The sequence below is a fragment of the Mya arenaria genome, chromosome 16, assembly GCF_026914265.1.
Source record: "Mya arenaria isolate MELC-2E11 chromosome 16, ASM2691426v1".
Classification (NCBI taxonomy): domain Eukaryota; kingdom Metazoa; phylum Mollusca; class Bivalvia; order Myida; family Myidae; genus Mya; species Mya arenaria.
In genome coordinates this window covers 47937193-48080931 of record NC_069137.1, presented here as the reverse complement: position 1 = coordinate 48080931, position 143739 = coordinate 47937193, and the positions used below count along the sequence as shown (strand labels likewise).

The following is a 143739-nucleotide window of genomic DNA, read 5'->3' as shown; positions in this document are numbered from 1 at the left end:
CTTTCTACGAAAGCGAAACAGAAAGTGACAACTGCGGATAATGAAGGCTTAACAAAATAATAGCCTTTGATTCAAGTGTTGAAAATGCATTGATTCAGTATCGAATTTTCATAACCCCTAATCGTAAATAAAAATTACTTAAAATGACTGATTTATAATTCCGCGAAACATTTATGTCAATAAGGACGTTTTCACACTATACACTCTATTGTTACCGGTAAAAAAACCTGACTGTCTGTCATTCAAATAAATTTCATCTGGAGAAAGACTGCCGAATCGAATACATGATCATCAGGAAAATGGGAAATCCTGGGAATGTTGCTCTCTTTTTGAATATAGAGCACTTCCTGGTATAATTGTTCCACAAAGTTCGAAATTAGTTTTTTTTATTTTGAGCTTCCAATTATACTTGTTTGAAAACAAAGCCGACGTCATCAATAAAATATTTACAGTTTATTATGTGTAGCAATTAAATGTACACTATCCGAAAAAAACACAACAACTTTTGATATGCTCATTTGTTATCAGATTTTGATTCAGTCTGTATTAGAATTTAAAAGGCACAACTAGCCGAAAAATAGGACCTTTTGTATTTTGTAAATTTACAATAAGAACAATAGTATCGTACAATACATTGATATCGATATGTAAAACAAAGCAGTTACAAATATTGTGTAGCATCCTAGCTATGTGAAAGAAGCTAAACATTCATTATTAAACTTTAGACACCTTTCCATTCTTTTCGCGCTTTTCCGTGCTTTCCCGTTCTTTTCGAGTTTGTACGTGCCTGCTCGTGCTTGCTGCGCTTTTCCGTGCCTTCCCGTTCTGTTCGCGTTTGTACGTGCGTTCTCGTGCTTTTTGTCCTTTACCGTGCCATCCCTTGCTTTTCATCCTTTACCGTGTCATCCCCTGCTTTTCGCCCTTTACAGTGCCTTCCCCTGCTTTTCGCACTTTACCGTGCTTTCCCGTTCTTTTCGCGCTTTTCCGTGACTTCCTGTGCTTTTCGAGCCATAATGTGAACGTTTCATTTAATAACATCAACTACGGGCCGCGATAAATACATTCGTCATTTAAATTGTGTTGGTTTAAATGACACAATTTTATTTATCGTGGCCCTTATTTGATGTTATGCAATGAAACATTTTAAAGGTAGTGTTAGTAGAATAACTAAACACTGAAAAGCACGAACAGGCTGGTTTAAATAATAAGAGGTTTAATTTGATTGCATGTTACCAATTTATGTGTATATGTGTGGCATATTACTTTTACATAATTGGTATAAGCTCTTTAACATTAATCGAAGGCGTATATTTGACATCTGCCAACCGGATCTCCTCGGCCATATTTCGTCGAAAACAAGCTCGGTTGCATAAACAACATACAAAGCTCTTTATTTAAAGTCGGGTTTACGCTAACAGGTTACATTAGGTCAACGAACTATATTTCGACATGAAACAAAAATATACATAACATATCAAAACCTAACAAAGAGCTGGTGAGCTGGAAATTAAAGCATTTTGTATATCGTTTGTGTTCCATCCTTCTAGTAGTTTGTCAATTACTCGAAACAAATTAACTCAACTCATACTTTTTAGAAAGTACTCATAAAAGCATTTAGTTTAAAATAGGTACAATATTTGAACAAGTATTAAAACAGCTATTTCGTTATGTATTTATGTATAAAAATACGAAAAGTAAGATGGATTAGAACACAGTATACAGTGACAACATCAAATAGCTTTCCGGCCAGTCCACGCAGGCACGAATAATCTAGTTGACATATTACTGTAAAATTAATAGTGCTTTTATGAGTATATAATAAGGATGCTCGTATACATTTAAAACAGCAAAATTCTAAGTAACATAAATTGATTAGGAAATTGAAGTTGGATCTGCCCAAAGATTTTAAGATAATAAGTTTTGTATTGATGGTCAAAACTTTGCTTAGTCGTTAAAGTATTTTCAGTTGCCCATCTGCTAGTTTGCTCATTTAAGAAACCTGGGCGTCATTTTATTTTATAAACTATCTACCTTAACGCCTTAAAGTTTAACTTGCTCTTCACAACAATAGTGTGATAAAATATATTGAATTGATTTGTTTCAGTCAACTAAAATTGCTTGAAATTTGTCAGGGATAGCCTGCATTTGATTGGAACCAGTTATAAAAAACGTAACCTTTTTCTTCAAGAGTGGCCTCATCAGAAGATGTCATTGAGAAAGATGTTGAAAACTAGAGGCCCTAAAATTGATCCTTGTGACACGCCTGTCATGATGGAGTCCCAATCAGTGGTAAGATGACCAAGTTTTACCAGTTGTTATTCTGTTTGTTAGATAGCTGTAGATTAGTTTATATGTTGGAGCTGAGACACCATATGCATTAAGCTTGTAAAAGATGAGAAAATGGGGCAACCAATCAAATGCTTTTGAGAGCTCCATTAGAACTGCCCTTACATATTTGTTCTCATCAAGGGCTTTTTTCCAGTCTTCCATCAGCCTTAACATGGTTGTTTGACATCCATATGTTGTTATGAAAGCTGCCCGGAAAGGATATAAAATGTTATCAAAATGACGTATCAGTTGCTGACGTATGACCCGTTCATTTTATTTTGATTTTGATGGTAAAATGTTCATTGGTGTATAGTTTTTTTTCTATAAATTGGTCATCTTTCCTGAAAATAGTGGCAGCTTGTGCTACCTTAAGGTTATTTGGAAATTATTCTTGGCTTATGATCCCATTGGCCATGTTTTTAAGTATCTTTTCCAGCAATGATTACTTTTAGAGAAATCATATCTATTCCAGTTGCTTTATTTTAGATTTAACCTGCTTTATATCAAATATTGAAGATCAATACACTTTCATATATCTTTATCGGTGACCGTGTTGAAATGAAAATCAGGTGACATTTGTCAGTTTTCTTGTATTTTGTCAATACTGGGGTGTTAATCTTTATCCTGAATTCCAGATACTCCAATAGGTTCGGCTATAACGATATAAAATATGTTCGTTTAATTCGCCACCAGCTTTGCAAAGCTGGAAAGCATATGGACGATCTATAATGTACACGTAGATCGAGAAGTGTTTTGAACTATTGAACTCATTAAACTTATTTAAAATTTTAAATACATGTATAAGTTTATTGTAACGTTTCAACGACTTCTCCGATCCGTATGGCGGTGCTCGTGCAGTCGTATATTATTAGTGAGTCATTTTTATACATATTATTTAGTAGGAAAACTGGGCCTATTCTTACAACATATATACATGTACTAGAATTCGTTATTCCCATAACTTAATGATTAAAAGTGTCTGTCCTTATTATCTAAAGCGCGACACAGTTTCTTATCAAAGTCTCCTGTTGAAAATAAATTAAAGCAAAAGTGTATTTAATTCATTCAGAATACAAATAATTTAAATGTTTTAATTCCACATATCATGCCAGGATGTCATATCAAGGTAGTAATTTTCATTTTGATTATTATAAGGTTAACTATAAACAAATTAGCAAATTATTCTCAATATATATATTTGTTGATTTGACATGTGTTCATTATAAACATAAAAAAATCAGCCATAACATGCATATTACTTTAAACGAACTCGTAGATCGTTCTTTCAAAATAAATGTGCTTTACGAAAGATATGTTCAGAATTGAGAATATTAAATGCCGTAGAGAAAATGATGAATGTTAGCCACGCTCATTTCTCATTAAAATATTATATTAAAAAAGGGATTTAAGTTTAAGACTTCCATTATACTTTCAGACTTATTAACGATACTAGTGGTGTTGATGGGGCAAGCAGGCCTACTTGGTAAGACGTTATTTATATCATATCATGGTCACATCCACGCTACAAGCTCCATACGAGTAGGTTTTAGTCAGTTTATCGCAAATTCGCACGCAGACCGGACGGAAATCGTTGATACTAGCGAGAGTAAGGGCTAACACTGAAGCTTTATAAACCATACAGTAAGAATTGTATTTGTTTTGTTTTGTTTTATTAGGGGGTGGAGGGGGTGGGGGGTCTCAAACCCACGTCACTTGGGAGAGGTTAGACTCCGTTTTACAGCCTTTTGTGACCATGTCTGTTATTCAGATTCCTTGCGTTGTTATACGTGTACTGGAGCCACACGTCTACAGGCCTGTAACCAGACAGTTAGCTGCGGGCCTCATCAGGTTTGAGTAGTGTGCAGTTTCACTTTTATTTCGATTATTCATATCATTATATTTACTTATTGTTTTAATACTTCTCTTTTAGTTTCAAGGGTTCGTTTAATAAGGATTCACAATGTAAATTGATTGCTTTTATGCCGTATATGCAGCGAAACATTAGCTGGCGACTCCATGCAGCACGCTAGAAACATCGAATTGAACCTAGTATAGGTCTCTTTTTACGATTGTTAGAATAAATAATACTTATATGTGTTAAATGTGCTTATAAATATATATGAATCGCAAATTTCAGTCATGTTCAATGACTAAATCTCGAGGTCTACCAACTACATTTTCACTAACCTGCATGGATAACCAGGTAAAGAATGCAGTAGCCAATTGTATGAAACTGGTTAATTTCAATGCTGGTTCAAAGGTAGCCCAAAGTAGTTACTGATTGGTCAATATTGATCCAAGAGTTACTATAACCTAATTAAATCACATATGTGTGTGCAAACTGTGTACATGTTGTCATGCTTAATAGCTGGCCTTGTAACCACATGTAACAAATAAGGTATTTCACGCCCATAATCAATTGTTTGTATTGTTAAATGTTTGGACAAGTTAAGTTTCTCCTGTAAATCTTATATTTCGGTATCGAACTACGCAGAATACGGTTCTATATAAAAAAAAGGGACTCTACTGTAGCTTATATACTTTGTGTAAGTCTAACGAACGATAAATGATATCATCCATGTGAATAAAAGTACTCCTGTCAAAAGCGTTAGTGCCGAAAGAGATTTGTTCATGTAAATTAAAGTTTTAAATCGCTGATTTTGCATGGTAGACTCATATTTAGTGTTAAATGTACAAAAGTAGTAGCAGTTTGTAGTAATTTGATTAAAAGGCGTTCTAGTGAATTGTGTTTTGGTACGAAATTCTAATTTACGTCGTCACGCTGTTTACAAACAAAGAACTAAACACAAAAATTGGCTTCATCGTAAAGAACTTTATCTTGCGGGATCAAATATGGGCGTTTTTGTTGGTAATAAAGTAGTATAGGTTTTATTTTGGTTCCACGAACTGTGTACAGTTTCAAATAAAATGAAAACTAGTTTTATCGTTTACGAAAACCGAAACTATTTTTGAAACTATTGAATCACACTGTTCTATTTGAAGCAATGCTTGGGTGACCCAGGACTAATTGGGAAAAGACAAAACACAGAATGCCATGAATGTTGTACGAGAGACCTCTGCAATAAAAATCTGTGTTCCTACCTTCTTCGTAAGTAATTTTGTAATATACGTAAAATTGTGGTGTTTTTTTTTAATAAAACGGCAAACCCATAACTTCAATATTTGAAATAAAGCATTTAATAGACTATAAATTAATGTCTCCTTTCACCTAGGTAATTTAAGAATAATACACAAGAAAATCAAATTATTACTAGAGATGGTAGCATAAGGGAATCAAACTTTAAAATTCGGTGTCGTTGAACGCGATGTTCTTATCAGTGCTACTAATGAGCAGTTTCAATCAAGAGTCAATCCTAGCAGTCAAAACTTCCAAAATAAACCCTGTTAAGCGTAAAAAGGCAGGGGCTTAAACGACAATAGACTTGAAACACAGACAAAATTTACACCTCATCTTCCATTCCTTAAATGAACTGCCTTCCGGCAATTACGGTTATCATATGATGAACGCAACATCTTCGGATATGTTCGGATCGTGAATCATCAACATACATTCATTTTTTTATCTTGTTATTGTTTGTATTGTGTCAAAAGATCCCGAAACAAATAAATTAACATTTTAGAAAGTATTAATTTATGGTATGTTAAATGTATTGTTGCCATTAGTATTTCAATTTTACGTTTAAAAGTGATTTCAAGTAATTGATCATTTGCCGCGTTATTGTGACGACGTTTGATAAACTGATTCCGGTCACGTTCGGGTCTATTTACAGAAAGTGTGAGAAAGGATTACTGTAAGGTTTTCTTAAGTGAAATAAATTGTTTATCAATTCTTTAATGAAATAATGAACTTTTGGTGTTAATGTAAGTAATGAATTGCGGGATTGATGTCATCATCGGGGATATGAACGCAATTGGGCTGGTCAAAGTACGAATCCACACACCCCGATAGTACCGCAATTCATTCGTTAAATAAACACGTTATACACAAATACACAATGTGGAAATCAAATCTAGACTACAGATACCATACGCAATATAAGAAAGTCAAAGGTTAAACCTGCGTCTAGTTGAACACATTGTTCCTATCAGTAATGCCACACAGTTTCAATCAGAACGAGACAACTGTTTGCATACTTTGGATGCAATTTGTGCTGCGGAAGACTATCTCTATTTGAATGTATTTTCACAGCGTCTGTATGCCACGATGATGAATCGTTTGACTGTGCTAGAGCGAACACGCTATTTGGTATTTGCAATGATATCGATCATGCTAAAAAGATATGTCCAAACTTCTGTGGGCTGTGTAATGTAGGTAAGTGAAACACACTACCAAAACATTCTTTCTTATTGTCATAATGTAATGTTCGTCGGTTTTCTAAGGACTCACTTGAGATATTCGTTCGTTATTGCAGTCTCGTGAAATATACCTGGTGTTGATCATTTGTTGAAAGGTGTACATTTCCTTCGATTTTACACTGTAGAAAGTTATACACATATACGTCTTAATTATATAAATCTTCCTTTTCTTATTGTTTTGTTCCATGTTATAACTGACATCATTAAAATTTTATGATAATGAATAATGCATCATTTTGTTAATATGTTAACAATTACACAGGCAGACAGTTTACATATATAAGCTTACTTTGATCCTGTAGATAGGAAAGTTCTAAAATTTACTGGCAGCTTTGAATAGGCCGCAATATGATATAACATAAGAAATAAAAGAAATATGTCAACATATACTTAAGTTGACGGAATGTGGTCGAGTTGGGCCGCTTGGAGTTCTTGTGACGTCACTTGTGAGCATGGCAACATCACACGCTTTAGAACCTGTACCAATCCGGCACCCCAAAACAATGGCAGTGACTGTGTTGGCAATTCAAACGAGCTTAAGGGCTGCAACCTGGAGCCTTGTCCGGGTAAGTGGTCTGCAATGTAAGCTGGTAGAATTCATGAATATAATTATCCGTCGCAATAATATGTATGATGAAAATGTCAATAAAACAATACCAAACATCTATGTGCTATGCTTTTAAAGTTTGTGTTCGCAACATCTCCTTTAGACATGTTCCAATGTTACAGGAAACGATGGATGTCTTTTAGTTGTTTACTGATCTGCAGAGGTGTTCGATACACCTCCTTTAGGCATGTTCAAATGTGTCGAAAAACGAGGAATGTTATTCTGCTCCTAATATCAACTTTTACAAAGTTTTTTCTGCCCAAACACACTGATCAATTGTATTTTTGTTTCTAGTCCATGGGGGCTGGAGCGAATGGTTGTCATGGGGAACGTGTTCTGTATCATGTGACGTTGGTATTGAAAGTCGAGATCGGACGTGTACTAATCCAAAACCGGATAGGTTTGGGGATCATTGTTTTGGAACTCCACGGGATAGCAGAATATGTTCATCTTTGCCATGTGAAAGTAAGTTTTACAATGCATGTTTCCAATGAATCAATCATAAAATACATTGACTTGTTTAAACATGAACGCATTATACATAAAAACATCATCTATGAATTTATTTTAGATGGAATTTGGTCGTCATGGCAACAGTGGGCTCCTTGTCCTGTAACATGCGGATTTGGAATAACATCACGTGATCGCCAGTGCAACAATCCCATTCCGTCGTTATTTGGCCACCAGTGCGAAGGACATGACGCTGATTGGCAAGTCTGCTATGGACTAAATTGCCCAAGTGAGAGACGCTGACAGGAGCGTTGTTCATGAAACTACACGCATATTATCAGAAACAAAGAAACCAAAACCGTATTAAATAATTTATTACCTAGATTGCTTGTTTTCTGGCAGGTTGAATTAGTACACAGTATTAAGTTTGCAAACTCCAGCACTTTTCCGACGGATGTTGCTTCAATTTAACGTTATATCTTTGAGAACTAAGTCGCAATACACAATAATGGTCCCGATTTCTCTTTCAAACGATTTGGCTACGAGGAGATTACAACACGTAATTTAACAACAAAGCGATACTGCAAATATCCCTGACTCGTTATTCCAAATCTGTCGTAGAATAATCGTTTGCATTTGAAAATGGGAACATTGCCTCACGATTGAACAAAGAACAACAACAACTACACTTCAACAAATTTACGTCAACTATTGATGCAAGTATCGTAAAAGTAGTAGTTTCTGGTTCAAGTACTTAGCAGGAACTTATGATTCCGTAACTCATTTACGCGATGTTTTACAGGGAGAAAACAAAATCCAACGACATGATTACTGACAAAATGACGATAATCAAGATATGATCCATATCGTTTTTGATTTGAACCATTATGTTGAAGTACACTGGTTTTCATTGTAGCAAACAAAACTGATAATTACAGTCTTTATGAACAATGAATTGAAATAGTGAAAAGGGCTTCAGGTAAACTGTTTACGGGCTTGCACCGATTGCAAAACCAAATTGCCGGTTAACCTTTGCATTTTGCATTTATATTGTCAAAACAAGTGTATACTGTTTACATTTCCTGCACAATGGTTAGGTCCAGTCGATGGAGAATGGACCTTATGGACGACATGGCATCCCATTTACCCACCTTCAAATATAAGCAATCGGACAAGGACTTGTACCTCCCCGCCTCCTCAGAATGGGGGAAGGGATTGCAATGGTTCTTCGTTCGAAATACGTTCACCACGTGCGTTTATTTGTTTTGCTTTTACCTTCAAGTTATACTGCAGTTAGGAGTCATGAATAATGCTTAAAATCGAAGATTATCTTGATAAAGTGAGGTGAATTATCGGTTACCGTTCGAAGGAGGCGCTAGCTTAAAACCACACGTTTATGTATTTAGACTCTTGTTTGATTTACGTGTACTTTTGATCGTTCTACTTTAGATGACTGTTTTGATATACAAGAGCTGGCGTTAGGGAACACTTCCGGCGTGTACACAATTATAACCGCTGAAACTAAACAGTCACTTCAGGTTTTCTGTGAGAATGAAGCAGATGGCGGTAGATGGACTGTAAGTTTAATTATTTTGATAATTTATCTTATGACCAATATCTCCGACAGGTCTCTAGAATGAGACCCAATCATTAGGCTCAGTTTTCATTTGATTATTTAACTTAAACAGTAAGATAATGTGAGCCTTAAATTTTGAAACTAATATGCTATTATATGCTTACTAGAAGGGCACTAACAGTTTAAGAAGCACTATAAACTAATGGTTTCATTAAATTTTATTATTTTTTTTCGCTAAAAGTCTGCAATATTTAAAGTGACACTCTTATTCAAAATCAATACATACACATGTATAACAATCATTTATGTTGATTGATAAACCTTTAATTACTTACTAAATAATGCATTTATGGAAAGTATTAATTACTGTGGTCTACTATACTCTCATAAGGTATAAATACCGTGTGTTTGCTCATTTCTTTCGAATTAAACTCGGTATCCTTCATAAGAACCATCGTTTTCGACATTTATTCATCCTTTTTGGAATATTAAAAAATATTATTAAATGTGGTAAATCTTATCTGGGAGTAAGAGTGAATCTTTAATTAGTCATTATTCCTTGCCAAAATACCATTCATTAGTGTAAAGAGTTCCGTGTAGATTACTTGAAACGTATTTTTGTCAACTGACATTTAAGCTGCACTCTCACAGATTGAACGTTTTGACAACTTTTTTTATTTTTTTTTTGTCTTGGAATTAGCATTTTTTTGCGTAAATATCTGCAAACCAGTGATTAAAGACTGCTGACAAAAGACCAGATCGCAGCTTTTCATATTTCCGTCCCAAAATTGATTTTTTATGCATTTTTCTTACTAACGGTTTAAGCCATAAAACATGAAATTTGGAACGGAAATATGAAAATCTGCGATCTGATCATTTGTCAGCAGTCGTTTATCACTGGTTTGCAGATATTTACGCAAACAATTGCTAATTCCAAGACAAAAAAGTTGGGAAAACGGTAAATCTGTGAGAGTGCATCTTTAAAATTAAAGAATAACATTTTACATTAATTTTATGTATTGAATTAATATATGCATGTTACAACTAATACAATATTATTTAGGTTTTTCAACGAAGATTTAATGGGTCCGTTGACTTCTATAGAAGGTTTTCTGAATATGAAAATGGATTTGGACATATAAATGGGGAGTTTTGGCTAGGTATGACACTTTTGAATTTACAATATTCAATTCTATCGAGAAATGGTAACGTTTAAATATTAAAGGTTAATAATTCAAATATGCATTGCAAACTGACTGTCTGTTAAATTTGCGATGTATGTTATGTTAAACATTAAACTTGGGAGACATAACAATATTCAAAGACAAGATAGAAAATGTACACTGTGTAATTAAAACGATATTGAAGATAAATTTCATTTTGTATTAGTTTGTCCAATGTATAATGATATAAGGCAGAATTATATTCCTAGATATTATGCCAGACATCCTAGTATGGTAAAATTTATATCATAACTCAATTCTGACAATAAATCTCTGTTAGTAAGATTAGCTATTTTTTGTACCAAAGCTTTTAAAATAAGAGACTTGAATGTATAAATCACCCCTAAAGACCTCCTCACATTCACTGCTGCTAAATTAGTATTCTAAAGTTTGCTTTTTCTCTCTCGTGGTATTGTGTAACTCAATTGTAAATAATAGAATGCAAATTATTCTTTTTTGTTCTTTCATGCATGCAATATTGATTTGATTATGAATACTGAATTGATTAGGTGTATTTATTTTTGTGTTTATAACGATGAGTTGTATATGCTTAAGTTAAATAAACATTCTGTTCTGTTATGCCTCTAAACATTGCTATCAAGTTTTGTAAGTTTGTATAGCATTCAAGGTGAAAATGGTCAACAGTCAACAGTTAAAAGCCTGTTACACCTAAATGAGAGGTGTGATAAGGTTGTTTATTGAATACAGGCAATAAATCGATATGGAATTAAGTTTAATCTAATGTCAGAATGTTGGTCAGAATTGAATCAGAAGTGTTCCTATAAGATAGAGAGAAAACAACGTTAATCTGGTCATAATTTCTGAATAATTCATGTAATCTGATTTGATTGAAAGTGTGTCAGATGTCATAGTGAGCACTTGAGCATTTTAAATATATGTCGTACGCTATGGATAATAAATGTGAAGGTTATCTGAGATAATTAAAGAGCCACAACTCCTGAATGTACATTTCAATCTGGCTATTGATCAGAGTTGGTCGATATAATATGCCAAAACAAATACACACATTTGATAAACAACTGCGAAAATGACAGAACAGACAAAATATTTTGTAAGTAAATATTGCTAAACCTTTACAATCATGGTGTAATTAGTTTATCTTATGACATACGAATGCATATAAAAAAATCTTAAGTTGGATTTATAAGAATTTAAATGGTCCAAATTTAATAAATCATCGGGCGAACTCCAGAATATATGGTGCTTATCTGGTTGATGTTCCAGAAAATTATTCAGTGCTTATTGTGGCGATGTTCGATAAGATTGGATTACAAGTGGTTGATTTTAAAAAGCTAGCATCTCACAGCGGCGACGACGCAACACAAAAGTATCCATTTTACGAACGCGACACAAAATATTAAACAACGTTACAATAATATATAAGAAAATGGGTTTGTTTGGTGCAAATCGATAATGCCGTTACAGTAAATGAATTTTCACAATATAGTTTGTGTTCCATTTCTAAGTTTTGTTATTGTTATTATTGGACAATATATTAACAACGTTTAGAAACGGGCTATTATCGTTTATTAAGGAGTCTTTTGCCCAAAGAATACATTTTACAAAGGTGTACATTGCTGACATTTATTTATTATATTTAGGACTAAAATATATAAGTGAAATGACAGCTGTTGGCCCAAACGAGCTGCGCATTGACATTATGGATTTCAATGGCACGAAGGCTTATGAAGTATATTCTGCATTTCGGGTTGGGCTCGGAACAAAATATACTCTTCACATCGGCAAAAGGACACGATTTGATTCCAGTTAGTATTTAAAGATAGCATATTTTCATTGTTCATATCAAAGTATTCAATTCAAATAAAGCCGGTATTAATAAATGATATTACATTCAAAACACTTATTAAGCGGTCATATATCTATACTAACAATAGTACACATTGGACATTGTTTAGTTCTTTACATAAACATGAATAACAGGTAACAGATAGATATAGCAAATACGAGTAGTGCATGGATTCTGTCTGGTATACAATGATTGCAGAGTAAACATTTGATTCATATTTATTAAATACATTGTCATTTTTCATATTGATTTGTCTAAAATGTCGGAAATGTGCTCCATGGATTGTAATATATACATTTACCAATGAGTGTTACGAAGCAACTCAAAAAAGTATCCTATAACTTATTTTGTTTTCAGCAGCGATGTTATGTATTTTCAAACATTTTGCAGTGCATGGAAACTATACAATGATGGATACTATGTACGGTGAAAATGGTATGCAATTCAGTACGTGGGACAAAGATGTTGATAATTCTACTTCGATGTGTTCACATTATAATCATGGAGGATGGTGGTATAATGACTGTTCAACCAAGAACTTAAACGGACAATACAACGCCAGTTCCGATTCAGGAATGGCGGTAGTCGATTATAGTTATATGTTTCCAGGGCGCCCACATCTTCGAGAGACAAAGATGATGTTTCGTCGAGTGGAAAGTGGTTAAAACAATATTATATGCATTCACTGTTCCATTAGGTAATTCTGTAGGTTATGGCACACATTCTTGGCAATATATTATTTGATAATATTAAAGACATATTATTTAAATCAGACATGTTTTGAAATAGTGGATTGATGATTTTCGCCTTTTATAACAACAGCATTCTTCTTTTATCGTATAATTTAAAATAAGTTACAAACAAGAACTACATGGAATCAATATTTACAGGAGATCATCTTGGGCATATCCCTTTTCACCTCGTTACGATTGGTCGCGGTGGTTATATTTTTCATTGTATGTTTGTGAATTGAAACATCATTAAAAATTATACCCATTTTTAAAAATGCATATTAAAGTGATATATAATTATACAAATTATTCATAATTTATTTTTGTCATTTGCATTTCGTGTCAATTCACAGAAACATACAAAATAAACATAAACGAACCACTTAAATGTGTTTTTTTTTAATTTGCACTTGCAAAATGTATAGCTTTAACACTAGACCAATTAAACTAACAAGAGACATGCTACAAGCATCTTTATTTAAAGTTGGGTACGTACTAACAAGAAACATTAGCTCAATTAGCCATTTTTCGACAAACCAGGTACAATAGGAAATAAGTCGTACAATATGCATATAAACGAGCGATTGTTATCTGATAACCAAAACCTCAATGGGCAATAAATACCGGACCATATTATAGGGGAATTACAATCAGATAATAACCCGGCAACATCAAGCCCGTTTCAACGTAGTCCGGTATCGGAACGTAATACCGGCTACCTGTTACCGGGTTTTAATACCACCTTGTTTAATTGTTGTTTGTGACGAACACCTAAGAATGGTGGACTGCGCCCTTGACATTATTCCTCTCAATTTGAAACCTTTTTTACTAATGTATTGGATCCGTTTTATATAAGTAAACAGTCATTGTCTTGACAAGTCGGCCATTCATAGCAAATGTGTCCAGCAATAAAAATACGCAATGAATTGCGGGTCTAGTCTGTTTTATTTGAAATAATGCCATTATTAATTTATTTATGATATTTCATGAAATTCTCTAAACTTAACTTACACATCAGAAAAAGTCATTAAATTGCCAAAGCACTGTTATTCAAAGGAGACGGTCTTCCCTAAATGATTTAAATTGAAAACGGCCTGCAGAGAATACGGTCCAGGAGACTTGGTGATTCAACAGAACCTAAATACACGCCGGATAATCATTGGAGCCATAACATTTTGTTATGTGTTGAAAATGCTCCAACGCGTCTTCCGTTATAGTGCCAATGAGTGGAATATGGATGTAAACAGTGAATATGGTTTCTTATTTTTCATTTTTAGAGGTTTATACGAGTGAATTTAAAAAATTGGAGAATGTAGCTCCACATAGGAATGGCCATGAGTTGTTCTAAATGTAAAAGTTCTGAATAAAATTTAATATCTGATCGTTTAGAACTTGCATAACTTGCTAGACGTTAGTGTTGACAACGTAAAAATCTGGATTTTTGTGAGAATTTTTCTCGTACATTAGGTTTAAGCATTTTCTTTTGTGAAGAGCTTAGGGCAAATTTAACAATATCCTGCCAAAAACGAGTTGTAAGCCGTGTTCTCATTGGATTATTTCGAACCAAGATTACATCGGTAACTTTTCGGCCAGCAGATCGCAGGTATTCGTATTTCTTCTCCAAAATGGATGTTTTATGCATTTTTCTTGAACCGTTAGTAACGGTTTAAGCCACAAAACATTACATTTGGAATGAAAATATGAAAATCTGCGATCTGATCTTTTGTCAACAGTCTTTCATCACTAGTTTGTAGATAATTATGTAAAATTTTGCTAATTCCAAGACAAAAAATTAAAAAGTTGGAAAAACGGTCAATCTGTGAGAGTGCAGCTGTAAGGTTTTTAAACCTCATTACTTTGAATCGTGATTAATTGTACACATGTAACTATCAGTCTTGCTGAATTTAACAATATCAATTTACCATTACATTTGTTTATTTAATGCAATGACAGTGTGTGTATACCACGTGATACAATGTGTTATAAATGCTACGTCGAAAGGCAATATTTTGCTTTGAATGATAACTTTAAACAAAGATAACTTTCTTATTTCTTCACCATTTGAAATGAAGCATAGCGCAGTCTACGCCGCTTAAGGAGCCCCGCCTTCGGTCTTTTACCAGAGTTTTATTGAAAGTGTAGTTTCTTAAGACACTTCGACAAACCTTTTCACAATACGGTCGTCTGACGGAGCACTGTCAAAACATTATTTTGGAAACAGGTTTGTCGAAGTGTTTGATGAAACTAATCACCTTATCAAACTCCAGTAATGAATCGAAGGCGGGACTCTTTCAGCGGCATAGACTGACCTTAGGCCACACCAAATTAATGTTTAGTTCCTTGGATTTTTGCCAAAAAAAAATGGAGCGAGCGAGCGAAAAAAATATTATTTTTTTTGTCAGTTTTCATAAAAACCGAAGCGAGCGAAGAGCGAAAAATATATTTTTACTCATATTCAATATAAATGAGAAAGATTGTTCAAAATAATTGCCCTTAAACCAATTTTAATGCCATCTTGAACTGAACCTCTAATGGACATTGGGAAAATGTCGGAATACATACATTATATGGATAAATCTAATGTCTTATATAATTAAAACGTACTTAAATATGACGATCATTCATAATAATAAATAACCCTGCTTTTAGTAAAAAGTTTGAAACGACTTATATAAATCTACCTGAATCAGTTTAACATTATATGCAACTGTATTTAGACATAACTTAGGATTGATTTTGGATTTGTAAAAATAAGATCACTTACACAGGCATCATGAAACATCAGACTCCATATAACATAGACTAAATTTTGTTTTTATTATCACAGGAAATGACATGTGCTTATTAAAACAAAAAGAACAAGGGTATTTTTCAGAATACTTTTTTTGGCTATGTAGAAGTTTTTATGCACAAGCCAATTGTAAATGCCCCCCCCTAAGTCTGGAATAGCGGGGACTTTGATATCAGGTATCTCAAAACTGGGGAAAATACCCGACCTGCAGGGACACACTGCTGGTAAAATCTCTGCCAAATGGCCCCGCAACCCCGAATACCTATGTGAGGCCCATTCCCGACTATTTTCATTATGAAAACAAAACCACATTCACTAGGCACTGCGGGGCCACCTGAAAGGTAAAAACACAGCCCATTGCCTCTGCTGTCCCCGGTTTACCCCTGGAACAAGGGCTAGGGTAGGGCGGGGCAGTGGTTACAATTGACAAGTGCATTACAATCCCGGATTATGCTGCAAAATAAAAACAAAATATAAGGTGATAAACTTAGGCTTACTTATGTTGAGGTATATCCAGATCAGTGTTTATATCAAAACTGTTGTTTTGTCAGAATTTGATCAAAAAAGAGCTTGATACATCAATTTGGACCAAACAATGATTCATGTTCCAGTTAAGTTGACCTGTCCGATTTCCATTCAAAACGAGTCACTAATTACGCATAAAATCGCAACCAGTCTCAGATACACATGCTTTATTGCATAATGATTGCTTTAAATAATGATCCTTTAGTGCATGAGACGATCAACAATGACTTCAAGCATGCTTAAAACATATTTATTGTCAAAAATAAGATTTAATTTCCAAACTTCGAGCCACATTGTTTATACCGGAAGCCGCCATTTTGATTGAATTTATTGAAACCGTGGCTAAACCGATCAATATACAGTATAAAAACACCAAGCATCGGTAACTTCCCTTTACAAAAACACGAAAACTAGCGTAGAAAAATTATACTTGATTATTTTTAGCCTTTTCATAAATTATTACCTGAAAAAAATCTGCTTGGCGATCAAAATGGAGGTGCGGGCGCATAAAAATTTTTTTTTTTTTTTTTACATTTTCAAAAAAATAGGAGCGGTAAATCCGCGGAACGAAATATCAATTTGGTGTGGCCTTAGTTTCATTTAAAATAGTGTAGTAAACGAAAAGTTATCTTTGATTTAAGTCTTTATTTAAAGCAAAATATTGCTTTCTGACATAGCATATATGGCGTAATTTATCACGTTGTATACACACAGTGAATGATGTCTTACAAAAAAACGTTTGGTTATGTAAACTTATTTGTTTATCAAACATCAAGCTATATATACAAAACACTGTTTGAATTCGAATTCGGTGCCTTTTTAATAAATGTCTCTTGAATTTCTACTTATACCAGCTAATAAACGTGTGAGAATGTTATCGTTCAAGCCGTACATACTGGCATCCATTACATTCGACGCCATATCGGATATATGTGAATTGTGCATCAATTATGTTCTTAATCAGGAATTAATTTTCTTATTCATTGATCCTATATCATAAGTTATTACTTTGCTTTAAGTTATATATGTGTTTCATAAAAATGTCACATCTAGCTTCTATTACAAAACAAATGAAAAAAGTCGACTGCATTTATCTAATATAAGGAAATGTTTTCGTCTAAAACCATAACGACCCTCTCAAATATGAAGGATGTTTTAAGATTTATATAATGTTTCTGTTCTATTGTGGCGTTTTGTGTGTCTCGTTTACTGTCTGTTAGGCTTGGACCCTTGCCCCGTGGGCTCATAGATAAATATTCGCCTGCTGGACTTGTCTGTATAGATTACAACATCTTTCTTTTTGGAACCAGTTCCGATGGCCCGTTTATTGATTAAGATAATAATATATATATATATATATACATTGCAACACAAAGGTTATGGATATCAAATCGGAGTACATTTAAGACAATTAACGATTGAACATTCAGTAAGTATCAAAACTTTTTGTGTTTGTGTCTTGAAATAAAACATACTGTCGTTTATATTATTTAACAATATATTGCTATTTAAATCGATTGATTAAGGAAATATTAAAGGTATCAAAATAAGGCAAAACCAAACAAACAAAAAAACAAAACAAAAACAATAAAAAGAAAGAAAAAAAGAAACCAATACCAACAAAACAAATACTCATTTTAGAAGGAAATCTATATCAACATAGAAGTCCTTAATGAGTATGATATCTACTGGAATTATAGGAGTTCTCACGATGTCTACTTACAAAAGCGAAAGAGTAGAAACAATCGAAAAGAAAAAAACAAAAACAACAGAAGATAATTAAGAAAAAACAAACACAATAAAAACAACAACACTGTTTTACTACAAACGTTTAAGCTTTTCTAAAAAAAATAATATCATATTATGATTTTCATTATTTTTGTGCAAGTATAAAACAAGCGTCTCTTAACTCGCCTTAAGAATGTTAATTATGCTTATATTTGTACTGCGTCTATTACTCATCATATATGATTTATATATTGCAAATCCAATGTAGGCTAGCAGTATATTGATATCATTATATTCTTTACTGTATACTTTGTATCCTATAACAATATATTTAAATGATTTAAATAAATGTTCAAAATTACAACTCTTGAATATATCAGTTATAACATTCCAGAAATGTTCTACATATCTACATTGAATAAAAAAGTGGTCGAAATCTTCCTTTTCATTACACACGGAACACATTGGATTATATCTTATTTTCCAGGTGTATAGGTTTTTAGAAGTAGCTGTTATTCTATGAATCAATTTGAAATTGTTTGATTCGATTATCAAATATTTTTTTTATTCAACACAAAATTAACCGAATTCCATTCAATATGAGTATCGTCAAATTCTGTTTCCCATGACCTGTGTGTATGGTTTTGTGAATTTCTTGCCAATTAAAAGTTGTTTTATGCATTTGTTAGTGCTATTCATGAACCTAATTTTGTTCGGTAATACTAAAGTACAGTCTGTTCTAACGTTTGCTCTTATTGAATGATGCGTGTTTAATGTTTGTTTCCAAATTGTTGGAATAGCTTTTTTTAAGCGGTGTATTTTAGATATCCAATTAGATTTTGATTTTAGTCTATTTAATATAAATGCTTCATTGATCTTTCCATCTTTGAATATATCGTCAACATATAAAAAATTAGAATCGATCCAGTTATTAAATACAAAGGATTTCCCCTTCTCTTTAATAAAGCGATAACCCATACTATTTGCTTTCTTATTTCTGTAAAGGATGTTGGAAGATTAACAAGAGCAGGATTTTTTAGTTCAATAAAAGCGTCCAAAACACGTTTATAAAAAAGGGGTAGTTCTAATTTTACTTTTGGCAGAGATTTTAGGCTGTCTATATTCATATTAAATATGATTAAGTTCTTGCCGTATTGATTTAGATATACTTGCGGTATTATTTTCCAGTTTGCTATTTCTGGATTCTTAAGTGTTTTAACCCATTTAATTTGAAGAGTTTTGTAGAATGTAAAAATATCAACCATTTCTAGTCCCCCATCTAATTTAATACCGATTAGTGTTGTTCTTTTGATTTTCTCACTTTTATTGAACCAGAAAAATTAAAAAAAATAATGTGTTTAATTCTTCAAGTACCTTCTTTGGTGTGAAAAGGGATTGCATTATATATGATATTTTAGATATAAGAATTGATTTTATTACCGTTAATTTACCATAAAATGTCAGTGTTCTTTAACTCCATTGATTAATTTTTACTTTAATTTTTTCTATCTTGTCATTCCAATTCAGTTCTTGCATCTGGCTTAGATTCGTACCGAAGTAAACACCTAGTGCTTTGATATATGTTTTAAATTGGATACCAGAAACGTTTTCAGTTTTACATCCTCTAAGTTTACCTATCCATATTGCCTCGGTTTGGGATTTTTTCAAATACAAACCGGAAACGCGACTAAAATCATTAATTATGTTTAAAATAACAGAGATTTCATTTTCCTTTTTTGCAAATATTGTAGTGTCATCTGCAAGTTGTGTTACCTTAATGTATGCATTCTTTGACACTTTAATGCCTTTGTATAGATTACAACATAATTCGTATTATAAAGCATTAAACATGGACATTGGTAGATTCCAGTTCACAATATCCACCGTTATATGGTTACACGATTATTCCTTGTATACAGCTTGAAACATTTCACACCGTGTTGTACAATTTCCAAAACCCGATTATTTATTTACCTACAAATTCAATTTGTGCAGTATTATACTTCTGTCACACTGTCACGACATTTCGCCAGACTCGCGATAAACAGTGGTATAGTACTCATTATTATCTCGGAAAGCCACGAGATATCTGCTTAAACATTGGCAAAAATGAGGGTACAGATAAATTGTTTTAAGGTTTTGGTGACATCTCGGCCCGGTTGTTCAAAACACTTGTTAAATTACTAACGCTTACGCTAACGTGTTAGCGTTATATTATCAATATCAACGTTAACTAACGACATTAGCGTTATCCTGTTGTTCAAATCCCTCTTGATGTAAGCGTTAGCTAACGTTGATGTTACGCTTACGTGTTAGCGTTTACATCAGCGTTAAGCTCACTTCCTGTTTGTTTTCCCATAATCCTTAACAATTTCCTGTCGTCTGCTTAAATCCAAGATGGAGGCTGTACAATCTGTCAATTCAGTTCCTGAAGTAAACAAAAGAAAAAGGAATGAACTTCAGTCTTGGAGAGTTAGAAATGCTGACGCAAAGCTACAGAAAAAGAGAACTTTAGTATTTGAAAAGTAGCAATGTTGATAAGAAAAACATTTGGGAGATGATATTTCAAGTGTTGGGATTTCATTAAGAACTGGAAAAGAGTGTAAAAACAAATGGGCAAATGTCCACAGAATAGCAAAGCAAGAGCATGTTAGCTACAAAAAAACATCAGAAGTGCACAGGAGGTGGCTCTCCATCAAGGAGCCCATCCGTTATTTCCAAGATGGTTGTGGAGAGTGCAACCGTAAACCATGAACACATTGTCTGTTGATTTAACACCAGAAACCCATATCAAGACAATTTTGTTTTTTAGCTATCATGATTTGTTTACAGTCACTACCTAGAGCGTCCATGTGACACAGTTTGGGCCGCATCTCTTGTGTCATCTCTGAATCCATCCACCCAAGGATAGGTTCTGCAAAATATATTTCAAAACCACATTAATATCTTCAATTATGAATAAAACCACATACAATAATGCAATGCACACACCATTTAATGCGATTTAAATGTGGAGAAACATTTTTTAAGAACTACTTCAACGGATACAGCCTCCCGAAAGCATTTCGTTGTCGGCCGATACTTTTTAAGCGTCAGAAACGAATGACCTTTGTTCATTTAAAATATAATTCAAAGTTCCAGATTTCGCAAGATGTTAGATACATTGTGTGTGTTTAATTCAATATGTAATATTTTGTAATTTTTTTTTTTTTAAAAACGTTCTAGTAAATTGTGTTCTTTGATACGAATTTTTTATTAACATGGTAACGCTGTTTGCAAACAAACAAATGAACAAAAATAAATGGCTTCAATACGAAGACTTTTACCTTATGAGATCTAGAAAACAGATACGATAAGGTTATTACTCTTTAAACATTGTATAAAGGGAAAATATCATTATAAAAAACTGGTACAAAAAAGTTTATATACCGACTTGTGTTCCATTTACATTTGCACATTATCCATGTGTATGTGCTGATAATGTATAACAGATGAATCCCATTTGTATTCAATGTTTTAATTTGTTAGTGCTTCCTTGTGTTTTATTGTCTATGTTTTAATTTGTTTACGTTGTTCTACTAACATATATACGTGTGAACTAGTTAGTTTTCTATGGGTCAATTTTCTCTCGAATCATGCTTGGATTTACCAGTTTTGATATATTTTCTTATTATTTTAAAACTGACAATTCCACTGCTCCATTTGAAACAATGACTGAGTGACCCAGGACCTATTGGGGGGGGGGGGGGTGAACAAAACACGGAATGTCGAAAATGTTGTACTAAAGACCTTTGAAATACAAGCCCGGGCTCATAGGAGCTTCGTAAATATTTTTATATTTGATGTAATTTGTTTCCTTTTCAATAAAAAAGTCAAAATCATAAATAGCTATTCACCTATTCATTTTATGTCCACGTGAATGTAACTGTATATAATATTTCATACTTATTTTGTTTAATGTGCACTCTCTGTGATGTTTGCGTCAGAATATTTCATTTGAAAGCCGCTGCTAAGTGTATTTAACGATACTTGAAACCAATCTTTTCATATACTATATCATGTATTTTCGCATCTTAATTTTTAAAGAATATACCACAAGTAAATCAAATTTATATCTAGAGATGGTATTAAAAACATCAAATATATAGAGGATATTTGTTTATTTCAGTGTAAGATCGTATTTTATTTCACGAGTGTCATAGAAAAGCATATTTTCACGAGTGGCGATTTTTTTAAACATTTTTTGACATAATTTACTGAAGTTTAGTGTTCTGTTTTGATCAAGGCAAGTACATGTAACAACATAGGAATTTAAAGGTAGTTCTGAAAGTTGATATTTTCACTCCTTATTTTGCAGTGAAAATATCAATTTGATATTTTCACTGTTGTTATTTCACTGTTAAAACCCCATATTTCATCGTAAAGCATGAAAGAAAACCCCTGATTAGGAGGAAGAGATAAAGGCACACAAACGTACAAACACAAGATACCCAACTACAATCACCACACACAGACAACACACTCGTTCAAATACCTTTACCAATATATAATGGGACTACCGCCTTGGAACGGTCAGTGAAAAACGAGTTCAATGAAACACGAGCCTACTGGGGTCTTAAACAAGTTTGTATGGCCATAAACTCACAATTGTCCAAACATTTATCAATAATTACAAAATTAAAAATATAACCCCTCATAAAATGAGACCCTTGATTGAAGAATTTATTTTTACAGCGTCTGTTTGCCACGATGAATGATCGTTCGACTGTACTAGAGCGAACACGTTGTTAAGTATTTGCATTGACATTGAACATGCCAAAAATATATGTCCAAACTTCTGTGGGTTATGTAATGTGGGTAAATTGAAAAACAATATATTGCAAAAATCACATTTTTCGTAACGGTTCAAAAAACGATATGTGTAATATTTGAAAACAACATAATATATTCGTTGTTTTCCTTAAGACTCGAAGTACTTGTTCGTTGTGAAATATTATAAGCCGCGTTACCAGGCAACGCAGGTGCCCTCGGGTCGGATTTTTCTATCCGGAACGGGAACACATGACAGATATTATTAGTCTGCCGAACGTATACATTTACAATTATTCAACAGTCGTTGACAACACTATGGCTCATATTATATTGGGATTATATGAATATAGCATAAACAAGAATTGGAGAAAGAAATTTTCGGTCTTAAGAAGCGGTACAAGGAGGGGGAAATTTTCCTGATTTTAAAACAGTACTTGATACTCGAAATTGCCCAGTTCTACACTCTTATGTCAGGCACCAGGCGATGGGGAAATTTTATTGTACACTAAGCCGGAATCGATACCTAGTAGTAAGACATTGACCGGGCTATCAATCCAGTTGTCGCAGGTTCAATCCAATATCGCACCACAAATAATAAGTATCACCCGTGAGGGACACTAAATGGGGGACCCGTGTAACAGTGTTTCTCTATACACGTTAAAGAACCAGGGAAGCTCTAACGAAGATTTCATTAGATGTATGTGCACTATGCAACCTTACAAGACTGATCAATACTCACACACTCCACCACGCCCCCCCCTGATCAATACTCATACACTCCCCCCCGCCCGCCTGATCAATACTCACACCCTCCCCCCCCGACCCCCCCCCCCCCCCCTGAACAATACTCACACACTCCCCCCGGCTCCCCCTGATCAATACTCACACACTCCCCCCCACTCACACACTCCCCCCCCACACTCACACACTCCCCCCGCCCCCCTCACCACACACACAACCCAGAACTCGGACGGTTTTACTTCATTTGAAGTATTGCACGAACACCGAACTAATCGGATGCGTGCCGATAGTACGCTCTTCGAATGCATGTATGTAACTTATGATCTTAAATTAACATATGATATAGGGTAAAAAAAAACAGTGAAATAGCATATTTATCGATACCCTAGTTAATACTAAGATAAGATAACTTTTATCTAAATTCGGAAAGGCAATATACATTAAACATAAGCGTAAACGACCTTTTTAATCCATATAAATAAATACCAGATATCAGGGAAAATATGAGTGTGTAAGTTGTAACACGGCATAAATTTGTTTAATGATTAGAACTTGAATGTGACATCAAACCGGTTTAACACAAACATACTACAGTAACCAATACTATCAGCTGTTAAATTTCGGATGTGTCAGACGAATTCTTTTTTTTATCGAGGATATATACACCATCAAGTAGCTTTGCAAAACGATGAATGACACTTAAGTTTTGCAAAATGGATATCACAATCATACGGTGCCCTTCAAGTGACATTATATACTTTTTTATTTCGTTATTGAGAAATATTCATATCATTTCGAAAATCATTTTGTTTAATATTTCGTAATCACGAAATATATTATGCAATATCATTTCATAAATACGTAAATAACATTTCGTATTTCGGTTATACGAACTAAAATTTAATATCATTTTGAAAATACGATTTATTATTTCGTAATCACGAAATGTGTTATGTAATTAAGAAATAATTGTTCAAATTTAGGTTATACGAACTAAAAATTTGTAGGCACAAAATATTATATACACATGTAACGGAAAAAAGAAATAATATTTCGTAATAACGAAATAACTTCGTAAAATTGTAACAACGGCGTGTTTGCTGCGTGAACGACTGGACGTCTGTTACAAGCACAGCGATTGATTTTCCTACGGGCACTGTGCCGAAAGCGACCAATGAAAACACATCTTACGTTTTTCTAAAACATTAATGCTAAAACCCAGCTACCCGGGAAAAATAGCAAGAATAGAGCCTCTGGAAAACAGGTAACATAATAATATTCACTCTAGAGTATAGGCCAAGAATTTCCAGAAATGATTACCGACCGCCAGTGTCCCATCTCCAACTTGATAGCTCTGCATGGTTAGTTATCATAACCTGGCGTGACCCTGAAGCACCCTGAAGCACCCTTATTTTATGGTGTTTTTTATATTACTTTTAGGAGATAAGAAACAAAAAAGATTGTCTGAATGTCAAACTAGTTGTATCGATCGCGCTGATACTGCTTCAGATACTATGATTTGCCAGCTATACAACAATAAAGTATCTATTCATTCTATGACTTAAACATGTACTGCCTTAAATTTCAGTCGTATATGTTTCTGATAAGATAATTTCATTTCTTTGCAGAAAAGCTTCGTTCTGGTGTATTCTTGGCATAGTTTTAGGCTTAAACAGTGCGAATCATTTATAACCGCACTATTTCTACAAAGATACTTACATAAAACATAAATAACATTCCGATAATCTAAAACTAGTTTCAACATACATTAAATGACCACATGTTTGTCCTGACCGCGGGAAAAATACCATCTGCTAAGCTTTACATTTTGAAATGAATTATTGCTGTACTTGTTTTGTAAAATAAAAGGATTTTTTTTAAACAAAACGTGTTTGTTAATAAAAGAAATATATATATATATATATATATGATGCATTATACTTTTCTTTTGTATGATATATAATCAAAGCACCGAAAAGCCTTAAAAGGCGATTGAAAGGGGTTAAATACATGGGTATGGGGATTACGGCGATATAAAGGACTTTTACATCGACACAATGACACCAGACGCCATAGAATAGAAACAGATAGGTCTGTTTCCTCGCCCAATCAGGACCCTAGTGCTCTTGACCCTCGGCCACACAAAAGTCACTTTTTAAATATTTATACAGACATTGATTTTATCCTCCTGTGCCCTTCACCCATTCCTATTGTTCGAATAATATTCACAATCCTCACATACTTGCCTGCAGATAATCCTTCAGCGCATTTGCGCTTAGATTTAAACCAGGTAGAAAATATTACGCATGACCATACGGGTTGATGATATTATAGTCGAAGATAATTTATGGGAAGGATTGTCATTTTTTTGAAAACTTGAAAACTTAAGTTACAGTTGAGAGTATGATAACAAAGTGAAGTAGTTTGTGTGTTACAACACGACAGTAGAGTGTGCACGTGACCTTCTCGTGAAATTCCTCTCAAATTGAGATTATCAATGCACAAGATGGACAGTGTTTAAAAATGGATCATCTGTTTTGTTTTGGTAAGATGTTTGCAACTATTTTTTTAAAAGTGTCATTATTTTTCTGCAATAAAATTACTTTTATAGTTTTAGTTTTACGTTCAAGGTTTCTTCATAAAGAATGTTAACAATGTCATTAGTATTTTATAAATAAGACTACAAAAATATAATCTATAGGACAATATATTATAAGTTTCTTTGCAGATAATATTTCTTCTGTACTTAGTATTTTAAAATGAAAAATACAACGTGATGATTTATAGTATAACAAATTATGATATAAAAATCTGATAATGTACTAATAATCTTTTTTTATATATAATACTATTGTATCGTTAATATATATATATATTCCTTGAAATCTATTCACATTCTTTTTTTACTACTAAATATTTACACCTCAACTTCCATTCCTTAAATGAACTGCCTTTCGGCAATTGCGTTCATCAATCGATGAAAGCAACATCTTCGGATATGTTCGGACCGTAATCCATTGCATAACAATATACATGAAAGCTATTGATCTTGTTATTAGTTGTATTGTGTCTGCAGGTCCCGTAAAATATAGATCAACATTTTTAAAAGTGTTAGTTTATTATATTATAAATATATTGGTACCAGAAGTGTTTCAATTTTACGTCTTAAAGTGATTTCAAGTGGTTGATCTTTTCCTGCGTTATTGTGACGTCATTTGAAAAAAATGTTTCCGGTTATGGCGGGTCATTCTATTTACAGAATGGGTAAGAACGGATTACTGAAAGGTTTTCTTAAATGAAATGAAGTACTTTTTAAACAATTCTTGAATGAACTATTAATGTAAATATAAGGAATGAATTGCGGGGTTGATGTCAATATCGGGGATATGAACGCAATTGGGCTGGTCAAAGTACGTGTGGAGTCTCCATATACATTGACCAACCCAATTGCGTTCATACCCCGATAATGACATCAGCCCCGCAATTCATTCCTTAAATATAACATAAACACGACAGTTTTATATCGTTTGTTTTACTTTACTTACTGTTTTGCTTTCTTTAAAAACAAACACCAAACGACATCAGCCCAATACTTATTTGAAACGAATTTTGCAAGTCCAAGGCTAAAATAATCAAATTTTCAATAGCGATACTAACACTTGTCCACAAAATATAGCATTTTATTTTATGTTCTTATACCATTATTACCTATAGAACTGTTAATTTAACTGTTTGTGATGTTTTATCATTTAAACATGCATTTGTTTCATATTTCGCACAAAATAAATGTTTGTTTTTGTTAAACCCTACAAAACGTTAACGGGTCCCTTTAGGTAGAAGGCAAATCGTGTGCATAATTAATTATATGTGATTGGTTGGGAATAATTATCCTGCTTTTAAATTATGATAATTCATTTAATAAAAAATATATTGATACCATTATCGTAATATATCGTAAAATATTCCATGAAAAATAGAGAATAATACCGGAAAGAAACGTAACAAACTCAACGTTCAAATGTTTTTAGTTGTGAGAATAATCAGAGAGAGATACATGTATATTCAGGATTTTACTTTAGAGCGAGCACACTTTGAGGCGCAGATGATGGCGTGTGACTCCTCCCCCTTGACCTTTTTTTGTATGAAATGGTGCATTCTTGTGTAATTTACGCATATTGCTTCTACCATCTTGTCATGAAACATTCACTGGACACATGCCGGGTGCGCCACCACCACCCCCTAATCCGCTCGCGATCAGTAAATTCAATTTAAACAAACAACAACATATATAATTCAGTTTACTCGATTAGCACACATTTCCAGAACATTGTGAGCTTTTTTTATACTTTAGATGATTGGAAAATTAATTTATTAATTTATTTATAGAACAGGTATAGCCAACAACTTGGAAAGCAATTGCAGAGATGAGTGGACCGTCGGTTGGGTCGCTAAATGCCGCGAATGCAACGAGTAAGTAACGATCGAATAGGGAGAAATATAGATAATGAGTAGTAATGTTTTTACGTATAATGAAAAAGAATTTTGGACTTTCCCTGTAGTTTATATTGAATAATTGATATTGCCCTTTATATTAATCATAAAGCCCCTTAAGTTTACCACATGGTTTATCATATTTTTTTAAGCAAAATGAATTCTAATTCTGGTTAGTCCCTGCAGTTTTTATTTAATAATTGATAATGTCAATTATATTTATCATTAAACCCTGTTAGTATCCATCATGGGTTATGATATTTTTACGTTAAATGAAATTTAATTTGGGTTAGTCCCTGTAGTTTAAATTGAATAATTGATAATGTCAATTATAGTTATCATTAAAACCTGTAAGTGTCCATCATGGGTTATGATAATGTCAATTATAGTTATCATTAAACCCTGTAAGTGTCCATCATGGACTATGATATTTTTACTTTAAATGAAATTAATTTGGGATTGTCCCTGTAGTTTATATTGTATAATTGATATTGTAAATTATATTTTTCATCAAGCCCTGTTAGTTTTCAACATGGGTTATTATGTTTTTTTAAATGAAAATAATTCGAATTGGGGGTTGTCCCTGTGGTTTATATTGAAAAATGGATACTAATAGGTTATTAAATATTGTTCTGTACAATACGGAGATATAGTTGGACAAGTACGCACTCTATAAGTTGTTCAGTGTATTTGTTATTATTATAAATAAATAAATTAATAAATAAATAAATTAAATAATTTATTAATGAATTCATTACTGGTTGCATTAGGCCTTTTGAACGCTCCTTTTTACCGTCAGTCTGATAGCGAAGACATGGATAACTAGCATAGTTTAAAATTATGTTCACCTAAGCTGTACGATATAACGATAAAATGGAAAATGTGTGTTAGGATATATCATAAAACCCTGTAAGTATATCTACTATGGTGCAGTGGATATAATCCTCGTACACAAACCGAAAGGACCAATGAAGATTCCTGCAGCCGGCGCACTATGTTTCATAATCTTTTTCTAGTTTTCTTATTTACTATTACATTCATAATAGTGAGTTTATGTTTAAAGGGGCTATACACGAAATAGCGAAAACAGAGAAAATTGTTGAAAACTGACATAAACTTGGTATCGATGTTTTCAATGCATTGAAACTAACTAACTGAAGTACCACATAGTTAACAATTAATTTATTTTTCGCAGTTTGTACGTATTTTTCCATTAAAATGATTACTAGGTATGTATACCTAGTAGAATTTATTCGTATGCGTGCTTGGCTAGTCGATGTTATCACGTAATATTACCAAGTTAGGTATATATCTTTAATATTCCAAACATACAGGGTAAACCTTCGTAGCACAGTGGATACATCACTGGACTGCAATTTTGGCGACCCCGGTTCGAACCCGGTCACCGACTCGAATTTTTTACATTTTGGTATTTTTTTACAATTATGATATCAAAGAGTGAAACATTTTATTAAATAATTGTCCTGAGATTCGTTACTGAAAAAACTTTTTTTGTGCCAATCTGGTGTATAGTCCCTTTAAGCTCGTCACATTGATATGTTTTTCCTTACGTTCAGAACTGTTATATATTTGATCACATCAAGTGGGCTTTTCCCTGTTGTTTCCGTTGGTTTGTTGTAACGTGTGGTAAAATGCTCGTAAAAAAGTCATACGTGTAGTAGTTGTCTTTTAGCAGCAACATCCACACCCGACCATGGACATGAGGAACCACGGCGAAAACTGGTGGTGGAAATGCCATCTAAGATCAAGGATGTTTACCAGAAGAAGAAAGACTACCGCCATCGACCGTCCAAGAAAGCCGTCCTCATCAAGTGGATCTCGACCTTGCTTTTGTTTGTACTGATATTGGGATTTATTAATTTCAGTAAGGTGAGTGTTGTCTTATAGAATTTCGTTTTTTTAACTAAAAGGTTACTTATTCTTTCGTTGTAGTATGAGGGCTATCACAGTAAATCGTTAAAGCAATTAATTGCAATGAAATCAAATTAAAACTTTAACAAACGTTTGTCATCAGTTGTTCATGTTCTAAGAAAATGTCACTTAAATTTGTAAACAAATATTTTTTATATATGTAATATCATAAAACAGTATAGAACAATGTATGGAGCATGCTAACATCAACAAGTTCTAATCCATTTAAGTTCACTGTACACTTTCTAAATGGTTTTTCTTCTGCACCATTCAATGCATCTCAAAACAGTCTCATATTGTAACATTGTATACATGTTGAGCCTTGAACTTGCTCCATTTTATTGGATTATCGTTGGATATTGGCTAATGGGTTTGAGCCTGTATCTATCATGTGCTTCCGGTACGGATAGAAAAATCCGACCCGAGGGCACGCGCGTAAGCCGGTAACGAGGCTTGCCGAGTTACCGGTCACGCAGCGTGCCCGAGGGTCGGGTTTTTCGATCCGGACCGGAAAAACATGATTGATATTTTTTCTTGCATACCTTAAATTATGAATTTGTGGAAAAATTGACGATGAAAACGAACTTTTGTACAATTGCACCAAAAAGCGCGTGCGACGTTGTTTACCTACGCCATAGAGCGCAGTAATTTTGAATAACTAAAAATAGCGTTTTTTAACGATTATTTTTGTTCAATTTTAATTAAAAGTCTTGCATACATACATATTTGATTGCGCTTTATTGGAATGGCATAAGAAGTGGCGCGTTGTTGCGCGTGACTCATCTTACATGGGGTATGTAAGATGGGTTTTTCCAGCACTGGTCACATGACCGGAAACACACGTCCGGTATGAAAGAAATCGCATGATTAGTCATTTACTTTTTTTCTTTTTGAAAAATCTACTTTCTGATATGTATTTGCTCTGTATCAATACCAAAAGTTGTGCCATTAACGGATGTACGTCAACTAGTAAAGAAGCTATATGTGAGTGTTAACGATTTTGGAAAAAAAATGTTTAAGGATAGTTGACACTTCTTGTTATGAATAACGTTGTTTATATGATGCAAAATATTTATAACTAAAACTATAACTGAAAGACCAACTTCTAATTCTCGGAGCTCATATATTCGACGTTGAACTCGTCTGTATGCATACTTGAGTCGGATGTCAAGAACACTTGAGATTATCATATTTCGAGGCCGCCCAGTTTACAAAAGACGCTTTGCTATAATAAGATAAAGTTGTCAACTTCTGAAATATCTTGACCTTACTGAAAAACCACGGAGTACCTGTCTATTTGATAGATACAACTGATCGTTGTATACCTCGTGAATCAATGAAATCCTCGCGTGTTTTGATTGCGTTGCTTTTATGGAATGTTGTAAATTTATAGTTAAAATAAAACAAGTGTCACTTTTAAATAGTATTGTGTTATCGGTGAAAACATTTTAATTGTGTTTGATATCATTTATATCCGTTTCAGATATGTACAATTTGATGAACAATATTTTGATAATTTGATTTGTAAAACTATGGAAAATACATGTATAAGTATAAAATGCTGTTTTATGACACAAGGGTCATTATCTCAAAGGGTTATTATTACTCACAAACTGCCAAAATCTATTAGATACGATACGACATTCCGGATAAACACGCAAAACTAATGGCCCTTGTATTATATCAAGATACAATACGGATAAATAGCCATATTCGGCTGCCCCGGATGCGCGGATCCTGAGAATTCTGCGACATAAAATCCCTATTGTAATGTATGGGGGAAACGCGTTGATGTCAGAAACCGGTGGCCCAATTACGTCCCAGGTCTCGCGACGGTCGGGTTCTGTCGGGACCCGAGCCACTACAAGAGCGGAACCGGTTGGGACTCCCCCGGATCCTGAGAAACCTGCGACATTGACTGCCCATTGTAAGGTATGGGGGGAAACGTATTGACGTCAGAAACCGGTGACCAAAATTATGCCCCAGGTCTCGCGACGGTCGTGTTCTGTCGGGACCCGAGCCACTACAAGAACGGAACCGGTCGGGACTCCCCCGGATCCTGAGAAACCTGCGACATTGACTGCCCATTGTAAGTTATGGGGGGAAACGTATTGACGTCAGAAACCGGTGACCAAAATTATGCCCCAGGTCTCGCGACGATAGCGTTCGCGGGACGCGAGCCAGCACCAGAACCGAACCAGTCAGGGCTCTTCCGGATGCGCGGATCCTGAGAATTCTGCGACATTACCTTCTCTTTGCAAGGTATGGGGGAAACGTGTTGACGTCAGAAACCTGTGACCCAATTACGTCCCAGGTGAGGCGACGGTCACGTTCCGTCGGGTCCCGAGCCAATACCAGAACGGAACCGGTCGGGGCTTTTCGATAAGAACTCACAGTCTGCCAAAATCTATTACTTACGATACGACATTCCGGATAAACACGCAATACTAATAACACGTGTATTATATCAATATGCTGGTTTAAACCACTTAAAAGACACATGATTTCATAACAAATGGCATTATAATGACGCACTATTATGTTTTATGACCTCATTATAACATCGCGCAATGGCACTTGTTATGACGTGACGTCAGCAGAGTGGAAAAAAGACGTATTACACTGGAATGGAATACGGACTACCGCATAAAATAAAATAGGATTATTAGTACTGCGTTTTGATCCGGGAGGTTGTATTCGACTCGATTGGATTTTTGCAGATGCGGATTTCACGAGGCGCAAGCCGAGTAAAAACAATATCTGCAAAAATCCACGAGAGACGAATACGACGTTCCGGATCATAACGAAGTACTTATGACTCTTTTATTATATACATTACTGGTTAAATCACTTAAAAGACACGTGTTTTCATAATAAATGTTATTTTAATGACGCACTCTTTTGTTTTACGACGTCATTTTAACATCGCGCAATGATACGCGTATGATGTGACGTCAGCAGAATTGAATACGGACTACCGTATTTTGCGATATGTATTGCTTGTGATGGGTATATAATAAAGCTTTATATATTTGTTCATTATTTTTTTTTATTTTTGTTAGATCAGTCGTTTCAATTTTATATTTGTCGTGGTACTAATGACATGCACAAGTCAGAGAGATGGTCAGTTGTCTTGTGTCAATTAGCGCACAAATCGTCTGACTTGTGGTAAATGGCTTAGAAAAATATTCGGACGATCCAGGAACCGAAATTCGGACACTTGCGTGCATGTCAGATGCTCAATCAGCGGAGCTTACCGGATAGCTAACATCTTATCTTATTTGACATGTGCAAATCAGTACTGTTACACACTTGCGTAATATCAAACATTGTAAAATTAAATGCACCTTTATTCCCAGACTGCATGCCTTTTTGATATACAGCATCCATTTCATATATAAGTTATAGCCAAATCAGATATGAGTTTTTCTTTTTCATATATCTTTTATTGAAATGTCTTATATCAGTAATGCCTATTTCAGATATCGGTTATATCCATTACAAACCGAATGTACCATGCAGAAAAGAACGGCCACGCTCCGGGAATGTTTATAATGCTACAATTAATGGCAGTTATACCTCAGGTAATCAATTTCATGAGAGGTATCATGCGGGGAGCATTCCGTAAGGATATACCATGGCCATCGAAGAGGTCTATGACAGTGGTAGGTTAATACTTATATTTATCGATGGGTGTAAGCATTATGGTTCTACGTGACATTAGAAATATAAGTAGATATAAGATGTATGCTTTTGCCCCTCGTTATGTTAAACATAACAACATGAATATCATATGCTTAAATGTACAAGCATGGCCAAGGACCCTATGTAAAAAAAGCTTACTAGTAGCTTGGATACCAATAAAACCTTCGTGTACAGGCTTTGTATGTCCCCTGCGTTGCTTTGCACACAAAAATCGAGCAAAACGTCCTCCGTCGAGGTCGTGCTCGTCGTTCGCGTCTTCACATTTTTATAGTTATTGAGGGGTTGAAAGCTAAAAGGATATAATTGACAATATATAAAAAAAAGAAAATGAGCCTTTGTCAAATAAAGCTTACTATTTGTTTGAATACCAAAACGACCTTGGTGTACATGTGTTTTTTGTCACCTGCGTAGCTTTGCACGTAGCTTCCGCCGCTATCGTTACCGTCGGTTGTGTCGTCACACTTTTATTTTCGCTCTCTTATTTATGAATTTGTTATCCAATATCTAATTCACTGGGTTACAATGTTTATTGGCGTTATATATCATTCTTGTGTGTTAGATCATCGCACTAGTATTGTCGGAGTTATAAAGGCCTTTACAGTATTAAACTTTGACAAAATTTGTCTGCTATTATCAAACTTTGACAAAATTTGTCTGCTATTATCAAACTTTGACAAAATTTGTCTGCTATTATCAAACTTTGACAAATTTTGTCTGCTATTATCAAACTTTGACAAAATTTGTCTGCTATTATCAAACTTTGACAAAATTTGTCTGCTATTATCAAACTTTGACAAATTGTGTCTGCTATTATCAAACTTTGACAAAATTTGTCTGCTATTATCAAACTTTGACAAATTTTGTCTGCTATTATCAAACTTTGACAAAATTTGTCTGCTATTTTCAAACTTTGACAAATTTTGTCTGCTATTATCAAACTTTGACAAATTGTGTCTGCTATTATCAAACTTTGACAAAATTTGTCTGCTATTATCAAACTTTTTGTCTGCTATTATCAAACTTTGACAAAATTTGTCTGCTATTATCAAACTTTGACAAATTGTGTCTGCTATTATCAAACTTTGACAAATTGTGTCTGCTATTATCAAACTTTGACAAAATTTGTCTGCTATTATCAAATTTTGACAAAATTTGTCTGCTATTATCAAACTTTGACAAAATTTGTCTGCTATTATCAAACTTTGACAAATTTCGTCTGCTATTATCAAACTTTGACAAATTTCGTCTGCTCTCTAGCTTCAGCAATTCCTATCCAATCCTTACCAATCGTATTGACACTGTTTATGTGCATACTGTCTCATTTTAAATTGCAGGCGACGGTGGTATGTCTTTTGGAATCAGTTGGTATTACATTATTCATCTTCAAAATCCCCGGTATCACTAAACCAGTTGTTGTTGTGCTCCTTATGATGTGCGTGTTTATTGCGCCTATCATCTACAATCTTGTGATCAGTTTTATACTCGGAAGAGATGGGCTGGCAAGGGATAGGATCATATTCGTTATGGCGCTTGTATTTGAAATTGGAGGCTGTGGATTGACTGGTATGGTCCAAGCATGACAAGCTATAGTATCTTTTTTCATTTAGCCAAATTACTTCTATAACTCAAATCATTGTTTATCGTAATTGTTTTTAAAATACTTTCCTTTAAAATGTTTACAAAAAAACGTGTCCCTGGCTATATAACGGACATTTGTTATACTATGTCGTCGTCGATACTAAACCTTGTGGAACTTGTCAAATATATAATATTGCAGAACATAGGATCCAGGTTTTAAAGAAATTCAACATCGAAAACATATTTGTTCTTTTACATCTATATTAGGTTACATATAGTTAGTAACTACATCATTGTTTACAGTACTATTGTTATTGGACAGCTTATTGTGCTAGAAAATATATACCGATGAGTCAATATCCTACGCAATCATATCCCTTGACGAGAACAGCTAAATTTCACCTATATAAGATTTCTTGAAAAACGGTTTTTAACTCGTATTCATGTAATTTGTTATTTAATTTCCATTATATAATTTTTGAATTTATAGGTCTGGAATTGATGTCGCTACTGAATCTGTGTCTATATGTTGTTAATTTACAAAATGACAAATTGTTATGTTATTTGAATTAAATATACATACAAGTACATATGGGTATATCCCAAGTACTCAATACGGTATTACTATTATATCTATAAGTAGCACAATCGATATTTTTCGCAGATATAATGAATTGCCAACTAATCCCTGTCTGTATATAGTTGCTAGATTTATACTTATATGATGGACGACATTTAACAGTCTCCAACCCACCAGAACACATGCACATGAGCTAGAAATGTGTAGTTTCAATTATTATTCGATAGTAAATCAAAATACTCATTCCGATTCGATTCGATTATCGATACCATGTTGGGTTTTAATTTGCAAAACTAGCTTCAATTTCATCTCTTGAAAACTATGTATTTCAGGTTTCCTCTGTTTTAAAGATACAAGCAAAGTTGAAGATTTCATCATGGCTCTAGTCGCTGTGTTGTGTTTATCAATTTCGTGGACGCCTGGAGTTCAACGGTACTTTTACGATAGAAGCATTTTTTCAAACATTGCTCCTCCCTGTCAATTTATGTATATTAATACACTGCGACTACAGGGACAAGCCTAATAGCCTAACATTTAACACGCTTTTGTGTTATTACAGATACTGTTCCGTTTGACCAGGCCTCTTTCGTGACAATACCTTTATTATTGTCACAAAGTTATTAATAACTGTGGCGTATTTGATTTAAATTCTTAGGAACAAGCTGCGCTCAGGTGTCACATATTCATCCCATAATTGTCGACTACAGTGCCCTGCTTATATCATATTTCTAAGCTCAACAAAACAACATTTTGGAATGTTTCGATTGTAAATTATAGAAACAAAAGAGGAAACAATACTTGCATAGTTTACACTTTCTGTTCTCTAATGAACTGATGAATACAAGTTTTCTCAAGAGTTGGCAGTCTAAAGAATAAAATATACAAACAGGAGTGTAATTGACAAAGAATATATAATATTATACCAACTGGAATTTTATAGCTTAAATGAAACACTTTTAATTGGTTTATAATATGTCTTACCTTATAGATGGTCCAACAGTCGATAAATGCAATCTAATTGATTATAATAATAATAATAATAATAATAATAATAATAATAATAATAATAATAATCATCATCATCATCATCATCATCATCATCATAATGATAATAATAATAATAATAATAATAATAATAATAATTATAATAATAATAATAATGAAAATAATAATAATAATAATAATGATAATAATAATAATAATAATAATAATAATAATAATAATAATAATAATAATAAAAATAATAATAATAATTGTAATGATAATGATGAAAATAATAATAATACTAATAATAATAAAAATAATAATACTAATAATAATAGTAATAATAATAACAATAATATTAATAATAATAATAATAATAATAATAATAATAATAATAATAATAATAATAATAATAATAATGTGTTGATTTCAGATACCTATTGAAGCCCGGTAAAGATGTGAGTAGCGAAATATCGTCACCAAGTGATATTCATAACACGAGTGGTGTAAGCAACCATTGTTTGAAAAATGCGCAAAAACTATGATTTGGGCTTGCTATTAAATAATTATTTCATATATCATTTATAGTTATGTTTGTGAACAAGAAGTACCTACTACATATCTATCTTTGCAAATACAAAAAAAAAAAAATTTGACATATAATCATGAATAATGTTTTTAAGTACAACCTATATTACTATTTTGTAATATCATACATGTTATACTTATCGCAGGCTATAAACCCAGATGATACAAGTATCCAGACACTGGACACACCTCCACATGCAAACATGGCCTGTCCTCAGCCTTCAAAATTTTCTCTCCTAACACGACCATCTTGGAAGCTAACCATCTATATGTCATCCTTTAAAGCAATCCTGATATATGGCATATCTATGCTTCTGTGTCAATTCTCTTCTCCCGACGGAATTTCGGGGATCAGTGATTATTTGAAAGGTTGGAGTCAACTAAATTTTTCCGACCTTAGCCCAACTTACTGGTTCTTTTTCTGTGGAAATCTGATAGGAAGTTTGTTTGGTATGTATGTTACATGGTTTTTAGTCTGATCTCCACTGTTGCTATTGTAAATTCTTTACACATACATTTGTGTTGATTATTTATATCCAATTCAATCTCCCTCGATGGGTGAAAGTGAAAATGTACTATATGCTATTTATAAACAATCAGATAAAACTTTTATTTTACCACCCATCGATAACTTCCTTTAGGCATAATATCGTTTAAAGTATAACAACAATTATGTATTATACCGGCTCAAAACCGAGCGAAGCTCGGCCGAGTCCTATTCAAACTACATGTGTGTATATAAAGGACTACTTTATTTCAAAAGCGCCCCAACTATCAGCCTTAAAAAAGACGTTAATGCAATTGAAGCAGTTACTTTCGTTTCACAAATCATATTGGGCGCGTGAATGCTTGACACGAACACTATATCAGAGAGTGGCCCTACTGCGTTCGGTAGTTTTCGTCATCGATAAATCGGCCGTTTCTGTAAAGAATGTTTACATAAAAATCTAAACTAAAAGAGACGAAATAGTTCTGCAGTTTTTTTATAACAGTACACTAAAACGAAATCATTAAACTGTCTATTTCGTGCATCTTAATACTATTGTCTGAATGAACTGTTTTCTTACGCATTGTTTACGAAATTAAGCCTTTATCAATTTAGAAGATTAATTATATCTATACTTTAAAGTCTCAATTCAGACTTTTCATGTGCAATAACGTTTATAAGATATGTGTTCTTTTACGTTTCTCAGCCTGCTAATGCTCAATAGTATGTACTTATGACTTTGGCATTGTTTTAAACATGTTTGTAAAAACGAGAGAATAAGTCTTGACGATATTGCTGCACTGCGTTGAATCTGTTGAAGATAGATGCTGTAAGATGTTTCATTAATCTTTGTTTTTCTTGTCACAGCCTTGTCATAGACTTGGTATTTTTGTCTTTCAAAACGTTAACATTGCCTCTAACCCGAAAACATTTTAAGATATGCAAATGATATCAAGGACAAAAATACGAAGTCTATGACAAGGCTGTGACAAGATTACCGGTGACAGTTATTCTCATATGTAGCAAGGCTCATAATTTATGGATTAAATCGTAGTGTAATTACGCCCTTTGATTGTTTGCAAACACATTTAATTTCACCATGTCTCCCAAATAGTACAATTTTGTTCAATGTATTGAAACCTCGTGGATATTTAACAGTTGACCAGTATTAAATGAACCAAGTGTAACTCGTTGTAATTAGATACAAATGCGGGAAGTGACTTAGTACTTTCCAGCGAGAGCCCATGAAGGCAGAGTCTTATTTCAGATTACATGAAAATTTGTTTCTTTGCATTGTGTTTATATGTAGTTTGAATAAATAGGAAGCTTTATGTATAATTTGTGTGGTACCGTATTGGAGAGTGATCTCTTTTTTTCTTTTCTACATTAACTACCATGCAAAAAGTAGCTAGCGGGTAAATTACAACGCTATTAAAATATACTCACGCTACGTAGCATGTTACAATTGGTCACCGTTCTAAATATACGTAACTCACGCTTTGCGCTCATCAATAATTTCAATAATCCCGGTAGTGGGTGTAGCAACTATTAATTTATGTGTTTGTTTTACAGGGTATTTCGCGGTTGCATATTTGTTGTACATGGTATTTAACGTTTGTATATTTGTTTTATAGGGTATTTCACAGCTTACATAGCATGTACAACCTGTATGCAGAAATTCGGATTTTCCATACCGTTGGCCTTTGTCAGTTCACCGATGGCGTTTGCTCTGCTTTTCCCAAATGTACTATGTGATAAGATAGTCATTGCATCAGGCGAGTATTTCAGTATTATGTTATTCCTGAACGTTACATGTGGACAGATAGCCATTACAACATGCAATTAGATGTAAGTTTACAAATGTTTTTGGTCCTTTTTATTTAAATTAAATTAAAATAAATTAAACACATGTGTTTTCTCAGATATTGAAAGGAAGAGAACACCTTCATCTAAATTTTATGGCTTGTAAAAAAATCATATTTGATACTGATATTACCACAGCTAGTCAGTGTGCCTTAGATACAACGGAAAGGACATTTGCAATCGTTGCCTTGGTGTTACTGGTTGCTGCTCAAATATTATCCACTGGATATCTCATCTTTAGGTCGCAGTCGGTTGTGATGTTGAAAGAAGACCAGGTATAGCCGTATTACTGTTTTGTGTGTGTGTGACATACTGTCAACCTTTTGATCTAGTTTAGTTTACCTGAGAGTTTTAATTAGCGAATGCATTTTTAGTGAGATTTTGATTAAGATATGGGTTATATTTCGAAAATGAATTAGGCCACTATCATAACATGGATGTACACTTGTGGCTTGCTATAATATTTTCTCTTACATATTTAGTATCTTAATTGCTACATCCATACTTAAATTGTTGCAGCTGTGCTGTACACTGATGAACAATTCAGTGCTTCCATAATTTTGGCTATTTCATGTACATTACACTATACGTGACATACTAAGTGTTTCTACATTTTTTAACCTTTTTAGACAGCGATTGACATAATTATATGCTTATAGAACACAAACCTTTAATCAGAACAGGATCATAGTAGAACTTAGAAAACCTTAAATCCGTAGAAACATCACAGACTAGTTTCCATATTCTCAACTTTGTGTTCAACTTAAAAACTGATTGAAATTCAATAACAAAAACATGACAATAAAATGAGTTCAACTTACGCCTAACACCTTTAACGAATCGTGCCCCAGTATCATAACAGTATACCTTGATACGAAATCTTCCAAGTATTTTTATTATTGCAGCTATTTTGGACACCCATGTACAATTCTGCCTTACTGGAGCAATGGTTGATGCTGGTCAGAAAGAATGAATACCACGACGAAGGCCATCAAAACCCCACTGAAAAGGCAAAGCAGTCAAAGATTTTTATTTGTACAACAATGTGCAGAGAGGTAATGACATGAAAGTAGTTAATAAATCGCATTTAAATTGACCTTCATTTCGAAGATGAGAGCGAAAAGGGTTTTATTGACGTCAATTAACGAAGTTACTGTAGATATCACCGTCCACTCTTCGATTGGTTCTCATTTGAAATGTTGAAATTCTTAAATATTGTAACTCAATTAACCATTATTGTTTTTGTTCTTCTGTTGGACAAAGTTTATCAGCCATTCCTCTAATGCTTGAATACATTTCCGGAGAGAGATCCATTGCTAGCAAAGAAAAAAAACACATCATAAGTGTAAAAACAGCTATTCCGGTTTGGTTGAGATGGCTCATTCAATTTACAAAATCATACTAATAAAACATTTAAAACTGCAATGACAAACCCAGTAGCCTACAAAGATTATTGCATGTATGACATGTTCTTGATATTTAAGATATGTAAGTAACACCGAATTATATGAACAGATAAAGAAGTTTAAATCCGAATTATTACTTTTACACCTAAATAATCAGGTTGTTTTGTTACATCTTATTATGCAGGCTGTTATTTTACACTCAAATATCAAGGTTACTCTTTCACACCGTAGTTTGCACGTTGCTCTTTTACACCTAAATATTCAGGATACTCGTTTACACATTCATTTTATTCAGCCTGTTTATTCACACCTAAGTATCCAGGTTACACTTTTACACATAAATATCCAGGCTGCCGTTTTACACCGAACTATCCAGGTTTCTCTTTTACACCTTAATATGCGTACTGCCTTATTCACCTAAATATTCAAGCTGCTCTTTTACACCTAAATATGCAGGCTGATTATGAGATGAAACAGCTTCTGGAGTCTATACAAGGACTTAATCTCGCACAAGCAAAAGGCAACCGGCACTTTGAGGCCCACGTTTTCTTTGACGGAGCTGTGAAGGACAGAAACCCAACGGAGTTTGTACTACAGCTGGTTTCACTTGCTGAAACAGTGCTAGGTTAGTGGTTCTTTTTAATATTAATACAATGCGAACTACAGGAACAAGCGCAGTAGCTATAAATGAAAATGTGGAGTGTAAATTGTCAGTGTATTGATCTACTAATATTGCAATAGGTAACCTTGATTCTTATATCAGTATTAATATGTTTTGCACATTTGAAAATCTGAATGTTTTTCCAAATGTATGCTTAATACATGGCCGAATAGCTTAATGTAGTACTGTGATCAATATTGTTTTTTTATGGAACGAATTAATACCGTGATTGCTACAAGTTTGTTGTTCAATTAATTGTATTTAGCCTCAACGTTTGTTAGCCGAATATAAGATGGAGAGCTGTGACTTAATAAGAATTAATGCAAGGTTTTGAAGCAGATAGTAATATTTTGGTAAACGGAACTCATTTAAATACAAAAAGATGGCCTTTGGCTAATATCGTTGTGTTATTAAGGTGACCTCTCGCTCCGCAGAGTCAATAACTGTGATTGGAATGGGATATTCCGAATTGAAATGGATAAATTAATTCCTCGTGGTCCCCGGGGTATAAAATGCGCGAACCAGAAGCATTTTTCATTTCTGTTGCTGATTTCAACGTGTGAACATCAGAAGAGAAGTAACAACGTTGATTGAACATTGTACTGGAATGTAGATCTGGTACATGAGTAGCCTCGGTGAATAAGCAGTACACTATTGTAGAAGCCTAATATTAGCAGCAGTGGTTCAAGCAGTATCGTCTCCAGACAATAGGTAGTTGCATATATTGTACTAGACCGCATACCGGATACATGAGTAGCCAAACGTGTGCATAAACATTGTATTGCAAACATTTCAGTCCTTTGTAGGAACAGTCTGCCGATAAATTTCATAAAAATAAATAAATACAATAAATAGAGATGTTTTATAACAACTTCCTTCCAATGATTAGTTTTGTCAATTATGTACTGTAAAACCATGAAAAAATTAAAATAATCCCCTGGGGATTTTTTTTTGCGTTTGTATTATATGAACTACAAACGTGGTCAAAGTTACCCTACATCCAGACTTTTTTTTTAAATTTACACCCGTGGGTATTTGCGTTTAAATGCACATATTTTCCCCCGACGGTAAATCTCGTCATTTAAACGGCGTAAAAATTGTATAATAGTGTATAAACATTAGCAGTATATGATCTTCGACACCACCGTTATCTCTAGATTGTCGACGTAAATAGTGTAATATTCTCCAGACATACTACCTGAGTAGCATCGGTTAAAAATGTCTTGTCTCTGACCTGTTCAATAGTGTACCAGCATCTTCTTCAAGACCAGATTCATATGGTGATTAGCATTATTAGATAAGCATTGGTTTCAAAACATCGGACAGAATAGTCCCAATGGTATTATATAAAACTCAATGAATTAGTTAGTAAAAGATTGTGCTATAGACACTTTACACATCGTCACCTTAGTGCAATAACTCAATATCTGCTTCTATATCTATATGCAGTTATTGAGTTATTGCACTAAGGTGACGACATGTAACGTGCTTTGATTTAAACCTTGTCGATTGTAGGTGTAGAAGCAGAATTCAGTACCAAAAACGCCACCCCGTACGGAATCTCATTTTCATGGAAACTAAAAGCTGCAGACAGCGGGAAAGGAATGGTGTTCCGAATCCACCTTAAAGATAATCTAAAGGTTAATGTTTTGTTTGTTAAGCTTTGATTATAGTATGCAGTAATCTTTACTTAAATATATAATTTTTAGTATAATCATATTCAGTATATTGTTACAAATATGCTGTAAGAGGAAAAGTGTTTGGTGCTAAATAATGTAGTGGTGTTCATAAATTGTTAGTGGCAAATTCATACATACCCAATTACGTTCCATTTGCTGATATCGTTGTTAATGTTGTGTATTGTCTTGAATGCTTCTTAGTCTAAAAGTTACACTCAACCATTAAACTTTCCTATACATTTCTGTGTAATAAAAGACATATTTGACTAATTTTTAAGCTATTTTTGAATAAATGGAGACTACGATGACCATCAATTCAAAACATAACCTACATTTTAAGCCAATTAAAAGAGTGATCATATGACTCATGGGATAAATAGCCTACTTAAAATACATTGTTCGACTTAAAAATATATCCGAAATAGCCTTCACTTTGGAAGAAGTCAATGTTTTCATCTCTTAAAGTTCAAAGGTACATGAGGCAAGGATATAATGTTTAGACATTTGAAAAAACACAGTTAATCCTTCATGTTAACATATGTAAACATTTGACATTGAACAACATTCTTTTTCTATAGATATATTTGGCCAATAGGAAAGTAGCTATGACGGTTTTCTACTGTCATTCTAGAATGCATGTCCATATTGTCTCTATAGCAATACATATGTATCAATATAAGAACTTTTCGAAAAAATGATGACTGATACATTGTTTATCATATAGTTTAGTTACTTATTGTTTATCATATAGTTTAGTTACTTATTATTTACCATATAGTTTGGTTACTTATTGTTTATCATATAGTTTGGTTACTTATTGTTTATCATATAGTTTAGTTACTTATTGTTTATCATATAGTTTAGTTACTTATTGTTTATCATATAGTTTGGTTACTTATTGTTTATCATATAGTTTGGTTACTTATTGTTTATCATATAGTTTGGTTACTTATTGTTTATCATATAGTTTAGTTACTTATTGTTTATCATATAGTTTGGTTACTTATTGTTTATCATATAGTTTAGTTACTTATTGTTTATCATATAGTTTAGTTACTTATTGTTTATCATATAGTTTAGTTACTCATTGTTTATCATATAGTTTAGTTACTCATTGTTTATCATATAGTTTAGTTACTTATTGTTTATCATATAGTTTGGTTACTTATTGTTTATCATATAGTTTGGTTACTTATTGTTTATCATATAGTTTGGTTACTTATTGTTTATCATATAGTTTAGTTACTTATTGTTTATCATATAGTTTGGTTACTTATTGTTTATCATATAGTTTAGTTACTTATTGTTTATCATATAGTTTAGTTACTTATTGTTTATCATATAGTTTAGTTACTCATTGTTTATCATATAGTTTAGTTACTCATTGTTTATCATATAGTTTAGTTACTTATTGTTTATCATATAGTTTAGTTACTTATTGTTTATCATATAGTTTAGTTACTTACCCCTGTAGTTACTATTTAGCCATTATGCTTATCTCGTATCGCTACATTTTAAGGGGTGAAAGCCGAAAGGTTCTATGTGACATTACATTCAGAAGCAGATAAAATATCTTTACTTTAATCTTCGATTTTTTTCAAGGTCAAGAACAAGAAAAGGTGGAGTCAGGTGATGTACATGTCATATGTGCTCGACTTTCTCCTTAAACAAGACGAAAATGGTAAGCGTGAGGGTGAAAGTGGTCAAATGGTTAAGTTAAGGTGTCCGTCTTTCACCCAAGAGTGTATGGGTTTGAACCCCACTAGGGGAATGTTTCTTTGGCCTCTAAAAATGAAATAATTTCTGATTTTTACCCAGACAGAGGATTCGAGAGTGATTCAAACCAGCTTATAAAATAGAAATGGTGAAACACATATGATATGGGAATAGCTTATACACCAATAATACAAACACTATCATATTTAATTTATAATTTGTATATTCTTTTAAGTATAATCACTGTTTTCTGTCAATTGTCATGGTAATGCTTTACTTTTGTAAAGCATCGGAAGAAGACTGTTTTGTCCTCACAACTGATGCAGACGTGCGGTTCACACCTGACTCTGTTGAAGCCCTTCTTGACCTCATGACCCGAGATAACACAGTCGGAGCGGTGTGTGCCAGAACCCATCCCCTTGGGAGCGGTCCACTAGTGTGGTACCAAGTTTTCGAGTACGCGATCGGTCACTGGTTTCAGAAGGTAATTATATTTCACGTGTAGGGCAAACAATACACCCTTGGGAGCGGTTGTCATGTCTGGTATCAAATTTTTCTTAGTACCACTAATTGCTGGGTTAAAAGGCTGAGAATCCTACATATGCCCGTACAAACACCGGTACGAAGGGATTGAACTCAAGCTAAATTATGTAGTGCCGAATGACCAATATGATTTAATGACATGTGACATAAAATATATGCCAAACCTGCATTGTTTTCAGCTTTAGACAGGTCACTCCTAACAACGGTCTATCATCAAATAATTATGAAATATAGTATTTTAAGAATGTCAAAGCATCTCGAAAGGCTTAATCGAAATCGAAATCTGAACACAATGCAGGTTTCACATGAGTTCGGGGTCGCATGTCACCAAACCTTATATATCATACAACACTAAACGGAATAGCACGAGTTCAATCCCCTTTTGCACCTGTGCGTACATACAAAGTCAAATAGTGCTTACAAGAGCTTATCATTTCTCCGTCGGAAACGCCAACTCATGTGGTTCCAATTGTTTTAAAACGCAATAAGCAACTGATTTCTAAAGACACTCGTTAAACTTTGGTGTGCTGTTTTTCATATGTAGCCTATTTCTAGCTAGTCGATTTCTCAAAAATCATTTTGCAAAATTTGCGTTTTCACTTTAATATTGTTTCATATGGAAATTCAGCCTACTATTTTGTGACATACTGTATTATCTTACCTACGCTGGCCGTGATGATAAGAAGTATTTTGTTTATTTTGACACGAACTTACAAATTTTCTTCATCATCTAACACTATTTTTCAGGCGGCGGAACATGTTATTGGGTCAGTTCTCTGTTCACCAGGATGTTTCAGTGTGTACAGATGCCGAGCTATCAGGGATATCCTTCCTCAGTATGCAACGAATGTGGAACACGCATTCGACTTCCTCACCAAAGATATGGGGGAAGACAGATGGTTTTGTACCCTTCTGGTGAGTTAAGACATAGTGAGGTATACAGTATATAAATATTGACTGCCTTGAGGGTGACAGTGCATATTGTCAATATGAGGTAAATACTGTCGACCGAGGCATTTTTAATTTAATGACGTCAGAGGGTAACAGTGCGGCAAAGGGTGATAGTGCGGGGTGATAGTCAAAAATATTGCCCTAGCGTTTTCAATATATGTTCTATAGAAGTGAGGTATAAGAATTGAAGTTAACGTATATACAGTGCAATATGTGAAATTTCGTATATGACCATAGGTGAATATTTCTTTTTTTTAATTCTGTTCACGGGCAATAAAATTAGAATCCAAAAAAATATTTGGATTGGCCCCAAACTGTAACCAATAATTACTGTCATTACCCATAACGCTATTAGGAATATGTCCAATTTAGGTCCAAAGTGGCTGGCGGATTGAATATTGCGCCGCTTCAGAGAACAGTACGCATTGTCCGGAAGACTTCGACGAGTTCTTCAAACAGAGGCGTCGCTGGGTTGCGTCCACATTAGCAAACCTGATGCTTCTAATCAAGGAATGGAGCATCAGTGAGTCAGATCGAGCGATTGAAACATTATGGCCAAGCATATTTTTGTGTTATATTTTAGGTTGTCCGATTATGGCAATGGTTTTTGCACACGCTTCCCGATTCTCGGGCTTATGTAAGTTTGGGTTGTGGTCACAAGTGGGTGTCTTCCGGGTACTCCGTTTTCCCCCAAAACACAAGATCACACTCTCGCGTTTGATCATGCCAACGAAAGAGATTATTATAATGTTGTTTTTCACAATCGTTGCAATATAAATAAGTTTAAACTAATGTTTTTTGAAAAGATTTAAATGCAATATGTCACATGTGCATTTTATGATATGAAATAAAACAACGTATTGAGTTGTTGTTTTAAACTAAATTACTGACAAATTAGCTTTAAAATAATATTTCCAGGTTACACATTATGTGTACCATACGATTTCATTTCTGAGGATAATAATCATGCGTAATAAGTTGAGATATAGATATGAGAAATTATTAAAAAAAGCTTAGTCGCTGGCTTTCAGCTTAACCCATTTATGTTTTCAGTCTCAAAGTTGAACCCCCGTGTGTCCATCATTTTCCTAGTGTATCAGATGATCATATTGAGTGCCACTCTTATTGGTCCAAGCTCAGTTATCCTGGTAGTAACCGGTACGTTATATATATATGTGTGTGTGTGTGTGTGTGTGTGCGTGCGTGCGTGCGTGCGTGCGTGCGTGCGTGCGTGCGTGCGTGCGTGCGTGCGTATGTGTGTCAGTAAACAGCTTGTAACATTACTAATTATACATGTTTTATTCCAAGGTCGTTTTTCGTCATGTGTGCCGTACATACACATTTTTGAAGATAAATTCGAACCCCGTTGGATCGAACTCGCTTGGCTCGATTTCCTCGTTGGCTGTAACTGGATGGCTCGAATTATTTCCGCCGGTCCCTCGGAGTTCGAGCCAACAGGGTTCGACTATATATTAGAATACGTGTGAGGTTGAGTGATCATAAATTAGTTTAAACCCAATGAACATCTGTTTCGGTGACCATTCCATGGTGGTCAACCACACGTGTACTACTTAAGATATTCTTATGTACATTAAGTATTGTGAAGTCGTGTGTCTCTCGTTTAGTGTCTGAACGGCCTTAACCTTAACAAGGGTTTCTTTAGTTAAGCTACCGGGATTCACCGTAATTTAATCTATATTGTTAACAAATTTTGTGATGATGAACATGGGTCGGTATATATGGCTATAATTGCGCGAGATAGTTCGAAACTAACACTCTTGAATAATGGACCACACAATTCAGTACAATCTGCATCAAACTTGCAAATGTATACACGTCGTTTTTTCAGTAACTGCTGTAATACTCTTGCACAAAATGTTGACCATTACCACATGTAAGCTTATTTTACAAGCACAACTCTTTATTTGTATACAGGTGGCCTCAAATACTCTTGGAATATCGGCGTTACGACCAGCGTTGTGCTACAAGTACTTGTTACCGTGGGATACGCAGCTACGTGCCTGTTGACGTCATCAAAGACGCAGCTGAACGTTAGTTAGATCATTTATGTTTGTATACATGACTCATTTAAATTGATTAAATAACAATAAGTTTAGAACGTTAGCCAGTATTCAACCGCGCCTATTCTGGATCCGATACAATTTGCTGAACCACCTTTGAATAAGAACTAATTTTGAATGACTTGATCGTACCTTTTAAGAGCTAGCACTGTTGCTCCGGCTTGATTCATTCGTTTGCAGGTGGTGTTTTTATCCGGTCCTTGAGTACTTGAAAGTACTTTATAAGTGTATATGTTATTTTTCCTTTATTCTTCATTGTTTTCAAGTTGATACTGGCTCTGATGAGGCTTATATTTTTTTTAATTTTGTAATTTTTGATAAAAGTTGGGACAAGTGTGAGGTTATGGCCATACATACTAGTTTAAGCTCCAAGTATAATCGTGTTCCATTGATTTTGTGTGTCCCTGGGCGTTCCAAGGCGGTAATTCTATCATTTTTGGGTAAAGCTATTTTGATGCGTGGTTGGTCTGTTTGTATTTGTGCATGTGGTGTTTTTATCTGTAGTTCATTGTCGTTTGGGCCAATGCTTTTTGTCTCTAAACAGGGTTTATTTAAGGAATGAATTGCGGGGTTGATGTCATTATCGGGGTATGAACGCAATTGGGCTGGTCAAAGTGTGTGGAGTCCGAAGGATTCCACGCGTACTTTGACCAGCCCAATTGCGTTCATATCCCGATAATGACATCAAACCCGCAATTCATTCCATATATTTACACTAATAGTTCATTATTTCATTCAATAATTGTTAAACAAATACTTAATTTCATTTAAAAAAAACTTTCAGTAACCCTTTCCTACCCATTCTGTAAATAGAACGACCCGACTGTAACCGAAAGCATTTTTTCAAATGACGTCACAATATCGCGGGAAAAGATCAACCACTTGAAATCACTTTTAAACGTAAAATTCAACTAGTTATGGCAACTATACATTTAAAATTTAAAAAATTAACACTTTCTAAAATGTTGATTTATACTTTACGGGTCCTTCTGACACAATACAAACAATAACAAGATAAATATTTTTTATGTAAATTGTTATGCAATGAACTGCGATCCGAACATATCCGAAGATGTTGCGTTCATCGATTGATGAACGCAATTCCCGAAAGGTAGTTCATTTAAGGAATGGAAGTTGAGGTGTAAATATTTTCAAATGTTCGACCACTGGGCTTGTCACTGTAGTTTTCGTTGAATTATTGATTCACAAACGCTGTTGCACTAACGCATAAGCTATTGTACGATGCAATTGTCTCATATTTAGTTGTCAGGGGCCGTATTCAATAAGCATCTTAGAAACATTTTTTATCTAAGTGAAAAATTGTCATTTTTTCTAATTTGGTTTTTTAGAAAATGGACAATGTTTATTCACCAAAAATATGGAAATAAGCAAGAAAATGGTCTTAACAGTATATGCATATGAATAAATATGTTGAAAAGTAGAGGGTATTTAAAATAATTCTTGTCAAAAATTACAAAATTTTCACTAAGATGAAAATATTCACTAAGATACTTATTGAATACGGCCCCTGTTCTGCTTTTACAAAGGGCATTAGCAATTTTCGGTACACTCAAGACTTAAGGTGCACTCAATATATGTGTTAAGCACCGTTCATGTCATTTTCAGGTTGTTGTATAGCTGTTATCATTTATATACGCTGTGATAATGTCAGTTGTGATAGTCGGTACTTGTGGTCAAACGCCTAAATACTAAAGCAACTGCCAATTCCTATCTAGAACACGCATCATATATACCACGTTCCGGTCATGTCATTTTTAGGCTGTGAAGCTGTTAACATTTCTATACGCTGTGATCATGTCAGCTATGCATGTCGGTGGGTCAGATCCTACTGCATTTCAGGCAGGTCTTAGGCTCGGTAATGCAAACGGCGAAATACAAATCAGCAAAGGCCAACGTTATATCTATTACACACAGCATATAAGTATGTACAGTCTCATTACGTTATTTTCAGGTTGCAAAACTGTTAACATTCCTGTACGCTGTGATCATGTCGGCTGTAATGGTCGGTGCTGCAGTTCAGATTGCAAATGACTTCAGCAAAGACAGTGACACTGGTATTATATCATTTATTATTGACGTTTTATTTGTAAAATCTACATTTTAATGTTTTGTATATACGAAAATCACTACATGGGTGTGTCTGTAAAAAGGCTCAAAGATGACTCTGCGCAATTTAATATCGATAAACTTAATATGTATCTGCATGCTACCTCTGAGCTTACTGTTTTCCTTTTCAGTGATCAATAAAGCAAGCTTCCCCATATCAATTACAACTCTTTACCTCGGGATAATGGTGGGCATATTTTTCATCACTGGAATCTTACATCTTTGGGAGTTTGTCTATCTACTCCACGGCGTCTGGTTCTTCCTCTGTATCCCGGCTGGCTATCTCGTCTTAATGATCTACAGCATCAGTAACATCACCGATCGATCTTGGGGTACGTAGAAAACACCTTTATATGTACGGGTTGCGGGCTCACGTAAAACTCCCAGTGAACACCTGGTCCACTGATCATTCATAGACGGTAACCTATACATAAATAATAGATTTTATTATTATACCTCACTTCTATAGAACATATAGTAAAAACGCCAGGGCAATATTTTCGACTATCACCCCGCACTATCACCCTCTGCCGCACTGTCACCCTCTGACGTCATGAAATTGAAAATACGCTACAAATACGCCGCCATGTTGGATTTGTATATGAAAAATTATGATTAATATAAAACTGGCATTGCAACCTTAAAATGCACTTATTATAAAACCTCACTTCTATAGAGCATATGAAATTGGCAATATGGTACGAATACGGGATTTACTGATAGTATTTTACTTAAAATCTGTATCACCTGAGCGCTTTGTTTACCAGCCGACAATTCTTGCCAAAATGGCAGCAAGATTAACAGCTGTCAGTGAAAATGGTATTTTAAGTCTTTAAAATACTACAGTTTTTGTTCGGTATAATAAAATAGAAATTGACTGCCTCAAGGAGGTCAATATTTATATAATACGCCAGGCATCTGTCTTTGTTGTATTGTGTGTTGTGTGTGTCTGTTAAATCTTGATCCTTGTGCATCTTAACTGGATTATAGTTAAAATACGTCTACTGGGCATGCGCAAAAGACTCCCATAAGAATATAAGTATCTATCATGTGTTTCCGGTACGGATCGAAAAATCCGACCCGAGGGCACGCGCGTAAACCGGTAACGAGGCTTGCCGAGTTACCGGCCACGCAGCGTGCCCGACGGTCGGATTTTTCGATGCGGACCGGAAAACATGATTGATATTTTTTCTTGCATACCTAAATTTATCAATTTGTGGAAAAATGACGTTGAAAACGAACTTTTTTACAATTACACCAAAAAGCGCGTGCGACGTTGTTTACCGACGTCATAGAGCGCAGTAATTTTGAATAACTCAAAATAGAGTTTTTTAACGATTATTTATGTTCAATTTTAATTAAAAGTCTTGCAAACATATATACTTGATTGCGCTTTATTGAAATGGCATAATATATTTTTCATAAACCATACAAAAAATGAAATAAGAAGTGGCGCCTTGTTGCCATGTAAGATGGTTTTTTCCAGCACTGGTCACATGACCGGAAACACACGTCCGGTATGCAAGAAAAAAATACGTCTACTGGGCTTGCGCAAAAGACTCCCATAAGAAAGAGAACATACAACATATTATAAGAATGAAACAATCTGGTCAAAATCGGTCATGTTGCACGTAAGGATTAGGTAAAAACTGAAATTTAAGTACTAAACGTAACAAAAATGGCTAAGCTAGAATGTGTGGGCGAAATGATGAATTGTAAGTTTTTGATGCAAAGCATTGTGGAAAATCACTAACTATATCCATACAATACATCGCCGGTAATGTTTTATTTTGCAATAAATATCAAGTTGTAAATAGTGAACTTACACATACTTATCTCAGACTATCTCTCGAGATTCAAGGTCCCGGGTTTCTTTGTTTCATTAAAAACTTCTTCATTCTTGGATCGCTTTATCACATAAGCATCATGTGATCCTTTTAATATGTCGAACATCAAACAGTTGCATTTTGGTAATTATTTCTATACTTTCTACGTAAAGTAATATATTTCTTTACAAATGAGAATTGTTTAAGAGACTAGCCACTAATTTTAAGCATTATCTTAAGTAATTGAAATTGAACTGATCTGTGCTATATTTTGTGCGTTAGCTGTCTTTTAATATTGTTTTATGTTTTAAAATATGTAGGTACTCGAGAGGTAAAAACACACTCGGTCCGGGAAGTTAACAAAAACTGGCAAGATTCACTGACTAAGGCATTCAAATCCTTTTTCTTGTAAGTACACAAAATGAAAACAGAATGTGTTGCAATGCAGCACGTATATAAAAATGTATCCTTTTAACAACGCCATTTGCTGTTTTGATAGTTAAGAATTGTAATGAAAATTAAGCTCTGTAAAGGCAAACAGTAAACTGTTTATGAGCTAGTATAGAATATAACATAAACGCTAAATTATCGACCTGGTTCGTATAGCATTCACTCTTTCGGTCAGTTATTAATAAAAAGTAATCCAATAACTAATATCGTTCTTAGATCCAATTAAGACAAATATTAAATAGCAGCCCTGTTCTTAAGCTATCAAAGTACGTAAAGAATTCACAGGCCATTAGTATTTGAACCGCGAAAAACATAAATGGGTCTTCTATATACATGTAGTATGTAGGTCGTTTTTTATAAAAAGAACACTTTTTGTTTTTTCGATTTAAGCTTCGACAGGCAGAAATAGGTATTTGGAAAAATGACGTCATAGTTTTCTTTTACTTAAATAAAATAGTGACATGTTGTCAAGGTCAATGTTACTTCAAATATAGTTAACGCTTTCTTTTATTGTGAATCGCAAGGATGAACTTGGTGGATTTCTAAAATCTGACCATTCAACCAGACCCATTGTTGCCTGTCGCAGTTCATTTAGTTTAGATTGTCGTGACAGCGCAGTGGTTAGCGCACTCGCTTCTCACCAAGACATCAGTCCCGGTCTCAATTCCAGGCCTGGATGCATTTGGGGTTGGTTTGTGGTCACCAAGCCCACAATGTTTAGAAAATTAAGCCCGCTCTCACATTCCAATCAAACGTCGGCGCGCACAGGGCTGATACCCAATTCCAACGACGTCATTTCCGAATTACAAAATGGCGCAATTTTCTGAAAATCTATAAATGTCATTTTACATCCTTTTAGGCATATAATATAAAGAGGAAAAAGATGTTTGTTTCAGTGTAAGATCGCAATATATTTCAACTCGTAAACACCGAAAGTAAATGTTTCACTCGTGGCTACGCAATTAGTAAAATATAGCTTTTGGTGCTTACTCGGTGAAATATATAGCGATCTTACACTAAAATAAACAATGTTATATTTGGGGATTCAGAAATAACGCTATTCAAGAATTTATACAACAACCAATGTTCTTTTTTTTGCAGCTGCTGCTTTAAAAAGCAATTATCTTCTGCAACATCAAGCACACAAACTGAGCTTCCACAAACAAAGACGACAACAATGCGAACAATGTCATTGGGTCGACAAACCACGACACAGGAATCCCAGTCAATGGTAGACGAAAGCCAGCCCACATCTCTCAAGATCTCTGATTTTAGGTACGAGGTATATACTAAGTAAATACTTAGACGCGTTAAAAATGTATGGGGAAGAAGATAAATTGAGTAATCACCTACTATTTGATACCCAAATCGATCTCGATGCTGCGCTGGATGTTCCTAGGCGGTATCTCATACATTTATTAATACAGATATTTGAATGCATAATGTTCTCTTCGTGTTTGTTTGTTTTGTGCCGTAGTGTGTATCTCGATCAGTAATTGCTTGGCCTTTAATCTTGGGTCTCTAAACATGATTATGTTTCAGTGGAGCTGTCACAAGAAGGGGATATACAGCTAATCAAATTTAAAACAACAACATCTGTATAGTTTATACTCATTTCTTTTAGCTCGATTGTGACGAAAACTGACAGCTTATAGAATCACGCTCGAGTACGTTGCCTGGGCAGAAACAAGTACTGGTGTCTATTTCGAGAGGTCATGAGAAGGTACCCCTCTTGTGGATCCAACCCATAACCTCTTGGGAGAGAGGCGGACATCTATACCACTAGACCACTCTCACTCTCTTCATATATCTGTATACTAGGTGTTTCACCATATGTGCTACGGTACATGCATTTATTGCAATGCACCGATACCACCGAGCAGACGATAAAGAGAATCACTGTTTAAGCAAACATTGTATCAAAACAGGAACACACTCATAATATAATAGGAACTACGAGACAATCCAGTAGCCAAAACGTCAACGATAACCAAGAGGTTATGGGTTCGATCCACAAGAGAGGTACCTTCTCATGGCCTCTCGAAATAGACACCAGTACTTGTTTCTGCCCAGGCAACGTACTCGAGCGTGATTTTATAAGCTGTCAGTTTTCGTCACATTCTAGCTAAAAGAAATGAGTATAAACTATACAGATGTTGTTGTTTTAAATTTGATTAGCTGTATATCCCCTTCTTGTGACTGCTCCACTGAAACATAACTCTTTGAAAACGTTTAGCTTACAAAACTACAACAGTTATTGACATACTTATAGGAAATCTGTGAGGTTTGATATGGGTATCATTGGCGATTTGAACGAAGAAACGAACGTAGCCGGTAAGATTCAAAATATATTTTTTTCGAGTTTAACGAGTGTAGCATAAACTATCGAGATGTTTATAAAACTAGTGTTATTGAATAGTTTTTCTATGAAATGTTTCATGCATATCAATAATTTACATTGTTTAGTACCAAGATTGGCTTTTCAATTATCTGAGCATTTGATATACGCTTCAAGGTTAAAAAGAAGTTAAGACAAGCTGCCATGTTTTAATCAACCTTTTCTTTTTTAAGTTTGTCAGTAGTTTCATCTTCCATTAAATGAGCTTTTTGTGATTATAAACGTCTGTTAAGAATATTTAAACGCAGGTTTTGAAAACTTTGAGGAGGAACGAAAGGTTTAGCCAGCAAACCCTATTTTCGTATTATTTTTGTTGTCTAGGAAATCTCAATGCAGTTTTTGACGACAACAGCGACGACGAGGAAGATACTGAAAACAAAGTACGGACTGTCGAGGAATGGCTCCCCAAAGAATCAAGGGACACTCCAGTTAGTTGATATAATTAAGATTAACGTAACCTTAACATGTTTCATTTATATGATGTGTTTGGGGTAGTTTCGAAAAGGTACCCAAGAGTGCAAGTGCGAAACCATGTAACAGGGCATGCCCAAAGGATATTATCTCAGAGATCCAGATCAATAAAACACATCAGTGATCGTATTCATGCTCGTTTTAAACTCCTTTTAGGTATAAAGTATCCGATGTACAAATAAGCTTCTATTTCGTCAAGCCATTGGCAATAATGTTAAACGTTTAATCATGTTTAAAATGACACTCTCATTCAAAATCAATACATATACATGTATAACAAACATAAATTTTGAGTGATAAACCTTTAACTTTATACTAAATAATGCATTTATGGAATATATTATTAACTGATAACAAGATTGTAACCGTGTATTAAATAGCTGAAAACGCAAAAATATAAAATGATTGGTGAATACTAAAAGATTTACTGTGGTCTAGTTTGATAAGGTAGAAATACTGTGTTTTCTGCACCGATCTTTCAAATTTAACTTGGTGTTCTTTATAAGAACCATTGTTTTCCATATCTATTCATCATTTTTCGTATTAAATAAAAATGTGGTAAATGTTATTTGGGAGTAAGAGTGCTTCTTTAATTTTGATGCAAGTCGACCCCATATAATTTTGCAATCATTGAAAGTGGGTTACTTACTGACTATTAGATATGTTAAATCAATGACCGATCAATCAAGAATTTGATACAGGCATACTAACAACCATATAAATATACATCGGATACATTAACTTGTCACTTGTTCTGTTTTAATTTGAGAGCTTTTTAATTCTTATATTGTTTGATTCAATTGCGAAATACTTTTTACATATTCAAATGTAAGAGGTCATTAACTTTTATAGGCGCAACATGAGTTGGTAAAGAGATTTAAGGAGCATGGATTCGAAAATACTATTTTCATCAGCAGAATGACTGAAAAGGAATTAAAAGATGTAGGTGTGAAAAGTAAGTATTGCTTTCTAAGTTGTAACTACTAGTGTTCTAATTATGATAAACCATTTCTTTCTGATGTAGTTCAGTTTCAGTTTTATTTTACACTCAACACATACAATATGTGAAAAGAGGTAAATACTTGTAAAACACATAACATTTGTAATACAAATCAGATATATAATGTTCAAACAGGCTGTAACATTTCTGATTACTACTAACACATTTAAAAAGTACAGATTGAAAATTGATTAACAAGTTATAGAAGTAAATAATTTCTGGTCCCCCTAATTATTTATCCCATAAATGCGTACAAACTCACACAGAACAGAACAGAACAGAACATTTATTTCCAAGAAGGTCATAGACCCATCTGACAAAACATGTACATATACAATGGCGACAAAAGCAGCAATATACAATAAACACAAATTTATGGAATAGAATTGATATAAATAAATAATATAAATAAATACATAATTATACACGTATAGAGAGGTACACTAACACTGTGTACTTCTTAACAAACAAATTAACGACGATTGGAACAAACCTATACACATTACATGGAATACAACGTAGTATTTCTTAATTCAAATGCTTTAAAAATATAAACACTTACATTTTTCAAAATAGCTTCATTTTCGATATTAAAGAGTTCCATTAATTTATACATACTGGGACGTGACACATAACACGTACACACCTATTGTCCATTATATAAAACAATAATATGGTTTTGTTCGACAAAATGTGTATTGATATTATAATTACTGTTAACCATTCAAATTATTTAAATGTGCAATTCAGCGAACTCATAACCTGGCCCAAAATTCTCGAAATTTCTTTAGTCTAACATGTTTCATGTAGGCAAATTACTTATTAGACTTGTTCGTATCAACCAAAACATTGTGTTTTATGATTAACCGTTAAAATGCTCTCAATTGTGTTTTTTAATATACATTTTTCTTAGTATCTCATTATTGCCAAAAAAAGATGAATACTTTTTAAAAATATTTTCATTATAAAATTTAAACATATTTTAACTTAAGTGAATAATTTGGAATTGTTATATTTCTTGAAAAAACTAATTCTCTGAAATGTTGTTTTCATTTTTCAAAAAGTTTCAATATTTTTATTGCAGAATATACACTTAATATAACACTTTCTACCAGTGGAATAAAACAGTTAAGGAAATTGTTGAATTTAAGGAAAAGGTACAATTTTAACTTAAGATGCTGTAATTTTGCCCCCTCTTGAATAAACTGGTCAAGAAATCTACATTTAAACGTAGGAAGATTACTCATAATAACATTTACATTATTATTTTTACCCAACATGAGCTATTCACTTTAATTAATAAATCGTGGTATAATATGTCTTTGGTGAATTAACATTTTTAGTGATTTTAACCACAATTTGACAGACTTTTCCTTAATGAAATATGCCGTGTTCACCATACACAGCTAACACAGTTAATAACACAATCCCTTTTTCCAGGTGCTGGCTTGAAAAGTTTTTTTATGGAAAATATCAAGCGCCTTCCAGATTATGAAATTCAAGCCTTTGTACCGGTGAGTTATTTTTCTTGTACACGTGACCACTTTTAACCAATCGGACAGCGTCATTTATGGGGGCAGTGAAGTATTTAGACAATATCTTCTTAATACAAAAGATCTACACGCATAGATGTAAAGGTACAAATATATTTTGATTGTCTAAATAAATTAAAAAAAAAAAAAAAAAAAAAAAAAAAAAAAAAAAAAAAAAAAAAAAAAAACAAGAGCAATAAAACATCCTTAAACATAATAGCAATAAATAATTTTTCATAAAATCATATTGCGATTTGGGTGATAGATTGTAAATGATAGCAACATATATTAAACCTAATTCGACATTTTGCATTTCTTTCATTTCCTTCGGACTCCACCCATTTTGAACAGCCCCATTGCATACCATACCCCAATAAAATGCAAAACGTCGAATTTCAATCCTTAATTAAATTGCATTTTAGAAAACGGTTGATGAGTGGCTGGACAACATAGGCTTGGGGATATACAAGGAGAACTTCAAGAAGGAACAGATTAGAATTGCAAAAGATATGGAGGTATTGAAGTCCTTCTCAAGGAGCGATATCGAGCGCGACCTTAATATAAAAAAGATTGGTAGGATGTTTCTTTATTCCATACCCGTTAAATTTCCGTCTAAACTAGTACATGATATAAACATATGATATGGACACCGGACCGAATTTTCGTATAATACGCTGTGTTTTCAGAGTCCGTAATATGCTGAAGCCTAGTGCGCATTGGCAAATCGACTTGCGCAATATAACGCGAAAAAAATAGATAGTTTGTAGCCGAATGTTAACGTTCGTTTTAAAGATAACTATTCTAATATTTAAAAAAAAAATACATTAATGATATGACATAAAGGAAATACTATGATAGTCGGTTGAAATGTAGGGTTTCCGCAAACTCAGACCCAAATCGTTAGTGATTCTGGCCCCTGGACATGTTCTTTGTTTTCAAATTCCTGATTAAGTTGCTGTAACTAATATCGTTCAGTTGCATCAGCCTATGTTATTCTCTGGAAAAAAAATCGTCGTTACCCACTGCTGACCAATTCCGTTGTTGTGCATTTATCACACATGGTTATATCGCTCACATTTCGTCTGTTTAGGGTGTGTCAAATCCAGCCATTTCATTGGTGCGTCATGATTTGATGGGGATATTTTGGCCAATGATATCGCTCGTTTGAAAACGCTTCGGCATATTTGCCAAAATAGAGAATTATTTAATTTAGCTCGTGTAAAGTAAGTAGCATTGATAAATATTGATGTTACATCCCCATTTAAGGCAGAAACAAGTAACTTTTTGCAAGTGTTGTTTGGATCTCAAAGTATCCAAATGAATGTTGACTACGAAAAAAAAGGTCCTGATCAAACGTTATCATTGTTAATATGCTGAGAAAAAGTCGTCTCAAAATGTAACACTATTTTGAAGTATTCATTAGTCTAAATGATTTGAATCATTGATAAATGATTGGTTTGATTATAGTGACTTACTCGCTGGTAGAGTGGCATTTACAACGGTTCTTGCTCTGTATTATATAGAAAAATGTAACCTTCATAATTATAAAACATGTATTTTTAGATAGTTTTAAGTTGTTTATTCTACAACGAACGTAAAACAAGCTGTTGCGATATTATATTAAAACTCTCGTTGAGCCATTGCTATTTTTTTCTCGGATTGTCTCATGCGATCAATACATTTCATCATACTAGGCCAAATTAGTATTTTCTTTTTAAATTAGTTTTGTGTAATCGCCATACATATTACAGACACAAACAAAGCGAAATTCATCTTCTTAATCATCATAAAACGATTATCTGGACTTTCACTGGTCGATGATGAAGGCTAAAACGACGGAATGTAGTGGATTTAATCCACTGGTGATAAATGCATTGAGTTATGAAATTAATCAGCCGTGGGTATCTGAAGATGTGATATTTCTCTTAACTTACCAAAACGTTGCATTACACGGTCAAAATTCTTCAGAATCTAAATTCAATGGACAGAATTTTCAGTACTATATTTTAAGACGTATATTTGCATTGCATGTAAAGAGATGTTGCATAACGCGTCGTTTGTGATTTGTTTTCTTTAAATGTGTTCTTGAAGGTTGGCTTACCCTCGCCTAAACCAATATTCTCGTGTTACCGTACATGCCATTCTGAACTTGGAACATTATACACGTACCTGAATAACGTAGTGCACAAAAAGAAGTCTACACGCACACGACCCCGTACAAGGAGGGTTTCGCAGCATCTCTGTGGTTACGTTCAACATATACTTATGACATAATGGTGTTTTCTTTAGGTCACATCAAAAGACTGCTGTACGCGATAAGCAAGCTGAGAAATCCAACAGAGGGTAAGATCCATAAATGTGCTATTTTTATCATCGAGGGTTGTTACAAAATAGTAGTGCTTAATTAAAGCGGTGTTTGACTTAACGCAACCTATCATGTTTTACAAAAGGTTTAAATTCGTTTGTCTTTTTATTCGGTCTTCAGATATAAAACGTATACGCTACATTGTGTACTATAGAAATAATTTTTCGTGAATGACCCGCACTTCATATCGATCTGTGCCAGATTACACTATTTTTAAAGCTTCATGTTTTCATAGCAGTATTTATAATGAACAATGCATGTATAATTATCTGTTGTTGTTGTGTTTTTAATAAGACAACTATTTACTTGCTGAAAAACAACAACAACTAATACCATAACTATTCTACATTTCCTCTCCAAAGTATTTTACTTCAAAATGTTAAGACGAATTGTTTAACTAACTTTACCCATGACATTGAACCCGCAAATACGTTTATAAAGCTTTATTTTAGTTACATCTTAACATTATTATATTTCGTAATAATTTCACTTCGATACCATCTTGCTTTATTGATTTTTTTAGTCTGTTGTAACAAATGTTACTATGACAAATAAAGGTAATTTTGTTGTTGTTGTATATTGGGGCGGACCTCTTAAATAATTATTTTCATCCTTAAAAATCATTAGACGGGATATTACCTTTGTGTATCCTGTATCCTAATAACCTTTAACAGATGCTTATCTGATTAGTCAATAATGACTCCTAATCTAATTATCCTATTGGTATTAACACATGTTTATGGCCAATTAACATGTGAAATACCCGGACTCTACTGGCTAGTTGGAGGGCTTTTATACGATGTAGTTAAGCTTAAATATATAAAAAAAAACAAGTTCTTTTGGCTTTCAAAGATTGCGAAATATGTCATTTTCGTCCGATTTCAGTTAAAATTGAGAACACAAATACAAGCTGCAATGACTTAATGTACAACGTAATTTCGTTCATTCATTTTATATTGGTTAATTGTAGAATACGTGTACGGTTTGCATAATCCCATGAGTACAAAATACTTAGAGCTTTCAGAGAACTACCTTATTTGAGGGCGGGATTCCTTAAATTTATTTAGTGTTTGTACATTTATTTCCAGTACATGAATGTCTTCCAAACAGCAATAAAATGGGGTCACCAGGCATCCCAAGGTCTCATATTTGGGTATCGCATACCTTAAATATAAGTTTTTATATTACAGCCGAGATGAAACTAATTGAAGTTGGTGAAAGATTGAACAAACCGGTCCAAGTCAAACTCTCTAACAAGGATGGATTTGAGTTTTGGGACAATCTGAGAAACTTTTGTCTGATTCCACAGTCCACAGCGTATGGGTTGGAAAAGGACCTTAAAGGTAAACATCATTTCTGTCCTTAATGCAATTATTATAAAGGTAAACGTCATTTCTGTCCTTAATGCAATTATTATAAAGGTAAACGTCATTTCTGTCCTTAGTGCAATTATTATAAAGGTAAACGTCATTTCTGTCCTTAATGCAATTATTATAAAGGTAAACGTCATTTCTGTCCTTAATGCAATTATTATAAAGGTAAACGTCATTTCTGTCCTTAATGCAATTATTATAAAGGTAAACATCATTTCTGTCCTTAATGCAATTATTATAAAGGTAAACGTCATTTCTGTCCTTAATGCAATTATTATAAAGGTAAACGTCATTTCTGTCCTTAATGCAATTATTATAAAGGTAAACGTCATTTCTGTCCTTAATGCAATTATTATAAAGGTAAACATCATTTCTGTCCTTAATGCAATTATTATACAAGTATACTCCCTAATCGTCATAGTATTATGTTAACATTCGAGCTACGACAAGCGAAAATGAGTTTTATGCTTAATATGAAGTAAACAAACAAAATTATGTCACAGTTTTTCTTCGGCCTATAGGCGGTCTGAATTTACTCTAACTTCCTGCGAAATTAACATAAATTAACAAAAAAATAAATAAAGAGTTCCATTGGTCATTATAAACTTAAACTAGAAATCCCATTGGTCGTTGTAATATAGGTCAAATACAATAAAGGAGTATCGGAAACGAGCTCTTTAGATCTCTTTAAAAATATAATAATTTTATTTCCCCGCGAAAGATTTTTCCAGAAAAGTAAGACAGATTATCTTTTAAAGGTAAACACAACGAGTAAAACGCTAAAATTAGTATACGCATTGTTTTCGGATTTGATTGTTTTTGGTGTAAGACGGTCCTGCTTTGATTTTTCTTCTTTGAGTTGAGACTTACTTAACAAAAACGTCATTTCGGGTCGTGCTAAAGTGCTGACCAATAATGTGACGATTTAGAAATAGAGGGATACTGCTGACCAATTGATGACCATATGGATACAGATGGAAATTCTTACTAGTGTAATGATAGTAGTATGAATAGTTATTTCATTTTTCATTATGAATAATTAGTTTGTTTAATATTTATTTTATAATTATATTTTGTTAAAGTTGATATTTTTCTATTTCATAAGAGCGTTAAATTGCAAGCTACTAGCAAATTTGCTTACTATCTTCAATGGCGATCATTACAAGTTATATATTAAACATTTCCTGTAAGATATATTTCCCCTTCACGCGGTAATTCAAACGTTAGCTGTGAGACCCATTTCCACTTCACGCGGTAATTCAAACGTTAACTGTGAGACCCATTTTCCCTGCAAGCAGTAATTCAAACGTTTAACTATACAACCCATTTCAATTTCACACAGTTATTAAATCGTTATCTGTAAGACCGAATACAAAACCATGCCGTAATTCAAACGTTGACTGTTAACCCACTTACATTTCACTCGGAAATTCAAATTTTAACTGTGGGACCCATTTCTACTTCATGCGGTAGTTAAACCGTTTACTGTAAGACCCATTTCCACTTCACTTGGCAATTCAAACGTTTACTTTACGACCTATTTCAATTTCAATCAGTTATTCGTATTCAATCGTTATCTGTAATACCCATTTCCATTTCACGCCGTAATTCAATCTTTAACTGTGAGACCCATTTCCATTTTATGATGTAATTAAAACGTTAGCTATTCGACCGATTTATAGTTCATGCCGTAATTCAAACGTTGACTATCAGACCCATTTCCATTTCACCCGGAATTTCAAACGTTTACTGTGAGACCCATTTCCACTTCACGCGGTAATCTAAACGTTTACTATACGACCCTTTTTCTATTTCACTCCGTAAAGTTAAACATTTATTGAAAGACCCATTTCGACTTCACTCGGTAATTCACACGCTTACTTTACGACTCCCATTTCCATTCCACGCCGTTATTCCATCGTTATCGGTAAGATCAATTTCCATTTCACGCGATAATTTAATCGTTAACTTTACGACCCATTTCCATTTCTCGCCGTAATTCAATCGTTAACTGTGAAACTAATTTCCACCTCACTCGGTTATTTAATCGTATACTTTAAGATCAATTTCAATCACTAGTTGTAATTACAAATACTGTAAGACCCATTTCCATTTTATTCGGTAATTCAAACCTTTTCTTTACGATCCATTTCCACTACACGCGGTAATTCAATCGTTTGCTGTGAGACCCATTTCCACTTCACGCGGTAATTCAAACGTTTACTGTGAGACCAATTTCCACTACACGCGGTAATTCAATCGTTTACTGTGAGACCAATTTCCACTTCACGCGGTAATTCAAACGTTTACTGTGAGACCAATTTCCACTACACGCGGTAATTCAATCGTTTACTGTGAGACCAATTTCCACTTCACGCGCTAATTCAAACGTTTACTGTGAGACCAATTTCCACTACACGCGGTAATTCAATCGTTTGCTGTGAGACCCATTTCCACTTCACGTGGTAATTCAAACGTTTACTGCGAGACCAATTTCCACTTCAATCGGTAATTCAAACGTTCACTGTAGGAACTATTTTAACTTCACGCGGTACTTCAAACGTTTACTGTGAGACTCACTGCCTCTTCACGCGGTAATTCAAGCGTTTACTTTGCGACCCATATCCTTGTCAGTGGGTTTATCAGTTGTTTATTTTAAGACCTATTTCATATTGACTCGGTAATTCAAACTTTTACTGTGAGACCCATTTTCTCTTCATGGGGTACTTCTAACGTCTACTGTGAACGCCCATTTCCGCGCTAATTCAGGCAATTACTATAAAACCCATTCCGACTTCACGTGGTTTTTTAAACGTTTACTGTGAGACCCATCTCTTCTTCACGCGGTAATTTAAGCGTTTACCGGAGACCCATTTCCATTTCATGCAGTAATTCAAACGTGAGACCATATTCATCTTCACGCGGTAATTCAAGCTTTAACTGTGAGACCCATTTCCAGTTCACTCTGTAATTCAAACGTTTACTGTGAGGACAATTTCCACTCGGTAATTCAAACGTTTTTTGTTAGACCCATTTCCACTGCACTCAGTAATTCAAACGTTTACTCTAAGATCCTTTTCCTCTTTAATCGGTAGTTCTAACGTTTACTGTAAGACCCATTTCCACTTCACTTGGTAATTCAAGCGTTTACTTTAAGACAACTTTCCACTTCATTCGTTAATAAAAACCTTTACTGTGAGACCAATTTCCACCTCACTCGGTATGGCGATCTGTTACTGTCGATCGATTTCCCCTTCACTTGATAATTCAGACGTTTACTGTAAGATTCATTTCCACTTCTCGCGGGTCATTTGTTATATACACATCATTAATTTACAGGCAATACATATCACAAAATACGATTGTTTTTATTTCACAATGTTTCAAGACGGCCGTAGTCCACAGTACATAATTTTGGGCTTTACTAAGGTATACGGATCAAAGACCATCACACCCTAAACGTCAAATACACCGCCTCAAGACAAAATTCACACATTCCACACATTACACATGTTGCATAACTATCAATAACAATTAAGATAATAGCCTGGGTTCTGTCTATGAAATCAATGTGAATTGATATGGTGCCTGGAAATATCACTAAACTCTTATCAATAATTCGTACGTTTTCAAATAATTATAAATGTTTATAGAATGATTTCAAAGAGGTTACGTGTTCTTTTAGTTGTGGCTAATATATATACACGTTCAATATGAAGTTGAGTTTAAAAGTTATTTGCGAAATTTACCTTTTTAACGTGTTCTTGTAGACTCCAAGATACTCTCATCGATCCTTTCTCTCGTGCCTGTGTGCATGCCATATTTACACTGTACATATGTAGTTCGCTGAAAGTAATACACGTGTCTGTACCAGAAGCTTTTCGCAACCTCTTAAATTCCTGTTTATAGAAAAGCTGGGTGACCTACGTAATGCTTGGTTGATGGTGTTTGCTGTCTCGAACGCTTTATGGATGGTCCTTATATTCACGTTGGCAAACCAAGGGCAGCTACTCAGTGTTGCGGGGAGTAACCCTGCTGGTGAGTAAGGGTTTATTACCAAGGGCAGATACTAAGTGTGGCGGGAAGTAACCTTGTTGGTTAGTATGGGTTCATTACCAAGTGCAGATACTTAGTGTGGCGGGGAGTAACCCAGTTGGTAAGTTAGTGTTCATAACCAAGGGAAGATACTTAGTGTGGCGGGGAGTAACCCTGTTCGTGAGTGAGGGTTCATAACCAAGGGCAGATACTTAGTGTGATGGGGGTAACCCTGTTGGTAAGTAAGGGTTCATAACCAAGGGCAGATACTTAGTGTGGCTGGAAATAACCCTGTTGTGAGTAAAGGTCCATAACCATGAGCAGATACTTAATTTGGCTGGAAGTAATGCTGTTGGTAAGTGAGGGTTCATAACCAATGACAGCTACTCCATGTGGCGAAGGTGGATGGGGGATGGGGGGTAAGGATGTAATGCATGGTCAAATGACATATTAAAGACAAAAGTGATGCGTGGTAAGGCCATGTCAAATTGATTTAATGTTAAGCATTTTCCAGCTCATAGGATTTTGATAGGGAAAAACAGTTTAAAAAAATAATAACGCTGAGAGAACTGCATTTGTTAATCTACTGTAATCATGAAACAAGTTTAGACGTATTTAACTAACTATAAAATGTTTTTTAATATGGAAAATTATGAACCTGTAAGTATGCAGCTTTCTTTTATAGGTAAGCATTGTCGGATTGATTTTCCTAGCGACTGTGGTACATTAAATTAAGGATAATTGTTGTGCGTCTTTCTCCTTGACATTTGTTTTGTCTTTGTTTACGTTGGCCAATTATGAGTTGTCTACAACACAGCACGGTCAACCGAAAACGGTAGTGGGAAAAAGTAATGCTTCAAGACTTGATGTTGCTGTCTATTTTGCCGTTCGACACATTTGCGATTTTTGAAGCATAGTGCGCTTTACCTGGAAGAAGTATCTAAGAAATCAATAAGTAGCGTCAATTTCTCAAGATTTTTAATTGGTGTGCTTATGTTGTAATCTTGCCAGCACGTCGAAAAAACTAATGCATCAAACAGAATAACACCTGATTCGAAATTAAATGATTTTTTTCTAGCGCTGTTTTTCGAAGAAACAATGGAGATATTGTAATAAATCCTAATAAACATAAATGCTAAAGACAAGATCGTCATGTGATATTAGCCTCAAAACTGTGTTTTTCAGAACTGTTGTTTATTTGTTGACGACGAGCGATATCATCCAGTATAACGGGGCTTTTTTTACTCTTAGACATGTATATTTGCAGGGTTGGTGGTTTTGGTGCTGTTTTCGTTCGTACTCCTCATACAGTTTCTGGCAATGATACTGCACCGTATAGGCACACTGACACATTTCCTTGGTCGAGCGCCCTACCGAATGAGCGGTGAATTCAACACGTCCTGGGCATTTAATGATAGGTAGGATTGTAGAGTAATGGTATGAGACCACATATAAGTTAGATCTCTGCAGCCCATTGTATAGAACTTGAATAAGTTGTCCACAGGTTATCTTCCAGTAAGTTTGAACATTTAAATGATTTGATTGGTTAATAAAAATTATTGGATAAACGTTGACCAATCCAAAGAAAAATCCATCTTGATACAAATGGCTCCTGGTAGCTCCATTAACCATTATGTTAAGTATTGACTGGTGAAACCATATAATTATGATATGATTTGGAAGGTTTTGCTTGCTGATTTCTTATATTTAAAAGAGCTGGCCAAATGTACGTCATACATGAAGTTACTACAGGTTGTATATTTGCTCCTTATTTAAACTGAAATCGAACGTAAAAATACCAATTTTGCAATTTTTGAAAGTAGAAAACTTTTTTTTTTATACAATTTTGTGTATTGTTTTCACATTTTATTTCTCTGCATACAAAACCCTTTCAAATGGTGCCAAAATAATAAGGGGTCGCAAGGTATTAGAAATTCACATGCTTGTGGGAAGGATACCTTAAAAGCGATAAAGTTGTAATTGACATTTAAAGTAGTTCACGTAAAACCATTTTGCGTCCATAGCCCTACAAAAAACGATTAAGTTGCTCCTTTAACCAATGTTTATACTTATTTCTTTTATATCGATTGTAACTCAATTTCATAGCTTATAATATTCACCTTTGAGTCCGTTTTCTGGGTTGAAACCAGTACGTACGTTAATTTTGAGAGGCCACGAGAAAGTGTCCGTGGTTTGGATCAAACCCACAACTTCTTAGATACGAAGTGGGTATGATCCCGAAAATACCAGAATACGAATTGATGCGTTTAAGTGGTACATGCGTTCATCACATGATGTTACGTGAGAGCGTAGCATAGGCAGTTACATGTTGCTAAGTTTGCCACCTAACTAGTCCACTGCAAACATACAACCACTGTCCAGTTTGAATCATTTCGCAAGCAATTCTGGGGCGTTATTCATAAAGCATGTTTGTTACAAATTTAAACTAAGTGGACAAAATACGGCAATAAAAAATAACATGGACTATATAACAATTGCATATAAATAAATTTGATAAAAATAGGGGGTATTAAATAATCGTTGTCAAAAACTAAGAGATTTGCTTCATCAATATGGCCCCAGGACGTATATTTGTCCTTAACTTTAGGCACTTCTTTAACAAATCTGATTCTTTAATAATTAGCTTTTTTGTTAAATTAAGAGCTATACTTAACTACCAAAGTCATATTCAATAATTCAAACAAAACGAGCTTTGTTTCAAACTTTGTTTCAAACTATTTTCTGTCATGTTCAAAAACTTGTTATCAAAGTATCAACATTTTCAGTGACATAAAGGTACACAAGGATGAGACAACCACCGTGTAGATGGCAGAAACTGATCCTGTAGAAGAGGTGGACGAATACACTAGGCAAAATTAACTTTACAACCTTTATAAGTTGATTTGATACTGTGGTACATTATTTTGTCCTGTGGAAGAGGTGTAAACGAATGCACTAGGGAAAATGAACTAAATAATCCATATAAATTGATTTGATAATGTGTGCATTATTTTGTAAATAACCCTTGCTGACTACCAAATGTGTAAATGAGAGACTTGCCATGTTAAATTTGGAGACTGGACCAGAAGGGAGAAAATGTAGACAGTATCATGAATAGAGAACAATTAAGTACGAAGATTGTGTAAAAATATTTTTTTTTATATTTTTATTGTTTGTGTTATATTGATGTATTAGACAGCGATAAAGTAACATATTATCATCAAGACTATCCTCAATAACTCTTACTATAGTTGAACATTGTGCCTCCGAGTAAACCTCAGTCTATTCCGGGGTGCAAATTGAAGATACCCAGGAGAGCTTTCAATACTTTGTTTCATAATACTGTTTAAGCTTATAACTTCGGACAAAGAGTAAATATTCGGACAAATAAAAACTGCATTTTGGGGGTACCGATGTTCCTTTCGTTAAGTCATATGCATGGTTGTTTTTTCAGACTCATTTCAAAATTCATAGATTCTTTTAATTTACTGCTAAATAACTCTCAGGATAGCAAAAAAGACTTTAATTTAAAAAGGAAAGCTTAATTTCCAGTGTGATATGTTTGACTCGTATTGGAGTTTGGGTTAGTTGTGGGTTAGTTGTGGGTTAGTTGTGGGTTAATTGTGGGTTAGTTGTGGGTTAGTTGTGGGTTAGTTGTGGCTTAGTTGTGGGTTAGTTGTGGGTTTGTTGTGGGTTAGTTGTCTCCATAACCCATGTCGCGCTCGAAATGTATTGTCAATACTACATTTTTTACATTTTCATTTTGATATTTTGTTCCTTTTCATCACTTTTGCTGAATATGTATTTAACGATAACATGTAATTATGTGTTTCATACAAGTGTAATACTGAACAGCAAATATCATTTGGATACAATATGTATTAATATGTTTTACAAGATGACAATCACCATTTCATTTATATGTTACGAAGTGTTTACTTTGAATTTGATAAATACTAATATGACGAGATAAATAATGTGAACCGTAACAATGAAATGGTACTATCTTTTTATTGATGGTATTCAATTAAAAGCTCCAAAAGCCTTATAGCAGTTGATTCTTACTTTGTTTAGCTCGATTGAGAGGACAGCTGAAAGCATATAGAATAACTATCGAGTCCGTGTTCTGCTTCGAGTCCGTTTTCTGGTTAGAAACCAGTCCTGGTGTCCATTTTTAGAGACCATGAGAAAGATACCCTTACCCTGGTTGAGCTTCCGCTTTGGGAATGTGAGGTTGCGGGTTCAATACACGTCCGCGCCATACCGAAAATATAAAATTTGTAACCGACAGTTCCCTTGTCTAGCCCGTGGCAGAATAGTGCAGTATTATGAGAGATAAAGCCCAGGAATACCGTCTCCCATGTATATGTGCTTTACACTGGGCAGCTTAATGAACCGATGGGTATTTTCGATAAAAGCTAATTAATTGCATATCTCATTCTCTTTTTAACTCTGGTGTCTCCTGGTTTGACATTAACAGAATATTGATAGATTCATGAACGCACGCGACGGTCTTATTAAAAACAACCTCGGATGTATTTGGACGGTTTCATACTCAAAAAGTGGTACGTTTAAGTCCGCTGCAAGTAGATCGCGTAGAAATATTATTTAGCAGATAAACTTTATGACTTAACTCTTGGGAATCTTAATTATGTTTGCAATATTACACTTCACTGGCAATCCATTTAAATTTAGATCAATAAATACAACTCTAAAACATAAAATTTAATTAATGATATAATTCAAAAATTTACGAACTACTTCAACTGATGTACCGGCAAACATCTGAGGTTGATTTCGATACAAATGGCCGAGGAGCTCCGAATGTGTATATATCTTGTTATGTCAGGTCGTAAGCTGCCCTGTATATGTCATAGACTACCAAATAAATTTCCTATATTTTATGACAAATTTGCAGGCGAAATAATATTGATTTCTAGTGCTTCTCGACCCCCAACACCATATATGGGGAGAGAGTTCCACATGTGTACTAAGCAATAAACAACGTTAGAAAAATGTTACGTCTCTTTTAAGAAAAATAAAATTGGTTGAACGTAACCACTGTATATTCCATAAAGTGACCAAATTCGGTGTAAACAATGCGGAAAAATGTGAATAAAGCAAATTAAATAGATCCTGCATGATCACCATGTTTTTGAAATCATAAACCATTCAGCTTCAAAACCTACAAATATGGAAGGTAGCCAATGGTCTGAGATGGGATCCACTGTCATTTGTCAATTAAAATAAATAAAGAATGTAACAATGATCAGGCACTTCCACATTGGTGTAATTTGCCCTATAGTTATTGTTTAAGTCATAACTTTATCCGCGCTGTGGGGTTATTGTTTGTGTCAGTCGTAAACTGCACTGTATGATTCGATTTGATATTATGTCGCTGTTTTCAGGTGATAAATTTCAGTCTGAGATGGTGAACATTTCTCGCGGATATAATCGTATATAGTATAAGAAGGTCTCCAAGGCGTGGTACACCCCATGCCCAATAAACTTATTTTTGCCCAAATCGTCTTCAACAGTTTTTAACAATATTTGAGAAATCAAACCTTTTATCCCATTTTATTGTGATATTCATATAACATAAATATCATATGAGAACAAACGTTTCACCATCTCTGACTGATACTGCCATCTGCTACATATGCTACTGGGACTTCGTTGAATGGCGTTTTGCGTTTATGTATGAAACTTGAAATCATTTGTACGTTACCATTATAGTGTATATGCGCCCATATACTCAATGACACATTCTATTTATTCATCGTAATTTAAAGGCAACCAAGCGCAAATACTTCTTTAAACGTAATGAAATTAGTGATAATCTTATTGAACTGTACATTTGATAAAATAATCAGGGCTAAGGTCGAAAGAAATATTGCAAAATAAAGCGACAAGAATGAAACACATTTTGAAAGGTTTAACTCCTTATTTGATACATGTGCATTGTATGCCAATGTATATATTCATTTGTCTGTCCGTCCGTCCGTCTGTCTGTCCGTCTGCCTGTCTGTAAGCCAAGTTATATTCTTCGCTTAGATTGAGACTGTTGTTAATTAACATTATTGCTGTGTTCAACAGAGTCATTCTCCCGACATATGTTTACCATAGTATTCGCCTTTCTGGAGGTAGTATTTTTTGTTTTCAAAAAGTTTATTGTTTAGCAATTCATGCCGACCTTCACCAGGTTATGTGTATGCACAAGACAGAATTACATTTTTCTAAAGTGGACGTCCTGTAAGAAATCCTTTTGATCCTTTACGCTCGAACTCCACTGTCACACAATGTGCCAAGTACATTCAAGTTAAGTGCATATACTTAATTTCATATCTGGGTAAATTAAAATAAAATGAAGCCAAGACTTGACATAGGTGTCAAAATTGAATGTCGAAACATCGAATGTCCTAAGTGAATTTAGTCCATTTTGTATCCAATATATTCAAATTTATTTTCTTAAATTCTCAAATGGATACGTTAACAATGAATGTGATGATTTTAGCATTTAATTATAATTTTAATAAACTTTTATGAACTTGATAACAAATTTTAAAGGAACATATAATCTCAAACAACAAAATTATACTGTTTTTTCTATTAAAGTAATAACAAGTACATATTTAACTAACAATATGACCGAACATTGATGACACAATCACCAAAACCTGCGAAATATAACATTTTAAACAATTTGCTGTCCTGTTATTTCATAACAACACTCGAAAAAGTTTGTATTACTTTACAAAGTATTGTGGGATATACATAAGAAGACATGTTTAGAAAAATGTAAGTCAAAATGAAGCTTATTGCATAATTTCATCAAGCCTGATTTAAAATTGATTTTGATACAAACAGCATCCGGATTAAGTTTGCAAATCCGGAATTTTTGCAAACTTATTTTTTTTATTTTTCACCCAATGTTTTTTATTTTTGTATTTTTAAAATGTGTTAGGTAATACTAATAAGAGATATTTTTTGTTTCCTGAAATTTAATTTAGAAATATGTTTTTTTGGCATTTAAAGTCAACTTTTCCAATGGGAGTCCCATTGGAAAATGGCCTTCCCATTGGAAAAATGGTTTTTCCAATTGGAAAATCAGCCCAACATTTTTTGTTGGAAAATTCTCCCACATTTTCAAAAAAGGAATTAGTGATTAATAACAATCATTATCATTAATGGTTATAATGTTATCTAGAAAAAGTGCGTTTATAGTACTTTTTATCATTTTTTGTAAAAAAAAATCCCGTCGACCATTTTTTCCAATTGGATATTTCCCACAATTCAATATGGGAAAAGTCAGGAAATTGGAAAACTCCAATTGGAACATTGTCCCATTGGAATCTTCCAATTGGTAACATTGGCAATGGGCTTAATCCAATTGGAGGTTCTGGCAATAAATTTTAATGGGAAAATATTTCAACTTTCCTAAATCTCTTAAAAGAACACCTATTTATTTATTTAGGAATATATTTGAAGTTTTGTTTTATTGTTTACCTGTGTCCTGACATTGTATCCATCCAATTCCAAGCTAATACTTCTGTGCTGATATCTTAGCGATAAGATTTAAGCATCTTTTAATGAATTTGAATGCAATAAATCATATCAAAAATTACCTGAAGTATTCTTACTCAACCAGTGACACAAATTCCATTTTTTAAATATCTTTACACTAGTTTCATCTCCTCAGACGCCATTTTTAATCGATTAAGTTGTGGTTACAAACGACTAAGAACTTATTCATTTTTTCAAAGCTATACTCACTTTTACGCTTGAAAATGTTATTTCGGTTGTCAGTACCTTTACACAGAAAATGTACCATTTTCTTGATTTTTAATGAAGATGTAATTAATTGATGGAAATCCATATGAAATGTTTTACCTAAGAAAATAGTTTATTTCATACACACTGTTCTGCAGGGGAGCAGGACCTTTCAACCCCAAGAGGCTTTTTAATCCTTCTAAAAAAGAACACTTTTCAGTTTTCAACCCTTAGACTTTTAAACCCCTATTTCAAAGACTTTTCAACCCCTACCTGTTTGGACTTTTTAACTCCTATAACAAAGACTTTTCAATCCCTAGTTGAATTATTTTAATAACCATATTAAAGACTTTTTAACTCCTAAACCAAAGACTTTCCAACCCCTATTATTTGGTTTTGAGCTGGTCCAAGCTAAACACCATTAAAAATGCTGCAAGGCATTTTAGAATGTTAACATGCATCATGTGCCAATGCCTTCCTCAAACAGTAATACTAGTATATGTTTTAGAAAAAAATATCGAACTGTACAAACATGTAAGGCTGGTGAATTTTGCATTACAAAATAAACGCTATTGGTAATTAATGCCATGTTGTCACTTTACTACATACCCGGTAGTAGTATATAAGCCAGTATTCCTACAAGATAGCAGTGAAGCAAAAATACACATATGATGATTACTTGTAAATCATCTTGTATATGTGGAAAAAATGAACTTGTTATCTAGCTGATTGTAAAAACACTTTGTCATTCTTAAAGGGACTCGTACCTCATTGGCACCAAATAATCATTTTTCAGGTAATGTGTCTGAAATAATTAGTTAACTCTTTGATACTGAAATTGCAGAACAAAATACAATGAAAGTATGAAAATAAAGTCTTGTTTTAATCAGGGGTGAACCTACGCTTTTTACGTCATGGACAAATAAATAGCATAACCACTCGGCAAAAGGGACTCATACATAATTTATGGATATTTTGATCATGCATACCTTGGAAGCAACACCTTTTATTTCGTATTTAAAACAAATTTGCTAAAGAACCACATTTTACAAACTACGAGCTATAACTTATACAATAAACTCATACCTGGTTGAGCATTTTTGATGTAGAAATGAGGCACCCAAAATGCCAACAAGTACATATATGCATGCATAAATATTGAAGCAATGGTTAACATCGTCGCTTAAGTATATCCCTCACGCATCAAAATTAATTTTGCAATTGCACTAGTGGCCAGAAGGAGGGGGGGGGGGTGACCCCCCCCCCCAACCACAACGTACCGATGTCGTCCAAGTTAACTTTTCGTTTCGAGGCAGGGGATACAGGGTAATCCAGAAGAACTGGAAAAAAGGTTGTGAAATTGCGTAAATTTGTTTATTTTTTGTTTAGTGACACTGTTATTCAAAATCAATACATACACATATATAACAAACATCAATTGTGACTGATAAACCTTTAACTACATACTAAATAATGCATTTATTGAAAATATTTATTACTGATAACAAGATTGTAACCGTGTTTTTAATAGCAGAAAGCGCAAAAAATATTAAATGATTGGTAAATGCTAAAAGATTTATTGTGGTCTACTATAGTCTCATAAGGTAGAAATACCGTGTGTAATGCTCATTTCTTTCAAATTTAACTCGATATCCTTCATAAGAACCATTGTTTTCGACATTTATTCATTCTTTTAGGAATATTGAAACAACATTATTAATTGTGGTAAACCTTATCTGGCAGTACTTAAGAGTGCATCTTTGACTTTATTACTCGAGTGAATGCACCTTCAAACCGGTTTAACACCAACATGTCACAGTAATCAATACCATCTGTGTTAAGATGTCGGGAATGTGTTAGACGAATGATTTTGTTTTATGGAGCTTTGAAGAGCGATGAATGGCACTAAAGTGGTGCCAAATGGATATCTCAAACACCCATTGGTAAGTCATTTATTTTTTTCCATTTAATTTTTTGTCTTGATTTTTGAATATATAAACAGTCAATACGTAGGACATCTCGTAAAGAACGTTCACTTGAAACAGTCCTCTTCTTATCCACACTTCGACAGGGAGTGGGGCTACTCTGCCTAAATAGCCGTCAACGAGTATTTTAAGAAATATCAAAATAATAAAAAATGGTGTCCCAGTGGTTGCACCAGTCAATTGTAACCATGCCCCCCCCCCATAGTCCACCTAAATGACCGTCAATGGGTCTTTTGACGATTTTAAGACTATGGCAGTTACAGGGATACACATGAAATGTCAAAATAATAAAAAAAGTATCCCTAATCGCTTATTATTGTAGCTCCCCCCCCCCCCCAGTCTAAAATTATAGACGTGTAATACATTATTCCAATTCTTACTGGTTGACGGTACATTTCCTAACAGGGCACAAATCCTGAACACCGGTTAAAACACGCGTTTGTTTACCGTGATCGATTATTCGATGATCTAGATCAATACAGAGGCTTGCCTTGGTCACACTTGCGAAGTTTCATCTTGTTTTGTTAAGCATTTTTCTAAAAAATGCCATTTATTTATTATAGCATACTTTTTAATTATAATTGTATGACCATGTATTTTCGCTTTTCAAGTGTTCGGTATTTGTGCCCTCCATAGCGTATTTTGAAGGGTGATTTACTATCCATAAAATTGAACGATTTTCGACATAATATTGACGAGATCGTGAATCTGTACTTTGACAGCTGTTTTCACATGAACCAAAGATGTTTCATACGAAAGTTTAACTTACTACAACATAAACTCTCCAAGATAATTGTAAAAAACATCAGAAAGTGTTCGGATTTGTGACCTTAGCCAGTAACGTCTAAACGCGCTTGTGCAAAAACCGGGGGGTGTTTTGAAAAATATTGAAATTGTATTAAGTGAAGTATTTTATGGTTTAAATTGATCATAAAGGTTTATATTCATACTTTACCATGTAAGTGAAAAGTTATTTTGCATTAAAACACATTATTTACCTTTCCAATAAAACAAAAGTTGACTGACACAGACAACAATTATGCCAAGCGGAACAACTCGACCCAATCGTAATAACTCGGCCACCACTGACAAGCTTCTAGATAGACCTCGTAAATACAATCGTAACAACTCAGCCATGGCCGAAATGTTCCAGTTGTTTAAAAATTGTGCCCTGAAGCCTTGCAGGTGCCCTTCATGTATATATCGCTATGTTTTGACAGCAAGAAATGAAAAATAAACGTCAAACTCATAATTATTCATAGGATATGACATTTTTATGTATGGAACTGATATAAAATTACATAATCTGGTAATATTTCTTGTTTTATGATATTTTTGAGATGTTAAATGCTTTAACCCAGAATCCCGATCGGAATAACTACCCACTTTTGATACTAAACAATTTGTATGTGAAGGATTTGCCATATCAAAAAAGATACAAAAATCCGTAAACGTACAATTCTTTGGTCTACTAAGATTTAGCTTGTGAATGTCATTTTACAGCGAAATCAACAAGTTAAAAAAATACTCATGAGCTGTTCCTTATCAATATGAAATATCTTTAAACTTTTAGGAACATTATGCAAAAAAAAAAAAACAGTATGTTTTACCTTCGGTATAAGAAAATAACTATTTTCTAATAAAACTACTGTTGAAAAATGTAAGCTAATGAAATGGAAAATAAAAAGATGCTTCCAAACATGCCATATTTTCTTGAGACCATTCAGGGGGATTAATGTTCAAAAGTCTGAAAATTCAGGGGGATTTTGGTAGTATTCAGGGTTTTTTTTTAGCAGGTCTAATTTGACAAAATTTCAGAGTATTTTAAGACGCAAGTACAAAAAAACAAATTGCCATAATTTTGAAAGACTCCCGAGGGGATTATGTCCAGAATTTAAGGGGATTTGGGTCACATACCAGAGAATTTTCATCATCGCCATGTAGCATTACGGGCATGACACACGTGCCAATTTACCTTGTCTACCCCTTTTTCCAGCACTTCATCTATATTTTAATGAGACACAGCCATATTGCATAATAAAAGCACTCACTTGCAAAATAGAATACTTCACAGAAAAATATGTTTCAGAGACAATTTAATGGGCTTACCTTCCTCTAAAATTGGATACAAAATCTGCTCATTATGATCATAAATGATGACTTTCAGACTAATAGAGAGAATGGAATGATTTATCAATATTTTTCATTTCAATTCCCAAATAGTCAGATTTGTTTGCTTCTGATAAAAAGCAAATGCATAATTTATTGTTTAAGTTCATAAACATATCATCTTTTGGCATTCATCAAAAAATAAAAAACATCACCACCATAATATTAAAATAAATAAAAGTCATTTCATCCGAATTGTCTACTTTCAGTTTCTCTTCTGGAAGTTCTGTTATTTTCCGATATTTGAGATGAAGGTCATGTCATGTATGTAAACATATTAGTGGGTCATAACAAAGAACAGCATTGTCTATTAGTTATTTTAATCCTTTTCTTTACCAAATAATGTACTGTCACCTTTAAATCATAAATCATTTTGATGACAATGACACATGTTTAAACACTTTAATTTGTTACATCCTCTCTGATTGGATAAAACCTATAGTTTTAACCAATGAAAATCGTCCTTTTATCTGACCAGTCTAATTGACATTTCTTATGCAAATTCTGACAGTTTCAATCAAAACAATGCATGAAATGTGCCCTGCTGACTTATTAAGTGTCACCCAATTGGTGTTGTTAAAACACACCATCAGTTGATAATCCAATTAAGACAAGAAGGGCATTATAACTGCAAACAGGCATATATAATTAAACCCTGTGATAATTTTGCGTAATTTTAAACACACTTTTTTTAATTTCGGGGGATTTTCATCCCCCTCCGGGAGACCGGGGGATGGGTCGAAATTCCGGGGGATTTTTCCCCCTCCGGGGGATATGGCATGTATGTCAGCTTCTGGGTTGCTTTGAAGTTGAACTGCTCACATGAACCCACAAAAGATGTGTAGGTATGTGCTTAACAATAAAGGATAAAACATTAAAATGAAGCATTTCAAGTGGAGGTTTTCATTAGGGTAGTGCTACCTTAAACACACACTTTACAATTATTTTTTTCTCTTTTTTAATCTATTTTCTTTAACCAATGGACTATACAAACAGTAGGGTCAGTCCCAGTATACAGGACAATTATTCAATAAAATGTTTATCCTTTTGATATCATAATTGGTAAAAAAATATCAAAATGTAAAGAAAAAATAACAGAGACCGGGTTCAAACTGTGGTCGCCAAAATTGCAGTCCAGTGTTGTATCCACTGCTATGAAAGTTTACATTTGTTTATTTGATTTAATATATACCTAGCTTGGTAACATTAAGTGATAACATCGACTAGCCAATCACACATAAAAATTAATTATACTAGGTATACCCACCTAGTAATCTTTTTTAATGGAAAAAAAAATGTGAAAAATCAATTAATTGTAAACTATGTGGTACTTCAGTTAGTTAGTTTCAATGCATTGTACACATTGATACCAAATTCATGTCAGTTTTCGACAATTTTCTCTTCTTTCGCTATTTCATCATACGGTGTATAGCCCCTGAATAAAGTTTCACTCTGTTTCATTGAGTATATTTCTTAAAAATCCTTTCTTTGTTCTAATCTGCTAAAAGGTCAAAAAGGTCACAGTCATGTGAGCATCTTTGAGGCCTCTCAGTTATTATAACCAATGCACCAGTCAATTGTAACGGTTACTAACCACGCACACCCCCCGGTCTGGGGGTATACTGGGAATAGTCGGGAAATGGGCCGTGTTTTTACTTTCTATGTGGCCACGCAGGGCCGGGTGACCGCAGTGGTTTTGTCTTTGAGCCAAATTTAGCTGAGATTGGGCCTTATATAGAGTCTCTGGTGTGCAGGGGCATTTGGCCGGGGTTTTACCATCAGTTCGTTCCCGCAGGGGAGGGGATTAGACCCAGGGTTGGCTGGACCGAAAGTCAAAGTCCCCGCTATTCCCTGGACCTGGGGGCACCAGGGTTACAATTGACTGGTGCACAACATATAAGATATTTATAAAATAAATAAAAGTACAGTTAATCAATAAATTTTAATGTGGTAAATTAACAAAGAATTAGATAGATGCTTTATGCAAAATCTCACAAAGATGTAAAAAAATACAAAGGAGTTCAGGTTTGCTAGTTTGTAAAAATATTTCATGGAATCATGGTAAATTGTTATATTATATGTCCAATGACAGCCCATATATTTTCTAACTACTTGAACCTTTCTTGTTATAATTCTTATTATTTTTTGTTTTAGTTGATGTGTGATGCTGATAATACAGAGACAGCTAGAGTGACAGAGTTTGATGAATAAACTTAAATTAAAAAACAGTGAGTACAATAATCTATTTTAACATGTCTTGTGTGTAAAGTGTGATTCCGAAGCAGTAAATATATATATATATGTATCTTTAAGTTTTGAATCACAAATTTAGATCAAAGATCTATTATCACACAAAACTTAAAGGATATATATGAAAAGTCATGTGAATTGTGCAAGTCATATAATATAAAATTTATATTGATCAAGTCAAGCCATGCCATGTAAAAAAAACTGACATCATATCAAAGATTGTATGAATCATTCTCAGAGCTATTGAAAATATTTAATTGGTTGTAAGCGGACCATGCACGGTAATTTTGAGTAACCCCACCAGCCAATACAATATGGCTAAAAAGGCTTTGATAATATTTTTTATCTAATGTTTATCTTTCCTAAAATATTTATATTTATAAATCTATTTACCAGTATAAATCTGTATTTATTTATTTATTAATGCATTTATTTGCTCACTAATATATACAATACACTTATCGTTGTATATTGTCTAGCTAATACATGTTTACAAATATGCATAATATGCATAATTATGGGGGGGGGGGTCATAATTACCTATGGTGTACTGTCTTGTTCTTACGAAGATATGATTTTGACTAAAATCCTTACTGAAAAGGCAGTGCAGACTGGCCTGTTTAAATAATTAATTAAATCTTAATGGGTTTAAATGTATTTTATTTTATTTTTAAAGATATTTTAGAGTTTAAAAGGAAGAGAGTCTGTTTTAAAGACTAAATAATTATATAGTCAGGATAAAAAATAATTATTTTTCAAAATCAAGTTCAAATAATTTTCCATTATTTGGCAAATGGAAAAAAGCTAAATATATATTAAGAATGTTTTACTCGATAGAAAGTAGGCCCAGTATCTTTTGCATTGCAACACTAAGAAAGTAAAAAAATTTTTTTTGTCTTTTACCAATTCCATCAAAGTCTGTGAGTGGCTCATGATGCTTAGGCCTGCCAATTTAATGGTTTTCGAAATCATAAATTGAGACAACTTATAACTTTTGTATAAAATCTTCAAAGCTTTCAATAACTTAACATGTCATCCACCTTATTGTCTCAATTTAAAAATAGTTTTCACTCAACAACTTACTTATTAATCAGGATAATAATTTGATAATGACTATCACTATCATTCTGTAAGATAATGTACTGGTACATAAATTTAATCCCCAATATATCAGATGAGTGTGATAGTATATGCTCTTAATAGTTGTAGCCCGGAATTAGGAATTATACGTAGGAAACAATAGAGTCATTGGACTGTTACACGAATTTCAATAGCTCGAAATTCGCCTTTTATTTGTACCAGCATGGGAAAACCCTGTTATGTTAATACATATAGCCCGGAAGTAACAAATAAAAGGTGAATTTCGAGCTATTGAAATTCATGTAACAGTCCAATGACTCTATTGTTTCCGAAGTAATGTGTGTATATTACAACGGTTTAATTTTGTTTGTACCGGAGGATTAGGTCGGAAAAACTAGAATAGCTATAATTCCGGGCTACAACTATTCCGGGCTATATATATATATATATATATATAAATGCACGAAATCAATGTGGGATTTTCATTAAGTTTTGGTTAAACCATCTTTGTAACAAATTACAGTTACTTCCAAATTACATCTTATTCTACATAATACAAACTGGAGGACAGTTCTTTTTATTTGGTAATGTTAAGAGACTTGAAGACAAAAAAAAATGTTTAAATTCAGAAAACCTTACACAAAGTAGAAACCTTCTATTAATGTCATTATCTTGAAAAAATGAACATGCCTTTTAGCAATTGTATCAATCTGTGAAAATCTACATTTTGCCTTCGACATGTTATACAATTTAAGGATATTTACATGGAAATTAAGTTCAATTCTAAATTGACAGGCATGTATTTCTTCCAAAATTTTCATAGTATAAGGAACATGAATTTTTTATGAATTTAAGTGCATAACTGCAGATAATGATCATTATCTTAAATCAATTACAAGCCAATTCATAGTCATGCATATAGCCGCCTTTTCAAAATATGATAGTGATTGTCTCAAATGACCAGTCTTTCTCTGTGGGGGGTGGGGGCTGTCAGTCATAAGGAAACCTTTAAAAGGCATATTCATTCAACCAATCAGATGTCAGGTTCAGTGAAAGGGGCGATGCCAGGTCAAGTAAAAGGGGTGGAGCTAAAATAAATACTGACATTCAATGAAGATAGATCCCCCTTTGGCCTCACAAATATGTTTCAGTCACACTAGGGTGTGTGACAGGGTCAAGCCATAATGGAGCCATAGGCAAGCAGACTTTTATTAACCCAACAACAACAACAACAGGTGTAATTCTTACCAACTGAGGAAAAACTTTAGAGGTTTTATTATTGCTCATTTTTTATACAAATTAAATATCTAACAATGACAAATATAAAATATGATCATTCAAGCATAATATTGACACCAAACATGACACATCTTGCAAATGGTCTTGAATAAAATTCCTACACTTTTTATAATGATAATACATGGGACCAATATCAAAACCATTATCCTGTTAAATAGGACAATGGATTTGATATTGGTAATTCGCAGACAATACAATGTAATTAAGTAAAAAAATACACAGTATGCACATGCACACTGGCTTCAAACAAAAATTGTTGCTTAGGCCAAAAAAAAGTATTCATAGTTTCCAGTTAAATATCAAAAAAGGTAGGCATACGGTAACTGTTTTTTTTTTTAGGACCATGTTTCTTTGGCAAACTGACCTATATCAGGGAATTATTCAGGTCTTTACTAAAAAAGCACATATTGATCAAAACACCAAAAACAAAAAAGGATCAGAAGGATAAAAATAGGGTCAGTTGGGCGGAAACAAAGAGTTTTGAATCCTTATTTTGTCAATGATGTCATGTCAGTGAACAAAATGATAACACAATTTAAGCCCTGCATTCTGGAATGTGGGGCTAAATTCTTGATTGTGTTATAGTAGGTCCAAAAATAAAATGATTTGGTTAGGGTTACATCCTTTTTAAAAACAGAAAGAGTAAAAAGTATAAAGGATTACATTTTTAAAATACATAATATATATGCGTTTTCACTTTAAAATACATGCATTGTTACAGTCTTGTTTTCAGTAAGTAACTTTTCCTTAAATGCATTCTTTGGAAAGTAATTTAAGGTTTATTATTCAAAATATATGTTAGTCAACTTGTGTATGTATTGATTTCCAACTTTTTTATTTTTTGTTTAAACTTAATGTATTAGAATTTCTTTGTGTAAATACCTGCTTATGTGATAAAAGACTGCTGACTAAAGATTAGATTTCAGATTTTGATATTTCCATTCCAAATTTAATGTTTTACAGCTTAAACTGCTACTAACAGTTTAAGAAAAATGCATAAAACATCAATTTTGGATGGAAGTATGAAAAGCTGCAATCTGATATTTTGTCAGCAGTCTTTTATCGCTGGTTTGCAGATATTTACGCAAAAATTCGCTTGTTCGAAGACAAAAATTTTAAAAAAAGTTGTCAAAACGTTCAATCTGTGAGGTTGCAGCTTTAATATAAGACTAACGTAAATATTAAAAACAAATGAGGCCCCTTTAATATTAACATGTCAATATCAAAAAGAAGATGAAAACTATGAGAAAGTGTTTTTATAATTAAAAATAAATTGCTTAAAGCAAATATCTGAAATTAATAATTGTCATGCAAAGCAGCCTGTAATGAATATGAATATTAGATTTTGGCCTTGAACACCTTTTTAAGAAGAGTGTTTTGAAGTAAGGATTATCATAATGCTGAACTTAATATTGTACTGTAGCTTTGTAGCAAATCCTTATGATTAAAGTCACTGTGTCTTCCTTATGCTGTGATAAAGATCTCCATAGTAACATTTCTAAACCTAATAAATTAAGTGAAAAAGGGTGTTTATTGGGGGTAATAAAACACATCTTGATAATGGCCAATTAGTTTTAATCTTTCAAGTGTTGGTAGGATGGGAGGGGGGTCTTAACCTTATGAACTGCCAATATTTTCCTGGTTATTTTGTCCACCATGTCAAAATGATCTGGGTTGTTTTGTCAACCCTGTCTAAATGGGTTGGACGTGTTTTGTCCCCTTAGTCAAAAATGACATGGGATGTTTTGTCCTACATATTTATAAAGGAGTTCAGAATAAATAACACATTAGTTTTCGTGCTTATGTAAAATAAATGCAAATGACTTTCATTATAAGTTTAAAAAATACTCTTAACGCTGCATTCTCACAGATTTACCATTTTTACAACTTTTTTATTTTTGTCTTGGAAAGAGCAAATTTTTGTGTAAATATCTGCAACCCATTGATGTAAGATTGTTGATAAAAAAACAGATCTTAGATTTTCATATTTTCGAAAATGTTAGAGATTAAAACCTTACTAACGGTTTAAGAAAAATGCATAAAACATCAATTTATGAACTTAAATATAAAAATCCGCGATCTAATTTTTTGTCAGCAGTCTTATTAACTGGTTTCCATGGATTGTAGCAAAAATTGGCTTGTTCCAAGACAAAAATTAAAAAGTTGTCGAAATGTTTAATCTGTGATAGTGCAGCTTTAATTATGGTAGCTTTTCAGTCATTTGCCTATATATGTCTATTTGATTCAGTAAATACTTCATAATATTAAAGCTAGGCTTATTAGGATATGCTTATTTTTCATTGGGTTCTATTTTTAGCACATAACAGCTTCATTACAAGAATATATTAATTATTATTAAAGCTGCATGCACTCTCACAAATTTACCGTTTTTACAACTTTTTTATTTTTTTTGTCTTGGAAAGAGCAAATTTTTGGGTTTAATAGTATCTGCAAACCAATGATAAAAGACTGCTGACATAGATCATATCGCAGATTTGCATATTTTCGTTTGAAAGCCAATGTTTTGTGGGTTAAACTATTACTAACAGTTGAAGAAAAATGCATGATCTAATTTTTTGTCAGCAGTTTTATATCACTGGTTTTCATGGATTCTTGAAAAAAAAATACTTCCCTGTTGGCCAATTGAGAACAAAATCAAGAGGTTTTGGGTTTTGCTGTTTATATGTTCTGGAATTTTTCAAAAGCATTTATTTATAGGACTTATGGATTTTATGTACAGCATTCTGTATATTGTCAAGTGTCCTTTTTTTAAATTATATACAACATGTATAAATTTAATGTTTCAGGAAATAACCACCATCTCTCTCAGAGGTCATCTTTCTCATTATTGTGGGGAAACCTCAAAGGGCATCAGGAAAACCTTCATCAACCTCTTTGTGCCCAGTGGCTTGTGCAACAGTGTTTCAGAAGTATAAATACCTTTTTAATTTGTGTATATCATTTGTATAATGACTTGTTTTTATATATTAAATATATATATATGATTTATTATACATATATAGATGGTTAATCTGATGACTTCCTGATAGTATTTAAGTTGTGAAATATTAAATAATCTAATCATAAAAAATGCTTGGAAATGACAATAAAAAAAAGATATTTGTCGAATAGGAAGTTTCACCTGTCCTGTTTATATTACAAATCATTTTAAATCAGACAGAAAATTCAATATACTTGTTGTATCTCACTGTTTATTTGTCTTCACATTTTGTATTGTCACATCAAGCCTGTTTGAACATCCTAGAGAAGATAAGTGTATAGAAGTGGATATGATATAATAAATAATTATGCATATAAATGTGCTTGGGATTATTTTCAGATTATCAGTAAAATGGGGATAATGGATGACTGGCCACACATATGGGGCTATGGACAAGCTTCAGAGCAGGCTGCCAGGTGGTGGTGTTAGTAGTTTATACTCCGGGTCCCGGCGTGAGCACATTGAAGGGTCCCAGAGTGACAGTTCAACCACCGCACACCTATCCTGGGCAGAACCAGTACTAGGTGCCTTCACCTCTGCAAGGAACTGACAGCTTCTGTACATGCCAGGTGCAGTGGTACAGTGCGAATGGTCGTAGAAAGGATTTCATAACCAATCACAACAGAGGTGACCTGGTCCGCCCGGGAATCGAACCCGGGATGTCCAATTCAGAGCCCAACGCTCTACCGATTGAGCTGACCGGGCGGACATATTAGCTACATTAGATGACAAGCCATCTATGCTGGACATTCTTCACAATAAAATGTGATGTCACAGGAGCTGTCTATCTCAACAGCTCACACTGTCCGTATTTGACTAAAGGAATGAATGAAGTCACTGCAGAAGTTAGATTGATGAATGTCCATGTCACTACCCATCATTTGGAAGGAGTTGGATAAAAAAAGTGTGGCCTATGTATTGAAACAGGTCCGATTTCCAGTTACGGACAGTCTTGATTTGTCTGATTTCATTTTTGACCAACATGATGGTCTAAAAGAACACTTACTGGTAACTGGTAAAATCATGGCCCAGTTGTTCCAAGAGGCAGGCGAGTGGGAAGTTACTAGACTCCATTTCTTTATGGGTTGATCTGAGGTTCCAGTTCAGTTAAAGTACTGATAGAACACCAAGTGTTTGCCATAATACAGCAACATTTGATTTGTAACTATGTATTTGTTTGAATTGTTGAAACAGTACTGTTTACTAAATAATGTGTATGTATATGAAGAATAATATTATAAATAATTTGTAAGAACCTGATATTAAGTAAAATGTCGATAAGTCTAAATATGTATCTGTGAATCATTTTTGTATATCTGTAAAGATTACATTGCCTATATTCCTCAATTTATATTTTTCTTTTAGCCATTCAATAACTTTTCTTAAGTTCTATCTTCAAAATTGTTGGGACAGGGATTATAGCCCTTAATTAACCCAAATATGTAACATTCAATGCAAAATTTCTAATTGGCTGCATTTAGGCAGTTCAGATGCAGGAACAAACATCACTTGGGTCCTTAATAATAGCTTTCCATCTGACATTGAAGATCCAATAAAAGGAATTTGTCATGTGACTGTTTATTAACTCTCAATTTATTGAAAGTGAAATTACTTACATGATTTGTAAGAACTAAATTATAATGATATCAAATGATTGTTTAAATTAAATAAAATAGATGATTACATACATGAACTATTTTTATTTCTTGTATGTCAATATGAAGAGTAATGCAATGGCTTTTGAATTTCATAAAAAAGGATGGAAAAATGTATGTTTATTGTTTAAGCAATTAATTAAGTAATAAAAGTTTTTTTTTTTTCTTTTTTTCAAATTATGCTATCTTATAATACAGATCGTTATTTGTTTAATTTTGGTACAAATGAAGTATATAAGGTATGTCTAATGTTACAAATAGCAAAAATTCAAATGCAAATCATGGTGACTTGACTAAATGTGAATGCTAATTGAATCAAAATAGTTAATAAATAATAATGTTCATTTGAAACAATTGAGAGTATAAGTTTGGTTTGTGTATGCCATATATTCCCGGGGGGGGGAGGGGGGGGGGAATGAAAAAATGAAAAGTATATTACTATGCGCAGTGCTATAATAATTAATAAGTAAATGTTTTTAGCTCACCTGTCACATAGTGACAAGGTGAGCTTTTGTGATCACAATTTGTCCGGCGTCCGTCTGTCGTCCGTCCGTCCGTAAACTTTTACTTTAAACGACATCTCCTCATAAACCGCTTAGCCAATTTCTTCCAAACTTTACAGGAATTTTCCTTGGGTGGTCCCCTTTGAAAATTGTTCAAAGAATTGAATTCCATGCAGAACTCTGGTTGCCATGGCAACGGAAAGGAAAAACTTTTAAAAATCTTATTTTTCAAAACCACAAGGCCTAGAGCCTTAATATTTGGTATATAGCATCATCTAGTGGTCCTCTACCAAAATTGTTAAAACTATCCCCCTGGGGTCAAAAATGGCCCTGCCCCGGGGGTCACTTGTTTTACATAGACTTATATAGGGAAAATCTTCTTCTCAAAAACCACAAGGCCTAGAACCTTGAAAATTGGTATGTGTCATCATGTAGTGGTCCTCTACAAAATTTGTTGATATTATTCTCCTGGGGTCAAAAATGGCCCCGCCCCAGGGGTCACTAGTTTCATTACATAGTGTTATATAGTAAATCTTTAAAAATCTTCTCCGAAACTGTAAGGCCCAGGGCTTAGATATTTGGTATACAGCATCATCTAGTGGACCTCTACCAGATTTGTTCAAATTATTGCCACAGGGTCAAAATTGACCCCGCCTAGGGGGTCCTTGTTTTTACGTAGTGTTATATAGTAAATCTTTAAAAATATTCTTCTCCAGAACCGTAAGGCCAGGAGATTAGATATTTGGTATACAACATCATCTTGTGGACCTCTATCAAAGTTGTTCAAATTATTGCCACAGGGTCAAAATTGGCCCCGCCCTGAAAGTTATTTGTTTTTATATAGTCTTATATAATAAAACTTTAAAAATCCTCTTCTCCAAAATATAAGACCTAGAGCTTTCATATTTGGTATATAGTGTTACCTAGTGGACCTACACCAAAGGTATTCAAATTATTGTCCCGGGGTCAAATTGGCCTTGCTCAGGGGTCATTTGTTTTTACATTGTCTTGTCACTGAACATCTTTTCCTCTGAAAGTAAAGGTCAGAATGACTCCATACTTGATATGTAGCATCCTTACATGGTCCTTTCTCAACTTTGTTCAAATGGTTTTGTTTGGCCCCTTTTAGGGGTCACCAGAGCAAAAAATAGAAAAACCTTTAAACAACTTGATCTTATTAACTGCTTGATGGATCTTCAAGTCTGAAGCGTCCTAGCATGGGCCTCTGTCAGGTCTTTTCAAATAATTTTGTTTGGCCCCTTTTAAGGGCCACCAGAGCTAAAATTAGTAAAAAAACATAACATTTTCTTCGCATGAACCCCTTGATAGATCTTCAGCAAATTTGGTTTGAAGTGTCCTTGCATGGACCTCTCTTAAATTTGTTCACATAATTTTGTTTGGCCCGGTTGCCATGGCAACCTAAAGGAAAATGTCAACAATTGGTTATAATCATCTTCTTCTCCTAAACCGCTTTGACAATTTTGATGAAACTTCATAGGAATGATCCTTGGTTGGTGCTTTTTCAAAATTGTTCAAACAAATTAATTCCATTTAGAACTCTGGTTGACATGGCAACCTAAAGGAAAAGTGTCAACAATTGGTTACAATCATTTTCTCCTAAACCGCTTGGACAATTTTGATGAAACTTCATAGGAATGATCCTTGGTTGGTGCTTTTACAAAATTGTTAAAAAAAAATTAATTCCTTGCAGAACTCTGGTTGCCATGGCAACCTGAAGGAAATTATAGGCTGTCGTGTCCGCGCTGTGACTTTCTCTTATATGGACAGATTTTAAAATGAAAATGCCATATGTTTTCAACATACCAAGACAATGTGTCGTGTGCAAGACCCATGTCCCTACCTCTAAGGTGAAAGATACACTAAGTGTTTATTCACAATGGAATGCTGAATATGAGGACATAAAGAGTGTTGGCTGTCATTTAGTATGATTGGTTTGTTTTTGCTCAGAGGCAATTTAATATAACTTGCAATATGTATTTGACACATACAGGCAAGATAAACTTTTTATACGCCCGAAGGGTCGTATTATGTTATGGCCTCCATCGTCTGTCCGTCTGTCTGTCCGTCTGTCCATCCGTTAGCAATTCCGTGTCCGGGCCATAACTTGGTAACTAATAAAGCGATTTTCAAATAACTTTATACAAATCATCACTACATTAAAAGGATGTGTCGCGCGCAATTTCCAGGTCCATACCTTAAAGACTAGAATCACCATGGGGGTGCGTTAGCAATTCCGTGTCCGGGCCACAACTTTGTCACTAATAAAGTCATTTTCAAATAACTTTATACAAAGCATCATTACATTAAAAGGATGTGTCGCGCGCAATTTCCAGGTCCATACCTCAAAGTCTAGAATCACCATGGGGGGGACGTTAGCAATTCCATGTCCAGGCCATAACTCAAAGACTAGAATCACCAATGGGGGGCGTTAGCAATTCTGTGTCCTGGCCACATCTTTGTTACTCGTCCGTTAGCAATGGGGGGGGGGGACGTTAGCAATTCCATGTCCAGGCCATAAATCAAAGACTAGAATCACCAATAGGGGGCGTTAGCAATTCTGTGTCCTGGCCACATCTTTGTTACTCGTCTGTTAGCAATTCCGTGTCCAAAAGGATGTGTCACGCGCAATTACCAGCTCCATACCTCAAAGACTAGAATCACCATGGGGGGGCGTTAGCAATTCTGTTTCCGGGCCACATCTTTGTTACTCGTCCGTTAGCAATTCCGTGTCCGGGCCATAACTTGGTAACTAATAAAGCGATTTTCAAATAGCTTTATACAAATCATCACTACATTAGAAGGATGTGTCGCGCGCAATTTCCAGGTCCATACCTCAAAGACTAGAATCACCATGGGGGGGGGGCGTTAGCAATTCTGTGTCTGGGCCACATCTTTGTTACTAATAAAGTGATTTTCAAATAACTTTATACAAATCATCACTACATTAAAAGGATGTCACATGCAATTTCCAGGTCCATACCTCAAAGTCTAGAATCACCATGGGGGGGACGTTAGCAATTCCATGTCCAGGCCATAACTCAAAGACTAGAATCACCATGGGGGGGCGTTAGGAATTCTGTGTCCGGGCCACATCTTTGTAACTCGTCCGTTAGCAATTCCGTGTCCGGGCCATAACTTGGTAACTAATAAAGCGATTTTCAAATAACTTTATACAAATCATCACTACATTAAAAGGATGTGTTGCGCGCAATTTCCAGGTCCATACCTCAAAGACTAGAATCACCATGGGGGGCATAAGCAATTCTGTGTCCGGGCCACATCTTTGTTACTCGTCCGTTAGCAATTCCGTGTCCGGGCCATAACTTGGTAACTAATAAAGCGATTTTCAAATAACTTTATACAAATCATCACTACATTAAAAGGACCTCAAGCCGAATCTTCTTCGGGCGTATAATGCTCCGTTTCGCGGTGCTCTTGTTATGTACTTGTTCATAGATCAATGTCACATTGGGGGGCATTTGTCACATACTTTGACAGCTCTTGTTCAATATTCTTTGAGAAACAAGCTATATTAATAACAAAGGTTAAACTCTTTTACTCAGGGCCATCATGGCCCTCTTGTTTTATGTATTATTTATTTATCATATGCATTGACAATTGATTTTAATTTCATAATATATTATTTATTCTTTTATTGTATGTATTCTAGATCATTAAATAAATATAAGTAAATATGCATTCAAATTTCTGTATTTAGTCTTAAATAATAAATGTTGATATTGTTAAGACCAAAATCCGCTGGACTTTAGACCAATATTCCCTGGAATTCAGACTAAAATCCACTGCAAAGCCTCTCAAAAGTATGGCATGCATGTATTTGTGTCTGTCTTTTACCTTAAAGGTTGTACCCACCAGGAATACTTTTTGTATCCTCTCAAAATTCAGACTAGGAAACTGACTTGAGGTTGAATATATAAGATTATGTTTTTCATCATCTTCAGACAAATAGAAAATAGCTATCAGCTAAAATCTTATTCAACAATAAATGTTTTAGAATGCTAAATATTAGCAGTACACAGGGTATAAATCTTGTGAAACACATAGCAATAACGTGCTAAATAATGCACGTGAATCTAGGTAACTTGTAGTAGTAGAAGTCAAGTATCATCTTGGTTTATTACAGCAGAACCAGTGATTACGAACTTCGTAATCACAGCCCCAGAAACAGAAGCGTTTTTATTAAATCTCCCAGGTTGCGGAAACATGGCACATCGCAGGTGCGGATCCAGGAATTGATGTTAGAGGGGTAGTAACTTAGGGGCGCAACTTTTGACATGTGCTCCTCCCTCAGAACCGAAAGTATATGGCATAAACTGTTTTACGGGAATTTGGGGTTACTCCCTCATGTATGTAGTCGGAAATGGTGCATTATTAGCTTATTTTATTACCTTTGTTTCTCCGATATTGATGAAAGCAGTAAACTTCGATTATTTTAGAGGTGGCGCACGCCGGGCGCTTAAACCGCTAGCGCTTCGACCAAATTCCCTGAGCTACACAGTCGGTCCAAGGCCAATTCCCCGCTATTTTGGCGCGAACACAAAACCACCGACTGTCCCCCCGGACCTGGGGTGGGGGGGGATGCTTACCATTGACTGGTGCATTACTTTAGCGACAGCGATAGGTTTTCATATTACTTTTTCCCTGTTTGAATGTAATATCTTAATTGTCTGTTAATATGTTCACTGATAAAACTTTTGCGGCCTGGCACATTGCATCTCATTAGTCATGGCAGTATTCTTCAAGTTCAGGCTTCTTTTTTTCAAAATTCAAAATGTTTATTTTTTAAACCATTCATTGATTTATCAACACCATATTCACACATTCTCATTTACAAGAGGTTTGATAGTGATAAATCAAATGTGTAACGCATGGCACCATCACTCTGGTGAACGAGAATAATTTCATATAGCACAATGTACATGAAATAATGACAGTATGGCGCGTCGTTCCTTCACTATTTTTACCCATAAATACCATAAATTAAGCCTTTTCATACAATAGATCTCCATCACCTCTCCGACTCCTTTATAATTTGTGTAAATATATGAACATAATCATGTGGTCTTTAACAAAGATAGAAGTGTAAAAAAAGTTTATATCTTCGACTTCAAAGAACTTCATTAATGCTAATTCTTGACCAAATTTTAGTTGCCTTTAACCTTGAAAATAATCGGTTAAATGGCAAGATGTTTGTAATCAAGCTTAACGACAGCGTTTTTGTGACATTGATGAAAGATGGATTTTTTTGTTTGTCTTTTTTTTCAATCGGATAAAAAATTGTACTAGTATCTGATACAGGGTTAATGAAGCAATACGATGGTTAGACGTCATGCTAACCATTGTATAGTATAGCAGCGATGAGGAATATGGATAAGTCGACAGTTGACAGGTAAGGACATTGTAAGAAGTGTCATTTTGCTAATTTTTGCTTTAAATATGGCAATATTTTTCTTTATTCCCATTTCCTACATGTTCCCATTACAAAATCTTACCTGTCCTTCCAATTGGAAATTTCCCATTTTAAAACTGAACTTTATTCTCCAATTGGAATGTTCCCAATAACCAAATATTCCAATTGGAATTTTCCAATGTTCATACTTTCCCACTTTGAATGTGGGAATCCTCCAATTGGAAAGATTCACTCATGGGAAGGATTCGCAAACAAATGCCTTAAATGAATCTATCGGTTCGTCATTTTTAATGAATATATTATTTTTCATGTAGTGAGTGTAAAATATTCTTAATTAAACAGTCAATTTCAATTTTAAAAATTATGTTCCAAATTCTCCCACAATTTTAATAGAGCCAGTTTTCCAATTGGAAAAGCTTGAAAAAGCCATTTTCCAATGGGAAGGCCATTTTCCAATGGGACTCCCATTGGAAAAGTTTACTTTAAATGCCAAAAAAACATATTTCTAAATTAAATTTCAGGAAACAAAAAATATCTCTTATTAGTATTACCTAACACATTTTAAAAATACAAAAATAAAAAACATTGGGTGAAAAATAAAAAAAATAAGTTTGCAAAAATTCCGGATTTGCAAACTTAATCCGGATGCTGTTTACAGCTAATTCAATACATAGCACTTTTTTGACTGTTTTTGTACACTCAGGACATTTAAGTAAATTTGTAACATTATCAAATGTCATGACCAACAGCATTATGCAACAGTCAATATGTGTAATCAAATCTTCAGAGAATACCCTTAACTGTATTTTTCAGTACTTTTGATAATTATTTTTTTCATAAATGCATTGCTATTCAAGAGTTACACTATTAAAAAACTCTCTTGCAAGATATGGAAACAATAAAGTGAAGTAATTCTGCAAATTTGATTATAATTAGTTACTTTTGCTTAATTTAAATGATAAGTCAAATATAAGTACAGCTAGATTGCTTATTATCTAGTTTACTCAATCTTTTGGTTTGAAAAAGTATGGGTAAAATCGTTTCTAGGACAACAAATAGTTATCAAGATTTCAAGCTATTCGGTTGACAAGTATCTCTAAGAAATAAAATATTCTATCGATTTGCACACAATTAATTCTCTGTTATTCATTAGCAACATTGTTTTATGAAATTTGCCTTTAATCTTTTCTTTAGATAGTGAAGTCCATTGTATACATAAGTAAATGGAGTTCTCAGAAGACATTCAAAATTTTGCTTTAATAATTTGATATACAATAGTGACACACTAGTAACATCTCTTAGTATCCAGTTGAGAAAAACAAACATAAAATACTTTCAAAACATTGCTCCTGTCATAGGCACCTGCATTTTCTTTTGATTTCTTTCTCATCAGTGGGGTCAATTACTTTTTTATTGTTCTGTTGTTTATTTGCTATTTCCTGTTTCTTCATATTTCTGTATTTCCTTTTTGGGATTCTCTCCTAACTTCTAATCAGCTCATCATATTTCTTATAAAGCATTCTCCTTCCTCTTACCTTTTCCCTGTAATTGTTGTTCTCAACCTTGAACATTTACTGGCTCTTAATTCGGCAATCTTTGTAGGGTCTGATATTAACCTCAACCTATATTCCCTTAATCTTCTCCTCTCAGACTCTTTTGACACTTTCTTGGTATTACACTCCCCACTCTTAGTTAATTCAACATTTCTGCTCCTTAATCTATATTTAAAGGGGAATTATACAATTAGCCTATCCATACATTCACATGAAATTACATCTGCATGTGATTGGTTCACTGCTATGTGAAAGAAGCTTATCGGGTATTTTTATGTCCTGAGTGTACTACTGGTCTGTTATTCAAATGTATACGGTAATTTCTTACAAAATATAACATCTTAAATATAATAACATATTTTAAAGATAGGTATGTGTCTGTTTTTACATTTCATTATGGTCAACGAAAATATATATCATCAAGAGAAAATAAAAATCATTCCTTCATGCATTTATTTTGTATATTTATAAAAAATCTTACCTGTAATTCTTAATACAGATTGATAACCACTTTTCTGTGGTAAGGAAAACTTCAGGGTAGCTAACTTTCAAATACAAGAAGTGCCATGTTTATATCATGGCATGATGGCACCTATGTCAATCAATTGTGTCAAAAAGGTCGTACACTCAGGACAGCATATAAGTTCAAGAAAAAATCAATACACATCACTGTGTCATCAGATAGGGGATAAATAAATCAGTATGGTTATATGCTATTTGGAAAATAAGTCTGATGTAACTAATAACTAAAAAAATAATGGTCATTGTGTTCCAAATCGTACACTCAGGACAATGCTGAGTCAAGTAATATATTTGGCTGTAGCTAATTCATAAAACATAAATGATGCCTAATTGTTGTTTTATTTCAAAGTTCAAATATTACATTGATGAAAGAAAATACATTTATACATAGAATTATTCTCAAATTGTAATAATAGACCTGTAAAAGTCAGGTTAGTGCATATTTGCACCTTCAAAATTATTTTACGGTCATGTTCATTTCAAGACTCCCTTACATTGTTTAATCCAAGATGGCTGATAATATACAAATGTATTGATGGCAGACATGCTAATAAATAAATAGCAGCAAACAATTTGGTTATATACCATATATCTTAAGCATTATTCAAATTTTAAAATGGCCGAGAAGTTGATATGACACGCGAAGATCAGTACATTCAGGACATTTTGACGACTTTTTTCTTCGGCATTTTTGAACAAGTGAAGCTACCAGAATAAAACATTCCAGCAGCAACACTTTTGATGAGCTTAAAGATGAGCTCATGGACCTCTGTTATAAAAGGTTATGAACAAAATGGAATAGGCTTCATTTTTTTTTAATTCACCCATGCCATCTTAGGAATTATAATGCAATATAGTTATTACCATATCCACATGATATTCGAATAGCATTGTTCAATAAATAGAGAATACTAGGTTAGTGCCGTGGATGGAGGAAGTTTATCTGGCAAGGCGAAGGAATTTATCTGGTGAGCCGAAGGCGAACTCGATAAAATCCGTAGCAGAGCCAGATAAACTTTCTCCATCAACGGCACTTACCTAGTATTCTATTTATCCTGTTACTTTGTGTTATTAATTAATTAATTATCTTTAAAAGTAAGGGGAGCAACTGTGTTTTCCCTGTTGACGTCATCACACTCGGTATCCATGTTTAAATCGCCCCTAAAATAGTTCTCAAAACTGTTCAACTTTTTCAATACGTTTATATTCAAAGTCATTGCATTTTAATACGGCAATATCAATTCAAACCATAAAAAAACTTTGAAAGGGAATAAACATGGATCAGTCTCAAAACATAATCTGATGATGTAACAATATTCCGCAAGTCACAGAGTACAGTACACGGGTCATATTCAAGATCGTGAGTGTTTACAAACAACGCCATTGTTCAATGGATTTAATTCATATTGATAGTGTTGGATGTTCGGAACTGCACCGGCAAAGAGATCATTCATTTCTGTTGTAAGTGAGATTTTGGCATACACCACAGAAATGGAATAAACAATCGACGAGTATCGATGAATGCTGTTTCACAGTTTCAAGCATTTGCGGGTGGGGTAAGATTTTCACATCACATGTAGATTTTCAGGTCGATTGTTTTGCAAGTGTCATTTGTATGCAGATTGGTGGGAGTTTATGGGCGAGTGATTGTTGTGTTCGATTGGTGGCATTCTATTGATAAGATACTAAAACAGTATTTGTGCTTTTCCTCTGACATTGCAGAATATTGAAAAGAAGTTCGTTTTCGCGGTCACATGACCACCTGACTGTAGATAAACATCACGTGGTCTACTATCCTAATAAACTAAAGTTTACACGGTACCTTGTTATTGGACCGATTTGTATGCAAGTGACAGGATAAACATTGTTTCTTATATTATTAGAGTAACACATTGAATATCATTTGTAGTATTGACCAAAGCAATTGTCTATTTTAAAAAAAAAGTGATAATAAGAAATAATTTGATTTAAATATAAGTTTATTGTTTAGCCAGCATTTTGACCGTCAGAAGGAAATATGAGCACGTGACATATAGTATTTATAACCAGCTTGTACTATATACAATACAAAAACGATAGAGATGTTTCAATTAAGATAGACTTATCGTGTATATTACAGTATCTCAAAACACAAACTTGTCAATGTTTAAATTTGTCAAAGATCTTGTACCAAAACATGACGAAACATAATCTTTGTTTCATGAAGTGTTATGCGCTCTGGATAGTTGTAGCTAAAGCCGAAAACAGACTGCTGACTTGAATTGGAAGTGTATGGTCCGTTTAGATTTTTCGTTGCACAGTTATTGTACCGCCAGCCTCCATGGTACCATGTTGCTTACGATTTTACATCATTATCCATGTCCTTGTCTTTCGCACTAAATGACATACCATTTTCGCCATACATTATGTCGTCCATGGTCAAGTTTTCAGGCTCTACACAATTATTTTACATTCATATAATAACCGGTGATGTAAAATCAGAACAAAGTTCTACTGTTGTTGTAATACATGTACATATAATATATGCATGATATTTTTTTTAGGAAAAATATACACGATTTGAACAAATTAGTTATGGACTATGTATCAAGTAAACTGAAACGTATCTAAAACAACAAAACACACACAATAAAAATACATACACACTTGCATTATATTGCGTACTAGCTCCAAGATGCAGTGTATAGTTTGAACACTGTCCAACTAGAAAATCTGAATAAACTTCAAAAGCCTTCGTGCCATTGACATCCATAACGTCTATTTGAAGTTCATTCGTCGTTCCAACGGCTGGTAATTCATAAATGTTCCGTAAACCTACAAGTATTATATAGAGAGAATGTGCGACGAACTCTGTAACGTAAAACAGTTGGTAGTATACATTCTAGTTCATCTTTAAGTCTTTAGATCACTGTGCGTTTTAAGCGACTTCGGATGTAATTTAATTTACACTAAATGATCACTAGAAACACCGCAATGCGACGAAATCATGTTTTCAATTTGGGCGATCAGAAATTTATGGCAAGTTTTGGGGATCTAAATACAAGCAACGTCCTTGACCTTTACTATGTTCGTACTAAACCATATGTGACCTCGAAGTATATCTCCGCATGACATCATTAAATCACTGATTGTTTCATGTTGAATAATTTCCCTGCGAATTTTGTTTTCTATAAAGTTAAGACAGCTCATCTGTAAAGGGTAAACATAACGAGTTAAACGCTAAAAATAGTATACACATTGTTTTCGGAAATGTATTTGGTGTAATAGGGTCATGCTTTGTTTTCGTTCCTTGTGGTTACTTTACGGTCATGGGACTACTTAACAAAAACAGATGACTGCTAAAGTGCTGACCAATCAGTTAACGATATAGAAATAGAGGAAAACTGCTGACCAATTGCTGACCATATAGATAAATAAGAAATTTCTTACTAGTGTAGTGTGATGAGTTACTTTATGTTCATTATGTTCTATCTATTTTTAATATTTTATTTATAATGCTATTTTATTGAAGTTGAACCTTAAATTTTATAAAATAGTTTAGCTGCAAGCCACTATCAAACTGGCTTACTACATTCAAGGTCGATCAAAATAGTCTAAACAAATAGTTTCAGGAACTGAGTTCCATTTTGTCATAAATATTGACGCCCTACAATAGATATATAATACAGCATATTGCGTTTCGTGACATTCGAGTGGTGAAAACATTTCTGTATTGAAAAAATTGCACAAGTTAAGTCATTCCTTGCACTACCAGGGGCGGAGCCAGTAATTTACGTTATATGATGCCTAACTTTTGACCTGCACCCCAAATGTTTGCATGGGGAGCTGTGGTTACTCAATAAACTCAATTTGTAGTCGGAAATGGTTCATTTTAAGCGTATTTTATTACTTGTATTCTCCAAAACTGATATATAAAGTGAACTTGGACATTTACAAGGGGGCGCGCACCGGGTGCATTTTTTTAATATTTGGTCTTCACCACGCACTGTTACTTTGTTATAGACCCTTATATGAGGCGCGTTTTTGCACTGTGAAAGACCCTTATATGAGGCACGTTTTTGCACAGTTGAAGACCCTTATATGAGGCACGTTTTTGCCCTGTTGAAGACTCTTATATGAGGCACGTTTTTGCACTGTTGATGACCCTTATAAGAGGCACTTTTTTGAACTTTTGAAGACCCTTAAATGAGGCACGTTTGTGCATTGTTGAACACCCTGATATGAGGCACGTTTTTGAACTGTTGAAGACCCTTTTATGAGGCACTTTTTTGCACTGTGGAAGACCCTTATATGAGGCATGTTTTTGCACTGTTGAAGACCCTTATATGAGGCACGTTTTTGAACTGTTGAAGACACTTATATGAGGCACGTTTTTGCACTGTTGAAGACCCTTATATGATGCACGTTTTTGCACTGTTGAAGACCATTTTACGAGGCACGTTTTTGCACTGTTGAAGACCCGTATATGAGGCACACGTTTGCGATGTCGAATACCGTTATATGAGGCACGTTTTTGCACTGTTGAAGACCCTTATATCAGGCACACGTTTGCGCTGCCGAATACCCTTATATGAGGCACGTTTTTGCACTGTTGAAGACCCTTACATGAGGCAGACGTTGTTTGTGAGTAAAACAAGAAAAACAAGTATAATCAGTGTATTTACTTATTGCATAAAGGAACACACTACTAGTTACACATTAGGTTACTACACATTCAACGATACGAATAATAAGCATTAATCGAACCTTATATATATATTATGTTTTCGTTCGTCTGTAGAACTGATGTTTAATGACTAAGATTCGATAATAAATACTTATGTGAAAACTATAGAAACAAACTCAGTAGCAAAAGGTTTAAACACAAACCCGGTTTCATGGCACTGGAAAAAATTCCAGAATATCTAGATTGTCTCGTAGATCCACTTCGACGAATAAAATATTGTTTCTCCACGAGTCTTGAGTCCTTGTTTGAAATTCATTTTGAGGAAATCACGCAAATCCGTGCTCACAACCGGTATTGTACTTTACTTAGTTATTGCGTCTGTAGGAAGTCATGCAAATCCGTGTTCACAAACCGTATTTCTTAGTACTTGGGTATGAAGGAAATTACGCAAATTCGTGCTCACAACCGGTTTTGTACTCTACTTAGTTCTTGCGTCTGTAGGAAATCACTCAAATCCGTGCTCACAACCGTATTTCTTAGAACTTGGGTATGTAGAAAATCACGCAAATCCGTGCTCACAACCGGTATTGTACTCTACTTAGTTCTTGCGTCTGTAGGAAATCATGCAAATCCGTGCTCACAACCCGTATTGTACTCTACTTAGTTCTTGCTTCTGTAGGAAATCACGCAAATCCGTGCTCACAAACCGTATTGTACTCTACTTAGTTCTTCCGTCTGTAGGAAATCACGCAAATCCGTTCTCACAAACCGTATAACTTAGTTCTTGCCTCTGTAGGAAATCATGCAAATCCGTGTTCACAAACCGTATTGTACTCTACTTAGTTCTTGCGTCTGTAGGAAATCATGCAAATCCGTACTCAAAACCGTATTGTACTCTACTTAGTTCTTGCGTCTGTAAGAAATCACGCAAATCCGTGCTCACAACCGGTATTGTACTTTACTTAGTTCTTGCGTCTGTAGGAAATCACGCAAATCCGTGCTCACAACCGGTATTGTACTTTACTTAGTTCTTGCGTATGTAGGAAATCACGCAAATCCGTGCTCACAACCGGTATTGTACTTTACTTAGTTCTTGCGTCTGTAGGAAATCACGCAAATCCGTGCTCACAACCGGTATTGTACTTTACTTAGTTCTTGCGTATGTAGGAAATCATGCAAATCCGTGCTCACAACCGGTATTGTACTTTACTTAGTTCTTGCGTCTGTAGGAAATCACGCAAATCCGTGCTCACAACCGGTATTGTACTTTACTTAGTTCTTGCGTCTGTAGGAAATCACGCAAATCCGTGCTCACAACCGGTATTGTACTTTACTTAGTTCTTGCGTCTGTAGGAAATCACGCAAATCCGTGCTCACAACCGGTATTGTACTTAACTTAGTTCTTGCGTATGTAGGAAATCACGCAAATCCGTGCTCACAACCGGTATTGTACTCTACTTAGTTCTTGCGTCTGTAGGAAATCACGCAAATCCGTGCTCACAACCGGTATTGTACTTTACTTAGTTCTTGCGTCTGTAGGAAATCACGCAAATCCGTGCTCACAACCAGTATTGTACTTTACTTAGTTCTTGCGTCTGTAGGAAATCACGCAAATCCGTGCTCACAACCGGTATTGTACTTTACTTAGTTCTTGCGTATGTAGGAAATCACGTAAATCCGTGCTCACAACCCGTATTGTACTTTACTTAGTTCTTGCGTCTGTAGGAAATTACGCAAATCCGTGCTCACAACCGGTATTGTACTTTACTTAGTTCTTGCGTATGTAGGAAATCACGCAAATCCGTGCTCACAACCGGTATTGTACTTTACTTAGTTGTTGCGTCTGTAGGAAATCACGCAAATCCGTGCTCACAACCGTTATTGTACTTTACTTAGTTCTTGCGTATGTAGGAAATCACGCAAATCCGTGCTCACAACCGGTATTGTACTTTACTTAGTTCTTGCGTATGTAGGAAATCACGAAAATCCGTGCTCACAACCGGTATTGTACTTTACTTAGTTCTTGCGTATGTAGGAAATTACGCAAATCCGTGCTCACAACCGGTATTGTACTTTACTTAGTTCTTGCGTATGTAGGAAATTACGCAAATCCGTGCTCACAACCGGTATTGTACTTTACTTAGTTCTTGCGTATGTAGGAAATCACGCAATTCCGTGCTCACAACCCGTATTGTACTTTACTTAGTTCTTGCGTCTGTAGGAAATCACGCAAATCCGTGCTCACAACCCGTATTGTACTCTACTTAGTTCTTGCGTCTGTAGGAAATCACGCAATTCCGTGCTCACAACCCGTTTTGTACTTTACTTAGTTCTTGCGTATGTAGGAAATCACGCAATTCCGTGCTCACAACCGGTATTGTACTTTACTTAGTTCTTGCGTCTGTAGGAAATCACGAAATTCCGTGCTCACAACCCGTATTGTACTCTACTTAGTTCTTGAGTCTGTAGGAAATCACGCAAATCCGTGCTCACAACCCGTATTGTACTTTACTTAGTTCTTGCGTATGTAGGAAATCACGCAAATCCGTGCTCACAACCGGTATTGTACTTTACTTAGTTCTTGAGTATGTAGGAAATCACGCAAATCCGTGCTCACAACCGGTATTGTACTTTACTTAGTTCTTGCGTATGTAGGAAATCACGCAAATCCGTGCTCACAACCGGTATTGTACTTTACTTAGTTCTTGCGTATGTAGGAAATCACGCAAATCCGTGCTCACAACCGGTATTGTACTTTACTTAGTTCTTGCGTATGTAGGAAATCACGCAAATCCGTGCTCACAACCGGTATTGTACTTTACTTAGTTCTTGCGTATGTAGGAAATCACGCAATTCCGTGCTCACAACCCGTATTGTACTTTACTTAGTTCTTGCGTCTGTAGGAAATCACGCAAATCCGTGCTCACAACCCGTATTGTACTCTACTTAGTTCTTGCGTCTGTAGGAAATCACGCAAATCCGTGCTCACAACCCGTATTGTACTCTACTTAGTTCTTGCGTCTGTAGGAAATCACGCAATTCCGTGCTCACAACCCGTATTGTACTTTACTTAGTTCTTGCGTATGTAGGAAATCACGCAATTCCGTGCTCACAACCCGTATTGTACTTTACTTAGTTCTTGCGTCTGTAGGAAATCACGAAATTCCGTGCTCACAACCCGTATTGTACTCTACTTAGTTCTTGCGTCTGTAGGAAATCACGCAAATCCGTGCTCACAACCGGTATTGTACTTTACTAAGTTCTTGCGTATGTAGGAAATCACGCAAATCCGTGCTCACAACCGGTATTGTACTTTACTTAGTTCTTGCGTCTGTAGGAAATCATGCAAATCCGTGCTCACATACCGTATTTCTTAGTACTTGGGTGTGTAGGAAATCATGCAAATCCGTGCTCAAAACCCGTATTGTACTCTAGTTAGTTCTCGCGTCTGTAGGAAATCACGCAAATCCGTGCTCACAAACCGTATTTCTTAGTACTTGGGTGTGTAGGAAATCATGCAAATCCGTGCTCAAAACCCGTATTGTACTCTAGTTAGTTCTTGCGTCTGTAGGAAATCACGCAAATCCGTGCTCACAACCCGTATTGTACTCTAGTTAGTTCTTGCGTCTGTAGGAAATCACGCAAATCCGTGCTCACAAACCGTATTGTACGCTACTTAGTCCTTGCGTCTGTAGGAAATTATGCAAATCCGTGCTCACAACCCGTATTGTACTTAACTTAGTTGTTGCGTCTGTAGGAAATGATGCAAATCCGTGCTCACCATCCGTATTATACTCTACTTAGTTGTTGCGTTTGTAGGAAATCACGCAAATCCGTGCTCACAAATCGTATTATACTCTACTTAGTTGTTGCGTTTGTAGGAAATCACGCAAATCCGTGCTCACAAACCGTATTATGCTCTACTTAGTTGTTGCGTCTGTAGGAAATCACGCAAATCCGTGCTCATAAACCGTATTATACTCTCATTAGTTCTTGCCTCTGAAGGAAATCACGAAAATCCGTGCTCACACCCCGTATTGTACTCTACTTAGTTCTTGGGTATGTAGTAAATCACACAAATCCGTGCTCACAAACCGTATTGTACTCTACTTAGTTCTTGCGTCTGTAGGAAATCACGCATATCCGTGCTCACAAACCGTATTGTACTCTACTTAGTTCTTGCGTCTGTAGGAAATCACGCAAATCCGTGCTCACAAACCGTATTGTACTCTACTTAGTTCTTGCGTATGTAGGAAATCACGCAAATCCGTGCTCACAAACCGTATTGTACTCTACTTAGTTCTTGCGTCTGTAGGAAATCACTCAAATCCGTGCTCACAACCCGTATTACTTAGTTCTTGCGTATGTAGGAAATCACGCAAATCCGTGCTCACAACCCGTATTATACTCTACTTAGTTCTTGCGTCTGTAGGAAATCACGCAAATCCGTGCTCACAACTCGTATTGTACTCTACTTAGTTCTTGCTTATGTAGGAAATCATGCAAATCCGTGCTCACAACTCGTATTGTACTCTACTTAGTTCTTGCGTCTGTACGAAATCACGCAAATCCGTGCTCACAACCCGTTTTTTACTCTAGTTAGTTCTTGCGTCTGTAGGAAATCACGCAAATCCGTGCTCACAAACCGTATTGTACGCTACTTAGTCCTTGCGTCTGTAGGAAATTATGCAAATCCGTGCTCACAAACCGTATTGTACTAAACTTAGTTGTTGCGTCTGTAGGAAATGATGCAAATCCGTGCTCACCATCCGTATTATACTCTACTTAGTTGTTGCGTTTGTAGGAAATCACGCAAATCCGTGCTCACAAACCGTATTAAACTCTACTTAGTTGTTGCGTCTGTAGGAAATCACGCAAATCCGTGCTCACAAACCGTATTATACTCTACTTAGTTGTTGCGTCTGTAGGAAATCATGCAAATCCGTGCTCACAACCCGTATTTTACTCTAGTTAGTTCTTGCGTCTGTAGGAAATCACGCAAATCCGTGCTCACAAACCGTATTGTACGCTACTTAGTCCTTGCGTCTGTAGGAAATTATGCAAATCCGTGCTCACAACCCGTATTGTACTTAACTTAGTTGTTGCGTCTGTAGGAAATGATGCAAATCCGTGCTCACCATCCGTATTATACTCTACTTAGTTGTTGCGTTTGTAGGAAATCACGCAAATCCGTGCTCACAAACCGTATTATACTCTACTTAGTTCTTGCGTCTGTAGGAAATCACGCAAATCCGTGCTCACAAACCGTATTGTACTCTACTTAGTTCTTGCGTCTGTAGGTAATCACGCAAATCCGTGCTCACAACTCGTATTGTACTCTACTTAGTTCTTGCGTCTGTAGGAAATCATGCAAATCCGTGCTCACAACCGGTATTGTACTCAACTTAGTTCTTGGGTATGTAGTAAATCACACAAATCCGTGCTCACAACCCGTATTGTACTCTACTTAGTTCTTGCGTCTGTAGGAAATCACGCAAATCCGTGCTCACAACCCGTATTGTACTCTACTTAGTTCTTGCGTCTGTAGGAAATCATGCAAATCCGTGCTCACAACCGGTATTGTACTCAACTTAGTTCTTGGGTATGTAGTAAATCACACAAATCCGTGCTCACAAACCGTATTGTACTCTACTTAGTTCTTGCGTATGTAGGAAATCATGCAAATCCGTGCTCACAACCGGTATTGTACTCAACTTAGTTCTTGGGTATGTAGTAAATCACACATATCCGTGCTCACAACCCGTATTGTACTCTACTTAGTTCTTGCGTCTGTAGGAAATCACGCAAATCCGTGCTCACAACCCGTATTGTACTCTACTTAGTTCTTGCGTCTGTAGGAAATCATGCAAATCCGTGCTCACAAACCGTATTGTACTCAACTTAGTTCTTGGGTATGTAGTAAATCACACAAATCCGTGCTCACAAACCGGTATTGTACTCTACTTAGTTCTTGCGTATGTAGGAAATCATGCAAATCCGTGCTCACAACCCGTATTGTACTTTACTTAGTTCTTGCGTCTGTAGGAAATCATGCAAATCCGTGCTCACAACCCGTATTGTACTCTACTTAGTTCTTGCATATGTAGGAAATCATGCAAATCCGTGCTCACAAACCGTATTGTACTCTACTTAGTTCTTGCCTCTGTAGGAAATCATGCAAATCCGTGCTCACAACCGTATTGTACTCTACTTAGTTCTTGGGTATGTAGTAAATCACACAAATCCGTGCTCACAAACCGTATTGTACTCTCATTAGTTCTTGCGTCTGTTGGAAATCATGCAAATCCGTGCTCACAACCCGTATTGTACTCTACTTAGTTCTTGCGTCTGTAGGAAATGATGCAAATCCGTGCTCACAACCGGTATTGTACTTTATTTAGTTCTTGCGTATGTAGGAAATCACGCAAATCCGTGCTCACAACCGGTATTGTACTCTACTTAGTTCTTGCGTATGTAGGAAATCACACAAATCCGTGCTCACAAACCGTATTGTACTCTCATTAGTTCTTGCGTCTGTTGGAAATCATGCAAATCCGTGCTCACAACCCGTATTGTACTCTACTTAGTTCTTGCGGCTGTAGGAAATGATGCAAATCCGTGCTCACAACCGGTATTGTACTCTACTTAGTTCTTGCGTCTGTAGGAAATCATACAAATCCGTGCTCACAACCGGTATTGTACTCTACTTAGTTCTTGCGTCTGTAGGAAATCATGCAAATCCGTGCTCACAACCCGTATTGTACTCTACTTAGTTCTTGCGTCTGTAGGAAATGATGCAAATCCGTGCTCACAACCGGTATTGTACTCTACTTAGTTCTTGCGTCTGTAGGAAATCATGCAAATCCGTGCTCACAAACCGTATTGTACTTTACTTAGTTCTTGCGTCTGTAGGAAATCACGCAAATCCGTGCTCACAACCGGTATTGTACTTTACTTAGTTCTTGCGTATGTAGGAAATCACGCAAATCCGTGCTCACAAACCGTATTGTACTTTACTTAGTTCTTGCGTCTGTAGGAAATCACTCAAATCCGTGCTCACAACCCGTATTACTTAGTTCTTGCGTATGTAGGAAATCACGCAAATCCGTGCTCACAAACCGTATTGTACTTTACTTAGTTCTTGCGTCTGTAGGAAATCATGCAAATCCGTGCTCACAACCCGTATTGTACTCTACTTAGTTCTTGCGTCTGTAGGAAATCACGCAAATCCGTGCTCACAACCCGTATTTTACTCAACTTAGTTCTTGCGTCTGTAAGAAATCATGCAAATCCGTGCTCACAACCGGTATTGTACTCTACTTAGTTCTTGCGTATGTAGGAAATCACGCAAATCCGTGCTCACAACCCGTATTGTACTCAACTAAGTTCTTGCGTCTGTAGGAAATTATGCAAATCCGTGCTCACAACGGTATTGTACTCTACTTAGTTCTTGCGTCTGTAGGAAATCACGCAAATCCGTGCTCACAACCCGTATTACTTAGTTGTTGCGTCTGTAGGAAATCACGCAAATCCGTGCTCACAAACCGTATTGTACTTAACTTAGTTCTTGCGTCTGTAGGAAATCATGCAACTCCGTGCTCACAACCGGTATTGTACTCTACTTAGTTCTTGCGTATGTAGGAAATCACGCAAATCCGTGCTCACAACCGGTATTGTACTCTACTTAGTTCTTGCGTATGTAGGAAATCACGCAAATCCGTGCTCACAACCCGTATTGTACTCAACTTAGTTCTTGCGTCTGTAGGAAATCATGCAAATCCGTGCTCACAACCGGTATTGTACTCTACTTAGTTCTTGCGTATGTAGGAAATCACGCAAATCCGTGCTCACAACCGGTATTGTACTCTACTTAGTTCTTGCGTCTGTAGGAAATCATGCAAATCCGTGCTCACAACCCGTATTGTACTCAACTTAGTTCTTGCGTCTGTAGGAAATCATGCAAATCCGTGCTCACAACCGGTATTGTACTCTACTTAGTTCTTGCGTATGTAGGAAATCACGCAAATCCGTGCTCACAACCGGTATTGTACTCTACTTAGTTCTTGCGTATGTAGGAAATCACGCAAATCCGTGCTCACAAACCGTATTGTACTTTACTTAGTTCTTGCGTCTGTAGGAAATGATGCAAATCCGTGCTCACAACCCGTATTGTACTCTACTTAGTTCTTGCGTCTGTAGAAAATCACGCAAATCCGTGCTCACAACCCGTATTGTACTCAACTTAGTTCTTGCGTCTGTAGGAAATCATGCAAATCCGTGCTCACAACCCGTATTGTACTTTACTTAGTTCTTGCGTATGTAGGAAAACACACAAATCCGTGCTCACAAACCGTATTGTACTTAACTTAGTTCTTGCGTCTGTAGGAAATCATGCAAATCCGTGCTCATAACCCGTATTACTTAGTTCTTGCGTCTGTAGGAAATCACGCAAATCCGTGCTTACAACCCGTTTTGTACTCTAGTTAGTTCTTGCGTCTGTAGGAAATCACGCAAATCCGTGCTCACAACCCGTATTATACTCTACTTAGTTCTTGCGTCTGTAGGAAGTCACGCAAATCCGTGCTCACAACCCGTCTTTTACTCTAGTTAGTTCTTGCGTATGTAGGAAATCACGCAAATCCGTGCTCACAAACCGTATTTTACTCTAGTTAGTTCTTGCGTCTGTAGGAAATCACGCAAATCCGTGCTCACAAAACGTATTGTACTTAACTTAGTTCTTGCGTCTGTAGGAAATCACGCAGATCCGTGCTCACAACCCGTCTTTTACTCTAGTTAGTTCTTGCGTCTGCAGAAAATCACGCAAATCCGTGCTCACAAACCGTATTTTACTCTATTTAGTTCTTGCGTCTGTAGGAAATCATGCAAATCCGTGCTCACAAACCGTATTGTACTTAACTTAGTTGTTGCATCTGTAGGAAATGATGCAAATCCGTGCTCACCAACCCGTATTATACTCTACTTAGTTGTTGCGTTTGTAGGAAATCACGCAAATCCGTGCTCACAAACCGTATTATACTCTACTTAGATGTTGCGTCTGTAGGAAATCATGCAAATCCGTGCTCACAAACCGTATTATACTCTACTTAGTTGTTGCGTCTGTGGGAAATCAAGCAAATCCGTGCCCACAACCCGTATTGTACTCTACTTAGTTTTTGCGTCTGTAGGAAATCACGCATATCCGTGCTCACAAACCGTATTTTGCTTTACTTAGTTCTTGCGTCTGTAGGAAATCACACAAATCCGTGCTCACCAACCGTATTGTACTCTACTTAATTTTTGCGTCTGTAGGAAAACACGCAAATCCGTGCTCACAACCGGTATTGTACTTTACTTAGTTATTGCGTATGAAGGAAATCACGCAGATCTGTGCTCACAAACCGTATTGTACTCTCCTTAGTCCTTGCGTCTGTAGAAAATCACGCAAATCCGTGCTCACAACCCGTATTGTACTCTCATTAGTTCTTGCGTCTGTAGGAAATCACGCAAATCCGTGCTCACAACCGGTATTGTACTTTACTTAGTTATTGCGTATGAAGGAAATCACGCAAATCCGTGCTCACAACCCGTATTGTACTCTCATTAGTTCTTGCGTCTGTAGAAAATCACGCAAATCCTTGCTCACAACCCGTATTATACTCTCATTAGTTCTTGCGTCTGTAGGAAATCACGCAAATCCGTGCTCACAAACCGTATTGTACTCTACTTAGTTCTTGCGTCTGTAGAGTTATCGGATACACACTGACTGGTCAAATAAGGCGAAACTAGAAACAATAAAGTCAACGCAGTATTTGTTCTTTGAATGTTTAAATTATCGTGTATGTTAAAAATGTGCTTGGAACGTAGAAGTATATACTAGGGAGTCCTCCGACACAGCAAAGCGGTGGTTTATATAGTTACTAACTTCAATCACCTTTGGTTATTACAAGAAGCAATATACATCTCGATTCAGATAGGAAACTCGCTATTAGTTTGTTATTTTTTCATCAATATTGACAAAACATAACGCAGGCTAAAGGAAAAATATACACGATACTCGGTTCCTGAGCGATATTTTGAGCACTTTATATTTTTATCACAAAACGTGTACAAATGCACATGTATAAAATAGTGTTTGTTATAGCAAAATCCAGATGACTTTTCAAAGAAATATATTAATTTGTATATTTACCATATTTGCGTATCAAACGAAAGTTCTGGAATGTATTTTCTATCCACAGCGTATATATTTTTCTACAAATAAGGCTCAATGACTTTAGAAATGTGCAATTTATATATTTTGTTATTATAAAAAGCCAAAATAATTTGGTAATAGCAAAAATGGTTTTGGGTTAACAGTGGTCAAACTCTCAACTTGTCATGAGTCCAACAGGAACATGTTTGCCAATGATTACTAGAAAAAAACAGTAGATATGAGCAGCGGTTAATTTTTACAGGAATTTAAGAATTATATATGACAAATATATATGTCACTCGATTAATTCACCAGGAAACTCACCAAAACAAGTTACTCACTCTACATTAGCTCGTCTTTTTTTTACAAAAAGTAGAGGTATTGCGGTATCTGTCGCCTCCAAGTGGGAAATAGCTTACCTTTTTCTTGTATGAATTTTAACTCTGAACAACAACATTCCAATGCAACTTGGAACACATATTTATTAATGTAATAGTTGTTATATGTTGTTTTTTTCAATATCAAACATGATTAAATGCATAATGACAATACAAGCTCTTGTCTTCAAAAAGCGTATGCATTTCACATTATTGTAATGTCAATGGCCATATGGTTATGAAAACGTAAATATACATCGATCAAATGTTTAAGACAGCCATTAAAGTAATATTTACACCTCAACTTCCATTCCTTAAATAAACTGCCTTTCGGCAATTGCGGTTATCCTTCGGACCCCACACACTTTAACCACCCCAACTGCGTTCATATCCCGATAATGACATCAACCCCGCAATTCATTCCTTAATAAAAAAAGTTTTTACTTTTAACATTGGGAAAAATTGACTGAAGATCTCCGAACGTAAATTAACTTTATTCTAGAATCTATTTAATACAAATTGCTTTATTTTCAATCGATGTTTTTTTTTTTAAATTAATTATTCATACATTAGCTTTAAACTTAGGGGAAAACCATTTCTTAAAAAGTGTGTAATGCATGTTATCTTCGTTTTGTCTGTTTTGAAAATGGGGCTAGATAACTGGAAAACCCAGTTGAAAAAAATGAAGGCATATCATATAACACATCAATATAGTTTGAAGATAAGATTGAGGAAAATACATAAAATAGTACAACAGTCTACAAGCATTAAATTGTACAACTTAAAACTGAAAATGGAAATATATTTGAAAGAAACTCTATACAGTGTCACACAGTCGCTTAGCTAACAATAGCTACAAAACTTCAGGAATTCCATTATAATTCATTATGAATATTCTTCCAAATAATGACAAACATTTCACATAATATATTGTTGCATTCAGTTGTATGTGATTTTCGTTTAACAAACATCGATGCAAACATCCATATGTTTTGGAAATGTCACATTTTGCAGACGTTTTGGATGAATTCAGAATATTCATAACAAATTCGTTTAATGAAGTTAGCTTAAGAGAACCTTCAAACACAACTTTAAACTTTTGTGCCTTAATGCCAAACAAAGAAAAATGGGTATCAAATTCATTTCATAATACTTTCAGCAAAATATTTCATCTTTAAATAACAATATCAAGGAAAGACACAAAGTGAAATAGAAATTATAGTTTACTGTTTCAAACAGTGGAATAATATTTTGATATTTTTACTATTTAGAAATTTTAGTCCGCTCACAATTTCAAATTAAATATCAGCGCAAACAGAGCTGGGACACAAATTCAATTCTCTGTAATGTCGATTTGTTCACATGCGATTTTATGCCATTTTCTGAAACTATGCAATATACCGAATTTTAAAATTCTTTTTAAGCATATAATTTGAATTAAAAAAAGTCTTTGTTTCTTCGGAAACGCCAAAAGTAAATATTTCCGTCGTGGTTTTGTAACTCGTAGAAATATAGCTTAAGGAGATCACTCGGTGAAATATAGCTAAAGGTGCTCACTCGGTGAAATATAGCTTAAGGTACTCACTTGGTTAATTATAGCTTAAAGTGCTCACTCGGTGACATATAGCTTAAGGTGCTCACTCGGTGAAATATAGCTTAAGGTGCTCACTCGGTGAAATAGTGCTCACTCGGTGAAATATAGCTTAAGGTGCTCACTCGGTGAACTATAGCTTAAGGTGCTCTCTTGGTGAAATATAGCTTAAGGTGCTCACTCGGTGAAATATAGCTTAAGGTGCTCACTCGGTGAAATATACCTTAAGGTGCTCACTCGGTGAAATAGTGCTCACTCGGTGAAATATAGCTTAAGGTGCTCACTCGGTGAAATATAGCTTAAGGTGCTCACTCGGTGAAATATAGCTTAAGGTGCTCACTCGGTGAAATATAGCTTAAGGTGCTCACTCGGTGAAATATAGCTTAAGGTGCTCACTCGGTGAAATATAGCTTAAGATGCTCACTCGGTGAAATATAGCTCAAGGTGATCACTCGGTGAAGTATAGCTTAAGGTGATCACTCGGTGAAATATAGCTTAAGGTGATCACTCAGTGAAATAAAGCTCAAGGTGCTCACTCTGTGAAATAAAGCTCAAGGTGCTCTCTCGGTGAAATATAGCTTAAGGTGCTCACTCGGTGAAATATAGCTTAAGGTGCTCTCTTGGTGAGATATAGCTTTAGGTGCTCACTCGGTGAAATATAGCTTAAGGTGCTCTCTCGGTGAAATATAGCTTAAGGTGCTCACTCGGTGAAATATAGCTCAAGGTGCTCACTCGGTGAAGTATAGCTTAAGGTGCTCACTCGGTGAAATACAGCTTAAGGTGATCACTCAGTGAAATAAAGCTCAAGGTGCTCACTCGGTGAAATAAAGCTCAAGGTGCTCTCTCGTTGAAATATAGCTTAAGGTGCTCACTCGGTGAAATATAGCTTAAGGTGCTCTCTTGGTGAGATATAGCTTTAGGTGCTCACTCGGTGAAATATAGCTTAAGGTGCTCTCTCGGTGAAATATAGCTTAAGGTGCTCACTCGGTGAAATGTAGCTTAATGTGCTCACTCGGTGAAATAGTGCTCACTCGGTGAAATATAGCTTAAGGTGCTCACTCGGTGAAATATAGCTTAAGGTGCTCACTCGGTGAAATATAGCTTAAGGTGCTCACTCGGTGAAATATATTAAGATCCATTACTATGAAACATTTCTTTTATGAAATTTTCACTGTTTTGAACATTGAAAATTCCTTTTTTCGAATGATAAATATTAATTATCCTTCGGAAATCATATACTAAATCTGTATATCAAACCCATTTCATCCCCTCCTTATGCTCAGTATTTTCCATATTCTGTTTGATACAAATAAAACACTTTAAAGTGACACTCTTATTCAAAATCAATACATACACATGTATAACAGACATAATATTTGTGTAATAATAACTACTTACTAAATAATACATTTTTTGAAACTAATAATTGCTGATAACAATTTTATAATCATGTATTCAATAGCTGAAAACACAAAAATACTAAATGATTGACGAGTGCTAAAAGATTTTCTGTGATCTACTATCGTTTTATAAGGTAGAAATAACGTGTTTTCTGCCCCTTTCTTTCATAATAAACTCGATATCCCTCATACGAATCATTGTTTTCGACATTTATTTATCCTTTCTGGTATATTAAAACAATTGTTTTGATTGTGGTAAATTGTATTTGGTAGTAAGAGTGCATCTTAAATAAGATGTACAACAAACGCAATAAAACTAAGAATAGATCAAATTGGCCTTATGAAATAGATGCGCCGCCGCAGTGTATGGAAACCTAGTGACTATAAAAACCGCTGCTTTGCTGGATCGAAAGCCTTCTACGTTTGCGGCACATTTTTAACATACAAGGAAACTTTAACGATCAAAACAGCAATACTGCATTGACTTAACTGTTTCCAGTTTCGTCTTATTTTACCAGTCAGTATTTATCTGTTCACACTACAGACGCAAGATATAAGTTAAATTTAATACTGTTTGTGAGCTTCATTTCACGTGTTTTACTCAGATAAATTACAAGAAAGACTCAAGACTCGCGTCGGAAACAAATTTTATTCGTCGAAGTGGGTCTACATTTAAATCATTATCGTCTAGGACACTTTTTCATCGAATCCAAGAGATTGCACATCATTTCTACAGACGCACGATATACTAAAATCTATTAAACAAAATACAGCTTCGTACCATTATGGCGTCTTCATTTACATCGGTGGACAAGATTTTTAGACAATTAAGTTACTTGGAAGCAGTCCTTGGATGTTTGGGATTTTTACTAAATGCCGCAAGTGTACTGATTTTATTACGTCACAAAAAACGTGACGCACTTTTGACAATAACAACGAGTTTGTCTCTATCAGATATGCTTACAGGACTGTTTCATATCGTTGGACTGATCCATCCGTACATGGATTTTTTGGCCTTCGGGACAAATAGAATACGTGGCATTATATTCATGAAATCCGTGAATGAGGTACAAACGGGTTTTAACACGGCATCTGAAACAGTGGAATATTTCGATTCTGGAATCCTTTATAATAGGTTTGAGTATCAGTACATCAATGGTATCCTTGTACGGAGAAACATTTCTGGTGTGTTTAGTACGAATGAAACCTTCCAACAATTTTTGATGAATCACTTTGTAAACAATCCTGGAGCTTTTAATGACAATTTGTCGCAATTTGATTTAGTTTTAGTATTGATTAATTTGTGTTACACTATCCCTTTCTTTTCTTGCATTTTAAATATGCTTGGAATATCTGTTTCAGTTCTTATTATTGTTATCAAACCCCTTAAACATAGCATCATTCTTTCAAAATCAAGAGTGCAAGCGTACGTCTGTATTGTTTGGGGTTCAGCCTTGTTATGCAGTTTGTGTTTATGCATTTATGCCGTTTGTTTCAGTCAGTATACACCCATCCTTCAATTGACCGATATGTTATCATCTTGCTTATCGGTGACAAGTTGTATTGCTTTTTTTGCATTTACTTTGATATATTCCGTTATAGTGTATGTAATTAATTGCCGCACTGACTCTCAACTGTCAAAGATTAAGCGCCGCAGAAGTCTCAAGAGTGTCCTTACTGCTACTGCCATTGTAGTCAATTACTTTTTTTGTTATATACCATTTTTGTGGTCATTCATTGTCGAACTCATATTCGGTAACATTGACCTGGATATAATGATACGTGTTATGCCGCTCTTCGCTGCTTTACATACGATACTAGATGCATTTGTGTATGCGTTTCGTTTACCAGCCGTTTCAACAAAGATTGCTTTAACAATAGCATGCATAAGAAATATTTTCAAAACGCCAACCTGCATTGAAAATGTCCGTGGACGTAGGGGTGTTGATCGTGTTAAAGAGCTTGAAGAGGAAGTAGAACAGAAATCTACAAAAATAACACCAGAGAGAAAATGACCGCCCGAAAACTGAATGGGGACGCAGGGTGTTAAAGAGCTTAAAGACGAAGTAGAACAGAAAGCTACAAAAATAACAACAGAGAGAAAAGGACTGCCCGAAAACTAAATGGGGACGCAGGGGTGTTGATCGTGTTAAAAAGCGTAAAGACGAAGTAGAACAGAAACCTACAAAAATAACAACAGGGAGATAAGGACAGCACCAAAACTAAACAGTGAGGTGTTTGACTCACATATAAGCCGATAACATGTATTTATATTATGCCTGGTAATTCCATATACTATTTATATTATGAAAGGGTGAAAGGGTGTTCTTTGTCAGTGAAGGATATGTGAAAAGTATATCCAAACTTAACTGCAGGTAATACACCAGTCAATTGAAACCACAGCCCCCAGATCCAGGAAATAGCAGGGTCTTTGACTTTCGGTTCAACCAAGCCCGATAAAAATCCCGGCCTACGGGGACGAACTGCTGGTTAAATCCCCGATAAATGCCCCCATCACCCCAGGGACTCTAAGACAGACTCATTCCACGTTATTTTTGGCGCGAAGACAAAACCACCGCATTCACCCGGCACTGCGGTACCACCTGGATGGTAAAAACAAGTCCCATCTCCATAGCTATCCCCGATATATCCCCAACCTTGGGGGGGGGGGGCATGATTACAATTAAATAGTGCATAGGGGGCATGGTTTCAAATAATAACTACATATCATTACGTGGTCTATGATTTCCAATGAAAATGATCGCTTAAAGCCTCTTTAGGAGTTTGTTAACGTTCAAGAAAACTTTAAACTTTACTTCGTCAAACATGTTTTGTCTTTTATTTCTACATTATGGTTATATATTATTGGATAACCAGGTATAGCAATATCTCATTTTTTTGTGAAAAACTTAAAACTAAAATGTAACCCTTCTGACACTTATATGATATTATTTTTGATATTACCAGGCATAACGATTTTCCTATTGTGTGTTGAATACTTAAACTAAAGTGTGAACCTTCTGACAGCTGCGAAATTCTGTACATGAATATAATGCAATTCAAATATATTTATATCAGTGTTATAAGCATAAGATAGATTTAAGTTTTTAGTTTTAATACCCCGCCTTATGCATTAAACAGTCTTGATAATTGACACTGATTGCATACCTTTATACGGTATCGTTTTATGCTATATTGTTGTATGACATTTCGAAGATGTAAGCTTTTAATATCAAAACTTTTGAATTAAAACAAAATTGAATTTAATTAAGTATGAAGTATAATAAGGTGTATTCTTTGTCGATTTTGTCGCCAATCATGCTTCTTAAACGTTGTAGATATTTACACTATTCGTATGGTTGAATAATGGTGACCATTGTGAGCAAGTGTTTTTATTGTATATTTCCAAAATGTTGTATACGTACAAATGTTGCCCTATGTGGGGCTTTTGCTTTATAGAATGTACTCAAAGTAGAATGTATTTATTTAAAAGGATAAATACTTTATGTATACATGTTCGCTATTTGTATACGTAAGTCATTTAGTGTTAGAATTTGGTCACGGGAATTGTTGGCCTATTTCAAATATATATTGTGTGTCATATCTCTTTGATAAACTTTCCTTTTTTCTGTATAAGATGCATTGTAAAGTTGTTGTTATTGGTGATTAGTGTGTTTCTTTATCACTAAATAGTACGTTTACCATCAATTGATTCACACATTTTGTATTCTTACAGTCATATTCCTGATAAAGGGAATGCAAATTGTCTTCATTTATTTCACAAAATTGTTCTTTCTTGTCTTGAAGAAGAAGTTTAAATCTGAATATGAAAAAAGATTAATGCGCTTACGCACAGACTTCGATAATCTCCAAATATTTCCGTTCAGTCTGTTTTCACAGTAACAATTCTCCCGTTAGTTGTTCGTAAATGTGTCAACCAGTATATTTTTTGCATTTGGATAATAGTTCAAAACCTATTTTATAGAGGTTTTTATGTGGTTATTAGTGTTGTACATTATCAGTATATTTTTAACTGTTGTGCAATTGGTAAAATAAACAACTTGAAAACGAGGCGATACATCCTTTGTTTCTTTAGCATAATTTGGGGACTCCATATGAAAATAAAAAGTAATAATGGGCAAACCAAAAACAAAAACAAGAGAAAAACAATGTAGTAGACACTTACATGTAAATTAAGATTCTGGCCATCGTTTTCTTAAGGTAAACATTTATTTTACAATGATCATGACACAAGTTATTTTAACATTTATGTTTTAATAAACCCTCATTGGTACGGCGTTACGCGAGTGTTTGGTGATATGTTATGGGACAACATTAGTATCAGGAGGGATCCCACTTATCCGACTTGTTGACCATCAACCAAACGCATATGCGCTCATTCAGAGCGTTTTTGGTGTATACAAGGGAATTGTCGATGGTAATTTCGAACACCAGTCTGAAACGGTTGGAATGGACAACCATACCAAATATCATAGCGTTATACATACATATTTTAGAATTAACTAATTTGAAGTTAGTTTGCAAATGAAAACATAAAGAAAATGGACAACAGAACGAGACAAACCTTGACTCAAGTGAAATTAGCAGTTAATGCATTATATGTTGCGTAAAATTGCAATATTGTACCACATATAAAAAATGAATATTTACAATATATCAGAATAATTTCGATAAAAAAAGCGTAAGTCTATTTCACATACCAAATATTTATTTTGATAAAATTTCGTGACAATTACAGGGACAAGCCCAGTTGCCAAGCAACTTATAATGACCCTGTTTAATGACAGACTGTCAAGGCAAAACAGGCACTTAATGTGAGACGAACAACGTACAAAACAACACAGACATACAATGCGCATGTATCACAATGATTTCTTTGTACTTAAGGTGACCATCCACGCTTAGCTCGAATTAATGGAGGCTCCAGGTATTTTCGTCGGTCCCTGGGAGCTCGAGCCATTTGGATTCGACTGAATACGCTTGTGATGGGATTATCGCCTTGGTCCCTGGGAGCTCGAGCCATTTGGGTTCGACTGTATACGCATGTGATGGGTATACTGCCTTGGTCCCTGGGAGCTCGAGCCATTTGTGTTCGACTGTATAAGCATATGATGGGTATACCGACTTGGTCCCTGGGAGCTCGAGCCATTTGGGTTCGACTGTATAAGCATATGATGGGTATACCGCCTTGGTCCCTGGGAGCTCGAGCCATTTGGGTTCGACTGTATAAGCATATGATGGGTATACTGCCTTGGTCCCTGGGAGCTCGAGTCATTTGGGTTCGACTGTATAAGCATATGATGGGTATACCGCCTTGGTCCCTGGGAGCTCGAGTCATTTGGGTTCGACTGTATAAGCATATGATGGGTATACCGCCTTGGTCCCTGGGAGCTCGAGTCATTTGGGTTCGACTGTATAAGCATATGATGGGTATACCGCCTTGATCCATGGGAGCTCGAGCCATTTGGTTTCGACTGTATAAGCATATGATGGGTATACTGCCTTGGTCCCTGGGAGCTCGAGTCATTTGGGTTCGACTGGAGAAGCATATGATGGGTATACTGCCTTGGTCCCTGGGAGCTCGAGTCATTTGGGTTCGACTGTATAAGCATATGATGGGTATACCGCCTTGATCCATGGGAGCTCGAGCCATTTGGGTTCGACTGTATACGCATGTGATTGGTATACCGACTTGGTCCCTGGGAGCTCGAGCCATTTGGGTTCGACTGGAGAAGCATATGATGGGTATACCGCCTTGGTCCCTGGGAGCTCGAGCCATTTGGGTTCGACTGTATAAGCATATGATGGGTATACCGACTTGGTCCCTGGGAGCTCGAGCCATTTGGGTTCGACTGTATAAGCATATGATGGGTATACTGCCTTGGTCCCTGGGAGCTCGAGTCATTTGGGTTCGACTGTATAAGCATATGATGGGTATACCGACTTGGTCCCTGGGAGCTCGAGCCATTTGGGTTCGACTGTATAAGCATATGATGGGTATACTGCCTTGGTCCCTGGGAGCTCGAGTCATTTGGGTTCGACTGTATAAGCATATGATGGGTATACCGCCTTGGTCCCTGGGAGCTCGAGTCATTTGGGTTCGACTGTATAAGCATATGATGGGTATACCGCCTTGGTCCCTGGGTGCTCGAGTCATTTGGGTTCGACTGTATAAGCATATGATGGGTATACCGACATGGTCCCTGGGAGCTCGAGCCATTTGGTTTCGACTGTATAAGCATATGATGGGTATACTGCCTTGGTCCCTGGGAGCTCGAGTCATTTGGGTTCGACTGTATAAGCATATGATGGGTATACTGCCTTGGTCCCTGGGAGCTCGAGTCATTTGGGTTCGACTGTATAAGCATATGATGGGTATACCGCCTTGATACCTGGGAGCTCGAGCCATTTGGGTTCGACTGTATACGCATGTGATTGGTATACCGACTTGGTCCCTTGGAGCTCGAGCCATTTGGGTTCGACTGGAGAAGCATATGATGGGTATACTGCCTTGGTCCCTGGGAGCTTGAGCCATTTGGGTTCGACTGGAGAAGCATATGATGGGTATACCGCCTTGATCCATGGGAGCTCGAGCCATTTGGTTTCGACTGTATAAGCATATGATGGGTATACCGCCTTGATCCATGGGAGCTCGAGCCATTTGGGTTCGACTGTATACGCATGTGATTGGTATACCGACTTGGTCCCTGGGAGCTCGAGCCATTTGGGTTCGACTGGAGAAGCATATGATGGGTATACTGCCTTGGTCCCTGGGAGCTCGAGCCATTTGGGTTCGACTGTATAAGCATATGATGGGTATACCGACTTGGTCCCTGGGAGCTCGAGTCATTTGGGTTCGATTGTATAAGCATATGATGGGTATAACGACTTGGTCCCTTGGAGCTCGAGCCATTTGGGTTCGACTGTATACGCTTGTGATGGGTATACCGCCTTGGTCCCTGGGAGCTCGAGCCATTTGGGTTCGACTGTATAAGCATATGATGGGTATACCGCCTTGGTCCCTGGGAGCTCGAGCCATTTGGGTTCGACTGTATAACCATATGATGGCTATACCGCCTTGGTCCCTGGGAGCTCGAGCCATTTGGGTTCGACTGTATACGCATGTGTTGGGTATACCGCCTTGGTCCCTGGGAGCTCGAGCCAATTGGTTTTGACTGTATAAGCATATGATGGGTATACTGCCTTGGTCCCTGGGAGCTCGAGCTATTTGGGTTCGACTGGAGAAGCATATGATGGGTATACCGACTTGGTCCCTGGGAGCTCGAGCCATTTGGGTTCGACTGAATACGCATGTGATGGGTATACCGCCTTGGTCCCTGGGAGCTCGAGCCATTTTGGTTCGACTGTATAAGCATATGATGGGTATACCGCCTTGGTTCCTGGAAGCTCGAGTCATTTGGGTTCGACTGTATAAGCATATGATGGGTATACCGACTTGGTCCCTGGGAGCTCGAGCCATTTGGGTTCGACTGTATAAGCATATGATATATATACCGACTTGGTCCCTGGGAGCTCGAGCCATTTGGGTTCGACTGTATAAGCATATGATGGGGTTGCCGCCTTGGAATGGTCAGTGACGCAGGAGCTCACTGGGTTGAAACTAGTTAATTTGTGACTTTAATTCACGTACTAAGAACAAACAGGATTATATTACGAACAGTTTACTTGTAAAGGCGCTAGTGTTGTGAATTATTTTATTTTTTAGTTCGTCGCTGTTCGTCGCTGTCGCATTGACTCTAATGCGGCTAGTATAAACTTAATATAATGTCAGAAATCCGAATGTAAAATTTTAAATAACAAAAATGATCTTAGGTTGTTTTGTGGTAAAATCACTGATAAGGTCTCATGGGTGCTTAAATTTTGACATATCTAATACACAATTTATTTCTGAGATGTCCATAAGACTTACAGCACATTAAAAAGTGGTATTCAGATTCTGCAATATTCTGTGAACATAATTTAATAATTCTGTTTCCCTCAAGGTTGCACTGATACTATAGATGAAATTTCGTTTTCCTGTCTCGATTTTTCGTTGTTTTTGTCGTTCGATTAGAATAATTGTATTTTTAGTCTACTTAATATTAAAACGTGTTTTCTTTAACTTATACAAACTGGCATAACCTTTGAACTTTTAATACCAATTGCAAAATATATAATACCTCTCAGAAATCATGAAGACGAATATCGCTGATTTATCATCTTGGGATTTATTAATTAATAAAAAAGCCACAGAAAATATAATTCGCGGAATTGGTAGAAAAAGATCCGTGGATGTTAATTAAAATGTTTGATTTTTTTTTTGCAATTAATGGTAATTCATATACAAGTCAAGTCCGTGTCCGTTGATTTATATATGAAGAAGTCTTAGAAAATCTTATTAGTGAAAAGAACATAATAATAGAAAAAAGAAGAACGCCTCATGGGTGATAATTAATGTTGTTTTTTGCAGGAAAAGGTCTTTGATATACTAGAAGCTTGGGGGTCCGCACCGGAAAAATAATTAATTTATAAAAAGGCCATGCCGAAATAATAGAAAAAAGAAGAAAGAAATGTTGCTTTAAATTAATGTGTTGTTTGTGTTTTGCTTGAATTTTTTTTTTTAATTCCCGCGTAGCTTGTCGGTTGTTGTCCAAAAAGGTAAAGATATTAATCGTCTAGGGACAGTATAAGAACATTTATAAATTTATAAAAATAAAAAAATAAAAACCTTTGAAAATGCAGTTAGAGGAAATAATATTAAAAATGTTGCTGTTTTCGCAAAAAGGTACTAGATTTAGTATTATATTTAGTGACCATCCGAAGCTTAAATATCGTTATACAAAAGTAGTAATCATATTAATTAAAAATCTTTGAAAATAATGAACTGTTTTATTTTTATAAGTCTTTCTGTAAGGTACTGACGTGGAAAAAAACAGTTTTGGTGAAAATGTAAGGTTAAATCAAGAGCTATACGTGTTTTTTGCATATGGCCACAATATCACGAAAACTCTTAAGTCAAATCTCAAACTCAATCTCAACTCATTTTACCATACAATACAAAATTTATTGGATTTTTTCATTGAATATGTTGATCAAAAGCTTTGGTCTAGATTCCGATAGAAAACTTTTTTTATTGCCAAAAAAGTAATTGAGTTCAATTCATTGCTTTTTAACAATTACCCAAGTATATTTTTGTTCTAGAATAAGATTTCTTTGGAATATTGTCAAAATCTTTCAATAGCACTTTCTATGAGCAAATAGCTTGAAAAAAAGTATGAAAACATGCCAGATTTTGAATGATACGATGCTAGTATGTGGTAAAATGGAGATTGAGATTTAAGTTAAGTATTTTCGTGATATTGAGGCCTGGCCAGATGACAGTAAATTTCTTATCCAGCAGAAAAAAAAACAACAAACATCTGAGATATTTATGATTTTTTTCTCTATGAGTGTAGGTGTAACTGAAGTTAACTTAAAGAATAACAACAATAAATTGTGTGCATCGCTCTGACTTACCAAATATCAAAATAAACTTCGGATGTAGATGGACGGTTTTCAATATCAGACTTCATTAATTTTAACTACACTGCAAGTAGATCGTTGTCCGGTTAGCGCAGTGGTTAGCGCACTCGCTTCTCACCTAGGCGACCCGGGTTCGATTCCCGGCTTGGGCGCATGTGAATTTGGTTCGTGGTCACCAAGCCGGACAAGTGGGTTTTCTCCGGGTTCTCCGGTTTCCCCCACAACACAAGACCACACTCTCGCGTAAAATCGTGCCAACGAGACTGATTAATATAATGTTGTAATAACTAGTTTCACAATCGTGGAAAATGAATAAGTTTAAAATAAGTAGATCGTGAAGTAATTATTATTTAGCAGTTAAACTTACGGACTATACCCTTAGTTATCTTAAGGATTTATGCAATGAAAGACTTCCCTGCGAATCAATTTGAACTAGAAACTCAGAGTAACCTCATGAAAACACTACAATGAATTAATATTATAGTAGATAGGCTAAAAAATATTTTCATATCTTTTCTGTCAAAAACAGTTATTTAGACTTACTCGATTGTTTACATCGGTTGTGACCCGTGGTGACCTATGCGAGAACCCCTTTTACGTAGAGAAAGCTGCCTCTTCACTGGTTCTGCATCAATCAGTTTACAAGAGTTCTCTTTGGTGAATGTAAAGGGTACTAGTATGTCGGTGTTCGTTCATAGGTTTTGCTGGTCCCTTTTATATAGTGGTGGAAGTATTCGCTAACACTGTAATCATTTAAAAGAAATATTATCACGTAATCACTTTACGAAGGCAATTAGCATTGAAATGTATGCACTTTCCACCATAACGTATGTACTAACCACCTTAACGTATGCACTTACCACCTTAACGTATGTATTTAACACCTTAACGTATGAACTTACAACCTTAACGTATGAACTTACCACCTTAACACATGTACTTACCACCTTAACGTATGTACTTACCTCTTTAACCTATGTACTTACCACCTTAACGTATGTACTTTCCACCATAACGTATGTACTAACCACCTTAACATATGTACTTACCACCTTAACGTATGTATTAAACACCTTAACGTATGAACTTACAACCTTAACGTATGAACTTACCACCTTAACACATGTACTTACCACCTTAACGTATGTACTTACCTCTTTAACCTATGTACTTACCACCTTAACGTATGTACTTTCCACCATAACGTATGTACTAACCACCTTAACATATGTACTTACCACCTTAACGTATGAACTTATCACCTAAACGTATGTACTTACCACCTTTACCTATGTACTTACCACCTAAACGTAGGTACTAACCACCTTAACGTATGTACTTACCACCTAACGTATGTACTTGCCACCTTAACGTATGTACTTACAACCTTTACGTATATACTTACCACCATAATGTATGTACTTAACACCTTAACGTAGGTACTTAACACCTTAACGTAGGAACTTACCACCTTAACGTAGGTACCTACCACCTTAACGTATGTACTTACCACCTAACGTATGTACTTGGCACCGTAACGTATGTACTTACAACCTTTACGTATATACTACCACCAAAATGTATGTACTTAACACTTTAACGTAGGTACTTAACACCTTAACGTAGGTACTTACCACCTTAACGTAGGTACTTACCACCTTAACGTATGTACTTACCACCTAACGTATGTACTTGCCACCTTAACGTATGTACTTACAACCTTTACGTATATACTTACCACCATAATGTATGTACTTAACACCTTAACGTAGGTACTTAACACCTTAACGTAGGTACTTACCACCTTAACGTAGGTACTTACCACCTTAACGTATGAACTTACCACCTTAACGTATGTATTTACCTGTACTTACTACCTAAACGTATGTACTTTCCACCATAACGTAGGTACTTACTACCTAAACGTAGGTACTTACCACCTTAACGTAGGTACTTACCACCTTAACGTATGTACTTACTACCTTAACGTATGTATTTACCACCTTAACGTATGTATTTACCACCTTAACGTATGTACATACAACCTTAACGTATGTATTTAACACCTTAACGTATGTACTTACCACCTTAACGTATGAACTTACTACCTTAACGTATGTATTCACCACCTTAACGTATGAACTAACCACATTAACGTATGTATTAAACAACCTTAACGTATGAACTTACAACCTTAACGTAGGTACTTACCACCTTAACGTTTGTATTTACCACACATTACACATTACAAGACACAACGCTACAAGACTACACAAAATACAAGACACAATACGACAAGACTACAAACATTATAAGACAAAACGCTACAAGACTACATGCGTATCTATACACAACGCTACAATACTAAACACAATACAAAACACAACGCTACATGGCTACACACATTACAAGACACAACGCTACACTATTACACACAGTACAAGACAAAACGCTACATGGCTACACACATTACAAAACAAAACGCAACAAGACTAAACACATTACAAAAAACAACGCTACAATACACCACATATTTAAAGACACAATACTACAAGACTACACACATTACAAGAAACTACGCTACAAGACGCCATACATTTAAAGACACAATACTACACTACTAAACACATTACAAGAGACAACGCTACAAGTCTACACACATTCCAAGACACAATTCTACATGGCTACACACATTACAAGACATAACGCTACATGACTTCACACATTACAAGACACAACGCTACAAAACTACACAAAATACAAGATACAATACGACAAGACTACAAACATTATAAGACAAAACGCTACAAGACTACATGCGTATCTATACACAACGCTACAATACTACACACAATACAAAACACAACGCTACATGGCTACACACATTACAAGACACAACGCTACAATATTACACACAGTACAAGACAAAACGCTACATGGCTACACACATTACAAAACAAAACGCAACAAGACTAAACACATTACAAAAAACAACGCTACAATACACCACATATTTAAAGACACAATACTACAAGACTACACACATTACAAGAAACTACGCTACAAGACACCATACATTTAAAGACACAATACTACACTACTAAACACATTACAAGAGACAACGCTACAAGTCTACACACATTCCAAGACACAATTCTACATGGCTACACACATTACAAGACATAACGCTACATGACTTCACACATTACAAGACACAACGCTACAAGACTACACACAAAACAAGACACAACGCTACAAGACTAAACACAATATAAGACATAACGCTACATGACTACACACATAACAAGACACAACACTACATGACTACACACATTACAGACATAACGCTACACTACTTCACACATTACAGACACAACGCTACACTACTACATACATTACAGACACGACGCTACACTATTACAAACATAACACGACACAACGCTACACTAATACACACATTACAGAAACAACGCTACACTAATACACACATTACAAGACACAACGCTTAACTACTACACACATTACAGACACATCGCTAAACTACTACACACATAACAAGACACAATGCTAAACTATTACAAACATTACGAGACACAATGTTACATGACTACACACGCTACAAGACTGAACACATTACAAGATGCAATGCTACAATACTACACACATCATAAAACACAATGCTATATGATAAAACACATTACAAGACACAACGCTACAAGACTAAACACATTACAAGACATAACACCACACTACTACACACATTACAAGACATAACGCTACAAGACTAAACACTTTATAAGACACAACGCTACAAGACTACACACATTACCAGACACAACGCTACAATACTATACACATTACAAGATACATCACAACAAGACTACACGCATTGCACGACACAACGCTACAAGACAAAATACATTACAAGACACAGCGCTACAAGACTACAAACATTATAAGACATAACACCACAATACTACATACATAACAAGTCATAACGCTACAAGACTTAACACATTACAAGACATAACGCTACAATACTACATACATAACAAGACATAACGCTACAAGACTAAACATTTTATAAGACACAACGCTACAAGACAAAATACATTACAAGACACAGCACTACAAGACTACAAACATTATAAGACATAACACCACAATACTACATACATAACAAGTCATAACGCTACAAGACTTAACACATTACAAGACATAACGCCACAATACTACATACATAACAAGACATAACGCTACAAGACTAAACATTTTATAAAACACAACGCTACAAGACTACACACATTACCAGACACAACGCTACAATACTATACACAATACAAGATACATCACAACAAGACTACACGCATTGCACGACACAACGCTACAAGACAAAATACATTACAAGACACAGCGCTACAAGAGTACACACATTACAAGACATAACACAACAATACTACACACATTACAAGACAAAACGCTACAAGACTACACACATTACAAGACACAATGCTACAAGACTACACAAAATACAAGACACTAAGCTACAATACTACACACATTACAAGACCAAACGCTACAATACTACACACATTACAAGACACAATGCTACAAGACTACACACAATACAAGACACTAAGCTACAATACTACACACACTACAAAACACAATGCTACAAGATTACACACTTTACAAAACACAACGAATTGTTTGTGGGGCTACAAAGCTAATATCTCTTTCTGTTCTTCATAAGGAACTTTGCTGGCCTACTCTTTCAGAAAGACGACTCAATCACAAACTATGTCTGTTCTATAAAATGAACAACAACCTTGTACCTGAGTATTTATTATCCCTTACACCCAAACTGTTGGTTATCAATATTATCCACTACGCAATGCATCTAATACAAGAACGGTTATGTCACTTTCTAGTTCTTACTTATCCTCTTTCCTTCCTTCTTCTGTACGTGCATGGAATGACTTTTCTCAGAGTGTGCGGGACAGCCCTTCTATTGCTTCTTTCAAGCGATCTACTTATAATCAATCTTCAGTCTGCCCTCCATACTGTTACAACGCTAGCCGTCGCTTGCAGATACTCCACACTCGACTGCGTACTAGTTATAGTGCCCTTAACTATCAAACATAACCATGCATTAAACTTTGAGAAACAGTTTTATTTTGCTTCAACCTATTGTGTGGGCCTTTAAACAGGGGGTCCAGCGTGTTTTGTGTTTGCCGAATTATAAGTGAGAGAGTTGTGTGAAGCGGAAGAAAATTTGGTGTTTTGGGAGAATATTTTTACCTGGTAAGTAAATGTTATCTCTTTTCTCGCAATATAAACACGCCTACCCGGAGGCCACACGTGAAAGCTTCTCTCAGTTTTTAAACCTATCTTTCTAGAAGAATTAACAAAAAAGTTATTGAATGTATACGCTGAGCGACTATTTGTTTACAAAGTGAAAATAAAAAATTGCGTGTCATGAAACTGTGTTTTTATTCTGTGTTTGTACCTATTTTAGCTGTTTTTCGTTTTTTGTTGAATATTTGCATAGTTTTACTTTCGACGGTAAGTGGACTCATATCAGCACATTTTTCTATGTTTAAACACCTTTATGTTGGGCCAGGACATATTATGCAGTTTTTGTGTGATGCAGAATAAGAACAAGCGTGTGTTAATACAATTGTAATTTAGACACGGGCTGTAAGACATGTTATTATTTACAACAAAATGCAATTTGTTAGCCAATAAGAACGTTCAATGTATTTCGACCACTGTACTTATTTCTGTAGCTGCTCATATATATATATATATATATATATATATATATATATATATATATATATATATATATATATATATATATATATATATATATATATATATATATATATATATATATATATATATATATATATATATATATATATATATATTGTTTCTATCAGATTTCCTTTTAATTTCAATTGACAAAATACATACTACTTACCAATATCTGTCAATAAGATATACGTACGTGTTATATTCTGAATATATTGGTATGTCAACATACGATATCATACTAATTTCACATTCAATTTAATTTAAAGAAAACCAAAAACAACAACAACAACAAAACTTCACAATTATTAACTTATAAGCCATTGAATATCAGAGCATATTCAATGGCTGACTAGTTAAAAAGGGTTTTATTATATGGCAGTGTTTATTCTTCTTATATTCCATTTGTTTAAGATCTGTTTATGCCAGCTTGATAATGATATTTAATCATGGCATCCATTATATCTATTTCTTCCATGACACCCATCTAGTATTTACCGTGAATGATCTATGGAATATACAAAGTGCATTTCGTTGAACAGATCTTAAGACTAAGAACGAAACACGATTATTTTTTTTAATATAATGACATTCTATATTTACATAATACTAATAATAATTATGAGAATTAGATAAATCAGTATACTTATAGTATTTATCAACGTTGGCTGTCTGTGCCAACGATTTATGAATATTCATTCATTGGTCAAGATAATTTACCACACATGAAGCTAGCACATATTCAAACGAATCAATGTTTAGCATGATTATATTGTTAAAATATATACTGATATAGCTTTGAACTATAAAACAGGTATTACTGTTTAGAAGAATGTTCTGTATAATGTGCTGTCAACAGTTTAATTACATCAGCATTCCCTTTAAGCTGGTGATAGGTGACCTTTACATCGTTTGTGTACATGTCCATATAACGTTTTAATCAATGCGATCCAACGACATACCATTTAAGCCTACCCCATTGTGACCGTACTGCCTTGAGTACGGACAACTTCTGGCAAATGGAGTTCGAAATGCTTGCTCCTGTCTCGGCAGTTGACATCTATTTTTGATCCGATGACTGTAGTATGTAAATTATAGTTCTGAGCGCAAATATATTCCTTGTAAAGAATAATTTGTATATAAATGTCCAAACTTAAATGATACTACGGTTTCTCAATCGTTTGATACAACCAAGTAATATATCTTATTTTGCCACAGATGAACGTAATATCAACATTTTGCTGTATGTGTGTCAGACCGATACCGAATGAGCAGGCTTTAGTGTATATAAGTCGGATATGGTCAGTTCCTCCGTCTGTGACACTTGACGTCAACTACAGGCACCAAATCGCCTACTCCTAAAGAACATTTATTAAGTTACCGTTGCTCTTAAAGATAATCGTCTGTGAAAGGTTGTCAATTGTTTAGTATTGTCTATTAATTATCTCAGAGAGGAATTTTTGTTTGTGAAACTATCCAATTTTTTTATTGATTTTAAAAGTCGTCTTTGTATCATTATCCCTTCCCCTGAACTTAATCCGTTTTGAAGTTTATCTTAGTTCTTATTAGTATCGCTTTTAAGAAACCATCGCATACCTATGAACATTATCGAGATTGTTAAATAAATGCCTACTCCTAAGCAGTGTCTCCCTTGAGAAGCGATCGCTTTCTTCTGAAGATTATCGGCCTTGTTGAGTTGTCGACTCCATTGTGAGTTTATTGGGTACACCTTAACAGCATTGTCATTGTGAAGATATCGCCTAATCATAATTAGTATCACCTTTGTGAAGCTACCGACTACTATTACATAGTATTGTCACCTAAACAGTGTCGTTTTCGCTTGAGTTACAGAATGCTCCTAAATGCCTTTGTCTCCGTGAAGTGTCTGCCTACTCTAAAATAGCAGCGCTTTTGTAAGTTTACCACCAATATTAAAATAACACTGCCTTTGTGAAATTGTCTCCTACACCTAAACATAAACGCTCTTGTTCGTTTATCGAAAACACTATAAAATCAATATTTTAGTAAAGCTATTAAATACTCCTAAACATCACCATGTTGCGGTATACGCTACTTCTTTAAAAGTCGAAATGCGTTCTCAGAGAGCAATTGATGACAATAACCATATGTTAATGGATGGTTATATGAGTCAAAGTGCGTTATAAGGGACATATTGATGCCAAAAAACCACATATTAATGGATGGTTATATGAGTCCGAATGCATTATTGGACAGCAATTGATGACAATAACTACATGTTAATGGATTGCTATATGAGTCCAAATGCGTTATTAGACAGCAATTGATGACACTAACCACATGTTAATGGATGGTTATATGAGTCCAAATGCGTTATTAGAGAGCAATTGATGACAACACCCACATGTTAATGGATGGTCATATGAGTCAAAGTGCGTTCTTAGAGAGCAATTGATGACAATAACAACATGTTAATGGATGTTTATATCAGTCCAAATGCGTTATTAGACAGCAATTGAGGACAATAACCACAAGTTCAATGGATGGTAATATGAGTCCAAATGCGTTCTAAGAGAGCAATTGATGACAATAACCACATGTCAATGGATGGTAATATGAGTCCAAATGCGTTCTAAGAGAGCATTGATGACAATAACCACTTGTTCAATGGATGGCAATATGAGTCCAAATGCGTTATTAGAAAGCAATTGACGACAATAACCACATGTTCAATGGATGGTAATATGAGTCCAAATGCGTTCTAAGAGAGCATTGATGACAATAACCACTTGTTCAATGGATGGCAATATGAGTCCAAATGCGTTATTAGAAAGCAATTGACGACAATAACCACATGTCAATGGATGGTAATATGAGTCAAAATGCGTTATAAGAAAGCAATTGACGACAAGAACCACATGTTCAATGGATGGTAATATGAGTCAAAATGCGTTCTTAGAGAGCAATTGATGACAATCATCACATGTTCAATGGATGGTTATATGAGTCCAAATGCGTTTTTAGACAGCAATTGATGACAATAACAACATGTTCAATGGATGGTAATATGGGTCCAAATGCGTTCTAAGAGAGCATTGATGACAATAACCACATGTCAATGGATGGTAATATGAGTCCATATGCGTTATTAGAGAGCAATTGATGACAATAGCCACATGTTCAATGGGTGGTAATATGAGTCAAAATGCGTTCTTAGAGAGCAATCGATGACAATCATCACATGTTCAATGGATGGTTATATGAGTCCAAATGCGTTTTTAGACAGCAATTGATGACAATAACAACATGTTCAATGGATGGTAATATGGGTCCAAATGCGTTCTAAGAGAGCATTGATGACAATAACCACATGTTAAATGGGTGGCAATATGAGTCCAAATGCGTTCTAAGACAGCAATTGATGACAATAAAAACATGTCAATGGATGATAATATAAGTCCAAATGCGTTCTAAGAGAGCAATTGATGACAATAACCACATGTCAATGGATGGTAATATGAGTCCAAATGCGTTCTAAGAGAGCATTGATGACAATAACCACTTGTTCAATGGATGGCAATATGAGTCCAAATGCGTTATTAGAAAGCAATTGCTGACAATACCCACATTTTCAATGGATGACTTTATGAGCCTCAGTTTGCTATGAGAGAACAATTGCTGACAATACCCACATGTTCAATGAATGACTGTATGAGCCTCGGTGCGCTGTTAGAGAGCAATTGTTGACAATACCCACATGTTCAATGGATTGCATTATAATCCTCAGTTCGCTATGAGAGAACAATTGCTGACAATACCCACATGTTCAATGAATGACATTATGAGCCTCAGTGCGCTGTTAGAGAGCAATTGTTGACAATACCCCCATTTTCAATGAATAACATTTTGGACCTCAGTGCGTTATTAGTTGTTAACTGCATTTCGTAGTTAATCAAAGTAATGTTTATATGTGCATAAATTATATACGGAGAAATAAAAAACATTGTTCTTTCAAATGTATTTTTTTCTAAAATTTTAATCACGCCCTATTCTTATTACATTTAAGTCATTTGAATTACTGTCATTTTTGTTGGATTATTTGCGAATGTCATCCGGCGAACCGGCGGTGACATTATAAGCCTCAGTGCGCTGTTTGAGAGCAATTGTAGACAATACCCCATGTTCAATGGATTGCATTATAATCCTCTGTTCGCTATGAGAGAACAATTGCTGAGAATTCCCACATGTTCAATGAATGACATTATGAGCCTCAGTGCGCTGTTAGAGAGCAATTGTTGACAATACCCCCATTTTCGATGAATAACATTTTGAACCTCAGTGCGTTATTAGTTGTTAACTGTATTTCGTAGTTAATCAAAGTAATGTTTATATGTGCATTATTTATATACGGAGAAATAAAAACATTGTTCTTTCAAATATATATTTTTCTAAAGTTTTAATCACGCCCTATTCTTATTACATTTAAGTCATTTGAATTACTGTCATTTTTGTTGGATTGTTTGCGAATGTCATCCGGCGAACCGGCAATTGGAATACCGCGAAAATGACTATAGCGCAATTGGCCGGATTCAATTGAACCTAACCACGGCATGTTACATACCGCGAAATTGGCCGGACTTCGACGAACCTAAACAAGGCATACGAAATACCACTAGATGGGCCGGACTTCAGCGAACCTTAACAAAGTATGCGGCATACCACCAAACGTTTATATTTAAATTAGGGTTCTTAATTGAGACCTAGCTCCATATAACAAACAATAATGCACGTCATCAATCATTTTATACAAAACTTAAACGTTTCTAATAGTTGGTTTTTAGAATGGTAAGAACTTTATTAAGAAAACACATAAAACATGTCGTCAGGACGGACACACATACAGGTTGAGATTGATAGGCACCCCAAAAACGCTGTCACAAAGCAACACAGCTTTTATTAGGCTTTCTTACACTGAACAGCTTTCAATCAAATTTAGCAGAGCTTTACCGACCAACACCAATCTGAAAATGATATAAATGTTCTTATTATTACAATCAAGTTCACTCCTGTTTAATTTCCATAAACATGTTGCATGATTTCAACATAAAGTGAAACCAGAATGAATAATCTGAATTACTTACTGAATTGTCTTATTCTTCACCGCAGAGAAACTTAGTGCGCATGCGCAAATATACTTTCGAAAAGTAAGGCGATATAAATTGGACGTTTAACCGTAAATGCGTTTACAAAACAAACTATTAAAATATGTAATTAAAATCGTTTAAAGGTATATTCAAGACATACTATGCTAGTCGGTTGACATGTTGGACTGTATCAGTTATAGCTTCGTGCGTGAATTTACAACACACTCGACCTCCAACCGCATGCGAAATATACGCTAACAAGTTATTCTTTGGTTTGGTTAAAGTTAGCCAAAATAGTTAAAAATTGGTTGGCCAATATTTATTCAATTATTGCTTATGAAAAAAGATTTTTGTGTTGTACACATTTGCTTCAAGTAGTTTTCAACGTCGTAAATTAATCGAATACATCATATTTTAAAGGTTAATCATGGAATTATATATTGCAAACATTACACATGATTCAGTTTTTACCGACAGAATCACTGTTTTCAAATTGCTGTACACAATCGATATATTTTATTTTGTCAAGTTATTGTGAAAACCTGCATAATCAACAATGATATTGATTGGAACTTCTATAATGTATTCAGTATTAAGAACAAGTTTTGTATGTCTGATTTAACCCGAACTGTTCCTATGTTGGGGCGTATTTTATATGGCTACACCACAGTGAAAGCTTTGTATTGTTAATATTATGGTAACGCTAAGAAAAAGTCTGAAGTAGGATGATGTTCATCGTAGTGTTTTTGTTGAATTATCAGTAGGGTTTGAACTTTTATCGTTGTGTCATTAAATAGTAGCACATAAATTGTCTTGTATGCCCGATGTGTGTTTGTATTTTCAATGACATCATACTCTACGAATTCATTCATTTTTAATTATGTAGACGGTTATATAGACACAATCATGCGATTTCTATTGCTTAAGTTTTGAAAATGTTAACATCTTTAGAGATTTCTCATGGCATTGGCACCTGCCTGTTTTACTGATAAAATTATTCCGAAAATGTAACATTAGCAATTGATTATCAAAGCAATTCAGCATTTGCTCTACATTTCCTTAGTCGATTTGAAGCCCCCTGACGGGTCCCTCTGTGACACAAGCCAGTTGACAACCTTACGTCCTTCATTCAGTTTTCCAAGTTCAGTATATGTCAGGAGAGCGTAAGATGTTACCTCAATATCACGTGATTGAGCACGAGACGATGCCGCTGTCGAGTCTGCCCGTATGGTTACTCTCCGAGAATGTAGCCAATACGTTTTGTCACCTAATTGTAAATGATAACAAATATATGTATATATATTGTTATTATACAAATGAGTGAGTACAACAAACCAAAAAAAAACGTTTTAAATTGAACATTTGTTTCAACATGTACACCAATAATGATCTGAATGGCGAGGTTTAGCGCCCGGAAAAATATTCCACTTCATAAACTTCTATAATGTCACTTCTTATCTTCTTCTGTCTCGAACGACGTGGTAGGGTACCTGACTCTCTATGTCTTCTTCTAAGGGGCGGTCTGTATAACCTCGACGGAGATGAGTTCAATACAGCGTTGTCCGTATCTGAATTGGACCGTACATCCGTACCATCCACCTGCAGAAAAGGTTGCAATTCTACAGATACATCTGTCTTGATATCAGATGTCGTCGAAAAAGCCACAAGGAGGTGTCGCCTCGGAAGTAAGTTGTTGCAATGAGAGTTTTCATGTACCCTTTGTCATCTTCGCGTTTTACATGAAAAACGTGAATAGTGGAATCTGGCTGATAAAAAGTAAACAAGACATGCTCACTCCAGACGTCAGTTTATTTCGTGTTTCCTCTTCAGACCAATACTTTACTAGCACTCTGACACATAACATAATCTTGGATTCGTGAAAACGACGGTCATAATAGTGTTTTGCCTTTTGTTCACTACGCTTAGCGGCCTTTCCTTCTTATAGGCGTCACGAAGACCTGACTCGAGCTACTTGATGTATATAACAATATCCTGCCTAAAACGATTTGTAAGCCGTGATCGCATTGGATTATTTCGAGCCGAGGCTAAATCCGTAACTTCTCGGCCATTCCCGCACCGCATAAGGTGTTACTTATTCGACCAATCAAGCGACTGGATTTAACCCTATTAATTATTCATGAGTAAGTGATTTTTACAGCTGATTTGCTCAGGGTATCATATAGGTTATGACACACTGGGGTGCCGAGAATGCATGGATGTGTACCCTGTACATGTTCTTACGTCTAGCTGATATCGAATACACATTTAAGATATATTTCTAAGTAAGACAGGTTTCAGAATGCATATCGAAAGTGAGATTACGCTTGTCATGTTTACACATGGACCGTACCGCATCGCGAGGAATTCGTGAAGTGGAATACAATGACGAGGAGGCATTCACCTACATTTTTTACGAAACGTTTAGACTTATAATACAGCTATTACAAGAGGATTCTTAAATCTCCATGCTAATATAACTGGGTCGAAAAGTCTTCTGCTATTCCCTGTTGTTTTTCTGCACTGACAGAGGCATGGAATTGGGGCTTGTAGAGAGTAAACAATAAATCTAAGCTGGTAATCTGCGTAATGGTAAACAGCAGCTTGTTAAATTAAAATTATAATTTACCGTTCTTTTTTCAGTCCATCAACACATCGTGATATGGGCTGAATTCAAATGAAACCAGGAGCGGAACCCGCGATTTATGGAATATATCTATTTGATATAGTTCGTCATTTGGTGTTTGATTGGCATTTTGTTGTATTTGACCTTTCAGTCACTCAATATCTTGATTTATATCTTTATCCACCAATATCAAGAAACTATGCAGTGATCGAATGACCATTGTGTCAAAATGCCGAGCCATCCGATTGAACTCCTTTTTAAGTATTTTTCTCTAACGTTCAAGAACTCATTTTCAACAGCGAACCATTGTTCAGTGTATGTATTACAATTCTAAGTTAAAATGCGGCAATGATATTAATAGTTTCGAAACTGAAATTTAAGAGCATCTCGTTCTAACCTGTCTTAAAATATCGTTGATTTGTGTTTGTTCCCCTTTTTGGTTAGCAAATAATGTGAGATATGTTTGGTGTTTATAACATGCATAAAGTTGTGTTGTGTTATTGAAATGAAATTTGCTGTTTGTATGAACATATAAACATTTACATGTATGTAGCTTCATTTTGTCTTGTATATGTATCTGTTATGTATATATTATTGTATGGTACTCACTCATATATTTAGTCTAGCGTGAACTATCATTTTTTTATATACAAATGTTTTGAACCGGTCAATCTACAATGTTTTGTGGTTTATTGATATCTGTGCAAATATAAATTATTTAAAAAAACAAAACAGAATTACTTAAATTCACTTTACCAAAACAAAAGCAATTACAATAAAACTACAGGGACAACCCCTAGTAAATGGTTTAAATAATTGTTGACAGTGTTGTTTAGATTGTTACATTGGCTATATTAATAATGCTTTTGTAGAAATACTGCGTTTGAATTTAAATAACTTTTTAAATACCTTATTTCGTATTTTTGGCAAAGCTCTTTTTATACACCTGAACAAGTATCAAACAATATTTTATTATGCTTGCAAAAAGATGAATTTAAGGGTGTAAGATGCTTGAATAAGCTTTTCATATTATTTCACTGGCTGTAATGCTATAATTTAATGACTGGTGACCCAATATAGGTGTGGAACATATTAATTCATTGGCTGTAATGCTATAATTTAATGACTGGTGACCCAATAAAGGTGTGGAACATATTAATTCATTGGCTGTAATGCTATAATTTAATGACTGGTGACCCAATATAGGTGTGGAACATATTAATTCATTGGCTGTAATGCTATAATTTAATGACTGGTGACCCAATATAGGTGTGGAACATATTAATTCATTGGCTGTAATGCTATAATTTAATGACTGGTGACCCAATATAGGTGTGGAACATATTAATTCATTGGCTGTAATGCTATAATTTAATGACTGGTGACCCAATATAGGTGTGGAACATATTAATTCATTGGCTGTAATGCTATAATCTAATGACTGGTGATCCCATATAGGTGTGGAACATATTAATTCATTGGCTGTAATGCTATAATTTAATGACTGGTGATCCAATATAGGTGTGGAACATATTATTTCACTGGCTGTAATGCTATAATTTAATGACTGGTGACCCAATATAGGTGTGGAACATATTAATTCATTGGCTGTAATGCTATAATCTAATGACTGGTGATCCCATATAGGTGATGTACATATTAATTCATTGGCTGTAATGCTATAATTTAATGACTGGTGACCCCATATAGGTGATGTACATATTAATTCATTGGCTGTTATGCTATAATTTAATGACTGGTGACCCCATATAGGTGATGTACATATTAATTCATTGGCTGTAATGCTACAATCTAATGACTGGTGACCCCATATATGTGAGGTACATATTAATTCATTGGCTGTAATGCTATAATCTAATGACTGGTGATCCCATATAGGTGTGGAACATATTAATTCATTGGCTGTAATGCTATAATCTAATGACTGGTGATCCCATATAGGTGATGTACATATTAATTCATTGGCTGTAATGCTATAATTTAATGACTGGTGACCCCATATAGGTGATGTACATATTAATTCATTGGCTGTTATGCTATAATTTAATGACTGGTGACCCCATATAGGTGATGTACATATTAATTCATTGGCTGTAATGCTATAATTTAATGACTAGTGATCCCATATATGTGAGGTACATATTAATTCATTGGCTGTAATGCTATAATTTAATGACTGGTGACCCAATATAGGTGAGGTACATATTATTTCATTGGCTGTAATGCTGCAATTTAATGACTGGTGACCCCATATAGGTGAGGTACATATTATTTCATTGGCTGTAATTCTACAATTTAATGACTGGTGACCCCATATAGGTGAGGTACATATTAATTCATTGGCTGTAATGCTGCAATTTAATGACTGGTGACCCCATATAGGTGTGGAACATATTATTTCATTGACTGTAATTCTACAATTTAATGACTGGTGACCCCATATAGGTGTGGAACATATTATTTCATTGACTGTAATTCTACAATTTAATGACTGGTGACCCCATATAGGTGTGGAACATATTAATTCATTGGCTGTAATGCTACAATCTAATGACTGTTGATCCCATATATGTGAGGTACATATTATTTCATTAGCTGTTATGCTGCAATTTAATGACTGGTGACCCCATATAGGTGATGTACATATTTATTCATTGGCTGTAATGCTATAATTTAATGACTGGTGACCCCATACAGGTGATGTACATATTAATTCATTGGCTGTTATGCTATAATTTAATGACTGGTGACCCCATATAGGTGATGTACATATTACTTCACTGGCTGTAATAAAATAATTTAATGACTGGTGACCCCATATAGGTGATGTACATATTATTTCATTGGCTGTAATGCTACAATTGTATGACTTGTGACCCCATATAGGTGTGGAACATATTAATTCATTGGCTGTAATGCTATAATTTAATGACTGGTGATCCAATATAGGTGAGGTACATATTATTTCACTGACTGTAATTCTACAATTTTATGACTGGTGACCCCATATAGGTGCGGTACAAAAATTATTATTTCATTGGCTGTAATGCTAAAAATAATGACTGGTGACCCCATATAGGTGTGGTACGATTTGAAAGGGTATTACATGCTTGTTATAAATATCTGAAATAAATGACCGAAAATACATAACATATATAGTTACGGGATTAGTAGGTGACCCGATATGGGATATAAGGAGCAAAGGAAACCATATCGGGTGAGTGCGAAGCCCGAACCCGAATTTTGCCTCGTATATCCTATATCGGGTCACCTACTAACCCCGTATCGTATATATTACGTCGACAACCTGTTTAATTGTTAAAATGTTTCATTTATTCCTCGGAATCGGATAATAGACGTCATTTTGGTTCGATATAAATTTGGTGACCCAATATGGAAAAATACGGGATCACTGCGTGACCAGTCCCGGACCAATGACGTTGCTTTATTCATGTTGGAGGCGTGACATATATAGTTACGGTTATTGTATATTCGTTCCTTATTACAACTGAAATCGGAAGTGAAATGAACGATTTTTTCAATCTTTCAAAGTAAAAAAAAAAAATTGCAATAATTTGATACATACATCAACGGGAACTTTTTCATCTCACATCAGATACCTTAAAACGACATAAAACTTGTCTTTGTTGAAAGTGTGTGTTCTGTGCTTCAAGCCAACAAGACAATTGGTTGATAACTACTTTTTTACATTGTACTAGCTTGAAAGTTGAACATTTAACATACTTAGTTTTTTTATATATAATATGTTTGCACGGTGCTGTTTGTGGAGTTTTGTGCTGTTCTTTCATGATTCTTGTTTTTGATATTTTGTTTTTGTGTTCTATGTCTTTGGCGTTTACCCACTGCCTTTAAACCGGGATTTTGTTTTTGCTAATGAACTTGTTCCTGTAGTTTTTCGCATACGATTTATATGGATATCATTCATCCAAGGGACAACAAACATGAAATTTGAGAATAAAGACAATTTATGTTAGCGTTTGCCTATTTTGACTGTTTAGACAGTCAGATTTTTTTAAATCTTTGAATATATTTACTCAATGATTTCACATTACCTGACAGTATATGACTACACTGTGGGTCTTATATCTCAGAAGACGGGAGGCCCCTCATTCCGCATGCCCAGACAGTAAATATTTACCCTCTGAGCCTCATATCCCAGAAATGAAGACAGTAGGCATCTCATACCGCATGATCAGACAGTAAATAGCTACCCTGTGAGCCTCATAACCCAGAAACGAAGACAGGAGGACCCTCATTCGGCATGCCCAGACAGTAAATATCTAGGCTGTGAGCCTCATATCCCAGAAATGAAGACAGGAGGACCCTCATCCGGCATGCCCAGACAGTAAATATCTAGGCTGTGAGTCATATATCCCAGAAATGAAGACAGCATGACACTCATCCGGCATGCCCAGACAGTAAATATCTACACTGTGAGTCATATATCTCAGAGAATGAAAGAAGGAATACCACAAATAGTCAGACCAGAAAGTAGATAACTGAAGACAGGAGGACCACCATCCCGTATGATCAGACAGTAAATATCTACACTGTGAGTCATATATCTCAGAGATGAAGGAAAGAATACTCCAAATAGTCGGACCAGAAAGTAGATATCTGAACTGTGAGTTTATATCTCAGAAATGAAAATAGGAGGTCTACAATCCCGCATGACCAGAGAGTAGATAACTTCACTGTTAATTATATATCTCAGAATTAAAGACAGGAGGTCCACACTTCAGCTTGATCAGACAGTATATAACTTCACTGTGAGTCAAATATCTCAGAATTGAAGACAGGAGGTCCACACTTCAGCTTGATCAGACAGTATATAACTTCACTGTGAGTCAAATATCTCAGAATTAAAGACAGGAGGTCCACACTTCAGCTTGATCAGACAGTATATAACTTCACTGTGAGTCAAATATCTCAGAATTGAAGACAGGAGGTTCACAAATCCGAATGACCAGATAGTAAATATCTACACTGTGAGTCATAAATCTCCCGAAAGAAGGCAGGATGACCACATTCCCGCCTGAGCAGACAGTAAATATCTCAGAAATGAAGACAAAAAGATCACCATCCAAATTGTCTTAGTATGGACAGATAATGACTATCCCAATCTGTAAAGTCGCTTTTCGTCGGTAAAACTGAGCAAAACGAGGATGTGATATATCAGATGGATTTGTTACTGAATCAAAAACATATGTTTGTAAGGGGCTGTGTGTATATTTGATTTCAATCATTTGTTGTGTATTTTTTGTTTTATATGTATGGTGACCTAGTTTCAGTAAAATATACTTTTTTCTCTTTGATAGTATTAGAATGAATTTGTCAATATTTGTTCATAATGTTCTATAGTTTTATATTATATTATGTACAACAATTTCAGAATAACAAAATTGTGATATAATAAAGTTATTTGAGAAAAGTACGCGCGGATTTTATAGAATGTACTGGAACATTTTGTATGTAAGGGAAACTTCTCTAATCCGGGGTTGAATATCAAATTAATGTTTCTTTCAAAAGCAAACAATTGTTTAAAATGATAAAATATCGAAGAATTTGGATTTTTTTTATAGTATTCAGCAAGAATGACATTTGAAGATGTTATGGGAAAAATTCTGAGTGTCTTGTATAATTTAATATAAATTAATAGGGCTTACATTGTGTATCCAATATATCATGTTTTGTTCATTCTATGTACATTTAAAACTAACAGGATTAGTAAAATATTTTTTCTGAACTTTTGGAAAATATTCTTTTATCTTTGTTAAATTTTACATTTTTACTTGCTTGAATTTACTGTTATAAACCTGTAAGTTAATAAATGTTACTTCTGTGAAAAGTTTGTTGATTGTTTCTCTTTCTCTTTTGCGTTTGATGGTCGTCACAACATGATAGAGGTATAATATATATATAATATATATCAGGTATAAGTGATTTCTGATGATTCCGTCTAAACCACTTAACGGTAGGGTGCGGGGACGTTACACAATGCACATGATAAGGAAATTGCTCTAAAGAACTCTTATATGTCGATGCAGACACCTAACTAATTCCGTGGTCCATTCTAACCGTCTGCTCCCAGCTGCTTAATTTGAACATACATATAGAACTATATCATTCGAAGCAGATGTTTAAGCGTTAAAGGAAAATAACATTTGCATGTTAACATTCCAGTGACAAGGGCATGTCCCAAATTGCTTACCAATTGGGCGAAATATCCAAAGCTATAGTTGAAGAATTCGTTCGAGACAATATTCATAGTGTATAATTTAAATGTTTCGCAAAGGAATACATTCTTATGTCGACTTGTAAACGTTTTACATTTGATTGATAGTATATTATACTGTCCATTTGCATAAAGTTTACATTTTTAAAGTATTACTCAAGTATGATTTTTCTTCTGTGACATTTTTTTCACCGGCGAAGACATACGATTGTCAACAATCTAATTATATCTGACCTTTACAATCCATTCAGAGCTCCTCGGACATTTTATCAAAAACAACATCGGATGTATTTAAACGGTATCATACATACTCAAAAACTGGTACGTTTAAGTCCGCTGCAAATAGATCGCG

General features: G+C 35.0%; 3 protein-coding genes and 1 long non-coding RNA gene across 4 annotated transcripts in view; 3 read left to right on the top strand and 1 right to left on the bottom strand.

Moving 5' to 3' along the window:
* Positions 1-3370: 3370 nt before the first annotated feature.
* On the top strand, positions 3371-13054 carry LOC128221746 (semaphorin-5A-like). The gene is made up of 14 exons (XM_052930348.1): positions 3371-3454; positions 3764-3811; positions 4097-4176; positions 4466-4531; positions 5332-5437; positions 6539-6661; positions 7101-7271; positions 7607-7777; positions 7884-8051; positions 8860-9012; positions 9212-9339; positions 10402-10498; positions 12184-12348; positions 12747-13054. The coding sequence occupies exons 1-14, from the start codon at positions 3442-3444 to the stop codon at positions 13052-13054; spliced, it is 1797 nt and encodes a 598-aa protein (XP_052786308.1). The 5' UTR covers positions 3371-3441.
* Positions 13055-26156: 13102 nt separating this feature from the next.
* Positions 26157-66550, top strand: LOC128221745 (uncharacterized). The gene is made up of 31 exons (XM_052930347.1): positions 26157-26262; positions 28104-28187; positions 29902-30098; positions 33623-33805; positions 35180-35408; positions 36336-36435; positions 37421-37493; positions 37722-38025; positions 39697-39837; positions 40064-40200; positions 40831-40980; positions 41788-41956; positions 43508-43632; positions 45274-45352; positions 45675-45871; positions 46678-46845; positions 47254-47404; positions 47935-48039; positions 48817-48932; positions 50935-51037; positions 51221-51421; positions 53236-53323; positions 54467-54640; positions 55638-55699; positions 56085-56191; positions 57087-57189; positions 58675-58748; positions 59189-59339; positions 61056-61109; positions 62322-62474; positions 66414-66550. Exons 2-31 carry the CDS (start codon positions 28142-28144, stop codon positions 66548-66550), a joined length of 4077 nt encoding a protein of 1358 aa, XP_052786307.1. The 5' UTR covers positions 26157-26262; positions 28104-28141.
* Positions 66551-75732: 9182 nt separating this feature from the next.
* Positions 75733-87780, top strand: LOC128221825 (uncharacterized). Its single transcript, XR_008258992.1, has 4 exons — positions 75733-76252; positions 80618-80691; positions 85900-86022; positions 86433-87780. It is a non-coding gene; the product is annotated as an uncharacterized LOC128221825 (long non-coding RNA).
* A 47756-nt stretch (positions 87781-135536) lies between these two features.
* The window catches only part of LOC128221744 (protein madd-4-like), a 23695-nt gene continuing 15492 nt past the window's right edge, over positions 135537-143739 (bottom strand). Inside the window, exons 14-15 of the mRNA XM_052930345.1 lie at positions 135978-136086; positions 135537-135754 (exon numbers count right to left, since the gene is read on the bottom strand). Coding sequence (XP_052786305.1) covers positions 135537-135754; positions 135978-136086 — 327 coding nt within the window. The remainder of the gene's footprint in view (positions 135755-135977; positions 136087-143739) is intronic.

What these genes read in the sequence shown, in the direction of transcription:
- LOC128221746 (XM_052930348.1), top strand. An exon ending in CTGTGGGCTGTGTAATGTAG is followed by an intron (nt 6,662 to 7,100) that starts GTAAGTGAAACA and finishes CATATACTTAAG; the next exon opens with TTGACGGAATGTGGTCGAGT. An exon ending in AAGGACACGATTTGATTCCA is followed by an intron (nt 12,349 to 12,746) that starts GTTAGTATTTAA and finishes TTTTGTTTTCAG; the next exon opens with CAGCGATGTTATGTATTTTC.
- LOC128221745 (XM_052930347.1), top strand. Translation starts at nt 28,142, where the DNA reads ATGAGTGGACCGTCGGTTGGGTCGCTAAATGCCGCGAATGCAACGA. An exon ending in GTACAACAATGTGCAGAGAG is followed by an intron (nt 40,981 to 41,787) that starts GTAATGACATGA and finishes CTAAATATGCAG; the next exon opens with GCTGATTATGAGATGAAACA. An exon ending in AGTTATCCTGGTAGTAACCG is followed by an intron (nt 48,040 to 48,816) that starts GTACGTTATATA and finishes ATTTGTATACAG; the next exon opens with GTGGCCTCAAATACTCTTGG.